At 43.2% G+C, this 144,179-nt stretch overlaps 2 protein-coding genes, 1 non-coding gene and 1 pseudogene across 4 annotated transcripts; 2 read left to right on the forward strand and 2 right to left on the reverse strand.

The window, feature by feature from the left end:
• The first annotated feature begins 13,826 nt into the window (after nt 1-13,826).
• LOC120025907 (E3 ubiquitin-protein ligase UHRF1-like) lies at nt 13,827-54,916 on the forward strand. 2 transcript variants are annotated; one of them, XM_038970623.1, is made up of 16 exons: nt 13,828-14,144; nt 21,951-22,421; nt 25,286-25,614; nt 32,743-32,961; nt 33,199-33,308; nt 33,689-33,875; nt 36,276-36,399; nt 40,640-40,747; nt 41,098-41,202; nt 43,025-43,131; nt 43,384-43,546; nt 49,964-50,101; nt 50,513-50,729; nt 50,998-51,149; nt 52,083-52,181; nt 53,327-54,916. In XM_038970623.1, the coding sequence occupies exons 1-16, from the start codon at nt 13,992-13,994 to the stop codon at nt 53,471-53,473; spliced, it is 2,829 nt and encodes a 942-aa protein (XP_038826551.1). In that variant the 5' UTR covers nt 13,828-13,991; the 3' UTR covers nt 53,474-54,916. The 2 variants fall into 2 exon arrangements, with proteins under 2 accessions (XP_038826553.1, XP_038826551.1); XM_038970625.1 differs by lacking the exons at nt 52,083-52,181; nt 53,327-54,916 and adding an exon at nt 51,388-51,564 and having other exon boundaries at nt 13,827-14,144.
• A 1,669-nt stretch (nt 54,917-56,585) lies between these two features.
• LOC120025713 lies at nt 56,586-67,223 on the reverse strand (annotated as a pseudogene).
• A 5,810-nt stretch (nt 67,224-73,033) lies between these two features.
• On the reverse strand, nt 73,034-108,758 carry LOC120026272 (inactive tyrosine-protein kinase PRAG1-like). The gene is made up of 7 exons (XM_038971099.1): nt 108,574-108,758; nt 104,199-104,581; nt 100,671-102,469; nt 88,007-88,173; nt 78,158-78,924; nt 75,892-76,173; nt 73,034-75,655 (listed from the first exon to the last, which is right to left on the reverse strand). The coding sequence occupies exons 2-7, from the start codon at nt 104,463-104,465 to the stop codon at nt 74,855-74,857; spliced, it is 4,083 nt and encodes a 1,360-aa protein (XP_038827027.1). The 5' UTR covers nt 104,466-104,581; nt 108,574-108,758; the 3' UTR covers nt 73,034-74,854.
• Nucleotides 108,759-127,832: 19,074 nt separating this feature from the next.
• On the forward strand, nt 127,833-127,885 carry LOC120026592. Its single transcript, XR_005473164.1, has one exon. It is a non-coding gene; the product is annotated as a U7 small nuclear RNA (small nuclear RNA).
• Nucleotides 127,886-144,179: the final 16,294 nt, after the last annotated feature.

Below are 144,179 nucleotides of genomic sequence, written 5' to 3' on the forward strand. Positions count from 1 at the left end.
CGCCGAAGTCGAGGATCGGTAGGATAGTCAGTTTTACAAGGGTATGTTTGGCGGCGTGAGTGAAGGAGGCTTTGTTGCGAAATAGGAAGCCGATTCTAGATTTAATTTTGGATTGGAGATGTTTAATATGAGTCTGGAAGGAGAGTTTACAGTCTAGCCAGACACCTAGGTATTTGTAGTATGTAAAATATTTGACAGTGGGTAGGCTCAGGGGCGCTGCCAGGGATTTTGGGCCCTACCAGATTATCACATTGGGCCCTACCACCACAGGCCACCACAACCCTGCACAATTGCTGTAACCACACACCTCCAGAACCCAATCAACTCATTCAAAGCTTTAAATAACTCTACCTGTGCAGGCTTGCAACTCTCTTGTAGTCCAATATTTACTGTCAGTGAGCTGTGAAAATATAACACTGTGCAGACATGCAGGCAACTTTCTGTATACAGTGGAATTCACTATTTGATGCAAGACTGATATCCTCTATAAGAAATGTGCTAAAGGCCATCTTTTACAGTCTAAATGTCATTTTAATGGTCAAATTCTTGAATGGAAAATTCTCTTAAATTAATGAATAACTTAAAATAAATATAACTTAAATATACATTAACCTCTTCAGTGAAAATAAAATAACATGATCATCTATAGAATGATGTAACAAACAAAATAACAGAATCAGCAGCAGATTTTTGAACTAAATATACATACCAACTACAAAATAAGCAGCTGATGGTGGCACTAGAAGAAAACAAAATGGAAATGGAAATGAAAAGGCCTGATGGTGGCGCTAGAGGAAAGGTCAAGAGGTCACCAAATCAATAGGTTCCTTCCACTTGGGGTCTTGATTGTGCACAACAAATTGTATGGCAATCCAGCCATTATTTTGAAATATATCTTGTTCTCAGTCTGTTCTCAGTCTTGTTCTCAGCCTGTGGGCGTCATGTGTGTAGTGATCCAATATCCATAGCCTTGCCATTTAACAGTTATCACTGGCCCTTGCTCAGTCTTACTCACCAAGAGCCCAGCGCCGAGCCTTCTTGCTAGCAAAGTCACTGATCAAGTCTTTGAAGTCCAGCTTTCTAGCTAACTGACTTTCAATGGACAGTGTGGCAAGACTGTAAAGCCTGTCCTGGGACATAGTGGACCTCAAATAGTTTATCAGTTTTAGCTTACTGAAAGCTCTCTCGCCACCAGCAACAGTCACAGGCAGTGTGCAAAATATACGTAAAGCAATGCACACTTCTCCAAAAATGCTTTGCAGCTGCATCTTATAAAGTGCATTCAGGAGACCCGAGAGGGGACAAGTTAGGGGGGAAAGTAGCAGCATATACAGTGTTCAGGTGTCTTACTTCATTTTGAAACTCAGATGTAAGATCTCTGGAATACTTCATGATCAGTGGTTGACACACAGAAGGGACTTTATCCTCACTAATCTGCTCAACTTTCAGAACAGCAGAAAATTATTCTACAATTTTTGTAGTGGTGTGGAACCTAGTGTCCAAGTCACTTATGTTGTCCATAGCAGTAAAAAAAACACTGTGTTCCCGAAACACCGTTGCTGCACTGTCCTGGCTGTGTTCCTTTCTAAATTGAGGTGCAACATCCATTTGCGTAGCAATCAGTGTTGCCTCAGACAGGAGAGACTCCCATTCATCTCTAAGAGCCTGCATCACTTCCTTTAAGGCTCTGATATTGGCTGCCTCTGTGTCAAGTGAGATTTTTCCTGACTGGAGAATCACATTCCTGTCCCCAATGCATTGCAGTACCTGCAATTATGTCAACTGACATGTCATTCAACACAATGCTGCTCACCTCCTTCTTCAGTTGGGAGTAGGGCTGGTTTAGCGGTATGGGGATGGGGAGACAGGGCTGCTGAGCCTGAAGCTGCATCTGTTGGGCATGGCACCAGGCAGGGATAGGGACAACTGATTTAGTATGAATAGCTTGCTAAAAGTTTGCCTGCATTGATTAAATGTCGGCAAAAAGAGGAGCAAAATGTAAACACTCAGAATTTCCTGTGAAGATATGAAGTAACTAATGTTAGGGGAGAAAAAGTAGCCTATTTCACTATGGGCTAAGCTAACAGGTTAATTTCCACCACTCACGGACTACACCCACCTTCCTTTGTGAAAAATTGGGTGACATACTGTCGCCCTTTCTTTTCTATCTCCTTTCGTTTTTGGAAGCCAGATTTTTCTTTAGCAAACTGAGACATGCTGCTCCACCGGCACTCCTCACTCGCAATTCACTGCTATCAAGCTGTCACGTTCTGACCATAGTTCTTTTGTTTTTTCTTTGTTTTAGTATGGTCAGGGCGTGAGTTGGGGTGGGCAGTCTATGTTTTCTGTTTCTATGTGGGGTTTCTTGTTTGGCCTGATATGGTTCTCAATCAGAGGCAGCTGTTAGTCGTTGTCTCTGATTGGGAACCATATTTAGGTAGCCTGTTTTGTAGTGTGTTTTGTGGGTGATTGTTCCTGTGTTCCTGTTTTTTCTGTGTTCACTAGTTCGGGACTGTAGCTTCGTTGGTTTTCGTCAGTTTATTGTTTTTGTTCATTCTTGAAAAGTATTCTAATAAATATGGATACGTACCACGCTGCGCATTAGTCTTCCGATCCTTCCTACTACTCCTCGTCAGAGGAGGAAGACGAAAGCCGTTACACAAGCACTGTTCGCGCCTGGTTTGGGGGCAGGACCAGAACATTTCATGTAAATAGAGGTGGGGGGGAGACAAAGAAACCGTTTGTACTAATAAAACTTTGTAAATAAAATATATTAATGATAGGTTAATAATTTAATATTGAAAAAAATGCACCTAATGTTCTAATCATTTTTTAGGGCCCCTGTCAGTCACAGGCCCTTGGAATCGGCCTAATTTCTCCCCCCATACGGTGCTCCAGGGTAGGCTACAGTAGGCTACTGCTGTGCAATAGGAGCCTTAATCTCAGAGCCTGTCAAGTACCCCTGACTGCAGTGTGCAAAACGTTTGATCCCACCCACATCTTTTTGTCCATCTGAGGGTTGACAGTCAGACACTGAAAGCAAAGCACACACGTTGAATTACAAACGCATTTCATTTTTGAAGATCGTAAGAAATATTATATGAAGTGGTACCAGCAGATGTGTTGTAACACTGTTTGCTTCATGCTATATTTGAGACAAGCTACTGATATTGTTGCAGTGAACATCAGACTTGTTGTGCATGTCATGTACTGTTAAAATTGTGTTGATAAATGCTATAACTTTGTAATTATATTATTTCATTGAGCATATATATATACAGTTACTACCTATCCTGATTTATAATGCTATTTACTTTCCTCATGAGAATGGAGACATACTATACCATATAGACATACTGACAAGCTGAATGTCAAATTTTATTTGTCACATACACATGGTTAGCAGATGTTAATGCAAGTGTAGCGAAATTGTTGTGCTTCTAGTTCCGACAATGCAGTAATAACCAACGAGTAATCTAACCGAACAATTCCACAACTACTACCTTATACACACAAGTGTAAAGGGATAAAGAATATGTACATAAAATATATGAATGAGTGATGGTACAGAACGGCATAGGCAAGATGCAGTAGATGGTATCGAGTACAGTATATACATATGAGATGAGTAATGTAGGGTATGTAAACATAAAAGTGGCATAGTTTAAAGTGGCTAGTGATACATGTATTACATAAAGATGGCAAGATGCAGTAGATGATATACATATACATTATATTAAGTGGCATTGTTTAAAGTGGCTAGTGATACATTTTTGATCAATTTCCATCAATTCCATTATTAAAGTGAACTGGAGTTGAGTCAGTATGTTGGCAGCAGCCACTCGATGTTAGTGGTGGCTGTTTAACAGTCTGATGGCCTTGAGATAGAAGCTGTTTTTCAGTCTCTCGGTCCCTGCTTTGATGCACCTGTACTGACCTCGCCTTCTGGATGATAGCAGGGTGAACAGGCAGTGGCTCGGGTGGTTGTTGTCCTTGATGATCTTTATGGCCTTCCTGTGACATCGGGTGGTGTAGGTGTCCTGGAGGGCAGGTAGTTTGCCCCCAGTGATGCGTTGTGCAGACCTCACTACCCTCTGGAGAGCCTTACGGTTGTGGGCGGAGCAGTTGCCGTACCAGGCGGTGATACAGCCCGACAGGATGCTCTCGATTGTGCATCTGTAGAAGTTTGTGAGTGCTTTTGGTGACAAGCCGAATTTCTTCAGCCTCCTGAGGTTGAAGAGGCGCTGCTGCGCCTTCTTCACAACGCTGTCTGTGTGGGTGGACCAATTCAGTTTGTCCGTGATGTGTATGCCGAGGAACTTAAAACTTACTACCCTCTCCACTACTGTCCCGTCGATGTGGATAGGGGGGTGCTCCCTCTGCTGTTTCCTGAAGTCCACAATCATCTCCTTTGTTTTGTTGACGTTGAGTGTAAGGTTATTTTCCTGACACCACACTCCGAGGGCCCTCACCTCCTCCCTGTAGGCCGTCTCGTCGTTGTTGGCAATCAAGCCTACCACTGTAGTGTCGTCCGCAAACTTGATGATTGAGTTGGAGGCGTGCATTGGCCACGCAGTCGTGGGTGAACAGGGAGTACAGGAGAGGGCTCAGAACGCACCCTTGTGGGGCCCCAGTGTTGAGGATCAGCGGGGTGGAGATGTTGTTACCTACTCTCACCACCTGGGGGCGGCAAAGTGTGCTTTGAGTTATACCAGCTCCATTAAAGAGATCAGAGACTCGGGTGACTTCTACGTCATCTTTACTAAACAACATAACACAATTAACAATTGAAACAATTAACACAGCAGACAAAAACAAGGTTTGACCACTCCTCAAAAATGGCTTCACTCCTGCTCATCAAGAGGCAAAGACAGTAATTGTCTTGTTGTCAACTGCCTCCACATAGAACATCTCATAATCTCTCTGTAACTGGAACGTGAATGGTTCCTTGAGGAGAATATTTTCCTCTTCATCCAGGCCATCATACAACCATAGTTCTTTAAGGGTTGTAATGCGGTCTTCCCCATCCATCCCAATTACACTAGGGAGGGAAACAGTGCCATTGATTGGTTGGAGTTCGCACCACTTTGCTGCCTCTAGGGTGTCCCTTAGAAGAACATCTGCTTCCTTGAAGAAAAAGGAAGAATAAATATTAAGAGTAGTGCCTCATTGGGTGATCAAGTCAAGTTACACCCCACTTTCACAATACGACCATGCAAACAAAAGCCACTATTACTAAAAGGGGTTTTCAGTGATATCTATAACTACTCAACAAGTCATCACAACTGTTATATCTTGCCATGCATCATGCCTTCAGCATTACACACAGTAGACTACATACCCAGTTCACAGCTCCCAGTTCGCTGTGCATTTTGTTTTCAGTATCGTTTAGAAAGAAAACTGATTGTGGTCATCATGTAATGTAAGGTAACATCTAGGTATGCGTGTACAAGAATGCAGCTTACTTTAGCTAATAGCCTTTACAGTACCTGATCCTGCAGAGCTGGATGCTGATGTGACATGCTGTGACTTCTTGGGGGGGGGGACACGACATCTTCTACATCATCCTGAAATATATTGGAGAGGGGGGGTTTAAGTCTTTAAACATTGGTTTAAGACTATACCACTCATCATATGAGAGGGGGGTTAAGTCTTTAAACATTAGTTTAAGACTATACCACTCATTATATGAGAGTGGGGGGTTTAAGTCTTTAAACATTGGTTTAAGACTATACCACTCATCATATGGGAGGGGGGGTTAAGAATTTAAACATTGGTTTAAGACTATACCACTCATCATATGAGAGGGGGGGTTAAGTCTTTAAACATTGGTTTAAGACTATACCACTCATCATATGAGAGGGGGGGGGGGGGGAGTTAAGTCTTTAAACATTGGTTTAAGACTATACCACTCATCATATGAGAGGGGGGGTTAAGTCTAAACATTGGTTTAAGACTATACCACTCATCATATGACACCTACCTGTAGTGTGTTTTGTTTTCACCGCCTTTTTCGATCTTTCAACCTCTCTTCTTCAGACCCTCGTGAGTGAATGACATACGTTACATACATTCAATATGAACATATATTCAGGTCAGTCTGGCTACAGTGAAACAAGTGATTTTAAGGATGCAAATTAAAAGTTTTTAAAATGTTCAAGACTTACGGCGTGGGAAAGTTCTGCAGGAGAACTAGACACCACCGTCGCCTAATTTGCTGCATGTTTTCCTTTGAAAAAGAAAATCACATAATCGGACGGGGATCCCAAAAAACATATCCACTAGTAATGAGAATTTCATAATTTATACATACCTCGGTGAAATCACACTGTGCTCCATTGCAATGTACAGAGCGTACTGTAAGTTAAGAAATAGTAGGTTGTTAAGTTTGATAGTTATGATAACAACAATAATGATAATAGTAAATGATAATAATAACCCCCCCCCAAGAAGTCACAGCATGTCACATCAGCATCCAGCTCTGCAGGAGTTTGATGAATGAATTGTGTATGTAGTCTAAAAATTGTAGCAAATATGTCCCAAAAAGTGTCAAGAATAATAAACAAGAAAGCATATGAGCAATAACAGTAGTCTGCTTTGTATGCCGCAAGCACATAAATAATAATAACTTTTCATATGTTTTAACAGAAAATAGGACTAATATAGGGTTTGGGTTAAACGCGTTTGACTCTGCCCACATTGAGCCCGGCCCGGAACTGCACACTGCAGTCAGGGGCTTTTCGAGCCTATAGGCCTACCAAGGCAGGACATAGAAACCCAATAATCTACTGATAAACTATACTGATCAAAAATATAAAAACAACATGCAATAATTTCAAAGATTTGACTGAGTTACAGTTCATATAAGCAAATCAGTCTATTGAAAACAATTGACTAGGCCCTAATCTATGGCTTTCACATGACTGGGAATACAGATATGCATCTGTTGGTCACAGATACCTTAAGAAAAGGTAGGTGCATGGACCAGAAAAACAGTCAGTATCTGGTGTGACCGCCATTTGCCTCATGCAGCGCAACACATACCATTTCCATAGAGTTGATCAGGCTGTTGATTGTGGCCTGTGGAATGTTGTCCCACTCCTGTCCCACTTCGCTGTGCGAAGTCGCTGAATATTGGCGTAAACTGGAACACGTTGTCTTACACGTCGATCCAGAGCATCCCAAACAGGCTTAATGGGTGAAATGTCTGGTGAGTATGCAGGCTATGGAAGAACTGGGACATTTTCAGCTTCCAGAAAGTGTGTAGTGATTATCATGCTGAAACATGAATGAATGTCACAATAATGGGCCTCTGGATCTTGTCACTATATCTCTGTGCATTCAAATTGCCATCCATAAATTGCATTTGTGTTCGTTGTCCGTAGCTTATGCTTGCCCATACCATAACCACCATGGGGGACTCTGTTCCCAACGTTGACATCAGCAAACTGCTCTCCAGCACAACGCCATACACGTGGTCTGAGTTTGTGAGGCCGGTTGGACGTACTGCCAAATTCTCTAAAACAATGTTTGAGGCGACTTATGGTAGAGAAATGAATATTACATTTTCTTGCAACAACTCTTGTGGACATTCCTGCAGTCAGCATGCCAATTGCACGCTCCCTCAAAACTTGAGACATCTGTGGCATTGTGTTGTATGACGAAACTGCACATTTTAGAGTGGACTTTTATCGTCCCTGTCACGTTCTGATCATAGTTCTTTTGTATTTTCTTTGTTTTAGTGTGGTCAGGGCGTGAGTTGGGTGGGTTATCTATGTTTTGTGTTTCTATGTTGGGTTTGTCGTTTGGCCTGGTATAGTTCTCAATCAGAGGCAGGTGTTTGTCATTGTCTCTGATTGGGAACCATATTTAGGTAGCCTGTTTTGTCTTTTGGTTTGTGGGTGTTTGTTTCCGTGTCAGTGTTTGTCGCCACACGGTACTGTTTCGTTTGGTCATCGTTTATTGTTTTTGTTCCTGTGTTCAGTTTTTGGATTTTATTAAAGACATGAACACTTACCACGCTGCGCTTTGGTCCGATCCTTCTACCACCACAGACGATCGTTACAGTCCCCAGCACAAGGTGCACCTGTGTAATGATCATGCTGTTTCAACAGCTTATTGATATGCCACACCTGTCAGGTGGATGGATTATCTTGGCAAAGGAGAAATGGTCACTAACAGGGATGTAAAATAATTTGTCCACAAAATTTGAGAGTAATAAGAATTTTGTGCGTATGGAACATTTCTGGGATCATGGGACCAATACTTTACATGTTGCGTTTTTTATTTTTGTTCTTTGTAAATATTTAACAACAATAGAACTATAGAAGTGTGGGCTATAGCATTTAGCCTAGTTTTACATTGTTTCGAATATACAATCAACCTTGCAGAATGTGCAGACAGGCACTGGCTATGGCAGCATGAATGTTTAGCAAAATATCAAAACATTCTGCCCACACCTCTACAGAAATGTGATCAAAATTGCCATTGCTCTTTCTTTTAGAAACTGCTGTGGCCTAATTCCAAAAGTTCCAAATTGTTCCAAATTATACAGCAAATAAAGGGCTTTATTTCTATAAAAGGTTCTATATACACAGTGAAGGGAAAGAACCTTGAGGGTTCTATCCTACCCCAGAGTGTAATGGGGATTTTAGAAAACAACAGCTAACAAAAGCTAACGCAGTCTGAAAACAGAGCCAATGTCCCTTTTTAATTTGTTTCCGATGTTTTCCATTGACAATATCCATATTAATGATGCTGCTGCATGGTTTCGCTGGTAAGAAAAATGGCTAGCTGACTTCCGAAACTGTTGGTTGCAACCTGATCTCAGATCCTTTCGTATTATTCTGCACGTAAATCAGAGACATTTTGTTTAGTTTGATATGTTTCATTTCATATGGTATGTATTAATTTATGGATGTCCATCACCCATTTTTTATGATATGTTATGAATTACAAATCGTATTATATGTTACGAATTTGCGAAACGTACAATATGTTACGAATTTGCAAAACTTCTCTACGAATTTTCGAAAAGGTAAATATGATACGAATTAGAAAACGTACAGAATAATATGAAATGCTCTGAAACCAGGTTGGTTAGCTCTCTATGGCAGAAGGAAGATTCAATTAATATTTTTCAACATTGTTATCAAGGACAATGTCTGAGTGGCAAACACTATGGTTCATACAAACCTGTGCTGTTGCAAACTATATGCTAGCTATAAACAAGAGGAAAAAATTATGATTTGCCATTCTGATTCAAAAACCAACTGCCATTCTGCATGATGATGCAAAAGGATGGTGGTTGAACCAACTTGCAAGTAGCCTGCCAATAAGCACTTTATTTTTCAATCTATTAAGGTAAGCAAAGTTGATTATTTAATTCAAATATATGAAACCAAAGTCATATGATAAACTACAGGCTAAATATATAAAGGTGAAACGTTATTAGAATTTGAGTATGTTTGTAAGCTAGCTAGTTAATTATATATAATAAGTATTGGTGATTCAATAGCCTAGTTAATCACCACATGACTTTTAACACACTATCTATGTTTTGCCCAGTCTGGCAGTAACCCAACTAAAAGACACAGAGGATCTCTTTAGGTTGCTGCTGACAACTACTGCAAGTTGTTCTTCTACATCATAATACATATGTCTGCATAGCATTTTGTCTTCATTTTGGCAGATTAACTCGTGTTTATTTCTGAAGATGAACTCGTGTTTTTGCTCCTTTTCTCTTCTTCTCTGGAACCAGTCAGGCAACAACTCATACTGTACTGACTGTACAGAGAACGGAGCAAATGACACATTTTTGTTGTTCGCTGTAACTAATGGACAACGTTGTATTGTATAAAAGGGTTATATTTCGAACTTTCAGGGGTTCCATATACAGTTGAAGTCGGAAGTTTACATACACTTAGGATGGAGTCATTAAAACTTGTTTTTCAACCACTCCACAAATTTCTTGTTAACAAACTATAGTTTTGGCAAGTCAAGTTAGGACATCTACTTTGTGCATGACACAAGTCATTTTTCCAACAATTGTTTACAGACAGATTATTTCACTTATAATTCACTGTATCACAATTCCAGTGGGTCAGAAATTGACATACACTAAGTTGACTGTGCCTTTAAACAGCTTGGAAAATTCCAGAAAATGATGTCATGGCTTTAGAAGCTTCTGATAGGCTAATTGACATAATTTGAGTCAATTGGAGGTGTACTTGTGGATGTATTTCAAGGCCTACCTTCAAACTCAGTGCCTCTTTGCTTGACATCATGGGAAAATCAAAAGACATTAGCCAAGACCTCAGAAACAAATTGTAGACCTCCACAAGTCTGGTTCATCCTTGGGAGTAATTTCCAAATGCCTGAAGTTACCACGTTCATATGTACAAGCAATAGTACGCAAGTATAAACACCATGGGGCCACGCAGCCATCATACCGCTCAGGAAGGAGACACATTCTGTCTCCTAGAGATGAACGTACTCTGGTGCGAAAAGTGCAAATCAATCCCAGAACAACAGCAAAGGACCTTGTGAAGATGCTGGAGGAAAAAAAGTACAACAAAAAAATACAAAAGTATTTATATCCACAGTAAAATGGGTCCTATATCGACATAACCTGAAAGGCCGCTCAGCAAGGAAGAAGCCACTGCTCCAAAACCTCCATAAAAAAAGCCAGACTACGGTTTGCATCTGCACATGGGGACAAAGATTGTACTTTTTTGGAGAAATGTCCTCTGGTCTGATGAAACAAAAATAGAACTGTTTGGCCATAATGACCATCATGTTTTGAGGAAAACTGGGGATGCTTGCAAGCCCGAAGAACACCATCCCAACCATGAAGCACAGGGGTGGCAGCATCATGTTGCAGGAGGGACTGGTGCACATCACAAAATAGATGGCATCATGAGGTAGGAAAATTATGTGGATATATTGAAGCAACATCTCAAGACATCAGTCAGGAAGTTAAAGCTTGGTCGCAAATGAGTCTTCCAAATGGACAATGACCCCAAGCATACTTCCAAAGTTGTGGCAAAATGGCTTAACGACAACAAAGTCAAGGTATTGGAGTGGCCATCACAAAGCCCTGACCTCAATCCTATAGAAAATTTGTGGGCAGAACTGAACAAGCGTGTGCGAGCAAGGAGGCCTACAAACCTGACTCAGTGACACCAGTTCTGTCAGGAGGAATGGGACAAAATTCACCCAACTTATTGTTGGAAGCTTGTGAAATGCTACCCAAAACGTTTGACCCAGGTTAAAAAATGTAAAGGCAATGCTACCAAATACTAATTGAGTGTATGTAAACTTCTGACCCACTGGGAATGTGATGAAAAAAATAATAATCTGAAATTAGTCATTCTCTCTACTATTATTCTGACATTTCACATTCTTAAAATAAAGTGGTGATCCTAACTGACCTAAGACAGGGAATTTGTACTAGGATTAAATGTCAGGAATTGTGAAAAACGGAGTTTAAATGTATTTGGCTAAGGTGTATGTAAACTTCCGACTTCAACTGTATGAAGCAAGCGATGGAACCCTTTTTGGTTCTATAAGGAACCTTTTTTCCTAAGATTGCAGGCTAGTCTCTTGTGGACAGACTACGGATGCGTTCATCTGCCCAGGTGTTGCTGATGCATGCCAAATCTTACAATGCCTGGATAGGTATTTTAAGTATCAGCTAACCACATATGCTCTAACAATCTGTCAGTTGATGACATGGTCGATGACGTGGCATGCAACCATTGGTTGATGCATGCGACGTCTGCGCAGGGGAATGCTAATGCCGCGTTCAAAACAGCTGGGAACTCGGAAATCTCTGACTTCCGACTTCAGTTTGTTCAAGACCACTGTGAGCACTGACTGGGGAAAATCGTTCCCAGTTGTCGTGAACGCACCAGAAGTCCTCCTGACTTCAATGAGTCACAGCTCTCCCTGCTCTGTGAATCACGTGGGTCACGTCAGCCAGGCTACTAATTGCATACACTTGATGCCAATGATTGACCCTCCCATAGGAACAACATTCTCTTTGGAGGAGACGGTAAGGCAGCAGGAGGGAGAAGTGCAATGAAGTGAAAGCGAAACATTGTCGCTAAGTACAAACCATCGTACCCTGAATACAAGCCAAGCAAAATTACTTGGAAATCTACTTGATCACTTCAGCATATTGAGAATGTTGGATCCCATTGGTCTGATGGATTTCTTGAGAATCATGAGATGGAGTCAGTCGACTTCAACGATTCCTCTGAAATGAAGCCTGACCCGGATGAAGGCCTATCTGTGTCGACAGGTGTGGTGGTAGAGATTTCCAAAGTTTGCCCTGAGAATCCTACCAGAGATTATTTGGGACCTGTAGGAGTGAGGTTTTTTGAGAAAGGGGGTCCATCCTTTTTGGCTGACCCATGTTGTTTCAAGCTGGGTGAAGGACAAACTGGGAACTGTTACGTCTGTCAAAGTTTCGAGAAGTGGAATTGTTTCATTCGTATCGTGCTCGACCTGTGTCGCGCTTTGCTCTCCGGAGTGATCAACGGATTGGAGTTGAGTGTAGCGGTGGATAAGAAGAGAAAGAATATTCCTGGTGTTTGTGACGCCTGCCGTTTGGTGAGATGCAGACTCGGTAGAAATGGTGAGACGGAGGGTACCCTGTCTGGCTTGTTGAGCTTCGATTATGGAGTTTCTACCAGATAAGGTCAGGCTAGGATGTATTAGCTATTCGGTGAGGGCATTTGTTCCAAACCCACTATGCTGCTTTAGGTGCCAAGGATTCAGACATGTGCCAGCAGAATGTAGAAGGGAGATCCCACGATGTGGAAAATGTGCATGAGGGCATAATTAGAGGGAGTGTGGAGTTGGGGTTGAGAAAGCAGCTTGGGATCTGAAATGCTCTGTACGAGAGAGAGAAGTTGAGATTGCCAGAGTTAGAGTGGTGAAAAAAGTTTCTTATGCTGAGGCAGCAAGGAGAATAGATGATAGCCCAAGGATGAGGGATTTGACTGGGAGCCCCGCAGTGAGTAGGCCTGAAGAGAGAGATTCAGAGAGGATGAGTTTTAGTAAGGTACTGCACTGATGGAGTGGAAATTACAGAAGAGAGAGAGGTGTGGTAGTTGCAGCAGCAAAGTATTTTGGTAAGAGATTTTAGTGCAGAAGATCTACAGGGAGTTTTGGGAGACGGGGTTCCAAAGCAGATGGATGGGGTGATGGGTTTTGTGGATAGTGTCTCGGTAAGTTGCAGGGTTACATGGTGGTGCAATTAAAACTTTTGCCCTTCCCCTTTAACCTTTTTTTAACCAAAATATGAAATCCGCACACCTACCTGCGGAAGGCAGCAACACGCAACACAGCGTCTAGTCTGACAGAAATTCACAGGAAGAAAACCCTCCATAAACGTATATAAACCGTTCATAGAAGTGTTGAACAGTTTGGGAGAGCAATTGGTATAAAGAAGCTATACATGCCATCAATGCTTGTCCATGTTCAGTATAGGCTGCATTTTTTCCCTTTTTTAATCCCATCTGTTTTGAAAGAAATATTTTTAGATTAAAAAAAAAAACATTCGTCTATTTATCAACCATTAGAGCAATGGCTAGCTCTTTACAATGCAAGTCGGTAAAGGCTTTAATTTGACATTGAAGTCATACATTTGATATAGATTTGTAGAATGTCCACTGCTTACATTGCACATTCTGAAAACAGTGAGATACTTTCATCCCTTGTATTCGTTTATTCATTGTACTGCCCACAAAAAAAAGGGCCCTGCGCCTTTAACGGCAAATTGTACATAATTTTATTTCGCGAGATTTGCTTGGCGCGGTGACCCATGTGAGAGACACATCCTGCAAAAATCATTCTACCCTGCAGAGAGAAAGGCTATGGAGCGCTGAACATTTTCACTTGTAATACCCCTTCCCCCAAAGGCCCCGTATTTGTTGTGATCAGATTTCTGTAACATTTTTTGGTGGCTATCGGGCGGTGGAACAATGTGGATTCAGATTCGGACCATAGACGGAAAGGAGACACGAACCATTGAGGATCTTTCCAGGCTGACCAAAATTGAGTATCTGAGGCTGAAAATCAAGGATATCTTCAATGTAAACCCCCAACAACAACGGTTATTCTATCGGGGCAAACAGGTAGATGCTATCTGTCACCTATGGCCATCCTAACAGTCGTTTGTTGTGTGTTTACGGTGCCGGATTAGGTGCTAGGCTGTTAACGTTGTACATAGCACTGGAGCTTCCTGTTTTGAAGGGAATTCGCCAACAGTTCTTGCGCAAGAGCTGAGAGGACGGACTGTGGTGCCATATTCATATGCTGTCATTGTCCCCATGCATTATGTCTACAATGTTGCCGTTTTCAGTAGGCCTGTTTTCCAAGATGCATGCAACAATGTATCAATGTAGTAGCCAACACTTGAGCTAGACAGCTGAGAAAATGCATATTCTTCGTGATCTTTTTCCAGATTTACAATGTTATCCACATGTCAGGAAGGCATCCCGTTATTAGAACCTAATTCAGACCCCCATGACCAGTTCGATATAATCTAGATGCATTGCAAACAGCATTCTACCACGTTTTCCAAAATATTTGGGGTCTTGATGACTGTCGTCATGGCCTTTTGATGTTCATGTGATTTGTATTATTCATTTGTTTAGTTCAGGATGCGTTGCTCCACGTGCCTTGCAGTCAAGTGAAGTGCAGTGTTTACACCCGCGCGCTGGTGGTTTGACACAAACTCAACGTCACTGCATCGTGAATAGTGGTTAGGTAGGCGCCACTGTGAAAGTGATCTATGCATGGTGACTTTGTTTCCCCATATTCTGCATGTAGGTTACATGTAAAATCATGGTTGATAGATACGAATTATGCGGGACAGTGTTGAATGAATCTAATACTACTGGGGATTCTAGAAGCTGAAGTAGTAGATTCAGAGACAATTGTCATTGAATGTGAAATTTCAACAACAAAAAAATCTCTCCAAGTGAGCTTTGACATTGATCAGCAACATTACATCTTTTACAATATGACATTGATCAGTCATGACAACATTGTCTTTTCTGCGACTTCGTATAATGCCTTGTCATCATTTCAGTGTTTTGTGAAGGTAATATGCTAGAATTCTCTGTACCTTTTTTAGGGCCCTGTTTCCAGTCTAGTAGTAAGGACTGGCGACCAGAGTGTTGTCAGAGTACGCATACACCCAGCTTGTATCCTTTCTATCCAGTGTTTGAGACAAGTATAATGACTCAAAATGGCATCAGAAAGACAATGGTGATTGGGTTGGAGATGGAAATGCTGCCGTGCCCCTGTGATGGTCATTCAATCCTTTGTGGGTGTGCGTGTGTGTGTGGGGGGGTGGGGGGGGGTTAATTGTCTGACCACTGTGCCCCTGTGTATGTCCCAAATAGCAACCTTTTCCAAAAAGCACTACTTTTGACCAGGGCCCATAGGCAATATGTAGGGAATAGGGTGCCATTTGGGACAGACCGTGTGTGGGGAATATTACATCTGGAATAATGACTCAGCATGCACCTCATAAAGAAAATACTGCTTTTTCTATTATCATAATTTAATATGCTTCACACCATCCTTTTTTAAATCCAGTTATTTGACTTACCATATAAATTGATTCCTCTGAAGGCACTTTAGCCATTCTTAAATCCTAGGCCCTGTAAATAAATAAAAAAAACAAAGGAGAATCATGACTGCCAAAATAAATGGCTTGCTCTTGTTTTGCTGGATTTTTGACACTACATTAAGGATTTAAGTGGTTTTGTGTTTACACATCCATGCTTTGGGAGGGATTCCAATTTCGGGGATGTTGTTCGTTGCTGTATAATGTGCAGTACAGCATGACGTGTCAGCCATTTTTAATTTTTGAATGAGGAATTCCCTTGTGCTCTCTTTTGAGAGGAAACATGGGACGTAGCCACGGCAAGCTTTTTTTTCCCATTTTTTTGTGGGGATCAAGCAACTAAGCGCATTCCGTTTGAATGTGAATTTAAACAACAAAAGACCTGCGTTCGATTTGCTTCAGTTGGCAGCCTACCTACGTTTTCATCACCTTGTGATGTATGGTATGCATGGCTGGCTGTTTCTAAGGAAACAATATGCTTTTCCCTTCTCTCTTTTCCATACTGAGTGTTGCGTTTTCCCATTTATCCTTTTATTTAGGCCTAGTTTATGAGATACACACTGGATTATGTTTTTAAGGTTTGTTATACAAGAAGACCTTCGGTTTTCAGTGCTGCTATTGTGTAGTACTGTAGTGAAGTAGTAGTGTAGGCCTAGTAGTAGAGTATGTACTGTAGTAATCTTTGTATTTCCTCTGCCTCATAGGAAAGCAGGCAGGGTGGGTGGGGGATTTACACGTGTGAAGTAATGTGAAGAATGAACCACGCGCAGTACCGACTACCGTCACACTATTAAGACTGTTGCCAGGAGCCAGAGGAGACTCATTCAATTTCAAAATGGCGTCGTCCTAGCCCTAGTTCAAAGCATGTTGTACTATGCCCTTGCGTTTGAACGACTGTCACTGTTAGAGAGCCACAGAGGTCTTGTAACAGTCTCTTAATTAAGTCTGTGAACGGATCTCTACCTGCCTATAGTCAGTCCCAAATGTTCCCTTTCCCGAGAGTACAGTCCCTGCCTTTCTCTTTTAGATCCTGAGCATACCGTCTTGTCACACACACAAAAACCGAACACTCTACTGAGCAGACCCCGTCTGCTAAACATCTACTCTGAGACTTGAGATTGGCTGGTTTTTGAATTGTGCTCCCTCTCTATTGGCGAGTGAGCGTCTCTCAGGGTTAATATTTCACAGAATTTGTTGCAAAGAAAGCCACTTGCACGATGGCATGTTTATAAATGCTCATAAATGTGAAAAAAGACAGATTTAAGAACTCTTTAATACACACACACACATTTTCAACATTACACTACAGGCTAATAAGCCTTGACACTTTTTTTCTTAGTTGGAAAACTTTGGCATTCGTTCAGTCGTCTTGTTATTGCTCTGTATATGAGAGGCAATATGGCGTTGTAAGAGAGCTGGTTGGTTGCGTTCCTGGGTCTTTGCTTATGGGGGACTAAGATGGTGTGTGTGCTGCAGTCAGCCATGTGTACAGATGCCCCGCTCTCCAGTTTAGGGTTGGCTGAAGGTTTGGAGCCTGTTGTATGACACGGCTGAGGGCACTTGAATCCAGTTACACTAATGGAAGTTGGTGTCCTTTCTGAGTTAAGAAAGGGACGGTGTGTTTCACGCAGTGGAAAAGTGACCGATTTTTATTTTGGCTCTGTGCTGAGCAGGCAGCGTGAAGTAGAGGCAGACAACAAAGGACCCGTTTTCAAACATTTATTTAAGGCATGGTTTTTCTATAACTGAAGTCAAGACTCCGCCCATTCTCCCTTCACATATTCTTGATTTGAGTTATTTTCAGTTGTATCGAAGAAGTTACTTTTTAAAAACCATGCAAGATTAAAACGTAACGAATTAAATAAACAAAAAAGGGCCCAGGAAGAAGGCGTCCATTTTCTTAAACTGTTCATCTTACATCCTTTTAGTAGCTACGTGCTCTCACCAAACGCTTGCCACATGCACTCTGCCACAGGGATCCACCGTGCTTCTGGACTGCATCACATCCGGTGGGATGTCCGCACCTCAAACAGAAAGAAACAGGGATTTTTATAGAAGTCAGGTGAACGTGCTTTACTCAATGAACCAGAGTCTGCAGAGTTAACAGTACATGACTGATTGCCAAGTTTAAGCAGCGGTACTTGAGGTAGATCAATGCCACACACTGAGAGCCCAATTCTGATATTTTTTCCCCACTAATTGGTCTTTTGACCAATCACATCAGTACTTTTCATATCAGATCTTTTTCAGAGTTGATCTGATTGGAAAAATGTCTAGTCCCAGTTTAGCAATTTTATGTTTGTATCTCTGCATGTGGATTTGGATTTAGCCTAGTTATCACCGTGTCAGCTCAGTCTAGTTGTTTTGTTTACCGTTCCTTCAGTGGGGACGTTTTTTACTTACAGTGAAGCCTGTGCTTGACTTAATTTGAATATCAGCTAGCTACAGGAACTGTGTGTCAGTTGATCTTGGTAATGCGAGGTAAATGGAAGTGCTTTCTTTTTCACTCTACCAGACCGGCTTGTCAAGAACGCAGGGTCCTGCTTTACGAACACGACGGCTAGAAAGAAACAAGGTTTCGGGGGTAGAGGAGAGCAAGCCGAGTCTATTCAAGCCCAACTTCTTTCTATCCATATAATTACTAGAGATGAAGAATGGAATCTGTTTTGAGGTATAATTTTTTTGTTGTGTGTTCTGTATAGATGAATAAATAAATTGAGTTTGGTATAGGCTTGACAGCGAGTTCCATGTCAGTGTTTTGGGCTGCTTGGGGGGTGTTCGCTCTTGATTAGAAACGTGACCTTTTTTTTTTTTCTATTGGCGGTCTAGTGGGAGGGAGGCGAGGGGTGGTTTGGGTGGTGGGGGGAGGGGTAGGGAGTGGAGCTCACTGTCTGGTTGAGCAGTGTGTGTGTTGGGCGTTTCCTGCCCTATCCCAGAGTTCCCTGCCAGGCTCTGACTGCAGACTAGTATCTGACCACCCACTGAGTGATTTGGTTTTGCACCTTTGTTGCGTTAGGGAAATGAATAGTCACACATACACCAGCCCTGACTCGCTTACAAAAATACACATGAACGCCACACTTGTACGTACACACACACACGCAGCTGTGCGTACACACGAATGCACCAAGTGCATTTCGGAAGCGCAGGTCATGTACCCATTCTTTTTTTTTGAAAGGCTTGGCACCTACGCAGAAACACCTTTCCAAATTCTGATAGAAATCTCAGGTGGTCCAATTCACTTAATTGGCAGGCAAAGAGAACCACCACAAAAGTACAATGGTTATAATGGAAATGTTCTGTCATTTTAATTGCGTATGCAGAGTACTTTTCTCTGTTGCGTTAAATCATTGATAGGCTAGATGCCAAAGCATATCCGTCAGCCAGGATAGTATCTAATAGACTTTTCCAGGTTCGGCCTGGTGATGTAGTGTTGCCCTCTCCACCCGGAGTAGATTAGGTTTCTATTCTGTGTCATAATGAACAGGATCCGTCCAGCAATTGCCTAATTCAAATACAAAAGTAGCTGTTTAATTATTACGTATTCAGAATATGTTGTTGCAATTTAGCAATGAGCTTTTCAAAGACAGTCTGGCTGACTTGTCAGTCGTCACCTCGGATAAACAAAGAAATGAGTTTGACTGAGGAGAGGTGGTGCTCGTGATCTACAACCAAATAATTACACACGCGTGAACACACACACACACACACACACACACACACACACACACACACACACACACACACACACACACACACACACACACACAGTGGTTGTGCCACTGCCACCACGTGGTCGATTTTTGACCATGCTTTCAAAATATTTTTTCCATTTAGTGTTTCTTTTCCTCCTTAGTCTAGCAGACGACTGAGGTTTTATTGCACATTCCTAATGTTGTTATTGAGGATGACATTTACATCCTACTCTGGAACTTTGATATGCCCGTAGAGTAAATTTATGTTCAACAATGTATTGAAAAATTTGCCAAAATGTAATACATATGCCAACTTTGATTTAATTGTTTCTCAATTCTGCTTTTTTGATATATATGTCAACAATCCTTCCAAAGGACCATGCTATGGATTACATTTTGTGAAAATCTCCAAAATCATGGTCTTTTTTTGGTCTGGGTTGTGAGAGGAATCGCTTGTATGAGAAATGCATTTCAGCATATTTTCCAAGAGAATCTTAGCTAGAATACGTTTTCTAGATATCAACAATTGATTCAGTCTGAAGAATACGTAACGCTGAAAGAGGATACTGACAATGAAAAGAGAGGAACCAATTATAGACCATACAAAACCTTAGTTTCCTAAAAGTTTAAGATAAGGCGCATGTTTTATGAACCCCCCCCCCCCCCAATAATTTTTTTTATAGATGTTACATTGCCTGTCCCAGCCACCCTCATACCTTTACAAGACTGTAGAATACGCAAGCAAAACTTAGTATTGCTTCATTAACATCTCATCTTCGTAACGAATACGGGGAACAGCTGTGAGTGGAAAAACAAGCTTTGTGAGCCCTTTCTAAAAGCCATGAAATATGATTGACTGAAAAGCCTTTTTTTGAGACTTGGCCACCTACTCTGCAAATGGTCAAAATTCCTGAAATTAAACGTTTTCAAATAAAGCTTGAACTCCAACACATAGACCTTTTAAGGATAACGGTTTCATTTGGAAATGAACGCTCAGGTCAACTTTTACACAGAATCGCCCAGCCATAACTTTTCAAACAGACAGGATGGAAGACGTCCGATCGCCCAAATATTTTACCATCCCTTGACAATAGCTAAACCCCACATTTGTAGAAGTGTTATAACATCCGATATCATGGTTACTAACTGGACCTGGGTTTTTGAGTGTAATTATTGTTATTGCCTAAGCCCTAAGGAGCCTATAAAATGTCTTGTTGAAGAGGGAGATTATGCAAATAGTAATTGACTCTCCAGTTAAAGGTCAAACATGGCTAATGTACGCTGTGTTATGGGATACCATGCATGACATAAAATAGGCTTTTCCCGACACAATAGATTCATTCTAGTCAGTGTGCCGCAGCCTGCCCGGTGTCCCTTTTCTCCATGATGGTGTCTAGTCCACCATAGAAATAGAATTACTAGAACGGACATTCCCGTTGAAGTCAATGTTCTGTGATGGGTAGTAATTATATTTCTGGGCTATGCTGTTCACTCCACACGGCAGGCAGACAGACGGACCATAGACACAGACAAACGCACACAGACAGGTGACCATAGTGTGTGTGGCGATCACGGGCGGCTGCTCTGTTCTAAATTTCACGAGATTATTAAATAAGGGAGGCTAGAGGACGGGAGATTGCGCTCTCTGTCATAAGCCAGTCTGGAGCGCCTCACTCTCGTTTCTCCTTTTCTGCCTCAATAAGTAACCGAGGAGAGGCGCGAGTGGCCATGCTTATTTCTCCAACACAATGGAGGATGGGAAAGGGTCTGGTCACTGGCTACCTCGCTCGCTTCTGTTCTGATGAGACGAAGCTACGTAGATCCATTGGTACACAACTAGCTGTTTGCTCACCATTTATACCGTAACATTTTCATGGAAGTAGGCTATAACAAGAGATACAGTAACTGAAACACATAGCGAGTGATGAGGCAGCCAGAGATGCAATGTTTCTTTATGTGAGGAGTCTCTCACTCTCAGAGTAGAGCCATTTTCTGACACAAACCAATGACTGCGGAAATGCGCCACACAACCATCTGAAAGACAGACCGAGATTGTGGGGAGGGAGTTTGTCGATATGGAGGGGTGGTGGGGAGGGGGGGGGGCTCCTTTATTGGTTGCCAATAGCGACTTAGGTAGTGTCCCCCTCCAGATTTATTATTTTATTTCTGTATTTATTTGAGGAAAAAAACGCAGTGGAAGACAGAGATTTGTGTCTTTTTGTTCAGGAATGGATGTTTGTTTTTTCCCCCGTAGCTTTTAGCTTTTATTCCGAATGGTGTTGAGCATCAACACATTGTCCCTCACCCTTCTGAAGAACCGTGGAATTCTGTCTTTTTGCCGAGCTCTTTGTTTGCTCGGCAATGCTATGCTGTTCATTTTAATATTGCGCAGATGTCTGCCAGTGCCTGAGAAGAGAACCCCCCCCCCCCAAAAAAAGAAAAAACTACACCAAAATGGCTGCCGAACAGATCCGTGTGTGTGATTTTTCAAATGCAAGATAGTCAAACAGCGTATGGCTATCACACAGCTGTTTTACCCACCTCAAGCAAAACGGAGAATAAAATGTCTGCCGAGCTAACAGATCCATTTGTGTGTCAATATTTTTCAGATGGAAGATGGCCACACGCTATATGACTACAACGTGGGGCTGAACGATATCGTCCAGCTGCTGATCCGTTCTCAGGCAGGGGACGCTCCCGACAGCCCCCTCGTCCCGCCCATTGCACCCCCTGTCAACCCTAAGGACTGTGACACCATGCCCATGTCCAGTAGTACAGCTCTGCCCCCCACCACCCCCAACACCACGGCTGGTGCAGCTACCACCCCCTCCCTATCCAAGCCTACCATAGTGGCCCCCAAACCCATCCCTGCCCTCACCACAGTCAACAACAACACAACCACCAGTAACAGCAGTACCACCAACACCAGTACCACCAGTACCAAAACCAGTAACACCAGTGATCCCAATAACAACAGGGCCAAGTCTTCTAGTCCACCAGCACCGCTGGAGAAGCTCGACAACCAGCCATCAACCTCTACACGTCCCTTCCTCATAGACGCCGGCATTGGGGTGTTCAAGGTGAGAGAAAGAACTTGCTGGTCTGTGGTACCATTTTCTCTCAGGTTGTGGTTTGTGTATGAGATAATATAATATGTAATATTACGTTCATTCAATAATGGTGCTTTTGAGCCGGATATGAACCAGCATAAGCGACCCCTAAGGATACAACTCTCCCCAACAGTATTTTACAACTCTCCCCAACAGCACTTTCCCCAACAGGGAAACGGTCTGTGAACATGCATGACAGACCTGATCCATTGTCTCTACTCTAGAGTGACGCTAACAGACATTCAGTGTAGGTTGTCCTTTTCTCAGGTGCGTATTCACAAAGCATCTCGGAGTAAGAGTGCTGATTTATAGGATCAGTTTAGCCTTTTAGATCATAATGAATACGATATGGGCAGGGGGGACTTGTTCCTACGTCAGCACTCCTACCCCGAGAAGAGTTTTGAATATGGGCCATTTTACTTACATTTCCCTGTTGAATTACGTCTGTACTGGAGCTCTGCACGTTCACCTCATGGTAACCATGTTGCTACACGTTTAATCTCCCCAATGAATGACATTTGAGTTGGAAAAATGTATTGCCATGCAACAAACGGTTGCTGAGATTTTTCTTGGTAATTTATTTCTTTTTTTATACTCCGTTACAGTAAGTGGCAAGGCTGACACGTTTTGATAGACGTCCTCTTAACAGTTAACACCGTAGCCAAGCTGCAGGGGAGCTGGGGCTAAGGATGCCAAGCAGACCCAAGCCAAGAGACACATGCGCAGAACTTAACCCTGAGAAAAGGCATGCTGGCCTGCTGCTGGTGAACCACAGTGGCTGTAAATGATATTTGCTGGAACATGGGCAGTAACAGTCTCTTGGCTCAATGAAAAGCCAGTGCTAGCCATCTACCATCAAGGTGATGACTGGCCCTGTGTGACTCAGTTGTGGGTTAATTGTATGCAGGGATCACGCATAGACATACCAAAATTGTATGCACTCTGATATATTCTTAGCTTTGGGACACATCATCGGAAGTATGTGTATTGGCTGGACTCCCTGAGTTGTCCATCGTTCTGGTGGGTGGCAACTGAAAATAACAATACCACAATATAGCTGGCTCCACCCCAAAAAAAAATGTTTCCTGTCAACAAAAGCATATGTATAATCTCTAGGAACTCTACTTACCAGACATAAAGTGAGATGTGTCCCTCATTATCAAATAAACGTCTGAATCCAACATTTGTCCGAAGCGCACCATTCCTGCCAGTAGACAACGCAATTCACGCTAGATTTCCTACCACGAAGTCTACCACTGTTTACACTGCAGGAATACTGTGCGGTTTGGACAAAAGTTGGATTCAGATGTTTATTTGATAGCGAGGGACACGTTTCACTTTACGTCTGGTAAGTAGAGTTCCTAGAGATTACACATATGCTTTTGTTGACAGGAAATGTGTTTTTTGGTGAAGCCGGGCTAGGGTTATTTTCAGTCGCCACCCACCAGAACGATGCATAACTCAGGAAGTCCAACCACTACACAGACTCCCGATGTTGTCCCAAAGCTAAAATATTTCGTACTGCATGTGAATATTAAGAGTAGACCAAAAGGCTGCCTTACTATGATGTTGTTACTTTCCCCCCCTCAGCCTTTGTCCACAAACACTCACTGACGAACATTCCAGAACTGATGAACATTCCAGAACAGTGATATAATCCTTAGTTGCTAACTCTATTAGCGAACTATGCTATGCTACTCATCATAACATAAACTGATGACGCATCGAGAGGCGATCTGAATCCAGACCCAAGCCTTGAATGCACGGAACACAGAATATTTCAGACGTCATTATAAAGGCCTTGAGAGAGGGGGTGGGGTGTTAGTCACGAAGAAACAGTGGGCTCTCCAAAACCCACAGTCTGGAGAAGCGTGTTTGGTTCCTCACTTCATATCTGGATGAGAATCAGTCTGAGGATGCTTCATTCAGACTACTATGTCATGTGGTTATGTCATTAGCTCCAGGGGAGACAGATAGTGAAAGCAGTGTCATCTCCACAGGCCCACAAGGACTGCTAAAAAAGAGTGGCACTCGGTATCAATGATACTCTGAACCTGCAACCATTAACTTAAATAAACGGTATAGAGCTCACTGCTTCTGCAAATCTCAATTCCTTTAGCCATGATACACATTGTAATATCAACATTGCTAGGCCCACGCCTCAGACAAGGAGGGGCAAGGCCAAACTCGGTCTGTCTCAGTTGTGTGCTTTGCTCTTCTTCCATCGTTAAAGGTCCAATGCAGCTGTGATTTGCAGAGAGGTTTGGAACTCTTTCTTATTGGTCTATTAACTAATTTCCTGCCTGATGATGTCACCAGGCAGGCCAAAACTCCATCCCACCAAAACAGGCAGAAATTTCAGGCGGTCTTTTCAAACAGCTCTTACACTAAAAGGGCATAATCATAGTTGTTCACAAGTGGAAATATATATTTGACTGCACTGGGCCTTTAAATAAACAGAGGCTAGTTGGAGAACTGATAGCTAAACCCCATTAGCTAAAACAATTTCACACTTAAAAGTCTTTCTCATTTTGTTGCTTCCAGTGGTCCACTGATGTTTTTTTTCAGCCACTTTGTATTCCATTGTAAACAAATGCTTGCCAACAATAGTAAACGTTTTTTATGGGTATTTTAGAAGTAATTGCAGAGGTCTATTTCTTTTAGAAATGTCCAATATGTCTTTGTCATTTTTATTTGATGCAACATACATTTAATTATCCAGACACCTGCTTTCATTAATACCGAAACCAGATGTACTCTTAAAATTATAAAGAATAACGTGTAATTTTATGAATATTTAAAAGCTAAACTATTTAATTTTTCTTATCTCCCAGATAAATGAGTTGGTGGACTGCAGAGACATAAGCATCGGTGCCTGGTTTGAAGCCTGCATCGACAACGTGACACGAACCCCAAAGGGTCAGAACAGCAAAGCTCCTACAGCGGGGAAGGTTGGCAGGCCTAGCAAAAGGACTAATGGCAAGCTGGAGACAGAGCCGGGCCAAGGCCAAAGCCACCCCTCCTCCTCCACGGACAATAGTAATGGAAATAATAATTCTATGTTAAACTCGGACAATGGGCCTGGGTCCTCCACCTCTCAAACAGACTCTACTGCCACAGACAAAGAAAAGGAGGATGTCACGTACCATATCAAATATGACGAGTAAGTTGGTGCACCTGAGGAAAAAGGCAGCATGACTTGTCGGTATTCCCACTTAGGAACCCTATTTTGGATTTATTTTCCCCCCTTTTTGGGGAGGGGTCATCTACAATTGATAGTTTCACCCACCCAGGTTTGCTTTCCTTAATTCCCTGCTATTTGGTTTCTTTAAGGCGTGTTACAGTAGGTCCTATTCTTTTGGAATGGGTCACCTACTTTTGGTTGGTAAGTAGGAGTACGATATGTTGTGATGAATCCGACCAGGTACAGTGAGCTCTAAAAGTATTGGGACAGTTTTTGTGGTTTTTGCTCTGTACTCCAGCACTTTGGATTTGAAATGATACAATTACTGAGGTTGAAGTGGAGACTGTCAGCTTTCATTTCAGGGTATTTTCATCCATATTGGGTGAACCGTTTTGAAATTACAGAATTTTTTTGGTACCTAGTCCCCCCCCCCCATTTTAGGGGACCAAAAGTATTGGGACAAATTCACTTATACTGTATGTGTATTAATAAATTAGTAAAAAGCGTAGTGTTTGGTCCCATATTCATAGCACACAATGACTACATCAAGCTTGTGACTCTACACATTTTATTGAATACATTTGCGGTTTATTTTGGTTGTTTCAGATTATTTTGTTTCCAATAGAAATGAATGGTAAATAATGTTTTGTGTCATTTTGAAGTAATTTAAAAAATATATTTATTTTGCCCCTTTTTCTACCTAATTTTGTGATATCCAATTGGTGTAACTTGCAGTTAGTCTTGTCTCATCACTGCAACTCCCGTACGGGCTCGGGAGAGGCGACGGTCCCGTGCGTCCTCCGAAACACGACCCAACCAAGCCGCACTGCTTCTTGACACAATGCCTGCTTAACCCGGAAGCCAGTCGCATTGGAAGAAACACAGTACACCTGGCGACCGTGTCAGCGTGCATGTGCCCGGCCCGCCACAGGAGTCGCTAGAGCGCGATGGGACAAGAACATCTCTGCCGGCCAAACCCTCCCCTAACCCGGAAAACGCTGGGCCAATTGTGCGCCACCCCATGGGTCTCCCGATCGCGGCTGGCTGCGACAGCCTGGACTCGAACCCAGAATCTCTAGTGGCACAGCTAGACCACCGTGCTACTCAGGAGGCCCTTGGAGTCACTTTTATTGTAAATTAGAATACAATATGTTTCGAAACACTTCTACTTTAATGTGGATGCTACCATGATTATGGATAATCCTGAGAAAGAGAGGCATAAATATCACACCCCCCTAAAATGCTAACCTCCCCTATTATTGTAATGGTGAAAGGTTAGCATGTCTTGGCGGTATGAATATTTGTGCGTCTTACTTTCTCACTCGTCATTATTCACGATTCATTCAGGACTATCAGTAATCATGGTAGCATCCACATTAATGCAGAAGTGTTTAGAAACATTCTATTCTTATTTACAATAAAAGTGACTCAAATTTCTATTGGGGACAAAGTAATCTGAAACGCAACCAAAACAAACAGAAAATGCATCCAACACATTTGTAGAGTCACAAGCTTGACGTAGTCATTGCGTGCTATGAATATGGGACCAAATACTAAACTTTGGACTACTTTAATAAACGTAAGTGAATTCGTACCAATACTTTTGGTCCGCAAAAATGGGGGGTGCTAGGTACAAAAAGTGCTGTAATTTCTAAAAGGTTCACCCGATATGGATGAAAATACCCTCAAATTAAAGCTGACAGTCTGCCCTTTAACCCAATAGTCAATGTATCATTTCAAATCCAAAGTGCTGGAGTACAGAGCCAAAACAACAACAAAAAAAGGGGTCACTGTCCAAAAGCGTTTGGAGCTCACTGTGTCAGAGCTGTGTAGACTGGGGTTGCTGGGGAGTTCAGGAGATGCCATTACATGCCATATATTTGGCCGTAGAAGTGCTTTGATATCCCCTTACAGTATGTAGTCCCCGCCCCAGTAAATACAGAGGAGGTGCGATTGCATGCAATATAAGTGGTGATAAATCTAACATAATACCCCTTTTATGTATTGCCGCACCAGAAGTGCCAGCCACTCCCTCAGTAACCTTTGACCTGGAAAACTAAAGCTCAGGCAGTAATGAAACGGCAGCATTAACTGTTTTCCTTACTAGCCTGGTGGGGCACCGGCCAGTGAGTCAAATTGAGTTCAAAGGCAGGCCAAAAGGCAACAGAGTTATTTCCTGTCTCAGAAATCCATTCCCCCAAAAAATGAAGTGTCTGTAGACCAGTGAGCTTTGCATGTTTTAGGACAGATGGATAACCCTCCGACACTGGCTAGTCACCTGGAGTAATGGCATAAGAACCAGATTTAATACAGTAGACAAGTCAGTTGGTAATCTGAGATGTTGAGTCTCATTTTTACACAACTTCCATGGCCTCTCTGGAAAACATTGTCAGCAGTTGATGTTTATAACCAAAACTTGGACGACATGTACAGGTTTGCAAAAGTAGTGTCACGAACCGGCTCGTAGCCCTTAACAAAGAGGGAGACCACGTGCAGATAACGGAATAACAAAAATAGGTTTATTAACTAAAGTAAACTATATATACAATTTAACAATGCTGTGTGTGTGGGTAGTCCGTAATCAGTAGTGTAAGAGAGTGGTTGCGTACAAAGATGGTGATAATGAGAGGTGCCAAAACAAACAAGCCACAAAATGCCACAACCAAAAATAGTATGTCTGTGTGGAGAGAAGGCTCCTCAATGAATGGGGGGAAGGTGTATTTATCCCCGGAACACACCCGAGCCCAGGTGTGTCCCATTTCGCTGACGACCCTCCCGGCTCCGCCCACCGTCATCCTGTTAAGGAAAACAAGTGTAAAGAGAGAATTCGGCAGACAATGAGAGGGTCGTCACAGTAGCTAACATCTGCAACGTATTAATATAACTGTTTTGTTCTTGTACTCTTTTACGTAATTAATCAGAAATCACCCTACATCCTGCTGGATGGTGAAAGTTCGTTTTGTTGGGGATGTAAACCTACAACTCTTTGGTTCAGAGGGAAAGGAAAAGGGGTTGGGTTGGGGCAACTAGTTTAAAACCACAGCCCCTGATTCTGCCTGCCTGTCTGCCTGCAGCTTATAAGGGAAAGGAGGATAGAAGCTGCTAGATGGAATTTGGAGTCATCTTTTTCAGGGAAATGAATTCAAAGGAGCCGTTTCCAAGGTAACCGCGGCGTTCTCGGGAGCGTTACTCTAAACCCCATTCCAATTGCTGCCTAAAATCGAGCTGTACATCTAGCATGTTGCGAGTGAGGTGTATAAAAGCTCTTTGCTTAGTGAACCACTTACACCACTTCTGTAGCTACCAATCTCTCGAGCCCATATGTATCAAACTCATTCCACAGAGGGCCGAGTCTCTGCAGGTTTTTTGCTCCTCTCTTGTTTGATTGATGAATTAAGGTGACTGATGGGTTCGGAACTCTCCTCACTTGGTTGTACAGGTCTTCATTGGACACAAATTGAAAGGAGAAACCAAAAACCAGCAGACTCTCGGCCCTGCGTGGAATGAGTTTGGACACCCCTGTTCTACACATTGGTCATATTTCAGTATGATGATGGGAAATAAACATTTATATTTCAAATGACCCCAAGCCAAGCAGCTTTTTTCTCTCTCTCTCTCGGTGTGTTGTGGTTAGGCAAGGCTTTCCAAGGCTCGCCTGCCTGCTGTATAATTTGAGGCCGAAAAACAGCTTGTCAGAACTGAAACCACCTGTTTTACTTAAGTCTTGGACTAATCTGTAAGAAATCTTAATTAATGAGGCTCAAAAGCGTTGCCTCCAAGATGGAGAATCGTCTGCATTCTTTTGGCCTGTTTCTCCATTATAACAAGCGTCTCAGATCTGGCTTATGGTGGGTCTCGCTTTCGGCCCAACCAATGCTTTCAGTGTAGCGTTTGGCACGACTGATGCATGTATATCCATCCAAGCAAAGAAAAAACTCTGGAAAGTATAAATAAGGTATAAACAATTATCAGATTAAATGGTTATATAAAAAAAGACCAGAAGGAATGTATTATTGCATCGCTGCAAAGGGCACGCTACATGCTATCTTGCAATTGTGACAGTCACTGTATTAGTGAAGCTCTGACTGCCACCATATTTCTGCTCTGCGATTTAGCCGTATTAATTAGACCTTGTACTTAAATGTAAGAGGTCTAATTCAGTATTCCATGATTGCTGAGATCAAAAGGCCTGCAATTCCATTTAGTTCTAAACGAATACTGTTTAAACACTAAGCAACCCTTATTGTTTGAGTAGCTCATAGCTCCAGGACTGCCTATTCACCTCCAATACTAGTCAGCTACTCCTCCACACACTGTCCTCTCCTGCACTTCACTCACTTATCCTCCCCTCTTGTTTTCAGATTAAATTTGATTAAACAGATCTTTAAAAAAAGAAACAAGGTTTCCATTGAAATATTAAATTACAAATGAACAGGGAGATTAACAGAATGGGATCATTTCGCCCATGTGATGTCGTCATGGCGTAATTACACTCGGCTAAGATCAGCCAGACTCCTCTGCGTTGGTGTCTGTCGGTGTGTGTGTGTGTCCTCTGACTCCCAGACACCCTATCAAACCATGCTGCTTATCTGACAACCATGGTAGTGCTTCATTTGAGCTAAGGAGAAATACTCGTTTTCACACACCTCCTCTACATGCAGTATAGGTGCTCTGTTTGGTCGTCTACATATGATGATGATGACGAACACTTTCATAGTTTCTTCAGTTAACACTCTAAATTCTCTAGAGTCTAGATTCTAAATTGTAGTTTCCAGATTTTAGAGTCCAGATTCTAAAACCCAGATTCTAAATTCCATTCTAGAACCACTTCTAGTTTCCTGCTCTTCACAGGCGCTGTGTACAGTATGAGGGTCTGTGGGGCCGGCCCGGGTGGACTCTAATCTCTTCCACTGGGTTGTTCCCGTCTCTCCTTTGCCACAGGAACACTGTGTGCTGAGCACTGACTTTTGTTCTGTTCTGTTCTCCCCTTGCGGAGCTTCTGTAATCCCCTCCACCCAAAAAAGGAAATTCATGCCTCTAGCCTGCTACCCTCACATCAACATCTCGGAGCTATCAATGTGCTCAAGCTTTCTTCGCTAGTGTTACTATTCGATCTACTGTACCAGACAAAAGATTGGACACACCTACTCATTCCAGGGTTTTTCTTTCTTTTTTACTATTTTCTACATTGTAGAATAATAGTGAAGACATCAAAACTATGAAATAACACATATGGAATCCTGTAGTAACCAAAAAAGTGTTAAACAAATCAAAATATAGATTGAGAGTCTTAAAAGTAGCCACAAATGAACTTTTAACAAGGCACACCTGTTAATTGAAATGCATTCCAGGTGACTACCTCATGAAGCTGGTTGAGAGCATGCCAAGAGTGAGCAAAGCTGTCAAGGCAAAGGGTGGCTACTTTGAAGAATCTCAAATATAAAATACATATTTGTTTAACACTTCTTTTTTGGGGGATTAATACATGATTCCATATGTGTTATTTCATAGTTTTGATGTCTTCACTATTATTCTACAATGTGTTCTGGTATGCACGTACACAGGCACCAAAACACACACACGTAGAGGATATTGCTGTGAACCGTAGGCTGGTCTTTCTCTCTCCCTCTGTGTAAAGCGTCAGCCCTGGTGCTATAGAGGTAGGGTGTGTGTGGAACCATGGATAAGAATTCAGAACATGAACTTGAGTGTGCACGGAGCACATTGCAGGGAGAGGAGAGGAGAATGTGAAGGACACTAGACAGTAGAAATAGGAGACGTACGACTGTAGCTAGCACCTTCACAGTACAGCCAGTGGCTACTAAGCCGCTTCACCATGCTAATGTCTGTGAACCCGATTTATCTTGTCATCCATCAGCAAAATATTATGTCAAAATAATCAGTCAGCCTCCTCTGGTCAGATAGGACTCTACCACTGTCCCATTTCTCGGACGGGTGTGTTGGGAATATCAACGGTAAAATCCCACAAACTACTCAGCAGTTTATGAAAGATAAAGATGTGTCTAGTGTGCTTGTCACTTAAATTGTGTGACCATGCTTCAATGTAGTGATGCTGGGGAGGAGCTCTGTGACTTGTGACACTGCAGAGAGTACGTGCTGGATTGTGATGAAAGCGTTGCCTAAAGCGGGCCTTGGTGTGTGAGCTAGTCTCCAGCGTTCACTGTCCCTTTTTTGAAATAGTCAATCACCTTTCTTGTTTGACCTCTCCGGGACTGACCACCTCTACCGGTTTTATGTCGGACATTCTTTTGAAGTATAAGTAACTCTCTTAACCTTAGAAACCTTCAGGGCTCACTGACTTTGGAGTGATGAGTTAGTCACACACATATATATATATATGCCACCTTTTTTAGAGTTGTCTTTTTTTCCAGACGGGATGTTTTTGCAACATATACACAGTGTTTCATTTCCTCCTCTGTCTGTTCTTATGGAGATACAGAGTTGTTAAACCCTTTCTTAAGCCTGTTGCATTAGTCCCAGTCCAAGCTGCATATTATACTGATTTTTGTCTCTGAAGTTTTGTGCTTACGTGTGTGAAATTCCAATTTCTCTTGTCTGGCTGTCTTTAAAAAAAAAAAATGTTATTAATTTAAAAAATATATAATTTTGGCCTGTCCTTGCAGTTTCTCGACTCAGCTTGCTACATCTGAGTAACAGGTATAACTAAGTGAAACTACTACGTAGTTCTGTATGCCTTTTGAGGATAACTAGTTTTGAGTTTTACACATCTGGGATATCATACTTTATTACGAATTCATTAGGTGAAGTTTTTTGATATTTGATGTAATGTTGATGTTTATAATGATGGTGACAGTGTTAATCTGCTAAATTGTAATTATTCGATTTATTGCCTACCTCCTCATGCCTTTTGCACACATTGTATATAGATTCTCTTTTTTTCTACCATGTTATTGACTTGTTTATTGTTTACTCCACGTGTAACTCTGTGTTGTTGTCTGTTCACACTGCTATGCTTTATCTTGGCCAGGTCGCAGTTGCAAATGAGAACTTGTTCTCAACTAGCCTACCTGGTTAAATAAAGGTGAAATAAAAAAAATGATGATGATGATGATGTTCTCTCCCTAGTTACCCTGAGAACGGCGTGGTGGAGATGTGCGGCGGTAACGTGAGGCCGCGGGCTCGGACTCTGCTCCGGTGGGACCAGCTCAGTGTAGGCCTTGTTGTCATGGTGAACTACAACATTGAGATCCCAGAGGAGAGGGGGTTCTGGTTCGACGCTGAGATTACTGCGCTCAATGAGATCTCCAGAACCAACAAGGAGGTCCGCGTCAAGATCCTACTGGGGTAAGAGACTAGAGCTGTGGTGTATAAACCCAAGGCAAAAGAAGAGGTTCATTTTACCAGTGTTTCATATAATCATATGTAAGTCTATGGGTAAGGGCTGTGGGATACTTATTGGTTGTATTGTGAACCACGTAGGCCTGTAATGCAATGTAGATATTTCTGCTGACTGTTGTTGAAAGAGGACTGTTCTTTCTTTCTCCAACCCCCCCCCCCACCACCCCCACCCCACCCCCGCAGCGGGCCAGGGGACGTCATCCCAGACTGTAAGCTGTTGTTTCTGGATGAGATCTATCAGATTGAGAAGACTGGAGCACCCTCACTGTCTGCTGCAGATGGCCAGTTCAAACGTACGCTTCAATACTACAGTCTTCAGACCAGCCAGTCAGGGCTAGGATAGGGTTAAGGGGGTAATATTGAGAATTCACTCTGAGTTGTTTTCGTCAAGTAGCCTCAATGATAAAATGTCCCGTCGAAAATGGCCATTACAAAATGGCACAATTTGCAATTTCACATGGTTTATTGCCAGCAGTATGTGTGTTTTGGTTTGCGTGTGTGTGTGTGTGCATGGGTATTTGTTTTGTGTTTTTGTTTGCCTGTGTGTGCGGTAATTGTTTGCATATGTATTTGTCTGTCTCCGTTTGTGGGTGTGTGCACACTGGTGCGTGTGTATGTTTTCACGTGTCTGTGTGTGTGTGTGTGTACTCTACGCACGCTGGGATTGATCCAGGGAAGAGCGGGCCCGAGTGTAAGCACTGCAAGGCGGACCCCGACTCTGAGTGCAGGTTCTGCTCGTGCTGTGTGTGCGGAGGGAAGCAGGACGCCCACATGCAGCTGCTGTGTGACGAATGTAACATGGCCTTCCACATTTACTGCCTCAACCCACCGCTCTCCACTATACCAGACGACGAGGACTGGTGAGCTTCACTATGCACTCCCACCATTTGGGGGCGCTACACTCACTCACACATACTGTAGGCAGCATCCCAAATGGCACCCTATTCCCTATACAGTGCACTACTATGGGCCCTGGTCAAAAGTACAGTAGTGCTCTATGTAGGGAATAGGGTTGCATTTGGGATGTAGACAGAGACCGACCCATAGACCTGTGCACTAATGGCTGGTGGTGCATGTACAATATGTGGTCCATTGATTCTAATGATGAACAAACACGCATTGTGAGTGTTAGTCATTTTTGCATGTCAGTGATGACTGAGAAATGGCTTTAGCCTTATGAATCTGTATATATATGTATGTGTGTGTGTGTATATGTATATGTGTGTGTGTGTATATAAATATATATGTGTATGTATATATGTGTGTGTGTGTATATAAATATATGTGTGTGTGTATATATATATATATATATGTGTGTGTATGTACAGTGGGGAGAACAAGTATTTGATACACTGCCGATTTTGCAGGTTTTCCTACTTATAAAGCATGTAGAGGTCTGTAATTTTTATCATAGGTACACTTCAACTGTGAGAGACAGAATCTAAAACAAAAATCCAGAAAATCACATTGTATGATTTTTAAGTAATTAGTTAGCATTTTATTGCATGACATAAGTATTTGATACATCAGAAAAGCAGAACTTAATATTTGGTACAGAAACCTTTGTTTGCAATTACAGAGATCATACGTTTCCTGTAGTTCTTGACCAGGTTTGCACACACTGCAGCAGGGATTTTGGCCCACTCCTCCATACAGACCTTCTCCAGATCCTTCAGGTTTCGGGGCTGTCGCTGGGCAATACGGACTTTCAGCTCCCTCCACATATTTTCTATTGGGTTCAGGTCTGGAGACTGGCTAGGCCACTCCAGGACCTTGAGATGCTTCTTACGGAGCCACTCCTTATTTGCCCTGGCTGTGTGTTTCGGGTCGTTGTCATGCTGGAAGACCCAGCCACGACCCATCTTCAATGCTTTTACTGAGGGAAGGAGGTTGTTGGCCAAGATCTTGCGATACATGGCCCCATCCATCCTCCCCTCAATACGGTGCAGTCGTCCTGTCCCCTTTGCAGAAAAGCATCCCCAAAGAATGATGTTTCCACCTCCATGCTTCACGGTTGGGATGGTGTTCTTGGGGTTGTACTCATCCTTCTACTTCCTCCAAACACGGCGAGTGGAGTTTAGACCAAAAAGCTCTATTTTTGTCTCATCAGACCACATGACCTTCTCCCATTCCTCCTCTGGATCATCCAGATGGTCATTGGCAAACTTCAGACGGGCCTGGACATGCGCTGGCTTGAGCAGGGGGACCTTGCGTGCACTGCAGGATTTTAATCCATGACGGCGTAGTGTGTTACTAATGGTTTTCTTTGAGACTGTGGTCCCAGCTCTCTTCAGGTCATTGACCAGGTCCTGCCGTGTAGTTCTGGGCTGATCCCTCACCTTCCTCGTGATCATTGATGCCCCACAAGGTGAGATCTTGCATGGAGCCCCAGACCGAGGGTGATTGACCGTCATCTTGAACTTCTTCCATTTTCTAATAATTGCGCCAACAGTTGTTGCCTTCTCACCAAGCTGCTTGCCTATTGTCCTGTAGCCCATCCCAGCCTTGTGCAGGTCTACAATTGTATCCCTGATGTCCTTACACAGCTCACTAGTCTTGGCCATTGTGGAGAGGTTGGAGTCTGTTTGATTGAGTGTGTGGACAGGTGTCTTTTATACAGGTAACGAGTTCAAACAGGTGCAGTTAATACAGGTAATGAGTGGAGAACAGGAGGGCTTCTTAAAGAAAAACTAACAGATCTGTGAGAGCCGGAATTCTTACTGGTTGGTATGTGATCAAATACTTATGTCATGCAATAAAATGCAAATTAATTACTTAAAAATCATACAATGAGATTTTCTGGATTTTTGTTTTAGATTCCGTCTCTCACAGTTGAAGTGTACCTATGATAAAAATTACAGACCTCTACATGCTTTGTAAGTAGGAAAACCTGCAAAATCGGCAGTGTATCAAATACTTGTTCTCCCCACTGTATATATATGTGTGTGTGTGTATATATGTGTGTGTGTATATATGTGTATATATATATGTGTATGTGTATATATATATATATGTGTGTATGTGTATATGTGTGTATGTATGTTTTCTTTAGTGCCAGATTTTTATGGTGGGTATCAAAGGTTTCTAAGTTACAAGAGACAATGACACCAAAAGTATAGCACCAACAGTAGTTTATCTTCTGTCCATCAAACACAACACGCCCCCTATATTGACTCCCTATATTGATCATGCTCTGAGAGGGTGGTGCAGCTACTCCATTAAGTGACTGAGTTTTGGCTCTTGCCTGTTTTACTTGGCAGGTACTGTCCCACCTGTAAGAATGACACTAGCGAGGTTGTGAAGGCTGGTGAGAAGCTGAAGGCCAGTAAGAAGAAAGCAAAGATGCCATCAGCCCATACAGAGAGTCAGAGGGACTGGGGCAAGGTGAGACAGACCGGGTCTATAATATTAACTACTCTAACCCCTTAGCCCCAACAGAGAGTCAGAGGGAATGGGGAAAGGTGACAGGGGCTGTGTCTGAAATCTGGCTTGCCTACTACCTACTTAAACTGCATACTGTGTACTAATCAAAATACTATTTAGGAGTGACTGTTTAGTAAAAATGAATGCAGTAAGCAACAAAAATCAGCATACCAGGCTCATTCTACTCAGAATGGGTCATCTAATGTGCAATTGTGTTGATTCCTGCCGTTTGTTCATTTTGGTACAGCGTGTCCCCTCAGCTGATTATCAGCTGTTGTCAAACACACTTTGGTCTTGAAAGACTATTCTATTCCTCAGTAGTGTGCAGCAAATACAAGTAGATGAAAAGCTGGAATAGGTATGACATCCTGGCATTTTTAAAGCATACTACATTTTTTATTACATTTTTTGCAAACCCAAAAGGCCTACTATTTAGAAAGTAAGTGCGGGTATTCGGGGCACGGCCAGTGTCTACAAGACGAAGAACAGTTTCTAATAACAAGGGTTACACCAGGGGGTTGGGGTCAATTCCAATTTGACTCATTGTTTATTTTACTTTAGAAAGAGGCGATATCTTGGCCTGGACTGGAGCAAATATGTTAATGCCACAACTCACGTTATGTGACACTCAGCAGGAGGACCCCCTTGGTTTCTGGCAGCTGAATGAGTGAGCGAGACACTGTCATTGTCTAGCGCCTTGTGCTGCTAACAGAAGCCCAGGCTAGTTGAGTAAACTGAGCTTTCGGCCTGTTGAGTCACAATATTAGCAATACGAAGTAGATCTCTCCTTCACAGCTTTGTAGCAGAGTGACTGGGCAGATTGGATTATGCTGAGGCATAATCCAGATTGGATTATGCGGGGCATCGGTCTATGGCCCGTGAGGGAGGAGCGTCCTTCTCAAATCGAACAGTAATCTTCGCCACTCGGTCATGTTGTCAACAATGCAGCATGGCATTTTCATTAAATCTAAATCGGGTCCTTTTCCAACCATGCAGAGTTAAAGGTAAGATAAAAAAAAAATGCAATCCAAAATGTAAATAGTGACACAAGAACTAAATACACAGCAAATAATGAGTAAAAAAATAACATGGTTATATACAGGCAGTACCAGTACCGAGCCGATCTGCTGGGGTACGAGGTAATTGAGGTAGCTATGTACTACATATACAGTGCTTTCAGAAACGATTCATACCCCTTGACTAATAATTTGATGTGTTACAGCCTGAATTTAACATTTATTAAATATTGTTTTCCTCACCCCATTTACACACAATACCCCATAATGACAAAGTGAAAACATGTTTTTATAATTTTCCCAAAATGTATTGAAAATAAAATACAGAAATATCTCGTTCATACTCATTGATGTTTTGTGTTGGAATTGCTCCAAACATAACACTTTGTTTTCAGGATATATAGTCCATTTCTTTGCAGTTTCACTTGACGAGTTATTGCAAACAGGATGCTCTACCGGCTTCCTTTTCACTCTGTCATTTAGGTTAGTATTGTGGAGTAACTACAATGTTGTGGATCCATCCTCAGTTTTCTCCTATCACAGCCATTAAACTCTGTAACTGTTTTTAAAGTCACCATTGGACTCATGGTGAAATCCCTGAGCGGTTTCCTTCCTCTCTGGCAACTGAGTTAGGAAGGACGTCTGTATCTTTGTCGTGACTGGGTGTATTGATACACCATCCAAAGTGTAATTAATAACTTCACCATGCTCAAAGGGATATTTAATGTCTGTTTTTTTTTTTTTACCCGTTTTTTATGCGATGCATTGGAAAACTTCCCTGGTCTTTGTCGTTGAATCTGTGTTTGAAATTCACTGTTCGACTGAGGGACCTTACAATTATCTGTATGTGTGGGGTACAGAGATGAGGTAGTCATTAAAAAAATGTTTTACTTTATTATTGCAAACAGAGTAAGTCCATGCAACTTATGTGACCTGTTAAGCAAATTGTTTACTCCTGAACTTTAAGGTTTGCTATAACAAAGAGGTTGAATACTTTTTGAATCATGACATTTCAGCTTTTCATTTTTAATTAATTTGTAAAAATGTCTAAAAACATAATTCCACATTATGGGGTATTGTGTGTAGGCCAGTGAGACAAAATGCTTTCTGAAGTCACTGTAGGTAGGCGTAAAGTGACTAGGCAACAGGATAGATAATAGACAGTAGCAGCAGTGTATGTGGTGAGTGTCAAATTGTGTGTGTGTGGCATCAGTATGCATGTTTGTGTCTTTTGTGTGGGCGTATGTAGTGTGTGTGTGTGTTGCGTTGTCAATGTAAGCATGTATGAGTGTGTGGGTAGAGTCCATTGTGTGTGTGCAAGAGAGTTTGTGTAAAAAAGGGTCAATGCAGGAAGTCCGGGTAGCTATTTTATTAGCTATTTAGCAGTCTTGTTTAAAAGTCTTATGGCTTGGGGGTAGAAGCTGTTCAGGGTCCTCCTGTTGGTTCCAGACTATAAATGTTGGGCCTTCCTCTGACACCGCCTAGTATAGAGGTCCTGGAGGGCAGGGAGCTCGGCCCGAGCAATGTACTGGACCGTACGCACTACCCTCTGTAGCGCCTTGCTGTCGGATGCCAATCAGTTGTCATACTAAGTGGTGATGCAGCCAATCAAGATGCTCGGTGGTGCAGCTGTAGAACTTTTCAGCCTCCTGAGGGGGAAGAGGCATCGTCGTGCCTTTTGAAGCTCTCGGCCTGCTCCACTACAGCCCAGTCGATGTAAATGAGGGCGTGCTCGGCCCTCTGTTTCCTGTAGTCCACGGTCAGCTCTTATGTTTTACTGACGTTGAGGGAGAGGTTGTTGTCCTGGCACCACACTGCCAGGTCTCAGACCTCCCTATAGGCTGTGTCATCGTCGTCAGTGATTAGGCCTACCACCGTCGTGTTGTTTGCAAACTTCATGATGGTGTTGGAGTCGTGGGTGAACAGGGAGTACAGGATGGGACTAAGCACGCACCCCTGAGGGGCCTCTGTATTGTTGCATACCCTCACAACCTGGGTTACTCCTTAATTACTTCACTTTTGTTTAGAGCTGACTTCGCCCTGGGCTTTGAACGGGGCACCTGGCTCACGTTTGGGAAGCAGCCCGTGTCCAAAACAAATTCAATCAACTTTTACCCCACGCAAAACACGCCTGCACGGGCCATATTAATTGAATCCCCTCACTGAGTTCTCCTAAAGGAGTGCATTGGCAGGTAGCAGTAGTGACCAAATGGGAAGAAAACGGACTGAGACAGGGAGGGACTACCTGGACTTGTCCAATAAGAACCACTCAATTTCGTTTTCCATTGCAAAATGTTTTGCGACATTGTACCCTACAAATTAGGGTTGCAAAATTACAGGAACTTTCAATAATTTCCCTGTTTTTCCTGAAATCCTGGTTGGAGGATTCCTGCTTCTTTCCTCCTGATTCTAGGAATCCTCTAACTTGGATTTTGGGAAAATCAGGGAATTTATTGAAAGTTCCCTGAAATGTGCAACCCTAGCCCTACTGAACAAAAAAAAAAACTCTACTTTTTCTCTGTTTCCTTCCATTTGGTGCCCACTGAATATGGCCCAGGCCCACAGTGAGGCCTTTCTGCTCTGACTAAGCCGTGTGTAATTCTTTGTTGGCTCTCTCCTCTCAAGCTGTGAGGCGACGCTAACAATGCCATTTAAAATGACTCAGCAGAGTGAAGTTCTTTTCCTGGAACCCCATTGTTTCCCAGTATACAACATGGATACTTCCCAAATGACACCCTATTGCCTATTTAGTGCACTCATTTTAACAAGGGTCCATAGGGCTCTGGTCAAAAATAGTGCACTATAGGAAATAGGGTGCCATTTAGAACGCATCCTATGTTAATTGAAAACAGCCTATTCTGTACATTAACATCTATATACATGAGTGCTAGAGGTTTTGTTTTTTTCATTATTTGTCTTATCATTTGGGAATGTTATGAGATAAGAAAGACTGAAGAATGAATCAAATTGTCCGACGCTTTAATAAAAAAAACATTTCCAGCCCTGAAAATGGATTATTGTTATGTATACAAAGCCATTCAGGTCTGATTATGCTATTATGGTAACTAAAGCTTCTACTAGTAAGCCCTTTGTTTATGTAATGTGTGTGGTCCAGCGTGGGAATACATGCTAGCTAAAACATACATGAATAGTTCCTTTCCTTGAATGCCATGCTCCTGTTACAGGGTATGGCCTGTGTGGGGCGCACTAAGGAATGTACCATCGTCCCCTCCAACCACTACGGGCCCGTACCTGGTGTTCCCGTGGGAACAACATGGAAGTTCCGCGTTCAGGTGAGCCAATAGCAACACGATTTCGTACCAGGTAGGGTGATACATGTTACAGGTAGGGTGATACATGTTAGGTGATTCCTCACAGAGAACAGAGAAAATGTTTTCGAACAATATGTTACATTTTCAAATCATGGCGACGTTGAATCCGAGAAGTTTGTTACTTTAAGCGAACTTTATTGGCTTATAGTTATCAACTCTGATACTCTGACACGGATTTGTTTACATAGCCTGTATCGCACGTTCCTTCCCTCTTTCTCTATCCCTCCCATATCTCACATCACCCATCCTGACTCTCCCCCACTCTTGTTCATTCTCCCTATCTATATTCTCCTCCCTTCCTATGTTCCAAGGTGAGTGAAGCGGGAGTGCACAGGCCCCACGTGGGAGGTATCCATGGCCGCAGTAACGATGGCTCCTATTCGCTGGTGCTGGCCGGAGGCTTCGAGGATGAAGTGGTGGGTTTCTTTTGATTTATTTTTTTAATTTTAATTTCTGCGGTTGCTGTGTTTGAACTAAGCAATCTAGGAGCGTGGGAGTGGGCTCTCTCCCTCTGTTTTCCCTCTCTATTCTCACTTCCTCTGATGTCCCATGCTGTTTGTTCTTGCTCTGTCTCGTCTTTAGCATGGGAGGAGGGTAGGATGGAGGGAGGATGGTAGTCTGTCTACCCATCCATCTGGCCCTCACACAGATGTTGTCTGTCTCTCTTTCTCCCACCCTCGCTCTCCTTCTCACCCTTTATCATGTTTGACTTTCTTAAAGGATGTATGCAGTGTACAGCCTTTAAAGAATACAGCATAGCTCTGGAGAGTGCATTTAAACCACTATGATGAATGTTTAACTAGGATTCGTCTGGAGGATGGATTAGGATGGACTTTGAACGTATTTTCAATGGATTTTACAAAAGTGTTCATACCCATACATAGCCAGTTATAATTGTAATGGCTTAGCAGATAAGAAAAGACGATCAGTATTTACCTGGCTAAAAGAGAAGGAATGTAATATCTATTGTTTACAGGAAACTCATTCAACAATTTTAGATTTAAGTTCTGTGGAAGAAGGACTGGGGGGTGAAATATACTTTTACCACGGGCAAAGTAACTCAAATGGGTGATGATATTAATTAACAATAATTCTGATCTGAATGTGCAAATTGTTCAAACAGATCCGCAAGGTAGATGGATTCTTTTAAATATGTTATTGGACCATAAACAGATTTGGCTCATTAATCGATAGGTAAATTGAAAGGTAAATTACTTTCCAAGGTTTTCCTCTATGATTTTGCCTGTGCTTAGCTCCATCCTGTATCTTTTTATCCTGAAAAACTCTCTAGTCCTTGCTGATGACAAGCATACCCATAACATGATGCAGCCACCACCATGCTTGAAAATAAGGAGGCAGTTAGTCAGTGATGTTGTGTTGGATTTGCCCAAAACATGAGGCTTTGCATTTAGGCCAGTGTATTCCTTTGGGAGTTTTTGTTTTTCAGAATTACTTTAGTACCATACAAGGCGCCTGTTTTGGAATATTCTGTATATTTGTGTTCTTCTTTTCGCTTGGTCATTTTTGTAATTATTGTGGAGTCCCTACAATGTTGTTGATCTGTCCTCAGTTTTCTCCCATCACAGCCATTGAACTCCGTAGCTGTTTTAAAATCACCAACGGTCTCATGGGAACATCCCTGAGCAGTTTCATTCCTGTCTTAATTTTTTTTGTTGATTGAACCTTTATTTAACTAGGCAAGTCAGTTAAGAACAAATTCTTATTTACAACGACGGTCTACCCCGGCCAAACCCTAACGACGCTGGGCCAATTGTGTGCCACCCTATGGGACTCCCGATCATGGCCGGTTGTGATACAGCCTGGAATCAAACCAGGGTCTGTAGTGACGCCTCTAGCACTGAGATGCAGTGCCTTGGACCGCTGTGCCACTCTGCAGCTCAGTTTAGAAGGATGACTGTATTTTTCTTCCACTTTGACATTAGAGTATTTTGAGTAGATTGTTGATTGTTGACCACTTTGTAACACAATACAATATGAAGAAATCCAAGGGTTATGAATACTTTTGCAAGGCACTGTATGTTGATTTAGCTGTGAGTCTCAGGCTGAGATTTCATACTTGTTACTTAGTCAGCTAAAGAAAATGCAAGATTAGTCCAGCATGTGCAGGGGCTGTGTTTTTAGGACTGTGTTTATATATGTGTGTGTGTGTGTGTGTGTGTGTGGTGTGTTTACATGGGTGTGTGTGTCTCCGTTTAACCCTCTGACCTCCACTGTCAGGACAGGGGAGATGAGTTCACCTACACGGGCAGCGGGGGTCGCGACCTTTCAGGGAACAAACGCATTGGGGAGCATTCCTTTGACCAGACCCTAACCCACTATAACAGGTACAGTAAACAAACAAACAAACAAAAGAAGTACTACCTGTCCTGTTCCTCTCCCTGGTTTCAACCAAGACGGCAGGCGTGTACTTTAGTGTACTTTTTTTTTTACTCAAGTCAATGTAAAACTGTTGAAAGCCAGTGTTCATCAACCTGTCCTGGAGACGCAAAGGGTGCTGAATCAAATGTGTTAGTGCTGAACTAGAATGAAAGCTAGCTCCCTTCATCACATGACCCTTTTGACCCTTGCTCTCTCAGGGCCCTGGCGCTGAACTGTGACGCCCCCATCAACGACAAGGATGGGGCGGAGTCCAGGAACTGGCGTGAGGGGAAGCCGGTGAGGGTGGTGCGGAGCTCCAAGGGACGACGCATCAGCAAGTACGCCCCGGAGGAGGGAAACCGCTACGATGGCATCTACAAGGTACATTAGCTAGGGAACTAACTTCTATCATATGAAATTGCAATACATACAGTTGAAGTCGGAAGTGTACATACACTTAGGTTGGAGTCATTAAAACTCGTTTTTCAACCACTCCACAAATTTCTAGTTAACAAACTTTAGTTTTGGCAAGTCGGTTAGGACACCTACTTTGTGCATGACACAAGTCATTTTTCCAACAATTGTTTACAGACAGATTATTTCACTTGTAATTCACTGTATACCGATTCCAGTGGGTCAGAAGTTTGCATACACTAAGTTGACTGTGCCTTTAAACAGCTTGGAAAATTCCAGAAAATGACATCATGGCTTTAGAAGCTTCTGATAGGGTAATTGATATCATTTGAGTCAATTGGAAGTGTACCTCTGGATGTATTTCAAGGCCTACCTTCAAAATCAGTGCCTGTTTGCTTGACATCATGGGAAAATCAAAAGACATCAGCCAAGACCTCAGAAAAAAGATTGTAGACCTCCACAAGTCTGGTTCATCCTTGGGAGCAATTTCCAAATGCCTGAAGGTACCATGTTCATCTGTACAAACAATAGTACGCAAGTATAAACACCATGGGACCACGCAGCCGTCATACCGCTCGGGAAGGAGACGCATACTGTCTCCTAGAGATGAACGTACTTTGGTGCGAAAAGTGCAAATCAATCCCAGAACAATAGCAAAGGACCTTGTGAAGATGCTGGAGGAAACCGGTACAAAAGTGTCTATATCCACAATAAAACGAGTCCTATATCGACCTAACTTGAAAGGCCGCTCAGCAAGGAAGAAGCCACTGCTCCAAAACCGTCATTAAAAAAAGCCAGACTACGGTTTGCAACTGCACATGGGGACAAAGATCGTACTTTTTGGAGAAATGTCCTCTGGTCTGATGAAACAAAAATAGAACTGTTTGGCCATAATGACCATTGATATGTTTAGAGGAAAAAGGGGGGGGGGCTTTTAAGCCGAAGAACACCATCCCAACCGTGAAGCACGGGGGTGGCAGCATCATCATGTTGTGGGGGTGCTTTGCTGCAGGAGGGACTGGTGCACTTCACAAAATAGATGGCATCATGAGGGAGGAAAATTATGTGGATATATTGAAGCAACATCTCAAGACACCAGTCAGGAAGTTAAAGCTTAGTCGCAAATGGGTCTTCCAAATGGACAATGACCCCAAGCATACTTCCAAAGTTGTGGAAAAATGTCTTAAGGACAACAAAGTCAAGGTATTGGAGTGGCCATCACAAAGCCCTGACCTCAATCCTATAGAAATTTGTGGGCAGAACTGAAAAAGTGTGTGCAAGCAAGGAGGCCTACAAACCTGACTCCGTTACACCAGCTCTATCAGGAGGAATGGGCCAAAATTCACCCAACTTATTGTGGGAAGCTTGTGGAAGGCTACGCGAAACGTTTGACCCAAGTTAAACAATTTAAAGGCAATGCTACCAAATACTAATTGAGTGTATGTAAACTTCTGACCCACTGGGAATGTGATGAAAGAAATATTTATTTTATTTTTATTTAACCTTTATTTAACCAGGAAGGGCTCATTGAGATTTAAATTATCTTTTTAAAAAGCGTCCTGGCCAAGATAGGCAGCACCAAGTCATTACAAAAATTACACACAAAAAAAGACAAACAACATGAAAAACTACAAGTAATCTAGTAAAAACCATAGAATTCACAAGAGTATAACAAAATCAAAAACAGCAAATTAAAAACATTGACAGGTCAGGGAAACGGTCTCAAGATCATTCATCGGTGATTTAAAAATACCAATCGGGACAAGTTCTTCCAGTTTAAAAGTATTTTGTAAGGCGTTCCAAGACGATGGCGCAGAGTACATAAAAGCCCTTTTACCAAATTCAGTTCGGACATTTGGAATAGTTAGCAGGATAAAGTCCAGCGAACGAAGAGAGTACCCACCACATTTCTGAACAATAAAAATGCCCAAATAAAAAGGTAGGAAACCCAAAATGGCTTTGTAAATAAAAGTATACCAGTGACTGAGCCTATGAGTGACTAGAGAAGGCCAGCCAACCCTGGTATACAAAGTGCAGTGGTGCGTAAGGGTTTTGCAGTTTAAAATAAATCTCAAAATGCCATGGTAAAGGGTGTCAATTGATCTCAAACACTGAGCGGAAGCATTCATATATAAAATATCCTCATAGTCTAGTAAAGGCATAAATGTAGCTGATACCAGCCTCCTTCTGGCTTCAAAAGATAAACAGGCCTTATTCCTAAAATAAAATACCAATTTCAGCTTAAATTTTTTTTGTAAGTTGTTGAATATGCAATTTAAAAGAGGCCGTCATCAATTAAAATCCCAAGATATTTATATGAGGTTACAACCTCAATCTCCTTGCCCTGACAGATAGTAATAGGTGAAAGGTTTAGAGGTCTATTTCTTGCTTTAGAAAACACCATTAGTTTAGTTTTGTCAGTATTGAGGATAAGCTTCAATTGACACAAGGTATGTTGAACAGTATTAAAAGCAGTTTGCAAGTTCTGGAAAGCTTTTGTAAGAGACGAGGAACAACAGTAAATAACAGTATCATCAGCATAAAAATGAAGTTGTGCATTTTGGACATTTTTGTCTAAATCATTTATATAAATGGTGAATAAGAGAGGACCAAGTACAGAGCCTTGGGGCACACCATTAAAGACAGACAATTTAACAGACATAAGCCCATCAAATTGAGTGCACTGAGTTCTATCAGACAGATAGTTAGCAAACCATGCAACTGCATGCTCTGAAAGACCTACACTCGACAATCTCTGCCTTAGTATAGCATGATCAACTGTATCAAAAGCCTTAGAGAGATCAATAAAAAGTGAGACACAGTGCTGTTTTTTGTCAAGGGCTTCAGTGATATCATTTAAAACCTTCATGGCTGCTGTAATTGTGCTATGCTTCTTCCTGAAGCCCGATTGGTACATTGATAAAATAGAGTTAGTAAATAAAAACTCTTTTAGCTGTTCACTCACAAGAGTTTCAAGTATTTTCACCAGGGGTGACAGCTTTGCGATTGGCCTATAATTATTTAAAAGAGTTGGATCTCCCCCTTTTAAAAGTGGTAGGACAAATGCTGATTTCCAGATCTTTGGAATTTCATTACATTCCAGGGTTAGATTGAACAGATATGTAAGTGGTTCAGCTATGAAATCAGCTGCCAGATTTAAAAAGCAGGGATCCAAAAGATCAGGACCTGCAGGCTTTCTCTGATCTAAGGATTTCAGGGCTTTATGTACCACCTGCACTGAGAATGGCAAAAATCTAAAAGTTTGACCAGCTCTCACTGGTTCATCCACACAGGGTTGTACAGAGGACACCGAATCAAACAGCCTACCAGATGATACAAAGTGCTCATTGAAACAATTCAGCATTTCAGTTTTGTCATATATAGCAACAGAGTCCTTCAAAACACATGACGGTAATTCATTAACATTACTGTTACCAGACATAGACTTAATAGCCTTCCAAAACTTTCTAGGGTCATTCAGGTTATCAGTGGTAACAGACATAAAATATTCAGACTTGACCTTCCTGAGAAGAAACGAACACTTGTTTCGTAACTGCCTAAAAAGAAGCCAATCAGCATCAGAACATGATTTCCTTGCTTAAGCCCAGGCTAGATTACGGTCGTGAATAATACAAGACAGCTCAGAAGAAAACCATGGATTATCCCGCCCTTTAACCCTGAAACGCGGAATGGGGCATGTTTGTTTACTATTTGGAAAAAAACATGAAAGAATTTCCAGGCTGTTTCCACATCAGGGATAAGCTCAATCTTGCTCCAGTCAAAATAAAACAAATCATGAAAGAAAGCTTGCTCATTAAAACACTTCAAATTTCTCTTACGTATAAAACGTGGGTTTGTCTTAGGAACCTTAGTATTTCTAACAGCAACAACAGCACAATGGTCACTTAAATCATTACAAAAAACACCAATCGCAGAATATTTATGTGGAACATTTGTCAATATCAAATCAATCAGGGTAGATTTATCTGGGCATTTAAGATTTGGGCGAGTGGGTGAGTTTAATCAACTGGGTAAGATTCATAGAATTACAAAACATTTTTAAATCATCAGACACCGGCTTTAACCAACAACAGTTGAGATCACCAATCAAGATCATTTCACTGTAAAGAAGTTTAGACACAAGGTGCGTCAAAGAAGAAAATGCATCACCGAGAGCAGAGGGGGGTCTATAACAGCCAATCACAGTTATAGAGAGACCCTTTGAAACCTCAATATTCAAAGCAAGAAATTCCAACTGTTTACAAATAGTTTCAGACTTTGCCACACTTACAGGGAATTTACTTTTTACATATATAGCCACACCCCCACCTTTCTTAACCCGATCAGTGCGATAAACATTGTAACCACTTATACAAATATCCTTATCAAAAACAGACTTGCTGAGCCAGGTTTCAGAAAACACAATTACATCAGCATCAATTGATTTAGCCCAAATCCTAACCCCATCAATTTTAGACAACAGGCTACGTACATTTAAATGAAAAATACCAAAACCAGATCTTGATTTAAAATCAGAGGGGGTTTGGAGACATTGCATATCAGGGCCAGGGTTAGGTTACACGTTACCTGATATCAACAAAAAAATAATAACTAGGCACCTCTGTTTAATAACCTTGCACGGCTTCTCTTTTTTAAGAGACCTACTGCAATCGAATTCTACAAGTGAGTTTCCAGACAATACAAAAGTAATTTAAAAACATTAGACTTTGGTAGTGACACAAGTTCGTACTGTTCACATCATGCCACAAATGCATCGGCACTTGGACGAGTGGACCGAGTGAAAAAGAGCGAGTTCCTGCAGACAAAATGTCTAATGGACGGGAGAGCACATTGTCCGATGTACTCACCCTGCGACAATGTTCGTTTTCTCCAGAGTTCAGTAAAGTCAGTGCACAAAGCAATACCACGTAAATTGTCATTTTCTCTGACAAATGTAAAAAAAATAAAGGCCAACGAAGGTAAGGGGAGAGCGGGACAGCGTGTATGTATGAGTCTGAATGTGAGTGTTTGCGCGTGTGAGTAGATTGGGTGTTGAGGGCGATAGAGAGAACGGGTTGAGCTGCCACTGACAGCCAGGCGAAGAGCAAAAAGGAGCAGCTTGGACCAGACACTCCGCGGACGAAGAAGGAACTCAGGCCAGCCAGAGATAGGGTTACTTTGGTAAACTTCAAGTAATGAAGTGCCGAGTTGAGGAGGACTCGTGATCTTTACACCAACAAAAACAAAATAATTTGCACTACACAACAAAGTTACTCAACCATAAATAAATAGGTTTAGTAGGTTAAAATGTACTAGTCACAGACAAATGACTTGACATGCTGCCATCTTGGATTATTCTGACATTTCACATTCTTAAAATAAAGTGGTTATTCTAACTGGCCTAAAACAGGGAATTATTACTAGGCTTAAATGTCAGGAATTGTGAAAGACTGAATTTAAATGTGTTAGGCTAAGGTGTATGTAAACTTCTGACTTCAACTGTACTTCCATGCAATAGTATTTTGTTTGTATTGCCATATTGGTTGATACTTAGAAGGCATGCCCATTACGTTGCTTTATACTAAGTTGTATGCTATAGTGTGGATATTAGAATAGAGCCCTGGTGGCTCCTTGCCTGTCACTCAACCTCCTCTCATGAACATTCACTGGAGCACGCCATTTTGGATCCTTTATGCGTTACCTCTCTCCTAGTCCCTTGTGACAAACTGTTAACAGCCGTTTGGTTGTAAAATCAGAAATGCATTACAAATGTAATACAAAACAGCATCAAAATAAATCAAATGAAGATATTATTGGGCCTGGTCCTCATTATGAGTCATGCTTTTTGATCACATCTTGATTTCCCCAGATGGGCCATTACGGTAAACACAACACGCATGGTTTCAGGGCTGTAGCAATCGCTAACAAGACAAGATTAGGAAATATTTCATCTGAATCTGCTCTTTTTGCCATCCTTTTTAGAATGAGGAATTTTCAAAGCAATATTATTTTTAGTGCTATCCCTGTCTTACTATAAACTCCTGTTAGGCAGCAGCGACATCCAGTGAAGATATAACTATGTGCCCATAGAAATAGAATTTCTAGAACGAACATTCCCATTCAAGTCTGTGTTCCGTGGAGCAGCAGTAATTATTTTTCTGTGTAAGTGTAACGGATGTGAAATGGCTAGTTAGTTAGCGGTGCTGCGCGCTAATAGCATTTCAATCGGTGACGTCACTCGATTTGAGACCCTGAAGTAGTGGTTCCCCGATGGGTAACGATGCTTCGTGGGTGACTGTTGTTGATGTGTGCAGAAGGTCCCTGGTTCGCGCCCGTGTCGGGGCGAGGGGACGGTCTAAAGTTATACTGTTACATATGTCTCAGGTGGTGAAGTACTGGCCGGAGATAGGGAAGTGTGGTTTCCTGGTGTGGCGGTACCTGTTGCGGAGGGATGACCTGGAGCCTGCTCCCTGGACACCTGAGGGCCTGGAGCGCATCCAGAAACTGGGCCTAGCTGTGCAGGTAAGTGAGGGTCTTCTGTCCACCTGCATTTGTTTTATAGGACATTATGATAGTATGAAAAGGATAGGACAGGCTTTTGGTTATGACTGCTGTTTCAGTGGCTGTCTCTCTTTTATGTCTTAATTTCTCAAATTAAAAGTGCAATATTCTGAAATCGCTCCACCATTTCCTTGTTGGAGAAATGTGAGTAGTTCGCCTAATTTCAGTTTTATTGACAAAACAAGCACGAATCATTGTACCATCTAAACCACTGTGAAATAGTATATTTTCAGTAACCACAAATATTGTATTGATCCTTTGTTTGTTAAAGACAGTTTATGTTTTTATCTGACGGTCTTGACTGTCTCTCTGAGTGCCCCTACTACAGTATCCTCTGTGTTTTCGTATGACTCTGTCTCTTTGCCTCCACAGTATCCTCCAGGCTACGTGGAGGCCATGGCCAACAAGACCAAGAAGGAGGCTAACGCTCGACCAGGGTGCACTAGGAGCAAGAAGCAACCTGGACGGGGACGGCCACGGCTACACCCCCTGGAGAAGAAGGTGAAGGAGGACGAGAAGAAGCCCATGGAGGGTACAGAACAGCCACAGAGCAACGGCAGTCAGAAGACACCCAAGGACAAGGAGACAGGTACCTGTTGAGACACAGCTAGGAATATAAGCCAGAGACAGAAGAGATGTATTTTTAGCTTTGTGTGTACTGTATATCTTGTGCACTGCTATGTGGAATTGCCACTAGGGAAGGGGGGGGGGGGATTACCAAAAGATATGAAGCCAGTTATGATAAGTCATTTCAGGGGTTGTTTTGAAGGTGTCAAATAAAATGTTACCCCATCTTTGAATAGAATCGATATGTGTACATGCATCCATAAGCAACGTGTGTTGGTGTGCTTTGTCAGAGGTGTGTAAGGAGTCGGCGGAGCCCCGAGCCAAGCGTCTGAAGATGGAGGAGGCGTTCCAGCTGACAGAGCAGCAGCAGAGCCTCATCAAGGAGGACCAACCGAACAAGAAGAACTGGGACGAGGCCATGGGACACCTCAAGGAGGGGCCGGTATGTATACACCAACACCCTACCTCAGTCACCTCACTAACTACCTCACTGACCACTAGACTAACTACAACTATACTGAACTAAAATATAAACGCACATGTAAAGTGTTGGTCCCATTTTTCATGAGCTGAAATAAAAATCCCAGGAATGTTCCATATGCACAAAAAGCGTATTTCTCTCAAATTTTCTGCACAAATTTGTTTACATCCCTGTTAGTGAATATTTCTCCTTTGCCAAGATAATCCATCCACCTGACAGATGTAACATCCAACCAGCCTCACAACCGCAGACCACGTGCCCGGGACTTCCACATCCAGCTTATTCACCTGCGGGCTCATCTGAGGAGGGGGAAGGGGGGTGCTGAGGAGTATTTCTGTCTGTAATAGAGCCCTTTTGTGGGGGAAAATGAATTCTGATTGGCTGGGCTTGGCTCCCCAGTGGGTGAACCTGGCTCCCCAGTGGGTGAACCTGGCTCCCCAGTGGGTGAACCTGGCTCCCCAGTGGGTGAACCTGGCTCCCCAGTGGGTGAGCCTGGCTCCCCAGTGGGTGAACCTGGCTCCCCAGTGGGTGAGCCTGGCTCCCCAGTGGGTGAGCCTGGCTCCCCAGTGGGTGAGCCTGGCTCCCCAGTGGGTGAACCTGGCTCCCCAGTCATGTGAAATCCATAGATTAGGGCTTAATGAATGTATTTTAATTGACAGATTTCCTTCTACACAATACTGCCTCACAATGTAGTCTCCTGACTTACTACTTCTAAACAATAGGTGAACCAACACAAGAGTCTCAGCTAGCTACACAACCTACCGACAAGGACTTATGCACTTCTATTAAATGAAATGAAGCAGATGATCCATGGGCTAACTAAGATGTGTGATGCCGCTGTTACTATTGTGACAGCTGAGCCTTTAATTCCTGTGTTCCTGTCTTTCTCTGTAGAACTTCCTGAGGAAGGTGGAACAGACCTTCATGTGTGTCTGCTGCCAAGAGCTGGCCTACCAACCGGTCACCACTGTCTGCGCTCACAACGTCTGCAAGGTGTGTAACGTGTGTGTGCACTTGCATCCGTTGTAATGATTTGTTTGCTGGACTATAATTGAGGACTAATTGCGGTGTGGTAATGTAAATGATAAACAAAAGTTGAAAAAGTATGGTGACATGACAAAAACGAAAACGAGATATTAGATACGTTGAAACGACAAAGGTCTAAGAAGGGATCTTTTGAGGAACACCACAAGACATCATAACCTTATTAAGTATGAAACACACCAAGCATGTCACTGCCGATAGGTACTTATTACAGTGGGAAGCAGTTCCTTTTCTTGCTAGAATGAAAGCGGTACCTGCTGCGTGACGAACAGACAATCGCAATGCTTGTCAGTGACCAACAACTTGACTGAGCCAGTCAGAGAGCACGAACCCCCATGTGGAGGAGCCCAAAAAATAATAAAAATGACATTTTCACCGTACATTTCACTGTACATGCACTGTAGGCTATGGGATGGTAGCTAGCTAAGTGCACAGACACAATAAACACAACACTAAATACTTCCTTAGCTAGCTAACTAGCTATGTTGTGCTAGCTAGCGAATATGCTAATGCTAGCTAAACATTTGGCTATGGATAGTGAATTCAATTGTTTATTCGTCATCTTGCTAGGTAGTTATCTAGCTGTGGCCATATGGCTAGTATCAACAAGGGTTTTCTACAACTTAGCAAGATGGCTTTGAATCTAAACCATAAGCAATACGGAGCGGCAGAGTAGCCTAGTGGTTAGAGCGTTGGACTCGTAACCGAAAGGTTTCTGCCCCTGAACAAGGCACTGTTCCTAGACCGTCATTGAAAATACGAATTTGTTCTTAACTGACTTGCCTAGTTAAATAAAGGTAAAAAAATCAAAAATGTATACGCACAGATATGCATTGCCAAACATAGCTACTGTCACCTGGTTTGGAGTCTTTTAATAACAAGGATGAGTGGCTGACGACTTCCAAGGTGTTTGCTGTGTGAAAACAAAAAAAGATTGACTGCCGACACTGTTCAGAGGTGCTAAATACTGTCGGCAGGCAAACATTTGACAATCCTACCAGTGCGTCTGAGCTTTTACATACCCATGCTGTTCTGTGATCTGTGGCATTCTCACTCTTTGTCTCTCACTCTCTCCCTCCCTCCCTCCACCCCAGACCTGTTTGTTGCGGTCTTTCCGAGCGGAAGTGTACACCTGCCCTGCATGTCGCCACGACCTGGGTAAAGATTACATCATGGTCCTCAACAAGACTCTACAGCTGCTGTTGGACCAGTTCTTTCCTGGCTACAGCAAGGGCCGATGAGGCCACACACACACACACACACACACACACACACACACACACACACACACACACACACACACACACACTACATGTACACGGCGACACACACATACACACACATAGATACACACATTTGCACTTACACAAGTAGTTACACAAATCACATACCGATGATGCACACATACAAAACCTACGTATAGACATACATTGGTACACACATACATGCCACCTGTTGAACTTGGACTGTCCCCATTAACTTCACCAGCCTGAAATCATCCATGCCTCAGAAGACCTCTCCTGAGCACCACCCACCCCTAACCCTGCCATGGATTCCCTTCCTGGGTACCACCACCCCTTAACCCCCCAAAGGGTTCCCTTCTTCCCAAGCCTTCCACGTCCCCAGTCCGCAGAACTTAGCAGTTCATCACCTGTCCATGTGAGGAACAGCCAGCGAGGATGCTAATGCTAACCATAGCCATGTAGAGAATATATGGCTCTAACGCTACGTAGCCTCCAGGGGGAAGGTGCCTGAAGTCAGCACCTATAGGGGTCATGGGTTTGGGGTCACAACCTAGGGAAGCGGGGTGATGGGAAATGTAGTGTACAATGTTAGTTTTTTTCTTTGTTACTGGTCCATTTGAATTTCAGCCTGTTCCTCCCTTCTTCTCTCTGATCTCCGTTCCTTTTTTGTTTGTTTTCGTGGTGATGTCCTTTTCATTCAAAGAATTCAGGATTTTTTAAAGACATGCAAATGCAAAATGTTTTAAATTATGCTATGGTCTCTAAAGCAGCAAACTGTGATGTGCATTCCTTCCTACTGCTCAAGGCGCAAATATACAGAACAGAAAATAATTTTCTCTCTTCTGTATCGACTCGCAAGCTAATAGTTTCCTTCTCCTCTGTGAGCTTTGCTTCGTCCCCACCGTCCCTAGGGTTGCAAGATTCCGGTAACTGCCCAACATTCCAGAAATCCCGGTTGAAAGATTCATGGAATCAGGAGGGAGAAAGCAGGAAATCCAGGAATCCTTCAACTGGGATTTTTGGAAAACCTGTGAGAATTTTGGGAATATTTGCAATCTTACCTGCCCCCAGTCGTGTACTCTACCTACCACTGCCGTGGACTACAGTAACTGTCTAGACGTCAGGTGGACGCTTCGCTTCAGCTTTAATGTTGTGTTCTGTTTTCTTTTGCACTTATATTGAAGAAAAAGAGATGTTGAAAATAAAAAAAGTAATGTCTATAATTTCCTATAATGCTACTACAACATATGGCATTTTTCTATAATTTTAGTTGCCTATTCTATTTTAGTCATTAGTTATTATTTTATGTGGCAACCTCTACCTGCTGCTGTCAGCCTGATTGAAGAGTTTCATTGCTTCACATTGTGATCTGAAATTTTATACATGGTATAATAATACTTGATATGCACCTATTAAATATTTTGATTCCAGAAAAAACTATTTTCTGCTCAGTTTTCTTCCAGCACAAACTGGGCTTCTGCGGGCCTCAGCGGAAACATTGGGTTCTGGCTGCCATTCATGCCAAGAGGATATATCTTCCTCTCTGCTCCCGTCACTCCACCTCATATTCAGATTCCACCTAGTTTCTGCTATATTGCTGTTACAAAACCAGTGCTATAACATCTGTGAAGGACTGGAGAAACTTGCCTGCGTTTACACAGGTGGCCTAATTCTGATCTTCTGCCACTAATTGGTCTTTTGACCAATCCAATCAGATCCTTTGCCAATAATTGGGCAAAATATCAGAATTGGGCTGCCTGTGTAAATGCAGCCTCTATATATAGATTAGTCTGAGATTGAGAATGTAATGCGTAGAGGCCCCATGTATAGGTAGGTACCTATTACCTACTCAACTGATCAGTGTAGTAGAGCCACAGCCAGGCGCTGTGCTATGGCCTGGCTACTATACTAGGCGAACAGTTTCTACGGTGAAGTGTAAATGGTCCCGAACACTGAGCTGAGTATGCAGGATGGAACGTTAGACTTCCTGTGCCACTGACTGCAACGTAATGGTTCCGCAGAGGATTCTGAGGTGATATGGCATACATACAAAGAACGTGAGATGTAGTGCCTCTGTAACGTTTCCATTTGAATGATCAGAGATAAACCCATTGAGAAGGTAGTCACTGTCTAAGTTTGTCTTTGTATAGGGACGAGGGAGAGAGGATTATTTCACCCTTGGATTCTGCAGGTGAAACCAACGCAGCCAGGTAAATCTTGACTGAGTAGACTAAACAGGATTTCTCACCTCGATTGTGCAGGTAAAACGCCATACATACAAAATGGTGCAGGTGATAACTAGGAACATTGTTGTTGACCTCATGGTGGGATGGAAGGAGCATTCCTTTGTGGTGAGCTGCCCCCTAGTGGAGTAACATATTACACTTTTCAAGCCTCCAATGCGTACCCTAATTTAACTGGCCTATTTCGCCTACTGCGCAAACATTACTAGGGCTGCATTCTGATTTCTCTACCCTTCTCCTGAAGTGTGCACTAGTATGCATTTAAAAGCATTGGATTAGTGCAAGCATAGCTGGATGGCATTTCAACCACATTCCTCACACCGGTTCATTACTTTAAAATCCATGAGGGGGGGAGTCTACGAGTGCATACTGTTGGAGAAGGGGAATATAGCCCTAGTGTGCAAACAAAGTATTTTTCTCAATCTCTTGATTCTGCACATCCTCAAAATGCATCGGAAGGTCCGAAGGGAGTGGACCTGGGCCCTCTTCCTCCAATGCAATTGACACAGCAAAGACTAATTGATTTAAGCCATGGAAACCATTTGAATAACTAGAGCTGCGTTTACACAAGAAGCCCAGTTCTGATCTTTTGCCCAATTAGTGGCATAAGATCAGATGGCTGCCTTTAATTCAATCAATTGCATTTCACTCCCAATATTTACACTATCAGAGGTGTTTGAACTGTCAAAATGTGTTATTGCAAAGAAACACTGAAAAGTAACTAGCATACACTTGTCAACTTCTGGAATAAGGATCATATCCAGTGTGTGTTATGTCTAAATGTAAAGTGCATTAACAAAGAACAAGACTTTACAGAATAGGGAGAAGGAAAAAATCCATAAGATTATGTATCGGAGACAAGGAGGCAATGCTATTTTTCTTACTTTTATTATCACAGGAGCACAATAGGTTCGTACCACTATGCAAGGTGAACATCAAACTTAAACTACACGAAGAATCAAAAAGTTAAAACGGAATGCTAGTCCAAAAATCCAAATCGAAACATCACAGCAATTTTTATCCAAACAATGGTACAATCATTTTCAGATATACATGAAAGAAAAGCAAAAAGGACTTTACTTTTTTTGGTTGCTTTGAACCAATTAAGCCACCATTTTACATGATATTTACTTCTCAAATTGAATCACCCAAACCAGTTACACAACAGCATTCACATGTGCTAAAGTTTAAAGGGCTATTATCCAGCAATGAAATACCAATATTGGAGCTTTTTTGTTTAAAAGCAATGATTACAACATTTGTCAGAGGACATGAGTGCTTTATCATCAAAATGTTTGTCACAAAGGTGGGGCGGACATGTTGTTTTTATAGCTTAGCCAATGAAATAAAAAGCTCATATCTAATATAGCCAATCAAATTAAAAGCTGGAGTACCCAAGCGTAAACCCGATGACTTTTTTTTTTTAACATTCAAAAAAAAATAAAAAATCCTCCTGCCTATCAACACAATAAGAATAAAACAGACAATCGATTGATGATAACAGTTATGAGAATTGCAATATGCTCAAAGTCCATAAAAACATGGTTCCCTCTTAAGTAATGAACAAAACACCAATGAAACCTAAATAATAAAGAACTTAAAAGGGATGAAAGAGAGGGGAAAGAGAAATGTCAGCCAAGCTGTGAAACTGGGGGGATACAATATCTAAACTAATCATCCACTTCCTTTGAACAAAAGCATGGAAGGCTGAAAGCACTTGGGTCACATAGGAGAGTGGGGTTTGGTGGAGCAGTGGGTAAGGTGGGGGGAAGCCCGGATCCCAAACTGAATTGCTTCGTTTCACGCAGTTGTTTCACTTCACAATTGTGGTCATCACAGCATGGCCATCAGACGTCAGTCTGGCTGAACCATCTCTTCATTGAAACAGTTTGTGAAACAATAGTGAAAACAGCACAATTCAAGTTGGGATCCATGCTAGGCAAGGGGGCTGTTCCAATAAGCAGGATCAATGTGTTACTTAGCCAGCTAAATGTCTTAACTAAACGTTTGGGAAATGACTTCCTCTTTCCTAGAATATAGAATTGAAGTGACATGACTGACTCAACCAAAAAACCCACACTCAGGTTTAGCTTTCTAAGTAAACCAGAAAAAGAATCGAAAGATGTGCCTATATCTGGCTGTTTATCAAAGTTAGCTGGCTAAATTGAGGATTCTGCTTCCTGGGAACACCCCACAGGGGTCAGAGCTAATCCTCGTCGGAGGAAGAGTCCATGTCGAAGTTGTAGGCCATGAAGAAAACGTCAGGTCGGAGTGGGACAAGGGCACGGCCCGGTTTCACTATCTCGAAGCCCAGAAAGCTGAATGTGCGCACAAGTTTAGCTGTGGGGACACACAAAGACACATATTAGAAGAAATACCATCAAGGACGACCTTCCATCATAAACAGTGAACTGTAAAAGTATTGGGACAGTGACACATTTTGTTATTTGGGATAGTCCTGATTTAAAATCGTGAATAAGGAGTGAAAAAGTTAGATGCACAAATATCATACCCCCAAGACATGCTGACCTCTCATCATTACAATAACAGGGGAGGTTTGCAATTTTCTCACTCGTCATTATTCACGATTCATTTAGGAATATCCGTAATCACGGTAGCATCCACATTAATGCAGAAGTATTTAGAAACATTCTATTCTTATTTACAATAAAAGTGACTCCAGAATGGCACAATACTTATTTATTTACCATTCATTTCTATTGGGCACAAAATAATCTGAAACACAACCAAAACAAACAGCAAATGCATCCAAGTTTGTAGGGTCACAAGCTTGATGTAATCACTGCGTGCTAGGAATATGGGACCGAATACTAAACTTTTGACTACCGTACTTTAATACACATACAAGTGAATTTGCCCCAAAACGTTTGGTCTCCTAAAGGGGGGGGAGATACCTAGTCAGTTGTACAACGGAATGCCTTTAACTGAAATGTGTCTTCCGCATTTAACCCAACCCCTCTGAATCAAGTGGATACCACGAAATTGGGGAGAAAAAGGGGTAAAATAAATCAAATAAAAAAAACATGTTACTGCCCAATACTTTGAGCTCACTGTGTGGATGCTTATCTATTGAGATCATAGGTTTGGTGGATACGCTTTTACGTACCGCGATCATCTCTATTCTTGTAAAAGCAGACAAACACGCTGACAACTTCAAGATGTTCCTCCGCATACTCCAAAAGAGCCGCAAAACTGTAGAGAGAGAGGTAGGCAGGGTTAATTAGACAACATGAGATTATACACACGCGTATGTTCACATACAGAGCACAGGCACACACCTCTCCTTGCTGCCTTCGGGGAGCGGGGCCATCGGTATCTCCACATACAGAGCGTTCCCGCTCAGCACAGCGTCCCAGTGGATCACCTTGGAAACAGTGGGGCGGCTCTGGAAGTGGAGTATCCCGGGGCGACCGTTCCCCGCCGGCTCCTCTGTCACAGTCAACTTCCGGTCCTGGAAAACCAAAATGGGAAGGAGGGAGGGTTAATCAATCATTTCACTTGAAGAAGGGATCATTAATGAACAAACTCCCTGGATGACTTCAGGATTGTGTTCACTAGAGCACACTAACAACCTTTTTTCAATTGAAAAGTAATATCTGTTTTTCTTTAAAGCAGTACTTCACTTTATATGCAAATCCTGCTAACAGCTTCTAAAAGGGCTCGGTAGTTTGCGGCCAACCAAATAATTATAAATGAGTAACAGCGTTTCCCATTCGCGCCGGTCCTCGGCTAATCAGCCGGTTACAGACTGATTTTCAGCTGGCTACTTTTCATTTAAAAGTTTCAATTGGCTAGCTTGTCGACCCCTCTCCCGCTAGAATAGAAGATGCGTATCGTTCAGCGACCTATTGATAGGATAGGCGCCTGTCAGTCACAAAGCGAGCGATGACTGGGAAACGAAGTCTGCCGTCTATCCCGCCTCCCAGTACAATGTGCAGGCGCTGTGGTTGGTTTCAGTCAAATGCATTTACATGCATTTGACTGAAGAGAGAGCATGATGCTCGGAGGGAGAGAGAGCATGATGCTCGGAGGGAGAGAGAGAGCATGATGCTCGTGAATTTGCAGGTCCCATGTAATGTGGTAACGACGAGCTGAAATCCACGACTTAGCCTAATTATTATTTTCTAGGAAATGCATTTTATTTTGTGTTTCACATAGCCAGCCACAGAGTCGTGGCGCATAGTATGCCATTTACTGTGCTATAACAACTGAACGGCAAGTGTTGACTAGTTTATAAAAAGGTGTCGAACTGCCTGAATAAAGTCGACCTCCTATACCCCTTTGCCATTCATAAATCATGCAACGTGATTATATATATCCATGGTATCGCATCGGGACTATTAAACCAAAGGATTTCCTAGGTTTCCTTTCCTAGGACGTTGAGGCTTGCCAGACAGCGACAAAAGTGACCAACTCTTAGACCTGCGTTCATTTGGCTCCCTAATTTGCATAGACTATTGTCAGGCCTATGCTTTTTGCCCATTTCCTGCAGATAAATGATCAAATAACTAATAATTCACTGCAGGAACAATAGAGCTTAATTCGGGTCCAAACGTGATATTTAGGGCCCTCACGCAATCCAGGCATTAAAACGGAATTCAACAATATATTGAACTTAATAGGGAATCAACTAAATGTATTGAAAATGTATTCAATTTGCCTAAGTTTATCATGATGGAAACAGAACATTTGTCAGTCAACTTTCCAAATGTCGACTAAACAAAATATGCTAGACAAGGTGGGATCTTCTTGTGTCTGAGAAATGTTGGTGGAAACACTTATGCGTAAATATTTTTTTATAATAACCACCATAGCGAAGTAAACTTCGAGTCACGTGATGACGTGTGATCCTCCCACTACGACTCGTTGGGAAAGCATGCAGTTATGAACTTCACAGGGTGGTGAAAGTGGAGGCGATGAGCTTGATGCTCCTTTCCAATACATATTAATGGTCTTATTCTGTTGATGCTTGTTTGACAAATAAAACTAATCTCGCTCTTTTGTCCATAATAATAATAATTTCATTACACTATACCCGCACTGTATCTGCAAGCTGTTGGCTATAGCGCTAATGCCAATACCAGAGAGGGAACATCGCTATATAACATCTTTTGTTTATATTATTTATATCCCAGGGCAAATTAGCCAGCAACATCAAGCTAGCTAGCTAAATGTTTCATGTGTTTCGACCTGTGCCCAAATTAATATTAGCTGGGTCAGAGTGCGCTTCGATATTTCAACCTGCGAGCCCTGATCGAGTCTGGTGCGGATGGACAAAAATCAACACGCACGTAATGGCGCTCGCATGTGCCCGGTGCAGTCAGCATGTTAGATAAATATTGATCCAGCTCGACTGCGTCACGGCACAGACGTGGCAAAGCAATTGCTGAATGTCTCGAGCGAGGCTGATCTAAATGACATACGCTTCATAGCTCTGCGATAAAAAATGTGACCAACGCACTTCCAAACCTAAAATAAGTAATTGCGTGGAAGTCAAACATTTGTTTTACGTCGGAGGCAGACACATTGCATATGCTCAGACCGTCAAAAATGGACCCCATTTACATAGTCCTTATCCCCTTGTCTATAGGAGGGATGCATGCCGTTTAAAAATGGGCCAAATGTTGATTTTGACATTCACAAATGTTCCAGATTTTGACTATCACTAATGTCATGATATGTTTGGTAAAGTAATAAAAGGTGAAATATTCTGTGTAGATGTTCCTAAAACAAATTATAACTACAGTACCAGTCAAAGGTTTGGACACATCTACTCATTTATTTGTGTTGTGACAAGGTAGGGGTGGTATACAGAAGATAGCATTATTTGGTAAAAGACCAAAGTCCATATTATGTCAAGAACAGCTCAAATAAGCAGAGAGAAACATCAGTCCATCATTAATTTAAGACATCGTAACATCTTAACCACCGTGAAATACAATATATATACAAAAGTATGTGCACACCCCTTCAAATTGGTGGAGTCGGCTATTTCAGCCACACCCGTTCCTGACAGGTGTATAAAAATCGAGCACACAGCTATGCAATCTCCATAAACAAACATTGGCAGTAAAATGGCCTTATCAAAGAGCTCAGCGACTTTTAAAAAGTGGCATAGTCATTGGATGCCACCTTTGCAACAAGTCAGTTTGTCAAATATCTGCCCTGCTAGAGCTGCCCCGGTCAACTGTAAGTGCTGTGATTGTGAAGTGGAAACGTGTAGGAGCAACAACGGCTCAGCCGCGAAGTGGTAGGCCACACAAGCTCACTGTCCTCGGTTGCAACACTCACTACAGAGTTCCAAACTGCCCCTGGAAGCAACGTCAGCACAAGAACTGTTCGTTGGGAGCTTCATGAAATGGGTTTCCATGGACGAGCAGCCGCACACAAGCCTAAGATCACCATGCGCAATGCCAAGCGTCGGCTGGAGTGGTGTAAACCTCGCCGCCATTTGACTCTGGAGAAGTGGAAACGTGTTCTCTGTAGTGATGAAACACGCTTCACCATCTGGCAGTCCGATAGACAAATCTAGTTTTGGCAGATGGCGACGCTCCCTGCCCCAATGCATAGTGCCAACTGTAAAGTTTGGTGGAGGAGGAATAATGGTCTGGGACTGTTTTTCATGGTTCAGTCTAGTCCCCTTAGTTCCAGTGAAGGGAAATCTTAATGCTACAGTGTACAATGACATTCTAGACTATTCTGTGGTTCCAACTTCGTGGCAAACGTTTGGGGACGGCCCTTTCCTGTTTCAGCATCAAAATGCCCCAGTGCACAATGTGAGGTCCATACAGAAATTGTTTGTCGAGATCGGTGTGGAAGAACTTGACTGGCCTGCACAGAGCCCTGAACTTAATTAACCCCATCAAACACCTTTGGGATGAATTGGAACGCCGACTGCGAGCCAGGCCTAATTGCCCAACATAAGTGCCCGACCTCACTAATGCTCTTGTGGCTGAATGGAAGCAAGTCCCTGCAGCAATGTTCAAACATCTAGTGTAAAGCCTTCCCAGAAGAATGGAGGCTGTTATAGCAGCAAAGGGGGACGAACTCCATATTTTGGAATGAGATGTTCGACGAGCATACTTTTGGTCATGTAGTGTATCTTTTCAATAACCAAAAATATTTTATTTTCAGCTGGTGTACAAAACTGAATGTAAAAGACAATCGAAACTTAACAGGAAGCATAGAAATAGCGCATAGAACATATCTAGCGCTTCTTAGACTTGCTTTCAATGAGAATGACATATCTATTAGTCACATTTCTATGTGCATTTGGTCATATGCAGCTTTAAATTGTAATATCTTAAATATATTTTTGCAGTATGCAATGAGTGCGTGTGATGTCCTGGTGTGTTAGAGGAGTATGCATAATATGAAAGATTATATTACGGTTGCATTTGCATGAGCGTTGTTAAATGTGTGTATGTACTCACAGAGTAGAGCGGCCGAGCTGAAGGAGTGTGATCCCGTTGACCATTCCCTCGCCCACCTGGGATCTTCAGGGGTGGGAGAGGGGCATCAGGAGCACCACAGAGGCCCCGGACCGCGGGTACTACAACAGTGTAGGGACAGGCTGGAAAGGGAGAGACACATATTAATCTTTAATTGTTGTTTTTAAGCTTTTGATTGCAATAAGACTCTGAACATGCGAGATAACGTTGCTTAAATCTTGTGTTCCCCGGTGTATTTTAATTATTTGGTGCAATACAGGCCGACGCATCAAGTGCAAGTAAAATTGGTAACCAAAATACTGATTGTGTGATTTAATTCACCCTCAAAGCGCATTATAGTTGGAACTGTTGTCCATGTAGGCAGTGGCGTGTATTCATGGATGCCAAGTGAAGCATACAATAATTGTCTCTTTCGTATCTCTGTTTCAGAAATGTTGCTTCTCAATGTATCTCACCGGAGAAAGCATCAGAGTGAGCGAAATAGAGCCCCTCTGTAAGCCATCTATCTGATGCTGTCTGGTCAAAAAGAGTATGACATTGTTGCCACCCGTAGCATTGAATGCAAGGGGAGCCAGTGAGCATTTGGCCTCCCTTGATAAAAAAAGAAAGTATAAAATAGCCAATCGGCGTTGAGCTAAACTGTGTGCGCTCAACTGTGAATGGTCCTGGCGCACCAAAATAAAAAGTGGCAAGGAAAGCCAGTTTGGATTTGGCTTCACTCCAATCACATCTACAGCAAATCATCATCGAGAGGAGATTATTATTATTATTTTTAATTGTTGCATCGTTGCCCTCTGGCGGCTAGCTAGCTAGTTAAAATTGGCCCTTTCCTAAATTAGCCATGGATGGAGATCGGGATTTGGTTTTACTTCATTCTCTGTACTGACCAATGATTATAACAGCAATTATGATGCAAACATAAACTCATACATTGTGCCCCTGGCCTGAGAGGATGTAAGTTCAAAATGTGCTAGATGTAGTAGGCTAATGTTAACCAGCTCACCTGGCGCATTTATGCCCTTGAAAATGAAGTTAAGCTAGCGAGCAACCATTTTAGCCAGGTAGCCTAGGACAACAAAAACTAAAAGCATGGGCTGTATAACTGAGCCATAGACGTATCGTCGACATGAAAAAGACAAGAGGATGGCATTGGTGTTTCCATACAAGTAGGGTGAGTCAACATGTTTTTCCTTCTTGCACAAATACACAGAAATCAGAACCTTAGACATCCACAACATATTTGGCTTACGTTGATTGGACCAAATTGTTTTTGGTATTTTTTAGTTGTCACTGTACTAAGCACAAGTGATTTGATGATGAAGTTGAAATGGCGCTGGAATAGTGGAGGCAGCTCCAGTTTTCTTTGCGACTTGCGGTAACTCTGTGGTTCTAAATCAATAGTTGTTTAGTGGTCCGAAAACGTAGGTCACGTAACTGTTTGTTACATGCAATATGCTTTGTGAACTTCACCAAAACAGAGGTCGCTCTCCGGTTTTGTGATGAAACAAAAGGTGTGGTTTAATTTACTCTGCCACTGGGTCTTCTTATTGTCTCGGCCTTATCACGGTCAAATTGTATTGGTCACATACACATATTTAGCAGTTATTGCAGGTGTAGCGAAATGCTTTATCACAACACATAGGTTGTAATATGGCTTTAATTGTTTTCTCTGGCTTGGCTTCCCCAGTGATTTGACCCACGCACCGCTACTGCATGTAGGCTATGTGAGTTCACCACCTCCTTCATAATTGTGATACTCATTGAAAGGCGAGGTCAGTACAGGTGCATCAAAGCTGGGACCAACAGACTGAATAGCCATCATTGCCGGCTTCCACCTGGTTATGCAACCTTGCACTTTAGAGACTGCTGCCCTATATACATAGACTTGGAATCACTTGTAACTTTAATCATGTTTACATACCGCTTTACTCATATGTATATACTGTATTCTATTCTGCTGTATTTTAGTCAATGCCACGCCGACATTACTCAATCTATTATTTATTTATTTCTTAATTCCATTCTTTTACTTCTGGATATGTGTATTGTTGTGAATTGTTAGATACTACTGCACTGTTGGAGCTAGGAACACAAGCATTTCGCTACACCCGCAATATCTGCTAAATATGTGTATGTGACCAATAAAATTTGATATAACTTTAGTGTGACATTATATTTTGCCCTATAACCTAAACAAATTGTATTATTCCAAGGAAAAACTACATCATGAATAAACATAATCCACCATGTATGTGATGGATAGCATTATATGGCACACAGCAGGTTGCCTAACGCGCTTCAGGGGACATCTGGAGGCTGCCTTGCATCCGGAGGGCACTTGTGATGGGTAATTCACGAACGAACGACTCTTTTTGAACGGGTCTTTTTGGTGAACGTCAGGAACCGAACCGCATCGGTGAAAGAGCCATTCATTTGGCTCCCTGACTGCAACTACTGCCTTTTGATAAAAAAAATAAAAAAAACGTTTTTCTGCAGATAAATTACAAAATAATTATCTAAAGAGGGTGAACCCTCACCGCCTAAACAATAAATAGTGCGGAGAGCGTGTCAATCTGGTCCACGCGAATTTTATAATTGCAATTTTTTTTGGGGGGGGGGGGGGGGGGGGTGCAAGGTAACATTTTATTTGAACGCGCATTTCACGATCTGATAGCTTACCTTTTGGGCTATACGTTGGATATCTGTACTTTTTTCAGGGTTCTAGCTCGGTCCATTTTCAAGCATTTTGAACAAAGAGCCGTTTGGGAGCCGGCTCACCGAAAATACTCGGATTGCCCCACGATGGGGAAAACGTGCACGACGAGGAAAAACGTGCCCAATCTAAACTGCGTATCTGCCCGATGACAAATTAACTTGACCAAAAACCTGCCAATGATCGCTACAAGTCAAACGTATAAATAGCATACTACATGGAATAATGAATTGATCCCACGTAGATATGTAATTGCACCATTATTTAATTTATTCATAGGGTTTGGCTGATTAATTCAACAATACTTTGACAATATGACTCCAATATTGTTTTGGGTGTATCATTTTGAGGGACGAATAGTATAATGGTATAACGTTACAATGTAACCGTAAAAGCGTGTGACGTCAACATGGAGGAATGACGTTGCGTCACTTGGGCCTTTTGATTAATAATCAATTGTGTTTAGAGAAAAGGTAACAATGGACGTGGATTCCGCGTGTTTCTTCTGTTTTAAGTTGCTCATCCATGAAACAAGCCATTCTAATGACAGTTTCATTTTGGGCCTTTTAACTCGTTGACCTGTGAGTTAACGGTAGCTAGCTACCTGACTATGCTATGCTTTCAGGTGGCAAGCTAGTTACACAGCTAACGTTAACTCATCTTATCTAGCTAAACTACAAAACGATGTCATTGGCAACCATTGAAACAAATGGAAATAAATGGTTAAGGTGTTCAGTTTGTAAAAAAGTGGTGATGGATATAACTAGGCTTCCTAGAGGACCTTGATAATGTGGCTAGATTTTAGCCTAGCTTCTGTTATATAAATGACGTATCTAGGCTAGCTAGCGTAGGATAAGCTAAGGGAGAGGACTAACCTTAAACAATAACGTTATAATTCTTCACCCCAAATTAATGTAGGATATGTTTCATAGATTACTTATCTAGCTAACCAGTTGTGGACAAATAGGAATATTTTACGTCATTAGAAATTAAATCCCAGTTTATATTAGTAGCTAACGTTACTTCCTCGTCACTGAAAAATGCACCATCCCCCACTTCACTTCGCTATTTTCTCAGTCTTCACTTACTTGCCAATCATGTCACAAATATTAACGTTACTACTTAAATCCGCCATTGTAGTACAGAACTGTGGTTTTCCTTCTTTCTCGCGAGCAAAGCAATGACTGTTTAAGATCCGCTGGAGGTTGGATTTTACCATCCGGCCTCGGGTAGAGACACGACGGGCTTCTGACTGCTCACTGCAATGGTCGGCTGAGGAATAGAGCTCGATCAGTTCTGAACTCAAGCTATGAGCTACGTAGGGAAAACAAGCGATACGTAGCTAGTTAGAGGTGAAGTTAGCTACATGGGGGCGTCTTCCGTGCAAGTGGAAAAATACCAAGGCGAGTAAACTAACAACAAAGACAGACAGACAGACAGCAGGGCTGATGTTTGTCATCAAGGTAAGAAAAGTTGAATGTGTAGTCTCCATGCAACATTATAATTAGTCTTTCAGTTACATTTCATTTGATTGAAAGGTACAGCATCATTCATGGCTTGAACAGTGGGTGAATAGGTGAATTATAACTAGGCCTTATTCATATTATTGTCAATTTAATGTAATACAGTAGCTACATATTTGTATAGTTTTGCATATTGTTACTCTAGCCCCCCCAGCAGTATAAAATACCACTTTGCCTCCCCTGCAGTAGAAAATACTACTTTGCCATAACAAACTAGACATTTTGGCTAAAAACATTTTCTTTGTGAACCCAACAGTGGACTGGAGAGACTGCAATAGGCTACAAACCTATGTTCTCGCCAAGCAGGTTAATCTCCTTGGAATGAGGATATAGCCTTGGACTGTTTATCTGGCTCTAAAAGGTGTCAATGTCAGTATGTCTGGTGGATAAGCTTTGAGGAGTAGCTATTTATCTTGGATGCTATTACCAGGGGCAAAGCAAGAATACGTCCCAAATGGCACCCTATTCCCTGGGTGTCATTTGGAACGTAGCCCAAGACAAGCCAGTGCTTAAATTGACCCCAGTGACCTTTTACCTTGGAGTAAAACATAACATTCATACACAACTCTGTTGAATGGCTGACAAAGCAACTGGCCTATACCGATTGCCTCATCCAATCTGGCCACTGCCATTATGATGTGTCTCATATTGGTATGTGAAGCCTATGGAGAGAAATGCAGCAACATTCACGCTTTAGCCTGATTAATTTCCTTTCATGTCTTTAGCCAGCCCCAAATCAAAATGGCAGACTATGCTTATCATAGTAACCATGGCATGAACTGGCACCCTATTTCCTATATAGTGCAGTACTTTTGACCAGAGCACGATGGACAGTGTACACTTTTGCACTACACAGGGAATAGGGTGCAATACCTAAAGTATTTCAGTTCATAATAGCCAACTTGTTGTGATGTTGAGCGGTCTGCTGCTTGCCCCACAGCTCCAAGTAAGGGTAGCTGCAGCCCAATATGGTGACCGGAGTATGGGCGAGTGGGTGTGTCAAAAGTAGTGGGTGTATGGAATGCGAATCAGCTAATTGGGCAGATTTGTTGCCACTCAAGACCGTTTGGCGTGGCTGACTAACTAATATTGATAACCATCTAGACGTCACCTTGATACATACAGTACCAGTCAAAACTTTGGACACACCTACTCATTCAAGGGTTTTTCTTTATTTTTTACTATTTTCTACATTGTAGAATAACAGTGAAGAACTATGAAATATCACATATTGAATCATGTAGTAACCAAAAAAGTGTTGAACAAATCAAAATATATTTTAGATTCTTCAAAGTATCCACCCTTTGCCTTGATGACAGCTTCACGTGGAAGGCTTTTCCATCAGTCTTGAAGGAGTTCTTATTCTAAAATTGATTAAAATAATTCCTCATCAATCTACACAAAATACCCCATAATGACAAAGCGAAAACAGGTTTTTAGAAATGTTTGCTAATTTATTAAAAATAAAAACAGAAATACCTTATTTACATAAGGCCCTTTGCTATGAGACTCAATTGAGTTCAGGTGCATCCTGTTTCCATTGATTATTCTTGAGATGTTTCTACAACTTGATTGGAGTCTACCTGTGGTAAATTCAATTGATTGGACATAATTTAGAATTGCACACACCTGTCTATATAAGGTCCCACAGTTGACAGTGCATGTCAGAGCAAAAACCAAGCAATCAGGTCGAATTAATTGTCAGTAGAGCTCCGAGACAGGATTGTATCGAGGCGCAAACCTGGTGAAGGGTACCAAAAAATGTCTGTATAATTGAAGGTCCCCAAGAACACAGTGGCCTCCATTCTTAAATGAAAGAAGTTTGGAACATACAAGACTCTTCCAAGAACCCGATGGTCACTCTGACAGAGCTCCAGAGTTCCTCTGTGGAGATGGGAGAACCTTCCAGAAGGACAACCATCTCTGCAGCGCTCCATCAATCAGGCCTTTTATGGTAGAGTGGCCAGACGGAAGCCACTCCTCAGTAAAAGGCACATGACAGCCCACTTGTTTTGCCAAAAGGCACCTAAAGGACTCTCAGACCATGAGAAACAAGATTCCCTGGTCTGATGAAACCAAGATTGAACTATTTTACGGGAATGCCAAGAGCGCTTTCGACTCCTTTCCACAGCTCTGCACTGACACCCTTTGCTGGCTGTAATTAAACTATGATCTACATGTAATGTGTCCTTTGGACCACTAGGTGTCATCCTTGCATTACAAACACTTGTAACAGGTTTGAAGTGTTCTAGCTACATTGTCATTCATGTCAGTTATATTCAAGGAAGATGTTTGTTTTGTGTTTGAGCAATTGTATGGCTGGGTATCTGAAAGGTTTGGGGTGACAGGACAATTTCAACTTTGGATGGTTTCTCCATGAGTTCATATACTTAAAAATGTCAATTGTGAAAACATGAGTTTGATATGGTGCTGAATTGAAATGTGCAAGGCTAATACAGAAAATAGTAGAAAGTATGAGAACACAGATCCTGTCTCCCCTACACCTTCTGCAGCTAGGTGAAGTCTAAATATGCATTCCAAATGACTATTTCCTATATAGTGCACTACTGTTGACCAGAGCCATATGAGCCCTGATCAGAAGTAATGCACGGAATAGGGTGACATTTCGTGTGTAGGCGGGCCGATGTGGTAAACAACTGTCTCTCAGTATGCCTTCGCTTATTGTCAAAACAGATTCAGTGGAGTGCAGATCTGGCTTGTACAGGCTTGTTGTTTACAGCTGTGTAACCACTCCAAAAATCCCTCTGTACAGCAGTGGAACATTATGATTTAAGGGTATGACGATTACCTGAACAGAGGAGGAATCGTGATAAATTAGCCTAAAAGGAGCATCTATTCGAAACGTTCTAATTATTGCCCAATCTTGTTGTGTTTGACATACGTTGTGTTTCATACTCAGTAGGAACGTATACATATTCGTACATTCAGTCCTCATGAGATCTCATAGATTTAGAAATCAAAGTGAAGTGAAGTGAATTGAATCGTGCCAGGGGGTTGGTTAATGTTCATCTATAGAGACCCAAAACCTCCCAACAGCTTTTCATCCCACGTCTGACCTGAGCTCTCCCACTCCCCCAGTGTAAAAGTGGAGGACTGAAGGTTGCTGTGGTGTGTGTGTCTCTGTAGCAGTGGCAGATATGTTGGTTCAATTGAAACATAATGAAGGCATTTAATTTGCACGAAGAGTGCCTTGGTCCTTCCTGAAAAAAGTTTGTTAGATCTCAAATTTTACCACAATTTTCACAATATGACGACTGAAACCTCCACATTGTGTAATGTTGAAATACAGAGAGATTACAACCAGGAATGTTAAATTGTCGTTTCCTTGCAGAGACTTTCTGCTTGCAGTGGCGGTCAGTGCCGTTTAAGATGAGGGAGGACAATGCATTTTTTCATGAGCATGGTCTTATTTCTGTTACAGCATATTGGTTGACTCTCATTCATATTCCATTCACCCAGTTCAATGTAACAGTGATAGGTTTAGGCTGCCTCATGATAATCAGATTTTCCCTATACCCATCATGAGGTTGCTACAACCTAGCCTATGAATGAAAGTTTACAAGGTAGTTGCACACAGGTCGAGAGACAAATGTGAGGTGACAGACAGAGATACAGTGACATTCAATACCGCCTTGCACACTCTCGCCTGCATATAGCGGATATAGGGTGTAATCATTAGTCCGACAGTTGCAAACACTAGTTTCTATTGGACAAATTCCAGTATGCTTATGTAACAGTTTAACTTTACGTCCGTCCCCTCGCCCATACCCGGGCGCGAACCAGGGACCCTCTGCACACATCAACAACAGTCACCCACAAAGCATCGTTACCCATCGCTCCACAAAAGCCGCGGCCCTTGCAGAGCAAGGGGAACCACTACTTCAAGGTCTCAGAGCAAGTGACGTCACCAATTGAAAGGCTATTAGCGCGAACCACCGCTAACTATCTAGCCATTTCACATCCGTTATATTCACCCCCCTTTCGACCTCCTCCTTTTCCGCAGCAACCAGTGATCCGGGTCAACAGCATCAATGTAACAGTTTAACTTAAGTCCGTCCCCTCGCGCGAACCAGGGACCCTCTGCACACATCAACAACTGACACCCACGAAGCATCGTTACCCATCGCTCCACAAAGGCCGCGGCCCTTGCAGAGCAAGGGGAACCACTACTTCAAGGTCTCAGAGCAAGTGACGTCACCGATTGAAAGGCTATTAGCGCGCACCACCGCTAACTAGCTAGCAATTTCACATCCGTTACACTTATCCCCGTTTTGTTCCGTTTGCTTACGTTCAATAAACCTTTTCAACAGAATTGGCAGAATGAATACACCCCTGATCACGCGTAAACACAGTTCACTTTCATAGCAGCCACATTGTATTCCTTCTCGCATCCATGCACTCTCATCCTCTCACTTCTTCCCTTCGCTTGTGTACTTCAATGCACAACACATCAGCTGTATGTGACCAGGCGAAAAAACCTTTCCAAACCAAACCATATCATAAACGCTACACACTGCCTACATCGTTGTCACCATATTAGCTAAAGTAATGTCATAGTCAGTATAGCTAATAGAACGAGCGCGTTCGTAAACCCGCTACAATCATGCAGTAACGTTAGTGTGCAGTCAGTAAGCAGTTACACCGGCGGGCCCCGGTGGCAATAAATGAGTAATACCAAACGCTTACCATGAATTAATTGGAAGAGTTCCAGCGTTGTTTTGGAAAGTCATAGCCAGCTAGCTAACATAGCATCCCTCTTTCTGAGCAGGGTGTTCCAGTAGGCTAAACTAGCTACCTGCATTTGCTTGCTAAGTAAGTGAAACTGAAGGAAAAAAAATGGAAATCTCTCTCTTGCTTCTCCTTCATTTTGGAAAAAATGAATTTGTTCAAAACTGTTCAACTATTGTCTTTCTCTCTCTGAGTCAACTACTCACCATTTTATACACTGCAGTGCTAGCTAGCTGTAGCTTATGCTTTCAGTACTAGATTCATTATCTGATCCTTTGATTAGGTGGACATGTCAGTTCATGCTGCAAAAAGTCCTCCGGAAGTTATAATTACTGTGTAAGTCTATGGAAGGGGGTGAGAACCATGAGCCTCCTAGGTTTTGTATTGAAGTCAATGTACCCAGAGGAGGACGGAAGCTAGCTGTCCTCCGGCTACACCATGGCGCTACCCTACAGAGTGCTCTTAAGGCTACTGTAGACCTTTTTTGCAGAATAGCGTGTTTTAATCAGTCATTTGGTGGCGTGTTTATATTTAGTATAGTTTTATTTAAAAAGGATAACTTTCTAAACATTTTACAATTTACATTTTTATGAAATTCACTGAGGAGGATGGTCCTCCCCTTCCTCCTCTGAGGAGCCTCCACTGACTGCTTGGTACCACATTTGTACCATTTTGTACATTTTCACATTTTCCTTACATCTCCCTGACTCAGACATTCAAGCCTTTCTTCCATTTCATTAGCAGCTAAGGTCTTACAACGTACCAGGCCATAATCAGCAGCACACTTATATCCATTCACAGGTTCCGCCCATTTGATTCAAACCAGAAAGACTGAGACGGAGTATGGTGTGAATGTGTGAAAACATTTCCAATTTATTAATAGATGCAGGTGAGGCTCACACATTCTGTTAATAACTTGTTAGTCATCAGAGAAGTGTAAATGTTCTAGTCACATACTGATAACCGCAGTGGAATAGAACAGTATTTGGACTGTTTCCTTTGCAGCCTCAGGCCATATTTCTCATTGGAGAAAAAGCGAAGAAGTTAAAGTGTGTATGGAAGCAGTCTGCTGCAATGCACTGGCAAAGGAGAGGAGACACAGCAAGCACAACAGCAGAAGCATTAAAACGTCAACCTCTAAAACAAACAAAGTAATAAAAAGGGAAAAATAATCACAGGTAGCTTCCTAAAATGGCACCCTATTCCCTAAACAGTGCACTACTTTGGACCAATACCCTATATTGGCCCTAGTCAAAAGTAGTGCACTATGTAGGTAATATAGTGTTATGTTGGACGCAACCAAAAAAACTAAAAGGCATTCCAGTGACTAATACAGGTTAAACAATTGGATTTCATAAATACTTTCACTATGGATCTTATCCATTGCAATTATTAAGACCTGCTTGAGTGGGGCACACCAGTTGATCTACAATCTCTGTATGTACAAAGTTATATCTGTCTCCAGACCAGTCTGTGAAATTCCAGTTTCACATATCGAAGAGGGAGTATAGGGGTTACGATTTACAATTTAAGTTCTCAGTCACCATAACACATGGAGAACTAAAGGCACTGTAACAATTTTAGAATATCGAAAACAACAATTGTAGATGATATTAAGGTAAGTATTGGGGTAAGTGGGGCCATAGCAGTGGTGGTTCTGGCCATCTTAACTAATGCAATACACACCGTATTAAGTGGCATTAGGCAGTACACATTTCTAATTGGTTCAGGTCAGACTAGTTCCATTCAGTCAAAACAGCTTTGCCTTTCAAATGGCTGCCTCTCTAACGACCAATACCCTTACTCCCCATATGGATTGACGAGGTGAGATGCAACATCATACCTTTTACAATGAATAGTAAGCATCATTCTGGAACCCGTTGACTCCGTGTCAACACGTTTACCACATGTGCCATTTTAATATCGGCAAATGTAAATACTTGTGTGTGACCCTCTATTTACATTTTGTAATCAGCAAACAAAAGTTAAATAGCTGCACAGGCACAATAAAACATTTATGTCAAGACTTGCTGGAGTGGACAGGGATGAAATACCAGCCGGGAGCTCTTACTATTCCAAAGGTCAAAGGGCATCGAGAAGTCCTATTAATTAAGGACAAGACCGTAACAGTTAGAATGTCTTGGCTCGACCGTTGTTCATTAGTACTTTGCATTATAGTAAAGTGTACATCTTTGTCTGATTAGAATGCTCCATTCTGTGCACGTCTCTTCTCACAGGGGCTGTGTTTGGGGTGGAGAGTGTAGAGTGCTCAGTCTGGCCAGAGAGACCATTCCATGTTCGGCGGTTCTGTCCATCCCTGGCCTGGCTGTGCTTTTGGACAATATCCAGTGGTCTGCCTTAGTCCCATACAGTAAACAAAACAGCAGTCTGTAAACTAGAACACATATACAGTAGAAGCTGAATGGACAGTCGGTGACGCCTTGCTTTCATGCATGTCGTTGTAAAAGGAGGCAGGCGGGCAGCAGGTTCACATTGTATTTTCGTATATCCTCCGTGACAGATACAGGGAAACCCAGGGCGTTGGTTCATTGTCTCTACACGTTGTCCACAAACTCGCCCCAATCCCAAAACGATCCAATCTTTTCAGATCTCAAGGAGTGCCGAGGGAGCTAGGGGTTGATTTGAGATTCAGAAAGTTTGTCCAGTCAGTGTTTCAGTCATTTGAGTGAGTAGAGCAGCTCAGCAGTATGACACAGGGACAGAGGGTGAGCGGCACTGAAGTACTGACAACACAGCCAGTCCTCCAACTCTGCGTTCCTCTCCGGCTCCAGAGACCTCTCAGCAAACTTCATCATCAGCAGGGCTCTCTTCACGTCCAGCCAGTTGAGGAGGCCCTCGTGGCAGGGCCCTTCTCCGGGGCCCAGCCTGTCTCGGACCCCCCACTGCTGCTGCTCCATCAGGTCCCTCCGGGGGCCCCACAGTAGGCTCTGCAGCACCCGCTTGGCCTCCTGGATGTGGATGCGTTTGATTGGGTCTGGCTGGAGGAGCAGCCGGGTTAGTCTCTGGAGCCCAGCGGAGTAGAGGGAGACTGGAGGAATGGGGGGCAGGTCCTCACAGTTGTAGTCCTGTTCTTTCAGTTTCGGGCTCACCTCGAATGGGTTGGGCTGGTGGAGCAGTTCGTAGATCAGGATTCCCGTTTGGAACTCGTCGAATTTCCGGTACTGGGCGGCCGACACGATCTCCGGGGCCAGGCGGGCGTGGTCGCGTTTAATGCGGGGATCATTGGCAGCGGAATCCTCAGTGTTTCGCTGCTTGGCCTTGGCGAAGCTGGCGATGACCAGGCGGGGGAGGTGCTTCTGGTCGTAGGGGGCATTAGGGTTGGCCTGCAGGGGGCGACGGTGAGGGATCAGGAGAAGGTTCTCCAGACAGAGGTCGCGGTGTGTGACCCCGTGCTCCTTTAGGTGCTCCAGACCGTTGCACAGCTGCAGCAGGAGGAAGCAGACCCGCCGTTCGTACACCTACATAAAAAACAATACATTTCATTTGTAGAGCGCTATTCATCAGAAATCACAAAGCTCTGTACATCAAAACAAGATAAAAAAAGGCTGAAAGCTTAAAGCAAAAATGAAGAAAGCTATGAGTGTCCCAAATGGCACCATATTCCCTATATAGTGCATTACTTTTGACCAGGGGCCTATGGTGCCATTTGAGAGGCAGCCTAGTACTGTACAAGATACGCAGACAGACAACTGACCTCTGGCTGAGCCTGGTGGAAGGACGCCCACTCCTTCACGAAGTCTGCCGTACTCTGCTGTGGCACCTCCTGGGTGATAACCACCACGCGTTCCTTGTCCCCCTGCGTGGGGTTGGGCCCGAGGGGCAGTGAAGCCTCGTCAGGGGGGAGCATGCTCTGGGGGACACAGGCGATGAAGTGACCACAGTCCTGCTGGAGGTTGAAGTGGGGTGGGAGGGTTTGCTGGACAGACAAGCCGTAGAGGTGACCCTGCTTGGCTTCAGAGGTCTGGCTCTTACAGATCTGGAGCGAGAGAGAGAAACATACTGGTTATAGTTGGTAGAGAATGGAGGAGGGGAGAGTCAACGCCATAATGTGGAGAGAATTAGGAAAATGTCTGCCTGGCACTTTCAGAGAACAGAGTGGAGGAGGAAGAGACTGCTTAGACCACAATATGCATAGTGAGGAAAATACTTGAATTACATTGATACACAAGAGTCAAAGCCCTGATGTGGACAGAATGTGGAAATACTTCAGTTATATTGAAACAGTTTTATGACTTGTATACTATCTCTGCATCCAGAATCAAATCTTGCCTGTGTGCTTGCACACTACTTGTCTGTCACAAGAGACTTTGCAAGAGATTCCCCCCCTTATTGTACTACTTGTTTGCAGCTTCAAGTAGAGACATTAACACGTTCTCCACTTGCACTTAGTGAGATTTAGTATTCTCACTCGCCAAGCTTTAAATCCCGCATTCATTCCGATCTTGCTTTCAAGCAGACAAACACTGGTACACTTATGGCAGCTCAGATGAATGAGTCTCATGTACAATACGTGCAAAGCCAAACACTGTGCGTCGCATCCCAAATGGCACCTTATTCCCTACATAGTGCACTACTTTTGACCAGAGTCATATAGACCCTAGGCAAAAGTAGTGCACTATATTGGGAATAGGGTGAGCTCTGATATGACATAGGGTACTTCCCAAATTGCACCCAATTCCATATATAGTGCAATACCTTTGACCAGGGCCCATAGGGAAATGTAGTGCACTATATAAGGAATGGGGTGTAATTTGGGACAGTCTGATGATTACTATGAAGGCTGGATTATTTCATACACTGTGTGTGTGTGAGAGAGAGAGGGGATCTTTGATGTGTGTGTGTGTGTGTGTGTGTGTGTGTGTGTGTGTGTGTGTGTGTGTGTGTGTGTGTGTGTGTGTGTGTGTGTGTGTGTGTGTGTGTGTGTGTGTGTGTGTGTGTGTGTGTGTGTACAGGCCTTGACAACAGGCCTGTGTATAACTGTAAATCCTGGCTGGCATGTAAAGATTAATGGACCCAGAGACATTAGGAAAGACTATGCAGAGCCTCGGGCAGCAAACCTCCCTTAACACACACGGCCCTGCTCTCGATTTACACGTTGCTAATGACTTTGGGACAAAGGTCAGTCAGAATGAATGCAGAGCAGCACACCCTCCTCCCTCCACGGCAGGCTACAGTACATTCCCTGGAGGAACACTAGAAGGGTGGGACCTTCTCTTCTCTCAGAGAACAAACAAAATCTGTCCCAAATGGCACCCTATCTCCTATATGGTCAAAAGTAGTGCACTATGTAGGGAATAACATGCCATTTGGCACATACACAAAGTGAAGGGGCTGTGGCTCCCTCTGGTTCTCTAAACAGTCAAAAAGCGTGTTGAGGGGTCGACTTACTTCATTGGACAGGTTTCATTGTTTAATGAGCTAGTCTTTAACAAGGTAGGAAGATGACCTTGGTTGATGAGTAGAACTTACACAGTCCAATCACAGGGGAGTCTGAACGTACACAATCCAATCAGAGAGGAGTTTGAATTTAAACTACAGATTACAAAGAACCTCTTCTCACGCTAATTATGTCTCTCACCGACACACACACATGCACAACCTCGCCACACGCTTGTTTATAAATCCACACGTCCCCCCCCCCCCTAAATGTATTCTCAGCCTTGTTGTTTTGTCTTTCAGACTTATTGTAAACATTAAACACCAGAGTCCTTGATATCAAAACATTTTGATTATCAAGCACTACATGAGCCTTGGCCCCCAAAAACAATCCCACTTTGAAACTCAAGAACACGGATAGACATATCTCCCTAGGGAAAGCGTTCTTCTGACATAAAAGGGGCCTAAATGTAGGTTAACTAAGAAAGTTTATATTCAGTTACCTTGACTGTGTGTGTAGTGTAAAACTTTGAAATTTAAGACCACAGAGAGCTATAGAGATGAAAGGTATCTAATGTTGTCACCTTGACAGCGTAGGAGTTAGATGGGTCGGAGGCGCAGGCAGCAGAGTAGTACACAGCATCGCCTGCATTACAGCTGGCTTTGTTACAGGTCAGTTTGAACAGGGACCAGTTGCTCTCATCGAAGCGCAGCGTGTTCTTCTGATTGCGGGTGAAGTGGTCCTCACATTTCAGAGCCAGGCGCCGCAACGACTCAGCGTACAGGCCTCCCAGCTTAGAGTAGATGCCCTCTCTACTGTCTATGTTACTGAGCAGGGTCTGCAGCTGCAGGCTAGAGCCGTGGGTGGGCCCGGAGGCTGAGAGGTGAGGGCCGCTGAGCTGGGGGGAGGAGGAGGAGGTGATGCTGCCTCGGCTGTGTCCTCCGAGTCCACCACGTACTTTCAGGGGTTCGTCCAGGGTCCGGGAGTGCAGGGGGCGACCTGGAGGGCCATGACAGCGCTCTAGTGATTCGGAGGAGTAGAGGGGACGGGGGTCGACAGGGGAGGACGGGAGGCTGGACAGGGATGGTATGCTTGGACGAGATGCGTTGCTCTCGGAACCACCGGTGAAGGGGAGGCGGGGGAAGGCCCAGAACAGGGGTTTCCCGGCTGCGCTGTCAGGGGCGGAGACGGTGCGGTTCACCATCTTCTTCTCGGGGAGAGGCGGTGGCTGCAGCTGGTTGGAAAGGTTGTTGCTAGGGAACGGGTCAGGGTGAGGAGACACTGGAGAGGAGTCCATGGGGCTTCTGGGAAATGGGGAGGCGCACGACAGACGAGGGGCATCGTGGGAACCTGTAGAGAGCGAGAGAGAAGTCATCAGTATTCATGTTGATATTGGATATCACACCGAGACAGGCTACAGGCACAAGATAAAATATTACATTTGAAGCACATTTCCATTTTTTATATACTGAATTTACTTAAACACTGGAGAACTACTAGTACCAGCAGCATCAACACTTCTCTGATTAAACAGTTGCCGAATCCATATAGATATAAAAAACATTTGATCAAAACTGCATCAAAACAATATCTCACATTAGAAAAAACTCTGAGCTGACTTCTCTGAAGTGTGTGGTGTATGTAAGAACCCAAGCTGAGCCATAAGGGAGACTGGGCATCTATCACACCACAGTGCATGTATGCCCCACTTTGGATCTAAAAGCACCCACTAACTTGTCATTTTTGCAGATTATAAGTGTTTGCACTAGTAATGTATCAATATTTGTCTATGAAATAACCAATGAACATATAGCACAACTTTTGGATTTCACCCCCGTCTCAAAATCAAATGGTTTTGATCGTTTGGAGGTTTTAGCAGAGTAAGCTTCTCTTCTCCTCTTGCTTTGGCAAAGCAGTGCTGCTCGCCAAAAGGGTTTGCTGTCCTTGTTTATGAAATGATAATTCGGGAAGTATTCGACCCCTTGACTTTTTCCACATTTTGTTATGTTACAGCCGTATTCTATTCCCCTCATCAATCTACACACAATACCCCATAATGACCAAGCTTAAACAGGTTTTTAGAAGAAGAAAAAATGAGTATTCAGACACTATTCAGACAGTACTTTGTTGAAGCACCTTTTTTCTCCCCAATTTCGTGGTATCCAATTGGTAGTTAGTCTTGTCCCATCACTGCAACTCCCATACAGACTCGTGCGAGGCAAAGGTCGGGAGCCATGCGTCCTCCAAAAAACAACCCAGCCGCACTGCTTTTTAACACAATACCCGGAAGCCAGCCCACCAATGTGTCTGAGGAAACACCGTACACCTGGCAACCGTGTCAGCGTGCAGTACGCCCGGCCCGCCACAGGAGTCGCTAGAGCCTGATTGAACAACAACATCTCTGTCGGCCAAACCCTCCCCTAATCTGGACAACGCTGGGCCAATTGTGCGCCGCCCCATGGGTCTCCCGGTTGCGGCCGGCTGTGACAGAGCCTGGACTCGAACCAGGATCTCTAGTGGTATAGCTAGCACTGCGGTACAGTGCCTTAGACCATTGCGGCACTCGGGGGGCCCTTGTTGAAGCACCTTTGGCAGCGATTACAGCCTCAAGTCTTCAAACTTGGCACACCTGTATTTGGGGAGTTTCTCCCATTGTTCTCTGCAGATCCTCTCAAGCTCTGTCAGGTTGGATGGGGAGCGTTGCTGCACAGCTATTTTCAGGTCTCTCCAGAGATGTTTGATCGGGTTCAAGTCCGGGCTCTGGCTGGGCCACTCATGGACATTCAGAGACTTATCCTGAAACCACTCCTGCGTTGTCTTGGCTTTGTGCTTAGGGTTATTATCCTGTTGAAAGGTGAACCTTTGCCCCAGTCTGAGGTCAGGTTTTCATCAAGGATCTCTCTGTACTTTGCTCCGTTCATCTTTCCCTTGATCCTGACTAGTCTCCCAGCCCCTGCCGCTGAAAAACATCCCCACAGCATGATGCTACCACCACCATGTTTCACAGCAGGGATGGTGCCAGGTTTCCTCCAGACGTGACACTTGGCATTCGGGCCAAAGTGTTCAATCTTGGTTTCATCAGACCAGAGAATCTTGTTTCTCATGGTCTGAGAATCCTTTAGGTGCCTTTTGGCAAACCAAGTGGGCTGTCATGTGCCTTTTACTGAGGAGTGGCTTCCATCTGGCCACTACCATAAAAGCATGATTGGTGGAGTGCTGCAGAGATGGTTGTCCTTCTACAAGGCTCTCCCATCTCCACAGAGGAACTCTGGAGCTCTGTCAGAGTGACCATCGGGTTCTTGGTCACCTCCCTGACCAAGGGCCTTCTCCCTCGATTGCTCAGTTTGTCCGGGTGGCCAGCTCTAGGGAGAGTCTTGGTGGTTCCAAACTTCTTCCATTTAAAAATGATGGAGGCAACTGCGTTCTTGGGGACCTTCAATGCTGCCGAAATGTTTTGGTACCCTTCCCCAGATCTGTGCCTCGACACAATCCTGTTTTGGAGCTCTACGGACAGTTCCTGGTTTTAGCTCTAACATGCACTGTCAACTGTGGGACCTTATATAGACAGGTGTGTGCCTTTCCAAATCATGTCCAATCAATTGAATTTACCACAGGTGGACTCCAATTAAGTTGTAGAAACATCAAGGATGATCAATGGAAGCAGGATGCACCTGAGCTCAATTTCGAGTCTCATAGCAAAGGGTCTGAACACTTATGTAAATAAGGTATCCGTTTGTTTTTTTCTGTCTAAAAAACAGTTTTTGCTTTGTCATTATGGAGTATAGATTGAGTTTTTATTTTTTATTAAATCCATTTTAGAATAGGACTGTAACGTAACAATGTGGAAAAAGTGAAGTGGTCTGAATACTTTCTGAATACACTGACTGTTTATAGCAAAACTATCCAAACTATTGCAGATGGTGAACCTGAACAATCAAAATAAAATTGAATGCAAGCTGTCACGTTCCTGACCTTATTTGCCTTTGTTTTACTTTGTTTAGTTGGTCAGGACGTGAGCTGGGTGGGTAGTCTATGTTATGTGTTTCTATGTTGGGTTGAATGTGTTGCCTGATATGGTTCTCAATTAGAGGCAGGTGTTTGACGTTTCCTCTGATTGAGAACCATATTAAGGTAGGCTGTTCTCACTGTTTGTTTGTGGGTGATTGTTCCTGTGTCTGTGTCTGTTGCACCACACGGGACTGTTTCGTTTGTTCGTTCGTTTGGCTAGTCTTTCCTGTTCGTGCGTTCTTCGTGTCTATATGTAAGTTCTCAAGTTCAGGTCTGTCTTCGTCGTTTTGTTGTTTTGTATTTTCAAAGTGTTTTTCGTGTTCGTCTTGTCTTTAATAAATATCCATTATGTCTGCATACAACGCTGCGTTTTGGTCCGACCCTTACTCCTCCTCCTCATCCGAGGAGGAGGCATTAGACAGCCGTTACACAAGCCTTGATCAGCAGGTAGGCTATAGCCAGATCAGAGTTGTGTCTCTAGTAGCTTACTTTTATTCTGGTAACTAATAAAGCCTAATATTGTGCAAGCCATTTTACAAGCATTTGAATGCTGAAGGTGCTCTGCAGCTATACAAGATCAGAAATAGACCTCTCTTCGGGCGGTGCGCGAAGCTGGGCACAGTGTGCAGTTTGACTAGGCTACTGATATTCCCTGGGGTTGTTCGGCACGCAAATGGACTTGCAGATCAACGACTATCAACGCATTTGAAAGAGCGGTACTTTCAGAAGGTAGAAAGAAAGTTATTTGAGAAGAAAAAACAAACAAACCGACGATTCGTAACCTTTTGAATTGATTTTCTGACTGATGCATGCTAGATCTGGATTGGTTTGGGGTCCCGCGGTCCCGATCTTAAACATTTGAACTAGGGTCCAATGCGTATTAGTGAATCGTTACATCCCAAGTAAACACCCATCTCTACCATAAACAGGGTTCGTATAGAACAGGTACAATTGGCCACCAAGGGTTCAGAGACTGAGCAATAGGGAGAGTGAGGAGAGCGACTAACTGACGCTAGTAGTTACTGTTGAACTAGGAGCCTACCGCCTCAGGCGCCTGTATTGATTCTTATAATTGGAGCTTTGTGTCCTTGTGCCTCCCTCACCCAGAATGCTATAAATATATAGTACATTACCAATACAGTACATTACCCCTCACCCACAAACCTACAGTACATTAACCCTAACCCATAAACCTATAGTACGTTTTTCCATAAACATACCGCGCATTACCCATATGTAACAGACTGCATTCTGTTCTGCCCCGAGTGGGGATTAAACTAGCGATCTTCTGCCCAGCAACACACGCAACTCAAAGCCAACCGTCTTAGCCAACAGAGCAAGCTACATTACCCCTCACCCATAGACCTATAGTAAATTGCATTATCCATTACAGTACATTATCCACAACAGCATCTGCCTGGGTGACTTTGGCGAGCTGCACCCATCTTATCACTGTGCCACTGTGGCCCCTCCCTTATCACGTCTAACATCTTAGACACATTTTCATCTATTCCAAGTTCCCTGAGAGGGTGTAGCGAGGGAGTTCAATATGATGGCCAACATGTCTGCTGTGCTCTACCATTAGGAAATGGTGAATTAAAGAGTACAATATAAAGAATGTGAAACTCCATCGTCTAACCCAGAGAGATGGGTAAGTGTGTGGTTGTTGACAGTAAGGCGGCATCTCAAATGGCACCCTATTCCCTACAAAGTGCACTACTTTTGAACAGACCTTTGGGCCCTGGTCAAAAGTAGTGAACACTGTAGGAAATAGAGTCACATTTGTAACACAGACTAAACGAGTGGGTTTCCAGAGCGGAAATCTAAACGAAAGATGGCATGTATGCACGGAGCAACAACAGCCCTTATTTTCCTCGTTATCAAAGTGCCATAATTATCTCTTCAAACACTTCCCAGGAAGTGCGGCAATTACATACTGTCTGGGAGTGTCCCAAATGGCACCGTATTCCTTATGTGGCCCATTACTTTTGACAGGAGACCTATGGTCATAAGTAGTGCACTACATAGTGAACAAGGTGCCATTTGAGTTGCATCCCATGGGCTTATATGGAGAGACGAAGACAGTGACGCCAAACAAGAGGGACGGTGCGTCAGACCTCAGCCAGCAGTGTGCAGGGTTAGACACACACACACACACACTCACTTGCACTCAAACGCACACTGATCCAATCTGTCTATCTGGAGACAGTATATTTCAAAACAAAGGCTGGTCACACAGACAGAGAGACAGGCACACACACAATTTGAAAGAGGAAGAGGACAGAGAAACGAACACTTGACTTCTGCTCCTATAACCTCATATCTGCAGTGGCCTTTTCCTCTTCTGATTGTTCTCTCAATTTCAACCTAGTTAGATGGCTTCCTTCTAGTCGAACCATGTGACTACCACAATAGGAAAACAAGTGAAGACGTTTTTCCTAATCAGGTAACATGGTATAAAGGGCAAGATTTCCCGCAGGAGCAACTCTGGGGCACAATTCTTTTACATTATTTCCCCTGATGATGTTGGATGTGTGTAGTTATGGCTGCACAATTCATCAAATTCAGATCAAAATTGAGATATTGACGTGCAATATCCGTATCGCAAGAGGCTGCGATTTTCTCCTTTCTTTGACACTCCGTTAATACAAAAAAAAACGAGGCTATGGCACATCCTCCAATAAGATGCGCTAGACTCTGTTCATTCACTCTCTACAGATGTAGGATCTTAAATGCAGGAAATGAAACATTTGTAGTGTCGTTGAGATTTCCACTTTGACATTTCAGACTTGATTTTCCCTTACGACAAATGTATCAACCCCTACAAAAATGTCCATTAATTATAATCTGCATTTCCTTTTGCTGCAGGATTAATTTCCTGCTGTAGCAAACTGGCTCAAATATAGATCCTACATCTGTACATGCACAGAGGATGCTGACCAATCGCAAGCGAACTCTCTCACTCTCTGCATGGCTTGTGCATGCTGGCCAATCACAAGCGTCCCCGCTTAAAGCGTGCAGTTAGACTCTGGTGAGGAAAGAAAGGGTTTTACCTGTGTGTGTTTATCAGAACAACAACGTCGATTTGGTGCCAAAGAAAGGCGCACCTTCTGTGATAATGGCAGTATTTTGGCTACAGGCAAACCGATGTCATCCAAATTGATGTGTTGTGTAAAAAGTGGCTCAGAGTTGTGGCGACAACAAGAGGCAACATGACAAATGTATTAAATCATTTGAAGAATAACCATCCCCTACTTTACGATGATTGCATGGTGGAAAAAAAACATCTGACAGTAGCAAAGCCCCTCAGCCACAACCAGCCACCTGAACAGGCATTGATTGCAGACACATAGAAATCACAGAGGCTATCACCTATCATATAGCTTAAGAAATGTTCCTATTTACACAGTCAGCAAAGATGGCTTCAAGAAGATGATAAACAAGCTGGACAGGAGATACAAGATTCCATCTCGCACGTATTTCTCCCAAGTCGCCATTCCAACACTGTATAACAAAATGAAGGGAGAAGTTGAAACATTGAGTGTCGCTTTGAATGACTGGACCAAACTTCAATGTTTTGGACACAGGCTGCACCTTGTAATCGGTAACCTATGTTTTACATGTTTGTGTTAAAGCACTTTGTCTTCTCCTTTCAATTATAATAACGATTGAGTCTACTTATACATAATTACACAATCATAAGCTTCCTATTCCGTCTGTAGCCTATGGGTACCTGAATAAATAATTAACTTACGTTAATTAAGAACTCATAATGGTAAAATAGAAATAAGGAACTCATTATGTTATTCATTAATTAATAAGTGCAGTGCTTTATAGCACATTATTTTGATAATAAAAATGTGTTTTAATACAGTTGAAGTCGGAAGTTTACATACACCTTAGCCAAATACATTTAAACTCAGTTTTCCACAATTCCTGACATTTAATCCTAGTAAAAATTCCCTGTCTTAAGTCAAATAAGATCACCACTTTATTTTAAGAATGTGAAATGTCAGAATAATAGTAGAGAGAATGATTTATTTCAGCTTTTATTTCTTTCATCACATTCCCAGTGGGTCAGAAGTTTACATACACTCAATTAGTATTTGGTAGCATTGCCTTTAAATAGTTCAACTTGGGTCAAACGTTTCGGGTAGCCTTCCACAAGCTTCCCACAATAAGTTGGGTGAATTTTGTCCCATTCCTCCTGACAGAGCTTGTGTAACTGAGTCAGGTTTGTAGGGCTCCTTGCTCGCACACGCCTTTTCAGTTCTGCCCACACATTTTCTATGGTATTGAGGTCAGGGCTTTGTGATGGCCACTCCAATAACTTGACTTTGTTGTCCTTACATGGAACCCAAACCGGCTGCGCACGTTCGCCATCGTGCGCTATCGTGCATACATTTAATTTGTCCCCCTACACCAAACGCGATCACGACATGCAGGTTAAAATATCAAAACAAACTCTGAACCAATGACATTAATTTGGGGACAGGTCGAAAAGCATTAAACATGTATGGCAATTTAGCTAGTTAGCTTGCACTTGCTAGCTAATTTGTCTTATTTAGCTAGCTTGCTGTTGCTAGCTAATTTCTCCTGTGATATAAACATTGAGTTGTTATTTTACCTGAAATGCACAAGGTCCTCTACTCCGCCAATTAATCCACACATAAAACTCTCCTCCTTCCAGGCCTTTTCAGCTTTGAACTTATATGGTGATTGGCATCTACACTTTCATAGTATTACCACGACAACCGGCAAAACAGTTCGTCTTTCAATCACCAACGTGGGTATAACCAATGAGGAGATGGCACGTGGGTACTTGCTTCTATAAACCAATGAGGAGATGGGAGAGGCAGGACTTGCAGCGCGATCTGCGTCAGAAATAGGAATGACTTCTATTTTAGCCCTTGGCAACGCAGACTCTCGTTGGCGCGCACAATAATTGAATAACATATATTCCTACATTTATTTTGCAACGCTCGCGCACGCAGTCAGGGTATTAGGCCATTTTGCCACAACTTTGGAAGTATGCTTGGGGTCATTGTCCATTTGGAAGACCCATTTGCGACCAAGCTTTAACTTCCTGACTATTGTCTTGAGATGTCTCTTCAATATATCCACATAATGTTTCTTCTTCATGATGCCATTTGTTTTGTGAAGTGCACCAGTCCCTCCTGCAGCAAAACACCCCCACAACATGATGCTGCCACCCCGGTGCTTCACGGTTGGGATGGTGTTCTTTGGCTTGCAAGCCTCCCCCTTTTTCCTCCAAACATAATGATGGTCATTATGGCCAAACAGTTCTATTTTTGTTTCATCAGACCAGAGGACATTTCTCCAAAAAGTACGATCTTTGTCCCCATGTGCAGTTGCAAACCGTAGTCTGGCTTTTTTATGGCGGTTTTGGAGCAGTGGCTTCTTCCTTGCTGAGCAGCCTTTCAGGTTATGTCTATATAGGACTCGTTTTATTGTGGATATAGATACTTTTGTACCCGTTACCTCCAGCATCTTCACAAGGTCCTTTGCTGTTGTTCTGGGATTGATTTGCGCTTTCGCACCAAAGTACGTTCATCTCTAGGAGACAGAACGCGTCTCCTCCCCGAGCGGTATGACTGCTGCGTGGTCCCATGGTGTTTATACTTGCGCACTATTGTTTGTACAGATGAACGTGGTACCTTCAGGCGTTTGGAAATTGCTCCCAAGGATGAACCAGACTTGTGGAGGTCTACAATTTTTTTTTCTGAGGTCTTGGCTGATTTCTTTAGATTTTCCCATGATGTCAAGCAAAAAGGCATTGAGTTTGAAGGTATGCCTTGAAATACATCCACAGGTACACCTCCAATTGACTCAAATTATGTCAATTAGCCTATCAGAAGCTTCTAAAGCCATGACATCATTTTCTCGAATTTCCCAATCTGTTTAAAGGCACAGTCAACTTAGTGTATGTAAACTTCTGACCCACTGGAATTGTGATACAGTGAATTATATGTGAAATAATCTGTCTGTAAACAATTGTTGGAAAAAGGACGTGTGTCATGCACAAAGTAGATGTCCTAACCGACTTGCCAAAACTATAGTTTGTTAACGAGAAATGTGTGGAGTGGTTGAAAAACGAGTTTTAATGACTCCAACCTAAGTGTATGTAAACCTAAGTGTAATAATCCAACTACTGTCATATGTAGCCTATAACAATGTTGGAAAATATTTGTTTCATTTGAATTTATATTTAGTTACCACAGTATGTATGTTTGAAAATCGCAACTCATAATCGCAATTGCAATATCTGGCCCCCCCCTAAAAACTATTCGATATTTTGTCCAAATCGCACAGCCTTGTGTGTAGCGCTCACTTATTTTTTTTTTGTTCTGCTCTCGTATCTCTTGTCCCTCGTTTTTGTGTCCCGGCGGGTGGCTGTACTCACCAGAATCAGAGAGGGCTCTGTTGGAACCTCCAGGCAGGCTGTCAATAGAGGCTGTAGGCAGGCTGCTGCTCCCCAGGCCGCAGAGACTGTAGGACAGGCTCTCTACAGAGCCCTGCTGGCTACACCGGTCCAGCTCCACACTGCTCTGACTCATCTTACCAGACACCCTGCAGAGAGAGGAACATAGAGACTGACTGACTGTGTGTGTATGCGTGTGGGGGGATTGTTTAGTGCCTTTTCTCCATAACCAGGAAGTGAAATGAATAATAACGAAACAGCTTCCCACCATTAAAAACAAACGAACACTCACTGTTATCATGTCTGATGCTTGCACTGCTTAAAAACATCTAACAAAATGTCTCTATTGCACCTCTCAACAATTACAGACAGTGTTCTCTATTCTTCCAACCAGTTAAAAAGAACACAGAATCTTAGTACCCCTGTCTAATTTCAGGAAACTGGTCCAGTGTGTGTTGTGTTGTGTGCTGCTTCCCTGTCAGTTTTGCTTCAGGGAAGGAGACGGTTGTTTACGATCTACTTTTGATCTTCTCTTTCATCTTATCCAGATATCTCAACCTGTCTGGATGTGAATAAGACAGTAAGGCCACTCCATTAGGTAACTTGCCTCAACTCTTCACAAGAACACATAAAACATCAGATAGATTACTCTCACTTTCCTGGCTGACTGAGTGTTTGTTATTGCTGAGTGTTTGTTACTGCTGTGTCTCTTTTAGATAAAGAATATTCTAGCACACAATACTTAGAACCAAAACAATGCCAAGTCATGAAAAAGAGACAATACAGACTGTAGTTTGCCGAATTGACCGTTCAATAATGCTGTTTTTGAAAACGTTTGCCACTTTCCACCTCCTAGCCCCATTTAATAATTTACCTGTTCTCCAAATCAACCGACAAAAAGCTCTACTCTAAAACGATAGATATTAAATCAATTTTTGGTTTCCCCTGCCATGATTGCGCCTATCTGGTTATATCTGAATGAAAAGGAGCTCCATCCTCCTGGGGTAATTTTTCTGATCATGGGACTAGACTAGATTAGACTGAGTGACAAGCCGGCCACTGCTATTCAGTTGCTTCATTATAGCTGGTTAATGGGATAACAGAGCATAGGATCGGCTCCTTCATCTCAGCTCAGATTGACTGTCTCTATTGCTCTATCCACCGGGTCTTTTAACTACAATCACCTCGTAAATCACCACAGCAAAATGTGTGTGTGTGTGTGTGAACCCTTCTCATTCTTGAGCAGAGCAGGACCCAGTATTATTTTTCACACAAGGTTTACAGTGGCTTGCGAAAGTATTCATCCCCCTTGGCATTTTTCCTATTTTGTTGCCTTACAACATGGAATTCAAATATATTTTTTGGGGGGGTTTGTATCATTTGATTTACACAACATGCCTACCACTTTGAAGATGCAAAATATTTTTTATTGTGAAACAAATAAGAAATAAGACAAAAAAAACTGAAAACTTGAGCGTGCATAACTATTCACCGCCCCAAAGTCAATACTTTGTATAGCCACCTTTTGCAGCAATTACAGCTGCAAGTCTCTTGGGGCATGTCTCTATAAGCTTGGCACATCTAGCCACTTGGGTTTTTGCCCATTCTTCAAGGCAAAACTGCTCCAGCTCCTTCAAGTTGGATGGGTTCTGCTGGTGTACAGCAATCTTTAAGTCATACCACAGATTCTCAATTGGATTGAGGTCAGGGCTTTGACTAGGCCATTCCAAGACATTTAGATGTTTCCCCTTAAACCACTCGAGTGTTGCTTTTGCAGTATGCTTATGGTCATTGTCCTGCTGGAAGGTGAACCTCCGTCCCAGTCTCAAATCTCTGAAAGACTGAAACAGGTTTCCCCTCAAGAAATTCCCTGTATTTAGCTCCATCCATCATTCCTTCAATTCTGACCAGTTTCCCAGTCCCTGCCGATGAAAAACATCGATGGTGTTCTCGGGGTGATGAAAGGTGTTGAGTTTGCGCCAAACATAGAGTTTTTCTTGATGGCCAAAAAGCTCAATTTTAGTCTCATCCCACCAGAGTACCTTCTTCCATAGGTTTGGGGAGTCTCCCACATGCCTTTTGGCGAACACCAAACGTGTTTGCTTATTTTTTTCTTTAAGCAATGGCTGTTTTCTGGCCATTCTTCCGTAAAGCCCAGCTCTGTGGAGTGTACGGCTTAAAGTGGTCCTATGGACAGATGCTCAAATCTCCGCTGTGGAGCTTTGCAGCTCCTTATCTTTGGTCTCTTTGTTGCCTCTCTGATTAATGCCCTGCTTGCCTGGTCCGTGAGTTTTGGTGGTGGGCCCTCTCTTGGCATGTTTGTTGTGATGCCATAGTCTTTCAATTTTTTAATAATGGATTTAATGGTGCTCTGTGGGATGTTCAAAGTTTCTGATATTTTTTTATAACCCAACCCTGATCTGTACTTCTCCACAACATTGTCCCTGACCTGTTTGGAGAGCTCCTTGGTCTTCATGGTGCCGCTTGCTTGGTGGTGCCCCTTGCTTAGTGGTGTTGCAGACTCTGGGGCCTTTCAGAACAGGTGTATGTATACTGAGATCATGTGACACTTAGATTGCACACAGGTGGACTTTATTTAACTAATTATGTGACTTCTGAAGGTAATTGGTTGCACCAGATCTTATTTAGGGGCTTCATAGAAAAGGGGGTGAATACATATGCACGCACCACTTTTCCGTTTAAAAAATAATAATAATTTAAACAAGTTATTTTTTAAATTTCGCTTCACCAATTTGGATTTTTTTAAATTTATGTCCATTACATGAAATCCAAATAAAAATCAATTTAAATTACAGGTTGTAATGCAAGGAAATAGGAAAAACACCAAGGAGGATGAATACTTTTGCAAGGCACTGTATGATGATGAAAGATGGTGTCACGTTCCTGACCTGTTTTCTGTTGTTTGGTATGTGTTTATTGGTCAGGGCGTGAGTTTTGGGTGGGCAGTCTATGTTTTCTGTTTCTATGTTGGTTTTGGGTTGCCTGGTATGGCTCTCAATTAGAGGCAGGTGTTTGACGTTTCCTCTGATTGAGAGTCATATTAAGGTAGGTTGTTCTCACTGTTTGTTTGTGGGTGATTGTCGTCCGTGTCTGTGTCTGCGCACCACACGGGACTGTAGCGTTCGTTTGTAATAGTCTGTTCCTGTTCGTGCGTTCTTCATGTTTTATGTAAGTTCTCTCGTTCAGGTCTGTCTACTTCGTTTTGTAAAATTATCAAGTGTTCTTCGTGTGTTTAGTTTAGTTTTGTTAATAAAGTTCATTATGTATTCACAACCCGCTGCACGTTGGTCCAATCCTTGCTACTCCTCTTCGGATGAAGAGAAGGAGGAGGCCCGTTACAGATGGTGGAAATGTTGAGGTGGAGGTAAAAAGTAAAGGACAGAGTGTGTGTGTGTGTGTGTGTGAGAGAGTGTGGTGGGGGGTGGTGAGTGAGAGGTTGAGGTACTCTCTCTCTCTAAGTTTAAAACTCTGAGATAATTTGTATCCTAAATATCAGATTTCCCTCATCAGATTTTCCCCCAGCTACCATAGGAATGTAATAGTCTTAATTAGTGTCCTGAGTAAATTTAAAGACAACCTCCTCAGTGACAGTCAAGGATACATTACAGGGAAGGACCTTGAGTGAGATTGAGCCTTTAAGAGAAGACATGCATGGACAGCCTCCCATCATTAGGGTCTCATGAAACAGTGCCAATGTCTTATAACTGGACAGGGTATTCGTTCTGAATCGTAGGGACACTTAGGATGGGATCCAAAGAAACGCAGATAAATGTCCTGTGCACTGCGATAAACTTTCAAAGGCAATTTGCCAGACATTTCCAGTTATCACGTTCCCGGTAAACACTGCTATTGTAGGCTCTAGCGTAAATCACCTCACCTTCAAAAGTCAATTGCGGTGTACAGGTCCATCTGTGTTTGTCTGGATCTCAGTACTTATAACTAATACGTAGAAGGTAAACAGTGCTAAGAAGCCTTGTGGATCTGTTGACACTCATGATATCATTACATGCATGTGGTATTTTTAAAGAAGCATCAGGGTTGAGGGGAGGGCGAGTTATAAGCGGTTAAGTTATAAGGGGACTACAGATGGCAGCGTTGTAAGATAAGCCTCACTTGCCTGTGGGTGATGTTGTGGTAGATTATGTTCTACAGTACTGAGTCTCTCTCTCTCTCTTCTGTTTCTCTCAGTCACACAGCCCTCCTTTGAGTTACAAAAGAGAAGAGCTACCTAGTAGCGAGGTAACTTTTAAAGTAGGCCGCAGTCTCCATCACTTCCCCTGCCTGATGGTCAGTGAACTGTGACTACGTTGTCAGATGATGGTTGGATAAAAAGGTTACCGAAACAATAACAATCTCTGAAACCTTGTTTATCATGGCATGGCTTCCATTAGCGCTTCAGGCATATGTCTTTCTGATAAATCGCCAGTGTCTAAGGGGTTGAGTAATAGTGTACATTTACGCCTACCTGGTGGCCAACCTGCCTATACTGTGCCCCTCCCCTCTCACTCTGTCCCTCGCTAGCTCGCAATGAAAGATGTGTGTTTGTGTTCTTGGAAGTATGGCGACTAATCAGTCTCCTCCGTAATCTTGACACTCAGAAATGGGAGTTGACACCGGGCACCGACGTCCATTATTTTGGAGTCGACTCTCCACCACTACATCATTGTCGTTAATAGTTGGAAAAATGGCAGAGAAAGGCAAGCGAGAGCAGCGACGTCCTGTATGGCAATACTTTGAGAAGTTAAATGAGAAATGCAAACTTTGCAAGTTGGAATTGAGGTACAGTAATGGTAGTACAGGTGCAATGCTTAATTAAGGATCATACCTTTTTTTCCCAATTTTTGCCTAAAATGACATACCCAAATCTAACTGCCTGTAGCTCAGGACCTGAAGCAAGGATATGCATATTCTTGATACCATTTGAAAGGAAACACTTTGAAATTTAAGGAAATGTGAAACTAATGTATGATAATATAACACATTAGATCTGGTAAAAGATAATACGAAGAAGAAAAAAACATGGTTTCCCCCCATTTTTTTCTTCATCACCTTTGAAATGCAAGAGAAAGACCAATATATGACTTAGGAATCTAGGCGCAATTTCAATTTTGGCCATTAGATGGCAGCAGTGTATGTACAAAGCTTTAGACTGATCCAATGAACCATTGCATTTCTGTTCAATATGTTGTATCAAGACTGCCCAAATGTTTAACCATCTGAAAGGTACCCAAACTTTTTTCCATTTATTTATTTTTTCCATTTATCATATCCCTAACTTGAAACTCTAAAACTAGATAGAAAGTATGTATAAATAATAATAGACGTATATATTTTAAATAACTGCCCTTTTCCTGGCCCGCAAATTGATTTTGAGGAACAAATCGGTGAAACAAAATCTCTGCGGCCCTTTGTTGAATTTTGAAATCCAGATGTGGCCCTCATGACAAAAAGTTTGCCCACCCCTGATCTAAACTATTATATACTACATCTATACTATTACTATAATAGTAACATATCTAAAAATGATTTCTGTTCCAGCCCGGTCATGATGAATATTTCCATTGAAAAATGGAACAAAACAATTCAGACAATTGCGTCTCTAAAATTGGAAGTGGAATAGGGAATCGAGGAGGACAGCTCTGGTTGAAATAGATTACTGAGAACACGATTTCTCTTTACAGAGCCAGAGGGTGACCTTGGCAAGTAGCCTATTTAGCGATCGATACAGAGTGTTAGAGGATGATATGAGGACCATTGATGAGAGTCATGTGCTGCTATGAATAGCAATAGAGAAGCCCACTCTTATGATAATTCATCATAACATTATTATAGAGTACATTATATGTACATATAGGGTCCCTGAATGCATTCATGCGGGTTTATCTCGGAAAATACAATCCAGATCTATAACTGGCTCATTGCTGTTGGACAATATAGAGAAAACTGAGTGAATATTATGATATGAAGTCAAGTTCATCATTTTGTATGCTACCCTATCACCATGGCTGGTCGTGAAAATAGCATTCCTGTCGCCTTCTTCCAGCAGCAGCACTGCAGCATCCGCAAGCTAGCCTGTTAATTAAACATGGTGTTAGGCTAGCGAGAGTATAAATACAACATTAACACAGCCTGATGATGATGCTTATAGTTGTAACAGAATCTAGTCATTCTATGTCTACAACTATAAGCAACTATAGTCTTATAGTTGTAGACATAGAATGACTAGATTCTGTTTCAATGGCTGAACCGTTCCATTTCCTTTTTAAGCATTGAGCGGACACTTCCTATCTAGAGCGACTCACTTGAAGTAAGTGTGGAAGAGTTCACACAACTCCAGGACCAGTCAGTGATTCACCAGTAACGTTGGTGTGTTGTAATGCTGATTTTCTTGCCTTGCAAATGCGGGTTAGTTATTATTTTGAGAAGAATAGTGACCATTGTTTCAGCAACAAGGTCATATGAAAAGCAGGCCAGTCATAAACCACGGCCTTGCTGCCAGGGATATTAATGTACAGCCACAGGGCCCTCCCTCCCTCCCTCCCTCCCTCTCTCTTTGGGAAGTATATTAATGTACAGCCACAGGGCTCTCCCTCCCTCCCTCCCTCCCTCCCTCCCTCCCTCCCTCCCTCCCTCCCTCCCTCCCTCCCTCCCTCCCTGGGAAGTATATTAATGTACAGGCACAGGCCTTTCCTCCCTCCCTTTCTCTCTCCCCCTTCTTCCCTCTCTCCTCTCTCTATGGGCAGCAGTCACTGTACCCATAACACGTGCAGAGCAGAACTACAAGCAGCAGCAGCAATGGGACGTGTGGTGTGGTGCAGCAACGCTTCGTTTCACAGTGCTCCGTCTGCCACCGCTGAGAGCTACGCCTTAGAGAGCTTTATGTTTTATGAGTCCTCAAGGTCTCCGTCAGTCATGCTCCCAGGATGGATATAACCCATTTAACGTTCAGATATATCCTACATCCGTCTGTCGCCAACAGTCTTTTATGGAAGATGCGTTTCACCCCATCACCTCCTATCCAGATGACTGGAGCTGAATGCCAAATGGCACCGTATTCCCTTCATAGTGCACTCATTTTGACGAGAGCCCTAGTCTCTGGTCATAAGTAGTGCATTATAAAGGGAATAGGGTGCCATTTAGGACGCAGCCTGTAACCTCCATCCACATCCCCAACCCTGGAGAAATAAACCTGGAAGGCATGACATGGGGAGGTTTATGTAATCAGATAGGAGACGCCAGTATCTATCTGGGCAGCAGGCAATGGATTCACTCAGAGGGCTGGTTTCAGCTCTCAGCTCTGACAAGCAGTGCCAACCTATGGGGGACGCCTGACAAGAGATCGCCTCTGACCTCTAACGATCTCGATCCCACTGCAATGTTATTGTTTCAGTCCATAAGTTGTATGGTTTTGGTCTGACGAAAAATAACCTTAATTTGCAGTACTTCCAAAAATCTGAATTTTACCAAGATTAGAACCATCTTATTCAACATAGGGCAACAAAGAAAGTTCACTAGATCATATCTACAAGACCATATTGTTTATGTTCAACAGAGTTTGGCTAAAGGTATGTTTCAGAAAAGTCTCATACAGTACCTCAGACTGAAGTATCAGCAAAGGTCCAGGCAGGATGGCCATCAGACACATTATGATTCCAGGTCCTTACTCTCGTTCAAAAACCACAAACTAGGAAGTAATGCAACACTCCCTCAACAAGAGTCATGTGTGTAAGTCTCTCTCCACAGAAAAAGCAATGGCACCTTTAAAAAAAAGGCCGTATCTCATAACCTCCACAAACCACACAAACGCACTTCTTCACTGCAGCGTTTCCCCTGTACTCTTTCAAACCCAGCAACTATGCTATCTAGTCTATTCTCTGCCATCCAGAAAGGATAAAGCTAATCGCGGAGGGGGGGGGGTCTTGGCTGGGGGTGGCACCTCATTGCCATGGACAGTTTGGGAGTTGCCCCGGGCAACAATCTGCTCTTCCACTACTTTAGGCAACCCCTCCGGGTGTCCTGCCCTGACCTGACACACCCACATCCCATAATACACACACAGGACTGATGGGGGTAAGATGGTAGGCCACACACAACGGTTTGGACCAACTGTCACTAGGGTCGTTCCACCTCAAAAAGCACAACGAAGACAATTTCAACACCCACCATCATGGCTTTTTTTTTTTACCCTGTAAGCAGTCTATTGACAAGGTATGACAGTAACCCATGCTTTCTTTTTTTTGTACCATTGACTTGCATTGGATTTGTGCCACAAATGCTAAATCGTTAGCATTTAAAACAGTGGCCTTGTAAACTAAACCAAAGCATGGATTGCTGTCATACCTTGTCCATAGACACTTACAGGGTAAGGAAACTAATATTACTTTGTAATTTGGGTGAAATATCCCTTTATCGTTGAGGGGGTGCGGATAATTTTTTGGTAAATCACCTAATAGCAGGAACAGCACCATCTAGTGGTCAGAACCTGGTAATATCAGGATGTAGGATGGGACATAAACCTAACAACTTCAGTGAACAATTTCTCTGAATGGGAAAAAAACATCACCAAATTCACTGAGAATACATGACCTAGGATGAAGATAAATGCTCAGAGCTGCAGCTCCATACTACCAAGACACAGAGAACTGATACTCTATACTCATTGTTGGGATTGGTGTGGCTGGTCTGTGGGTGACTTTAGACCATTTCTTTGGATTCCTCATGTCTTACTCATTGTTAGTTTGGTCCAAATTGGATGTAAGATACTATATTTACTGAATATTATATGAATCCTAGAAATTTAAATGGCCAATTTGGGTGTAATCAATTAGCTTAATTTCTCAAAGATCAAATTGCAACAAAAATAATGTTTCAGGAATGCTCATCTTTTATGTTTCCAAATACAGAAACGATTGCAGAGCAATCTGAGATGGTGGGTATCATGGCTTGCGGAAATCACATGGAATGACCCACTAAGGATGAAAGGACTGCATCAAAAGTATCACCTCACACAAGGACCTCCCAGTGAGGACGTTTGTTTGGTTCCTCACAGTGATCAAAGAACTGAGATGACGATTCCCGTCGTGAGAAGGACAGACTTCTCAACCATCTGGGTTCTTTAATGATTCATCACACAAAAAATGCCGCCTCATCGGGGTTTGGTTGGTTTGCCTGTTTTCCTCCTCCTCAGCCTGGTGAAACACCACTGCATCACTAGATGTGTCTCAAATGACACCCTATTTCCTATGGGCTCTGGTCAAAAGTGTAGGGAATAAAGGCCATTTGGGACACACAAACTGTCTGTCTTCCACTTTCCTGTGTTACACTCTTCTCAAAGGCTTTTCTAAGACACTTCGTCTCTGCGGGATTAAAGTCTGATGTTTCCGGAGTTATATTGGGTGAATTCTGAGCTGCGAAGTTGAATCTGTCGTCATCTGGCTGTTTCTTAGCAGAAGACTGAGAGGAGAGCTCTTGTGAAGCTGACAGAGCTTCATTATTTCGGGAAAGTTCACCGTAAAGTCTATGTGAGGGTTAATGTGACTCTGAGGCATGTTGTTTAAACACGGGAAGAACCGGCGTGGCAGTTCATGCCTTGTCCTAGTGTGCGCTATAGCAGTTAAGCTCTCGGGAAAACAAACTGAATACCCAAAAGCATGACGGTTGCTAGGGCAAGGCATGTTCCCACATGTCTCTAGAAAGTGTATTTTGAACAGTAGCAGCATGCTTGCAATGTCATAATATAATGGGAGAGATGCATCAGCTTCCTAGTATTACAACAAAAATACGGGTCTGGGAAATGCAATCAGCAACAGGGGTTCTAGAGTTCCCTACAGCCAAAACAAACGCTGCTGCCGAGACTCATTTGTTTCGTATTGAAAAGTTTCAAATGTCAAACTTTAAGTTGCCAAATTATTAAGAGGAGAAAGGTGTTTGGGATGACCTTGCTCCCCAATAACTTAGCCTAATACTGTATTGGTTTGACACATTTGAACACACTTTCATATGAATACACAATTAACACCACTACAGCCTCCCTGCAGTTTGAAACTTAGAAATTAGATGTAGAAATAGGCATCTACACAGAGAACCAGCAGAGAATCAGCACGGTCTTGTGGACACCTAAAGCTGCTCTGTTCTGAACTCTGCTTGAGCAATTTCCAATTGTATTCTAAACCTACAACATGCCCGACAAAAGCAAGGTTTATTTTAAAATGACCATTTCACGTCAACATGGCGGCAAGCTATGTCTCCTTCTGCTTTGGGTGTATGAGTCAGAAACCTCAACGTGTATTAATAAGCTGAGGTCTAAATAGTACATGGGGAAATGTCACTAGAGTTTAACAGCTAGGTTATTTTATATAGCCATGCGGCTATATTTGTTTCATAGGTAGGTCACAACTAGCTATTACCAATGTTAGAAACATTGATTCGTTTCCTGAACATTTGAATTCGAGCTTAGTTAAAATGCGTATTCACATCTTATAGATGCATGATAACACAGCAACATCTTAGTTAGTTGACAATGTTATCTTTGTGCGTGCCTGTCAGTGTCAATGAGACAAGGCACAAGGACCCTTTTCCCCCCCAGTCCCATCTATTGTGTGGTGGCCAAAACAAATGTAGAATATGACAGGGAACATTTTTACTGCCCATTTTGTTCTTGACTTTTAGAATGAAAAGTTAGGCTGCAGTTACACGACTCAACTTGCACGCAGTTCTAGTGTGCAGTTGCAGGTTGCAGGTGACATCATCTCAAACAACTTTGCTGTTACATGAAGCAACTCCCAACACGATTAAAATAGCATGCGACAGCCAAATGAAATTGAAGCTGCTTCTGTCATACTGTTTGAGGATTCTAAACTCACCCCCATGCCGTCTGCTGCATTGGGCCTTGTACATTGTGATTACATTGTGAATACAGAGTTAGCGTAACTCTGCATTCAAATGGGGCAGCAATGAAAATGAACGGGCCTTTAGCTTTTGTGCTAGCATCAACATCCGGGGAACGCTGGCGAAACAGACCAAACAGCGTTTGAGAAGTCAACGAGAAGTGAAAAATTCGTCCTTAGTTGTACATTTTCTTGAAATCTAGGCACAACTTAGATTGGAGCCAACGTCTTAAGTAATTGAACATGTTGTTACTCCAACCTCGTGAGAGTGACAAGCTGACGTGTTGTAATTTCCGTGAAAAACTCCTTTACGCCGAAGGAGTGCCTTTTTGATTTGACGGCCTGCACGTGTGCGGTTCGGCGCGAGACGACTGTTAGACCCGATTTGATGTGTTTCTACGCATGAGCTTAACTAACGTTGTCATGTCATCGCCTACAAGTGTGATCGGGGATTTCTATTGGAGAAGCAGTTTCTGCCTATCTTCATAATGTACTGTCTGTGTTGTTGACATGACAACTGGGCCGGTGTTCCGAACCTTCGAATGTGACAAAGGCATAAATTCTGATTGGCTGTTTCTTGCGACTAGTTGCATGAAGTTGAAAAGCTTCAACTTCAACAACCTTGCAGATGATATGCTTATTATTTGCAAGGGGGTGTTTCACAGAGCACTCGAGAAGCAACTGAAATTTTGTTTCCGAGTTGCGTTGTGTAAACCCACCCATAGACTACTACAAATGGAACAAGGAATGCATTGAGACTGGTTCCGGAACAGTCTGAATGATCCTAAGGGTTCTAGAATGAGAATGGAGGCTGACACCGGCTGAATAATCTCACAATGAAAGGCGAGATCACAGTCGCCTCGCTCGCCTTGCATCACTGCACAAGACGAGGGAGCAACATTTTAACCACCACACGCAGAGAGAGAACCAACCACATGGCTGCTACAACAGACCTCTCTAGTCAGCTGATTAGGTGCACCAGGGGGGGGGGGGGGGGGGTGAAACTATTCATCTGTTGTGTTGACATTCCCAAAATATAGTCTGACAAGTGAATAGTTAATTATCAAACAGCAAAAACCTTTTAGAGTACAAGGGACATTTAAAATGTCTACACTACATAAAGTAAGTGTTAATGCCCTTTGCGTTGCTTAATTTATGTACTGCATAATGATGAATGAGTTTCATTACTGTCGCGCTACAAAGACGTGCACTCGGTTCTATGGTCTGTCTGGCATGCTGTACTGCACTATGCCTGAACCAAGCAGTGCATTGGGTAAGTGGGGAGCCTTTTAAAAGCTATAAAGAAAATGACAAGAGTGGAAATTAAAACAAACGCCTATCTGAACTGATACATTAAGAATCGCGTTTGCCTAAAATGTTGTCTCGTCGATATGAAGCAAGCCATCTAATTCCAACTCAAATGACTGAACACTGAACTCGACGACAATACTGTGTATTCAACTAGTAAGCTACAAAGACGAGCCATGGCCTTTTGCTCTTTCAGACTCGCCGTCATTCATTCTACACTCTCAGGAACACCATCCATACCTCAATGCTCAGTGTGAGGGAAATAATCCCGGTACCGTACATGACAAAAGAGTGACTCAACGACAAAGATGAGTAAAGCTACTTCACTACAGTACAATGACTGCTCTTCATTCGACCCTCTCAGGAATGCCATCCATAGGCCATAGCTCATAGAGTGTGTAAAAACAAAAGGCCCAGGCCTAGTTTCTTACCTGTGGTGTTTCTTAGGCGGAGGGGGTGGAGGAGTGGGGCCCTGGCTTGAACTATTCCCCTCTGCTGAGAGCTGCACCGTGCTGGAGACGGACGATGGAGTCAACGGCTGCGTTTTGGCCAACATGCTCCTGCTATGTTTTCCCTCCTCTACGCTGCCGCCGCTGCAGCCTGCCTGCTTCAGTTTCTGACTGGCACCATTGTTGGCCACGGTGCCTGGCAGGGTCTGGGTGCTGCCCTGCAACCCCCCAGCGGGTCTCCAATCCCTGGCCTCCCTCCAGACAGCCGCCCCATTGATGAGCACCATCACCCTGTTCCGAGAGGAACTCTCCTGGGCATGGCCCTCCTCCCCCTCCTCCTCCTCCTCCTCGATCCGGCCCTCCCAGTTCCAGGCGGTGGTGTGGAGCTTGTGCCTCCGGGCCTCCGATGAGGCTGAGTTGTGGGGCTCCATCTGGTGCTTCACCTGCACCTGGATGTCGCTCTCCCTGGGGGATAGAGACAGAGCCTGGATTCCCTGGATGCTGAGCTCAGGGAGAGGGACTGGGGAGAGACTAGAGGTCCCGAGGAGTGGTTTGGGGGAACGGTTGTTCCTCTTGGGGGGGATAGGGGGGCTGTTCTGGGGCTTGGGCTGGAGGGAGGCAGGGGAGGCTGGGGATGATGTGGAGGATGTCTCTGTGACAGAGGAGCTAGAGGGCCACTTGAAGGCTGGACTCCCAGGGTTGCTGAGGGCCGTGGGGCTGAAATGTGGCCACTGGGTGCTGACGGCTGAGTCCGGGCTGCTCAGGTAGAAGGTCCGGTTGTTCTCCTCAGTATGGGCGGCCATGACAGTTATCTTTGCCCTATGGTTCTGACCCTCTCCTGTGAGCTCCAGCTCCGAGCATTGCTTTTGGGCCTGGGGGGGGTTGGGCTTCCCGTTCCCCCCAGCGCTCTGAGGCCTCCTCTTCCTCTTGGTGCTCTCAGCATAGATGGGCTCTGACGACATCGTCTGTCCCTCTGAGGGAGGGCTGGCTGAGAGGCTCTGAGGTGTGGGACTATCTGGCCCCAGCAGTCTGAAGCCATCAGGTCCTGTGAGGGAGTCTGTGCTGCTGCGGTAGGAGCAGGAGTCTGACAGAGACAGGCTGGAGACAGGCTCAGAGAGAAAGGAGTTGGTTCTGCCACCTCCACAGGGTTGGAAGTTGGGCACTAGTAGGCCCGGAGAGGCCCCTGAGCCCATGGTGGTTAAGGCTGGGACGAAATAAGTGCTGGACGAGTCTGCGGTACCAGACGTGAGCCCGTTACTTGGGGTGGCTGTGATCAGACCGTTACCAATGCCGTTACCGGCTGTTGTGGTTGCCGTGGCGATGATGTTGATAGCAATCCCCAAAGGTGCTTGTACATCCTGGACGACCTGGACTTTGGAAGACCCCCTAGTGTCGACACCATTCCCATTGTAAGTGCTCTTGGCGGTTTTGGTATTCTTGGTGATTTGTTGCCTGTAGGAGAATTCACCGTTGCTGTTCCCATTCTCCTTCAGACTGTGGGCACTATGAGGCCCCCGGCCGTGGCCATCCTCCTGGGTCACAAAGATACTGCTGATGATCATACTAGAGTCCTTCTGCAGGGCAGACGGGGACAGAGGGGACAGGGGGCTTAGAGGTCCAGGGGAGAAGCGGCTGCACGGGTAGTCCATCTTCCCAGGGGTTGTAGTACTGTGTAGTACTGCTTCTCTCAGGGCCTTGTTACAGCCGTTACTGTCTATGTAGATCGGGGACAGGTCCAACATCTTAAGGCTCAGTCTGTCCCCTGGACTCTTCTGATTTTCCTGGTGACACATGGAGGGGAAACACAATTCATGGTTATAGAAAACATACAGTCATTATTGAATCACTTGAATTAAGTGACTCTGAAACCTATAGGTTTCTATTGTGTATTTATTATACACTGCTCAAAAAAATAAAGGGAACACTTAAACAACACAATGTAACTCCAAGTCAATCACACTTCTGTGAAATCAAACTGTCCACTTAGGAAGCAACACTGATTGACAATAAATTTCACATGCTGTTGTGCAAATGGAATAGACAACAGGTGGAAATTATAGGCAATTAGCGAGACAGTTTCTCAGTTCCTATGCTTCCTGGCTGATGTTTTGGTCACTTTTGAATGCTGGCGGTGCTTTCACTCTAGTGGTAGCATGAGACGGAGTCTACAACCCACACAAGTGGCTCAGGTAGTGCAGCTCATCCAGGATGGCACATCAATGCGAGCTGTGGCAAGAAGGTTTGCTGTGTCTGTCAGCGTAGTGTCCAGAGCATGGAGGCGCTACCAGGAGACAGGCCAGTACATCAGGAGACGTGGAGGAGGCCGTAGGAGGGCAACAACCCAGCAGCAGGACCGCTACCTCCGCCTTTGTGCAAGAAGGAGCAGGAGGAGCACTGCCAGAGCCCTGCAAAATGACCTCCAGCAGGCCACAAATGTGCATGTGTCTGCTCAAACGGTCAGAAACAGACTCCATGAGGGTGGTATGAGGGCCCGACGTCCACAGGTGGGGGTTGTGCTTACAGCCCAACACCGTGCAGGACGTTTGGCATTTGCCAGAGAACACCAAGATTGGCAAATTCGCCACTGGCGCCCTGTGCTCTTCACAGATGAAAGCAGGTTCACACTGAGCACATGTGACAGTCATGACAGTCTGGAGACGCGGTGGAGAACGTTCTGCTGCCTGCAACATCCTTCAACATGACCGGTTTGGCGGTGGGTCAGTCATGGTGTGGGGTGGCATTTCTTTGTGGGGCCGCACAGCCCTCCATGGGCTCGCCAGAGGTAGCCTGACTGCCATTAGGTACCGAGATGAGATCCTCAGACCCCTTGTGAGACCATATGCTGGTGCGGTTGGCCCTGGGTTCCTCCTAATGCAAGACAATGCTAGACCTCATGTGGCTGGAGTGTGTCAGCAGTTCCTGCAAGAGGAAGGCATTGATGCTATGGAATGGCCCGCCCGTTCCCCAGACCTGAATCCAATTGAGCACATCTGGGACATCATGTCTCGCTCCATCCACCAACGCCACGTTGCACCACAGACTGTCCAGGAGTTGGCGGATGCTTTAGTCCAGGTCTGGGAGGAGATCCCTCAGGAGACCATCCGCCACCTCATCAGGAGCATGCCCAGGCGTTGTAGGGAGGTCATACAGGCACGTGGAGGCCACACACACTACTGAGCCTTATTTTGACTTGTTTTATGGACATTACATCAAAGTTGGATCAGCCTGTAGTGTGGTTTTCCACTTTAATTTTGAGTGTGACTCCAAATCCAGACCTCCATGGGTTGATAAATTTGATTTCCATTGATAATTTTTGTGTGATTTTGTTGTCAGCACATTCAACTATGTAAAGAAAAAAGTATTTAATAAGAATAGTTCATTCATTCATATCTAGGATGTGTTATTTTAGTGTTCCCTTTATTTTTTTGAGCAGTGTATATTGACATGGTTATTGCATAGGAAGGTGAAATGCATTGTCACAAATCTGTATTTGAGTTGGTGAGTTCTCACCTGCTCTATGTTCATGTTGACATCTGCCAGCATGTCGCTGGTGTCAGGGTGCATCATGGTAGGGCGGACAGCGATGGTGGGTTTCGAATAGAGCAAGGGCACGGTTACCCCCTGGCCATCCTCCTCCTCTCCACCCAGACTGGCCCTCAGGGCACCACAGGACACTATGAGGCCCCCGCTAGCACAGTGGGCGCTACGCGGGTGGAAGCAGTTCTTACACGATCCGGGTTTCCACACGTGTTCTGCAAACTCGCCGCAGGCTGACATGTTTGTCCGAAACAAACGGTTAGTGGTCGTCACTGATTGGTTGTGGAGGAAATGGAAAGATCCGACATGGTTGATTGGTACACCGAAGCCTGGTGTCAGAAGATTGTACAGAAGATCTGCAGAGGAAAGCAGAAATCAGATATTGATAGTGAACAGATTTTGTATTTACTGTGGCGATTCTCAGTACTCTTTGTCTGAACTTCAAGAGTTAATCAATAACCATTTTAACCCAAAGGAATGCTATTGAGAGCATACATACAGTGCTTGAGCAGAGGTTCAGGGAGCTGAACATAACAGCGGAGGTTATGAAGATAAGGCATTGTTTAAACGCATGTCCTACAGCATACTTATTTTAACACCGACTGAATTAAGAAATAAAACTTCCATTTCATATCAACGCAATGACTTCAACTTTTTAGGAACAGGCATTTGATAGTGGATCGTGGTGTTGCTCAATGATCATGAGTCAGGATGAAAATACTTCACACCCACTGGTGAAAACCAAAAGGTGCAATCCTCTCCTCTCCGTTCCTCTCCTCTGACTAACAGAGTTGGCGTTATGTCTGGTGCGGGAATCACCGAGCTGTCTGTCTGCAGGATGAACTAGGATTGAAAGACTACAGTAAACACCTCATGATCATGTTGCTCGACAGTTAATAGGATATATTCCATCACGCCTATGACACGTCTATGACACCGTGGGAAGCTTACAAGTGTTCCCATCGATTCTAACCCATTACTTAGCTAGACCAGTCTCTGACTGTATGTCGGAGACCAGTCTCTAACTGTATGTGTGGTACCAGGGCCGGAATAGCAAAATGTGTAGAATATCAGGAACATTTCTTAAAAACGGCTAAATGTTCTCTTAGCCTCATGGCAAAATATAAACAATAGGATGAGATGAGCTACAAAAACAGCATAATTTTCTCCCTGACCCATGGCAAAAAGCGTGTGGTACCAGAAAAGGTTTAAGCAATGACAGTGATCAACCTCTGTACCACTGGTTCCACACTAATGCTCCATTGATTCCAATCGATTCTAACCCATTCATTTAGGTTAACTCCATCAAGTGTGTGACTGTGTGAGGTGCCAGTAAAAGTTGAAACAATGACAGGCTTTAAGCTCTTAGTGGTAAACTCAACAGGCCCCACCACTATCACTCCACTCCAGTGTTGTTTGTAACTTACGACGCTCTCAGCTTTGTCCTCGTTCCCAGGCCTCCTAAATGAGAGGATCCTACTTTCTGTTCAGCCCACATGACCCCCAGGAACATGAAGGCTTTTAGAATGCAGTCTCACGTTCTAGAACGTCCGAAACATCACAGAGGTCGGGAATGCCTTGAATGTGGAGAGGCGCAAGTCGCACCAGGGTGACTCTCACACCAGCACCACTAACACCTCTCCCTGTGTAAGTCCTGTTAAAGACTGAAGGACGATGAGAAAATCCACACGACTAGGAGGTTCATTTGTCTTGTTTCTCCTGGGTGTCCTGCTGTCTCTTCACACAGAGCTAAATACCTAGAGACAAACCTTGGAAATGGTTCACAGTAGTACACACACGTATCCCCCACCCCCGAAATGAATTAGGAAAGCAATACAGATGACGTAGCGTAATAATACAAGAGATTACTCATCCAATATCAAACAACACCAGAAACTGGAGGATTTATGGTGGTGATATTATAGCTTGTGTTTCCCACGTAAATAATATCTAGGAACCAACTAATAGGCTAGACACAGGCTGTAGGAGGGGAGTTTGTTGAGATGCATGTTTACATATACAGTACAAACTGAATTCCTTTTGATGTTGTTTTTTTGACACAAGAACTGTCTGGAAAGCACCGGAAAGAGCACTGATTGTTGTTCCAACTCTTGTTCCAACAGCATGAGTTACAAACGTAGCCTGTATTCAAATGTGTGACCAATAGAGCGAATTGGCAATATAGACAAGACAGTGTGGTACACGGTCTACTTCTGAATCATCAACTAGCTCTCAGTCCCATGTCAGAATTAGACGTTCATCCAGGTTTCTCAAACGTCAACTTTCGAAGTTGTCACAAACGTTGTTGTCGCAAAAGTGTTTTTAAGGTTAAGTTTAGGCATTAGCTCTAAAATCTTAAGGTTAGGTATTAACTCTGAATGGATAAGGTTTGAGAGGCTTAAAACTAAAATCTCATAAACAACTTTCTATCGCTAGATTCGAACTTGCAGCCTTCGGAATCAGAGGAAAATGCGTACGCCCATCCACCATCCCCCGAGCAAAACCGAAACCTACTTGAAGGTAACAGTGCTCACTGTTGCCCCTAGGGGCCAGTTTTCACATCATCTCCTGACGTCTTCAGACATGGATGGACGTCCAATACCGACGTGTATTACGTGTGACCTGGCTGGAATCATACAGTCATAGCTGCTGTTCCATGTTCTCAACGGGGTATCTACCTGTCACCCAAAACAAAAACAAGAATGGACGTGGTAAAGAGTTTCATATGAGGGGGCTGTCCATTTCTTCAGCTCCATCAACTGTAGAAATGAACACAACCAAATAGTCAGCCAGATTCGGAGTGTATCTCTTTCTTCCTAGAAATTACACTATTCTACAGTATGTACTCCTGTAGGAGAACATCTATCAATGAGTATGGCTGGACAGTTAATACACAAATTCAAGTCTTTTTTATTTAATTTTTTATAAACACTTACCTGAAAGTGAAAATTCTCATATGGCTGTTAAGAATGTCAGAAGTCAAAAGGGAAAAAAATTAAAAAGCAATTGGCGGGTCTGGGTCAACTTTGTCCTTTCAGACTGAAAATAAAAAGCCATCTTTGTCCCTCTGTGTGTGTGTTGTGTGTGTGTGTTGTGTTGGGGCGGCAGCAGTCAGGACAGTTTGGCTTCCTGGCACTGTTCTGTTATTGCATGCTAGGCAGAGACAGCAGGGGGTGGGCTTCAGCAGAGAGGCAGCAGTAGTTAATCACACACACACACACACACACACACACACATACACACTGCATTATTTGCTCAGGGCTAGTGTGGTGCAGTGGGGAATGCAGTCTGTGTCAATGTTAGACTTGGTGGCAACACTCTTGACAGTCATAGTCAGATAAAGACAGAGGCAGAGCAGGGCTTTGTCAAGGACAGAACAGCTGAAAAAACTCTGATGAATTGGTTTACTTTTATACTTAGTCCACATCAAAAAAAGCTTATTTCATGTACTACTAGTGTCCAGTACAGTTGACCTGCATTTGGTAATCACGCTAGTGCCTTCACTTTCAAATTGAAAGCAGCTATGAGACAATTATAAAGACAAGTCTGATACTACAGTATGTAAACCTGTAATTCCATGCTGAAAATGCACTCACATGCATGCGCGCATACATCTAAGGGAAGAAGTTTTCCCGCATGGATCGATACTCTGCACATTCCACGACTGGTGTAATAAACGTAGCAAAAACGTTTTATTAACGAAATAGCGCCATACATTCTCAACTCGATCACGGACGAAATATGGAGTTATCGTGAGGATCTAGAGAACATTACGCGGTTTTACGAAGGCAAATAATAATGTGTATGAAGGCAAATAATGAGACTACCGCGCCTGTTTGAGCATCGATCCAGAATGTCCCATTCCTTGATTGAGGATTCGAACACTTCACTCTCATTCGATCTTTGGATTGTCGTATTCGAACTGCGACTTGAAGATTCCGGAGGGTATCATTCATTTTTCTGAAACAAGTAGTATGCTTCTAGCCTCCTAGAGCACGTGCCTAGCTCCTGAATATCTATAGATGTTGACATGTTCATGCTCCTTGTCCTTTGCTCAGCCATGGTCATAAATAACATTTCACTTTTAGAATCCGATTGCGCTCTGGACTATGAATGGTTTTCTATGCAGGGTCACCTGTGACATTCCTATTGAGGTTTCTTAGCCTGATTATAAACATGGAGCAAATAGCCTACTAAGCAGAGGGACAGCTATATGTTCAACCGAGAGACATTAAACAAACACTGGTTTGAATAAACATAGAGGTGTCATTTATTGGTCAGAGAGGTGCTATTCGGCACCTCTATCTGGCAAGAAAAACGCATGGCAGAGTCAAATGTTTTTGCTTACCTGCGGACTTGACTTGCCTGGCAACAGCAATTCGCGCCTTCCAAAACAATATAAAATAACTGGGTCCCCAAAACAAGGTGTTTAATTTATGTTATTTATCCCACGTCCGACAAAACCGACAGGTTCGTTGGGAAGCCTCGAGAAATGAAGCTTGGTGCGGAGTCCCAGCAGCTAGCTTTGATCCGTTGCTCTGGACTCGCAGCGAGGTGAACTGGTAGAGGAACGGGCGAATAGTGAGCTTGAAGCTCCCGCAGTGAGGGGCGGAACTCCCTAAACTATAGGCCTAATAACCTACACGCAGAGTCGCAGACTATAGTCTGGCCACATTCAAGTGGCTGTAAAGTGGTTTTCGGCTACTAGGCTCACTTTCTCTGCTCGCAACATATCGATCCGATGGCTTTCCCAGAGGCAAGGGCATTTCGCTAGAATAGGTGACGCGCGTAATGTAATATAGTCTAATTGTTCATTTTACTTGTCAGCTGTCAGCTGTTATACAGCTGTTTTGCCCTATTTGTGAAGGGGCGTGAGAAATAAAATGAAATAAGGTATTTTCCTGGTCACCATATCTATAGGCCTGGCCGCCTGGGGGTGATGTTTATCACATGCGTATAGCCTATGATAAACTGCATAATTATTATACTAGGAGGGTATGTGGGAGATTATCCAAAAGTAATTAAACACGCATTTTGGGCAGCTCCGGGGGTTGTTTAGAGTCCCCCCCGGTCCGGCTCTGACAGGCAGTGCCTTGCTTGGATGAGTGCCCCTCTCGCCCCCCGGAGCTCCTGCTTCTGTACGGAGAGAGAAAGCGAGAGAGACTGGGGGAGCCGTGTCGTGCCCCCCGCTGAGCCTCATTATGACCCGGGCCAAACTCGGCATGGTGGGTACCATTCAGTACCATCCCATTCGACAACTGAAAGGTGAAACATCACTGTCAGCGAAAAGTTTCGTCAAAACAACAGCCTGACGCGCGACAACGCACACTAGTCTCCACGCGCACGCTCGCGCTAACGCACACACATACACACAGTTGAGTTGACATGCCGCCCCTAAGGGCAGACATGACTGTGAATTGTCTTTCGCCCGAGCAACCCACGATTAGGCGAATGTGCTGATAAGCGATGAGTCATTTAATTAAGAACTTTCAATGGAAATTCAAAACACTTGTCGTCTCCCTAGGAGCATCAGCTGTCGATGGGCCTAATTGTATTGTATGCACAGCAGTGGAGGCTGCTGAGGAGAGGACGGCTCATAATAATGGCTGGAACAGAGCAAACGGAATGGCGTCAAACACATGGAAACCCTGTATTTGATACCACTCCACTAATTCTGCTCCAGCCATTACCACGAGCCACGAGCCCATCCTCCCCAATTTAGGTACCACCAAGCATCATCGACTATCGATGTATGAACTGTAGAGAAGAATGGGTAAAAAGGAGAGGACACGTACTGGCATACCAATATAGTACTGCTAGGTTTATCGACATAGTCAGGTTAAAGTTTGGGTAAATCAAATTCCATGTTATTTTTCTTTTTTGGGACACAACCTAACAGGTTGACTACATCGCTCGAGTCGCGTGCGTTGTCAAATACATTTTGAAATGTATATTTTTCAATTATTGCACACACACTGCTCGTGCCGCCAACGAGCGTCTGCGTTGCCAAGGGCTAAAATAGATATCATATTCTATTTCTGACGCAGATCGCGCTGCAAATCCTGCCTCTCCCATCTCCTCATTGGTTTATAGAAGCAGTTACCCAAGTGCAATCTCCTCATTGGTTATACCCACGTGGGTGACTGAAGACGAACGAGGTCAGTGGTGGTAATGCACCTAATTTATGAAAGTTGCCAATCCCAATATAAAGTCAAGAGAAGAAAAAGCCTGGAAGGATGAGAGATGACTAGAAACGATTCGGTTGACCGTTTTACGTGTGGATTAATTGGTGGAGTAGAGGACCTTGTGCATTTCAGGTAAAATAACAACTCAATGTTTATATCCCAGGACAAATTAGCTAGCAACAGCAAGCTAGCTAAATAGGACAAATTAGCTAGCAAGTGCAAGCTAGCTAGCTAAATTGCCAAAAATTATCAATACTTTTCGACCTGTCCCCAAATTAATATAATTGGTTCTGAGTTTGTTTTGATATTTTAACCTGCGTGTCATGATCGCATTTGGTGTGGGGGGACAAAATACAGTTATGCACGATGGCGCACGCGCACAGCCGGTTTGGGTTCCGTGTAAGAACTTGATTTACTGGCTCTGTAATCTAAAAACCCTAACATCCCTAGCTATCTCCCTCTACCCCCCCCCCCCCCATCAATCTACACACAATGTCTCATCATGACAAAGCAAAAGCAGGTTTTTAGAATTTTTTGCTAATTTATTAAAAATATTAAACAGAAATATCACATTTACAAACGTATTCAGACCCATTACGCAATACTTTGTTGAAGCACTTTTGGCAGCTATTACAGCCTCTAGTCTTCTTTGGTATGACGCTATAAGCTTGGCACACCTGTTTTTGGGGAGTTTCTCCCATTCTAATCTTCAGATCCTCTCAAGCTCTGTCAGGTTGGATGGGGAGCATTGCTGCACAGCTATTTTCAGGTCTCTCCAGAAATGTTTGATTGGGTTCAAGTCCGGGCTCTGGCTGGGCCACTCATGGACATTCTGTGACTTGTCCCGAAGCTTAGGGTCGTAGTCCTTTTGGGAGGTGAACCTTCGCCCCAGTCTGAGGTCCTGAGCGCTTTGGAGCAGGTTTTCATCAAGGATCTCTCTGTACTTTGTTCTGTTCATCTTTGCCTCAATCCTGAATAGTTCCCAGTCCCTGCCGCTGAAAAACATCCCCACAGCATGATGCTGCCACCACCGTGCTTCATCGTAGGGATGGTGCCAGGTTTCCTCCAGATGTGACGTTTGGCATTCAGGCTAAAGAGTTCAATCTTGGTTTCATCAGACCAGAGAATCTTGTTTCTCATTGTTTGAGAGTCTTTTGGTGCCTTTTGGCAAACGCCAAGCGGGCTGTCATGTGCCTTTTACTGAGGAGTGTCTTCCATCTGGCCATTCTACCATAAATGCCTGATTGGTGGAGTGCTGCAGAGATGGTTGTCCTTCTGGAAGGTTCTCCCATCTCCACAGAGGAACTCTAGAGCTCTGTCAGTGTGACCATCAGGTTCTTGGTCACCTCCCTGACCAAGGCCCTTCTCCCTCGATTGCTCAGTTTGGCCGGGCGGCCAGCTCTAGGAAGAGTCTTGGTGGTTCCAAACTTCTTCCATTTGAGAATGATGGAGGCCACTGTGTTCTCGGGGACCTTCAATGCTGTAGAAATGCTTTGGTACCCTTCCCCAGATCTGTGCCTCGACACAATCCTGTCTCGGAGCTCTACGTACAATTCCTTCGACCTCATTACTTGGTTTTTGCGATCTTTTTTTGGGGGGGGGATCTTATATAGACAGGTGTGTGCCTTCCCAAATCATGCCCAATCAATTGAATTTACCACAGGTGGACTCCAATCACGTTGTGGAAACATCTCAAGGACGATCAATGGAAACAGGATGCACCTGAGCTCAATTCTGAGTCTCATAGCAAAGGGTCTGAATACTTATGTAAATATGTTTTTTATTTTGAATACATTTGCAAAAATGTCTAAAACCCTGTTTTTGCTTTGTCATTACGGGATATTGTGTGTAGATTGATGAAGGGTAAAAAACATTTAATCAATTTTAGAATAAGGTTGTAAGGTAACAAAATGTGGAAAAAATCAAGGGGTCTGAATACTTTCCGAAGGCACTGTATATATTGGCAGTACATCATAAACTACAAAGTGAGCTGTCTGTCTGGGCAACACAGAAACAGAAGACAAGCTCATTCATTATAACCTCTGTACTATAGCCTTACTGCAACAGCATACACCGTCGTCATCATAGGCCCATACTGTGTAGCCAACTGCAAGGTAAGCCGGTGCACAGGCAAACTGCAAAAACATAAGCATTCAGGTATACAAACAGAATACATGTCATGTTTGGGCATCACTTTCAACTATAAAGGATTATACAAGGGGAAAAGATAATTGCAGCAAAAAGAGAACAATGTAAGCCTGCCTTCCAGGGGGTCCACGACTCGCAGGCTCTGTCCCAGGTTGCGTTACAAATTGCACCGTAATCCCTACATAGTGCACTACTTTTGACCCGGGCCCATAGGTCTCTGGTTATAGGTAGTGCACTAAATAGGAAATAGGGTGCCATTTGGGACACCAGCTTCGAGTATCCCTTCCTGCCACTGGCGTGTCATTACTATTCATGATGATGCATTAGCAGGTTTGTTGACAGAAGGCTGCCCGCTCTGTCTGGCCCTGCCTGCTGCAGTATTTGCAACGTGAGAAGTGAGCTGTGAGTGGACAGTGGGGAGCTTGCCAATCAGTCCCTCGATTACAGACCATCCCCACGAAGAGAGAGATGCTATGTCAGGATGCTGCTGGGAGCTGGACAGGTGTTGCCAAAGGTATACGAACTGTGTAATGGTCAAAAGTAGTGCACTACGTAGGGAATAGGGTGCTATTTTTGACGCAACCCGTGCCGCTCCTTTTCCAACACGCTGTGTAATCTCATGAAGAAGTCCATGCCTGCCAAGCATCTCTCCTGTGGCTAGCTGTTTGAATTATTAAAGACAACATCATCTTGAATTAAAGTCAGCCAAGGGATAAGTGGTTTTAATGCATGAGAAGAAAAAAGTGCAGGGTTCACACTTGACTGGAGGAGTTAGATAGGTCAGCTTGGGCCAATAGGAGTCATATTGTAGCCTCACCCCAGAGTCGTTGGGGTTTGTGTGAGAGAGGGGTGGCACCTCACCACAAAGTCGTTGCTTTTGGGGTGAAGAATGGGGATTGGGTAGAGACTACTGAGCAGGGAGGTGTATTATGATTATTCTGTCAAAATGATAACTAAACTGCTGACTAATCTGTACTTCCTCTTACTGTATATCTCTGGCAGACCAATCCCAGAGAATGCTTGAATAATCTGGATTTCCCTCTGTGTCAAAAAAGGCAGCAATCCCCAACCCTGCATGCCGTCTATCTAAGCTCTCATTAGTTTCTCAATCCTTCTTTTCCGATTAGTTTGCAATATTTAAGGTTGGCAAAGTTGACTATTCTGAAGGCATGAATTTTCCAGGTTTTTAGTTGTGAGCACACGAACCTGGATTTCTGTCCTTCTCACGAGTCAAAAGGAGACTTGAAAGTGTGGTGTTGGTAACACAAGACTAATGAGCACGCAAACCGGTTGGACATTATATCATTCCCCAGGGAAGCGTATTTAAAGCTACTGACGAAATATGTAGCCACTAGCATCTCTCTTCGTTTTCGAATGTTTAGCTGACTGTGGGCGATGCTGCACTTTGTACTCCTAGGACTGCTTACTGCTTAACGTACCACTGTGTAGTGTCGAGCGTCCCCGAAGGAATGTTATGTCACGCAGGAAATAGGCTTGGTGCCGCTTCCCCTCATCCCTGACTTCCCCAACTATTGTTCGTTCTATCCCATGTGTTTCTCATCTCTCCTGCACGCTTTTTCTTTTTCCCCCCACTGTCACCATGTTGCTTTGTCTTTTCATTTGTTCACCCCCCCTTCCTAGCTATTCGTCGCAGGTTGACATTTATTGTCATGAGTCTTGTCATCGAGGCAGAACTGAGCGATTTCCCCTTAGTCCAGCTGCAAAGTCAAAATTGGCTATATTCTGTGCGCTTTTTGGTCTTCGTTTAAGGTTAGGGATGTAGATTTTATAACTTTGTGGCTGTGCCAGCTAGTGACCACAATGCAGAGCTGCCTCCAGAACAAGATTCAAGATGAAAAATGCTAACCTGCTAACGCTAACCTACAAGCCACCCCCACCTCACTTCTGGCCTCACCCCTGACCCCTGGCCTGTCCCAAAATAAGTTCAAAGTTCAACTCACTTCCACTGTTTGTTTTGGATGATTGACAAAACAGGTTGCCTGGTTGGCTGGTCCCAGTATGACACACATACCATATAACTCTTGTAAAACCCTCCTTTACCACACCAAAAGGCTACCACCGCTACTGTGAAAGAACTTTCACCTACAGTGCCTTCAGAAAATATTTTGGTATTTTATTAGGATCCCCATTAGCTGTTGCGAAAGCAGCTACTCTTCCTGGGGTCCACACAAAACATGAACACACGTAGCCTACATATCAATACATACACACAAACTATCTAGGTCAAATAGGGGAGAGGTGTTGTGCCGTGAGGTGTTGCTTTATCTGCTTTTTTGTCTCTAAGAGCTTTGCCCACCTGGATTGTACAATATTTGCCCATTATTATTAAAAAAATTATTCAAGCTCTGTCAAGTTGGTTGTTGATCATTGTTAGACATCCATTTTTATAGTCTTGCCATAGATTTTCAATCCAATTTAAGTCCAAACTGGAACTAAGCAGCTCAGGAACATTCAATGTTGTCTTTGTAAGCAATTCCAGTGTATATTTGGCCTTGTGTTTTAGGCAATTGCCCTGCTGAAAGGGGAATTTGTCTCCCAGTTTCTGTTGGAAAGCAGACTGAACCAGGTTTTCTTCTAGGAATTTGCCTGGGCTTAGCTTTATTAAGTTTATTTTTATCCTAAAAAAAACTCCCTAGTCCTTGCCGATGACAAGCATACCCATAACATGATGCAGCCACCACCATGCATGAATATATGAAGAGTGGAACTCAGTAATGTTGGATTTGCCCCAGTATTACTTTAGTAACTTATTGCAAACAGGATGCATGTTTTGGAATATTTTTATTCTGTACAGGCTTCCTTCTTTTCACTCTGTCATTTATATTAGTATTGTGGAGTAGCTACAATGTTGTTGATCTATCCTCAGTTATTTATTATCACAGCCATTAAACTCTGTAACTTTTTAAAATCACCATTGGCCTCATGGTGAAATCCCGGTTTCCTTCCGTCAGAAACTGTCTCAAGGAAGCTCATCTGCGTACTCGTTATCCTCACCGGGGTCTTGACCTGACTACTGTTCTGATTCGTAACCGACTTCAGTGGGCAAATGCTCACCTTTGATGGTCACTGGCACGCTGGATAAGTGTACTCTTCACGGATGAATCCCAGTTTCAACTGTACTGGACAGATGGCAGACGTCGTGTGGGCGAGCAGTTTGCTGATGTCAACGTTGTGAACAGAGTGCCCCGTGGTGGCGGTTGGGTTATGGTATGGGCAGGTATAAGCTACAGACAACGAACACAATTGCATTTTATCGATGGCAATTTGAATGCGCAGATATACCATGATGAGATCCTGAGGCTCATTGTCATGCCGTTCATTCGCCGCCATCACCTCATGTTTCAGCATGATAATGCACAGCCCGATGTCGCAAGGATCTGTACACAATTCTTGGAAGCTGAAATGTCCTAATTCTTCCATGGCCTGCATACTCACCAGACATGTCACCCATTGAGCATGTTTGGGATGCTCTGGATCGACGTGTATGACAGCGTTCCAGTTCCCGCCAATATCCAGCAACTTCGCACAGCCATTGAAGAGGAGTGTGACAACATTCCACAGGCCACAATGAACAGCCTGATCAACTCTATGAGAAGGAGATAGTGGCAAGAAAAAGTATGTGAACCCTTTGGAATTACCTGGATTTCTGCATAAATTGGTCATCAAATTTGATCTGATCTTCATCTAAGTCACAACAATAGACAAACATTGTGTGCTTAAACTAGTAACACACACATTATTGTATTTTCTTGTCTATATTGAATACATCATTTAAACATTCACAGTGTAGATTGTAAAAAGTACGTGAACCCCTAGGCTAATGACTTCTCCAAAAGCTAATTGGAGTCAGGAGTCAGTTCCACAGCGCTACTGGCAAAATATTCTGTGGACAGATGAAACTACAGTTGAGTTGTTTGGAATGAACACACAACACTATGTGTGGAGAAAAAAGGCACAGCACACCAACATCAAAACCTCATCCCAACTGTAAAGTATGGTGGAGGGAGCATCGTGGTTTGGGGCTGCTTTGCTGCCTCAGGGCCATGACAGCTTGCTGTCATCGACAGAAAAATGAATTCCCAAGTTTATCAAGACATTTTACAGGAGAATGTTAGGCTATCTGTCCGCCAATTGAAGCTCAATGGAAGTTGGGCGATGCAACAGGACAACGACCCAAAACACAGAAGTAAACCAACAACAGAATGGCTTCAACAGAAGAAAATATGCCTTCTGGAGTGGCCGAGTCAGAGTCCTGACCTCAACTCGATTGAGATGCTGTGGCATGACCTCGAGAGCAGTTCACACCAGACATCCCAAGAATATTGCTGAACTGAAACACTTTTACAAAGAGGAATGGTCCAAAATTCCTCCTGACCGTTGTGAAGGTCTGATCCGCAACTACAGAAAACGTTTGGTTGAGGTTATTGCTGCCAAAGGAGGGTCAACCAGTTATTAAATCCAAGGGTTCACATACTTTTTCCACCCTGCACTGTGAATGTTTACACGGTGGGTTCAATAAAGACATGAAAACGTAATTGTTTGTGTATTATTAGTTTAAGCAGACTGTGTTTGTCTATTGTTGTGACTTAGAGGAAGATCAGATACAATTTTATGACCAATTTATGCAGAAATCCAGGTATTTCCAAAGGGTTCACATACTTTTTCTTGTCACTATATGTCGTGCTGTATAAGGCACCAGATACTCACACCAGATACTGACTGGTTTTCTGTGACCAACAGATGCATATATCTATTCCCAGTCATGTGAAACCCATAGATTAGCACCTAATGAATTTATTTAAATTGTCTGATTTCCTGTAACTAACTGTAATTCAGTAGTCTTTGAAATTGTTGCATGTTGCGTTTATATTTTTGTACAGTGTATTTAGCTACCAGTTTTTTGTTTATGAATAAGACTGTCATCATATTGGCCATTTGCACGGTTACTACTAGACTAGTTTTGCCTTCATGCAATGCAACACTTCAACCACTAGAAACTATGCGTACTGTACACATGGTCAAAATTTTGCAAGAGGATAAGTTCCGATTTTTATAAATGCCAACTTTTGAGTGAACTGGCGCTCATATGTTTTGGGATATATTTTGTGAACACACAACGTTTATAAATGAGGCCACTGGTCTTTGTGATTTGAATCTGTGCTTCACATTCACCGCTCGACTGAGGGAACTTACAATTATCTGTATGTGTGGGGTACAGAGATGTGGTAGTCATTTAAAAATCCTTTTAAAACACTATTATTGCGCACAGAGTGAGTCCATGCAACTTGTTATGTGACTTGTTAAGCACATTTTTACTCCTGAACTTATTTAGCCTTTCCATTACAAAAGGTTTGAATACTTATTGACTCAAGACATTTCATTTTTTCATTTTTTATTAATTTGTAAAAATGTCTAAAAACACAATTCCACTTTGATATTATGGGGTGTTGTGTGTAGTAGATAAGTGACACAGAATCTCAATTTAATCCATTTAAAATGCAGGCTGTAACACAGCAAAATGTGGACAAAGTCAAGGGGTGTGAATACTTTCCGAAGGCACTGTAGTAGTTGTATACAAAACATTTTTAGTTCAATTCAGCCATTATCCTTCTGGAATGTGTGTTTGATTGGGGCGCCAACTTTTACGAAACTGAGATGGTTGAATGAACAAGAATGATCCAACAATAGGTTTCAGTAAGTGCCCATCTGGGTCAGGGTAGTCTCTTGTGACAGACTGTTAACATAAATGTCACGGTGGGTTCTGAGATTAGGGTCATGGTATTGTATTGCATTCACCCAGGCTGCTTCCTGAAGTAAAATGTACTACTTTTGACTAGGGCCGATAGGGGCTCTGGTCAAAAGTAGTGCACTATATAGGGAAAGGGTGCCATTTGGGACGTACCCCCAGTGTGAGAAAAGCCTAATCAGCAAACAAACCTCAATTCTCAGGTACCTCGTAAACCGTGTACACTCAAAGGATTCAAAGGTACCCTCTCTGTGTAACTGTATGCCTCTGGGAGTCCAGGAGCTAAAACAGAAATTAAAGACCGGTGTGAGTGAGCGCATGTGTGTTTTTGTGTGTGTGTAGGTCTTTGTGTGTCCTTGACTTGTCTGGCAGGAAGTTAGAGAAAGAGAGGTGGGTGTCCGTTTCAACAGTGGCTTTTTCCAGCTGTGTTGCTGTGGCGCGGGTAGGTGTAGTTTGGAATGCAGAGATAACGTGGCCGGCATTGCCTGTGTGTGTGTGTGTGTGTGTGTGTGTGTGTGTGTGTGTGTGTGTGTGTGTGTGTGTGTGTGTGTGTGTGTGTGTGTGTGTGTGTGTGTGTGTGTGTGTGTAGTGCCGCACCTCGCCGCCCATGGTTAAACACTGTACACAAGCCCACCCTTAGCACTTTTTAGTGTAGCCTCTGTCACTCACTGTCGAGATTTCTCCACTGCCATTCATTGATGCGTTCCTCAACATGTTGCTACAAATCCTCAGCCTCTGTTGGTTATGAAACTAAATCACAGAACATGAAGACACACTGTACGAATCACACTCAGTTTGTCACTGATCTGTCAGTTCTGATGTTTCTACTCACAGAGCTTATAGAAACTAAAACAATAAGTCCTACTGTAAAAACTCGATTTTATACTTAAGTAGAGCATTTTCCATGTTGTTTTGTAGTGCACATTTAGCAATGAATTGTAGTTTATTCCTTTTCAGAAGAGTATTTTAATTTGAAGTCATTCTAGAAGAACATTTCATGCCCTATTGCAAACCTACTCAGCTTAAATCAATATGTGAAGTCACCAGACAACATTGTGAGCATCAGCTGGTAAATGTTTGGTGGCCGTGTGTCTGAGTGACTTGTCCTCTCTCTCTAACCAAACTAATGTCTCTTCCACACTCGGCCTCTTCCTTATGTTTGCAATGTATCTCTGCTCTTGCACTTAAGCCACACAGGGCCATCTGCCAGAGGCATTAGCTGCCCAGGCTTCAGGCTTCGAGGGATCGAACCTGGGTTCAAATAGTATTTGTTATCTTTCAAATTCTTTGATTGTTTTATTGAGACTGCCTGGGTTCACATATGGGCAGGGTTTTGATTCCTTTGCAGAAAGTAAGCTCAATGAAGTGCAGATCAAGTCATTGAAAGACAATAGATGCTATTTGAACCCAGGTCTGCAGTGGAGTCATGAGTTTGATGTTTCATGAGGCGTGTTAATGGCTTCTGCATGGTAGGTAGCCAGAGAGTCAGTCCTCTCACCCAGGAGGGGGCCTCTCACACACCCAGCTTCTTCCTCAGGGCCTGCTTCATTGTGGGGTTAAAACTTCTTCAATTCCCCCTGGCTACCACTGCCCCACCCTGTTCTACCAGCATGGGCTTAGTTAGAATCCATTTTGACATGTAGCTGGCCAACATTTAAATCAGTAATGGTCTCTTCCCTCAGGGGCCATCTCATCGTGCTGTAAAAAAACACTTCCTCAACTCCAATCTAGCTACCACTGCCCCACCCTGCGCTAGTCTGGCTTTACCTCCACCGTCTTAGCTGGAATACATTTTGACATAGTGTGTTTCTCCTTCTAAATCTGTAATGGTTTCTCCCCAGGGTCTATTTCACTGTGGGGTAAACACTTCCTTAACTCGCCACTAGCTACCACTGACCTTATCTTGCTTTACCTCCACGGGCTTAGCTATACATGTAGCCAACATTTTGAAGTGTGCCCCTTCTAAATCAGTAATGATCTCTCTCTGTGCTAAGTGGTTTTAGAGGGCTGTGGGCATCTGAAGAAAGGCTGTGAGAGAATATGACGTCTGACCTTCCCCTGACCTCTGTCCCTGTAGACTGGTCATAAGGAGTTCTTGGGAATCTGAAAATGTACAAGAGAGGGTTATGTCCCAGGAAAAGGCGTGGGGTGAGATTTGATTTTAGTCCTGGACTAAAAAGCTTGCTCAATGGAGAGTCTCCATTGAAATGGCTTTTTAGTCCAGGACTAGGTTTATCTGTCCAGGAAAGCAGAACTGCATGTTCCATTTTGGAGGAATTGTACATTGATTTGTGCTAGTTCATTCATACCTATGAGCTCTCATCCCTAGTGACAGAATAGACTAATCGGTTGATGAAATAAAGATAACCAATTTTGTTATTTTAAACATAATTTATTAATCCTGTGACTGACTGTGTTCTACTGCATGAGAAAGGCCGTTATTATTTCACTGATGATGTAGATAGCTATGGTATTTTATAGATTACAACCAATTATTCATAATCAAGAATCAATAAAAACGACGATAGGCTATCCTTACAAAGCCTATTAATTCAGTGTTACACGGAATTGAACTGATTGGGGCATTACATTTATAAAATGGAAATTCCTCTAAATTACATAAAGACATGAGACGGAAAATCAATGATTGCAGATGCAGCCAACCCCCTAAAGCAGGGGTGTCAAACCAATTTTGGTCTTCAACGAGGTCCCGAAGGCCGCACTGTCAAAATTAGCCCAAAATAGTCCTCTATACAGCGTTTAGGGAATTTCCGATGATCCCTGACTGTCTAGCTTTCATTTTCGTGATTATTAGTGAGCTGGACACAGTAAAGAAACGGTATAAATATAGGCCCATTATCATTCCTACACCGTTTTGGATTTGGTTTTAGTCCTTTTAAAGTATATTGAGGCTCTATGTTTGACACCCCTGCGAGAGAGCGAGAATATTCACACACAGGCCTTTAACCTATCATTAACCCTGTCTTCTCCACTCTGTCTCACTGTACCGCTGCCTCATCAGATACATGACGCACAGCCCCGTCACTGTAATTACACAAATTGACAGACAATCCCTGTGTCAATCTCACTGTTCCCTGTCGGGCAGACTGGGCTGGACTCCGCTGTACATCTTAGATAGAAAACCAAGAGTGGATATCTGTCAGTCGGTCTTAAATAGTTCATTACCACAGGGATGTTTGATTGGAAAGAAAAGACACGGGTGGTTGTCTGGCAGGTTGTGGAATAATGAGAGAGCTTGGGAAAATGAAATACAATACGAATACGCTAATTGTCTTGGGTCTCTATTACAGTAGTCTGTCGCCTGCTTTACTGTGAGGTACTAAAGAAAGAGACTGACTAGAGCAGACATTTCTATTCAAGTCTAATTGTCTTTATCCTGATTGGCCAAAGCTGTCATTACCATGCAGTAGGGCACTGTGTTGTTTGAACCAGAATGGCTCCTCAGTGTTTAATGACATCCTTTAGCCTCCTGCTACTATTGCCACTTAATCACAGACAGACAATCAGGAGAGAAGAGAAGAGGGAGAGAGGAAATGAAAGGGAGTGGAGAGGGGCGGTGAAGAGAGGAGACAAGAGGACAGTAGAGGGGGAGAGAGAAGGCAGTCTAGTCTGTGTATCCACTTATCTGCCACTCAAGTATGCAGATTCTAGTCACGAAGTGGATGCAATCATAATCACACGAGTTCTTCTGTTGAGAGCTTATTGGTTCACTGGCTGGTTTAGGCTATATTTAAAAAAATTCAGACTTACACATTTCATGATATTATTAAATAAAGAAACATGTTCTACATACATTTTCTTTGGCAGCTTGATTCATTATATTTGAGAAATATTTTGTCACTTCAGCTTCTTTAAAGGGGAACTACACCTGCTGATTTAGCCACCATTTTGTAGCTTGCTCCTCAAGAAATGCTGGTGGCTAACAGCATTTCTACAACCGACTGGAGTGAGGACGTCAGTTCATCTTTCAATCACCAACGTGGGTGTATGCTCCTAAACACCAATGAGGAGATGGGAGAGGCCAGACTTGCAGCGTGTTGAGCATCACAATGCCTGGCCACGCAGACGCTCGGTGAGGAGGGCGAGCACTGTGGTTGCAGTGATTGAATAACACGTACAGTTGAAGTCGGAAGTTTACATACACCTTAGCCAAATACATTTAAACTCAGTTTTTCACAATTCCTGACATTTAATCAGAGTAAAAATTACCTGTCTTAGGTAAGTTAGGATCGCCACTTTATTTTAAGAATGTGAAATGTCAGAATAATAGTAGAGAGAATTATTTATTTCAGCTTTTATTTCTTTCATCACATTCCCAGTGGGTCAGACGTTTACATACAATCAATTAGTATTTGGTAGCATTGCCTATAAATTGTTTAACTTGGGTCAAACGTTTCGGGTAGCCTTCCACTAGATTCCCACAATAAGTTGGGTGCATTTTGGCCCATTCCTCCTGACAGAGCTGGTGTAACTTAGTCAGGTTTGTAGGCCTCCTTGCTCGCACACGCTTTTTCAGTTCTGCCCATGTAACAGTATAACTTTAGACCGTCCCCTCGCCCCGACACAGGCGCGAACCAGGGACCCTCTGCACACATCAACAACAGTCACCCACGAAGCGTCGTTACCCATCGCTCCACAAAAGCCGCGGCCCTTGCAGAGCAAGGAGAAACCCTACTTCAGGTCTCAGAGCAAGTGACGTGACCGAATGAAACGCTATTAGCGCGTACCCGCTAACTAGCTAGCCATTTCACATCCGTTACACTCACCTCCCTTTCGACCTCCTACTTTTCCGCAGCGATCCGGGTCAACAGCATCAATGTAACAGTATAACTTTAAACCGTCCCCTCGCCCCGACACGGGCGCGAACCAGGGACCTTCTGCACACATCAACAACAGTCACCCAGGAAGCATCGTTACCCATCGCTCCACAAAGGCCGCGGCCCTTGCAGAGCAAGAAGAAACCCTACTTCAAGTCTCAGAGCAAGTGACGTAACTGATTGAAACGCTATTAGCGCGTACCCTCTAACTAGCTAGCCATTTCACATCCGTTACACCCACACATTTTCTAAAGGATTGAGGTTAGGGCTTTGTGATGGCTACTCCAATACCTTTGTTGTCCTTAAGCCATTTTGCCACAACTTTGGAAGTATGCTTTTGCCAGTCCCTCCTGCAGCAAAGCACCCCCACAACATGATGCTGCCACCCCCGTTCTTCACGGTTGGGATGGTGTTCTTCGACTTGCAAGCAAAGCCTCCCCCGTTTTCCTCCAAACATAATGATGGTCATTATGGCCAAACAGTTCTATTTTTGTTTCATCAGACCAGAGGACATTTCTCCAAAAAGTACGATCTTTGTCCCCATGTGCAGTTGCAAACCGTAGTCTGGCTTTTTTTATGGAGGTTTTGGAGCAGTGGCTTCTTCCTTGACGAGCGGCCTTTCAGGTTATGTCGATATAGGACTCATTTTACTGTGGATAGAGATACTTTTGTACCTGTTTCCTCCAACATCTTCACAAGGTCCTTTGCTGTTTTTCTGTGATTGATTTTCACTTTTCGTACCAAAGTACGTTCATCTCTAGGAGACAGAACACGTCTCCTTCCTAAGCAGTATGATGGCTGCGTGGTCCCATGGTGTTTATACTTGCATACTATTGTTTGTACAGATGAACATGGTACCTTCAGGCATTTGGAAATTGCTCCCAAGGATAAACCAGACTTGTGGAGGTCTCCAATTTTCTTTCTGAGGTCTTGGCTGATTTCTTTAGATTTTCCCTTGATGCAAAGAGGCATTGAGTTTGAAGGTAGGCCTTGAAATACATCCACAGGTACACCTCCAATTGACTCAAATGATGTCAAATAACCTATCAGAAGCTTCTAAAGTCATGACTTAATTTTCTGGAATTTTCCAAGCTGTTTAAAGGCACAGTCAACTTAGTGCATGTAAACTTTTGACCCACTGGAAGTGTGATACAGTGAATTATATGTGAAATAATCTGTCTGTAAACAATTGTTGGAAAAAGGACGTGTGTCATGCACAAAGTAGATGTCCTAACCGACTTGCCAAAACTATAGTTTGTGCACAAGAAATTTGTGGAGTGGTTGAAAAACGAGTTTTAATTACTCCAACCTAAGTATATGTAAACTTCCGACTTCAACTGTATATATATATATATATATATATATATATATTAATTTCAGGATTTTTCTTTATTTTTATTAGTAAAAAAATGTATGTAGCAACTACAGATTGCCCCTTTAAGTCTATCAAAAGTGTGCAAGTTTTGTGTGTCCATTTTATCAGCATGAATTAGATTGAGCAATAAAAGCCCCACTTTTATTCCATAGGCTGGGATCCGCACTATGCAGCTGTTGCAAGAGCACATTTTTCTCTGGCTGTCCACTGGTTTCAAAAACAATGATTGATAAGCAGCTTAAACTTCTTGAATTGAATCATTATTGGGTTCAAATCCACATTTAGATTTGTGAACAGCCATCCACAACAGCCACAATCCGTACGGCGCAAATAGCTAAATGAGAGAGCAGCAGTGTGATTCACATCAATGCGCTATATAGATATCAATAATAAGTTATATCCGTATCGCCGTAGACTAAACTACTGCTGTCATCCTTACCTCCAAGCGTTTATTCAAGTTAGATAATCTTTGGATGCCGACAGCAGTCGCACCATTGGAAGACATAGCTTGGACTGCAGCCTACAAAAGCCTATTCCTGCTCTTTTCCCGCGATCCATCAAACACATATGGTTTGATTACAGTTACCGTTTTTTTGTTATCCCCGTTACTCCCCAACCCTGCCGACCGCATACTTAGGTTCTTCGGCAGGGTATGGAAACCATAGAACGTTGGCTGTGGAGGCACGGTCAATCCGCATAGGGCCTGTGATCTTTTGAACGCGTTGGGGGCGATGAAACAAGAAGAGCCCCATTCAATGAAGGGAAGCGAAGTGGGTGGAGGGGCGATTTCCACGTGGAGCTTGGCAAAAGGGGGCAGGATTTGTTGACATAATTGAAGTCCAAACACAATCTTAATTTATTTGGTGTGACACACTGAGGTTCCAAACTCAGTTTTAGAGGATACTGACATTATGACCAAAATTATCCTATTTACACTTTGTAGTCAATTTTGACAGTAGAATATATGTTTTTGATGCCACATAGGCTGTTTTTCAAAGGGATTAGTTGCATTTTAGGGGCAGTCACTCTAATTTGTCAGTGAACAGTCAATGCACATGTGAGTTTGACATGGAACAGCAGGCTTGTCAGTCAGTAGCGTCTCATACTCTTTTATTTGTGTCGTTCTTTAACATATCGTTTTTATACCCCAAATTAAAATGTTATTTTCAGATTTCATGACACTGTTAAAGACCAGTATGTTCCAACCAACTTTGATTTACACACTGCGATGAATGCAGCAATACGAGGCCGAGCGAAACAAACACAAAGGTTAAATTTCATTAAATTCTAGAGGGTGGTGTTTATGGGGTGTCACCCACTCCCTGTCACCCTTAACACTAAACAGTGCCCGGTGGATGGATAATGGGAGAGTGGATGGCTTTAGCAGACAGAGTGCTAGAACAGGGAAACATGGCCATCTGTGGAACACTGTTGTAATAGCCTACAAAATGAGCACACATTTCTCTATATTTCTCCTCGCCTGGAAATCATACCTGAATTCACCTCCGTTTCAAATTTGTTTCAAACAACAGTAAACCATAACATAATTCAGTCTGGATTTCGAGGGAGTATTAAAACTCTTCTGGCATATTCTATGAGTAAACAGTATTTTGTAGTAGGCTACAGAACCATGTTGTTGGTTGTCATTGAGAACAAAATTAAACTTGGTTTGTTTTCAACATCTGCCTCTCAGACACATACGATGCTGGTTGGTTGTGATGTGTTACTTGTACTGTAACTCACCTCACTTCACCTAAGCGCTCCTCTCCCACCTCAGCTTTGACTCCGGTAACCAGGGGAATGATTTAAGTGTCTGAGCTTCAAAACAGGTCATGACTGAGCTCTTGCTTTTGAGTGTTTTGGAGAGGTTCAGTACATTTTGCAGGGTGATTGTGACTAGTAGCTCACCTTAGCTCTGTCTATGATTTAAGTGTCTGACTGCTTTAAAACAGGTTTGGGTTTCCTGTAGACAAGCTACCTGAGCTGTTGCTCCTGGCTATTTTCGAGACTTTCATCACTGCAGCGAGAAAAGAAAAGGAAATAAAGAAGAGACTTGATGAGTAAGGAGGATTAATGAAATATATCTCTTGTGATTCCCCCCAGGGAAGTTTGTCTCACAGATATTAGATAAAGTTAGACAAAGACCCTTCTCATGGTCTCAGTGAAGAACCAAAGGAGCCCATAACAACTAGGCATTTATAAGAGAGCTCTATGAGGGGAATGAGCGTGTGCATCATCTAGCGTAGGGTGTGTCCCAAATGGCACCCTATTCCATTTTTTTTAGTGCACCTCTGGGCTCTGGTCAAAAGTAGTGCACTAAATAGGGAATAGGGTGCCATTTGGGACGCGGTAGGAATGTTGTGCTCCAGACTTCACCTCCCCTTTTATGACCTCCTAGGGGTCAACGTGTTCCTAAATCATGTTCCTACACCAAAGAGTTCCGTACAGTTCATGACCAGAGTTATAGTTACTGGGGTCACGTGTGGTGCAGCATTCCCAGTCAGTCAGCATTCTCAGTACGGATCCTCTTAAACACTGAAGGATCTGAAGGGGTTTCGGGTTCCATGATGACTATGCGTTTGTCCATAGAAATCAAATGTGTATGTGTAAAGTGGATGGATAGACTAAAGAAGATGGCACTGAGTGGCGGTGGGTGTAGAGAACTCCTTTCAAAAAACAGTTGTCGAAAAACCTCGGCGCTTGGAACTTGTGGTGCATGGACCAAAATGAAACCATTAGATGTAGTGGAGATAGAATAAACTCCTGAAATGCTTAAAATGTGAGCATGGTCTGTTCTGCTAATGTGAATATGGTATCAGGATTGTGGAGTTTCTAAAGACGCCCACATGAACAATTACAGTTTACTATAGAATACTACAATACTTACTATAGAATTCTATAGTAAACTGTAGTATACTGTATAATACTATACTATACACTGTAGTATCCCTCGATAATGTGTAGTACTTACGATGGAATGTTGTAGTATACTATAGTACTAAATACTACGGTATTATCTGCAAAAAAACACTGTAGTAAATATTACAGTAATGTCCACAAAACAATACAGTCCGCAAAAATACTACACTTTTTTAACTGGTATATACTACAATATTACATTTGCATATACCCTGACCATTCCCCTACCCCATATCCCAATTTGTGCCACCCATAAGTGAGAAACCTACGTGCTAAGTATAGATCAAATATTGTGTTACCTACAGGTTATAGAAAAGAGCAGAAGGTCTGAACTATCCGTTCAGACCCCAGTCCTACCTACCTACAGGTTATGGGAAATGTGCTCTTTCAGTATTTCTCTAGTAGGTTTTCTGAAGGAGAAAGCCTCCACTTCTATGTCAAAGATAATACAACAAAACACTATATTAAATACCACAGTAATGTCCACAAAAACCCGACAGTAAATACTACAGTATACTACAGTAAAGTCAGAAAAAACACTACAGAGAATACTATAGTATTTATACCATAGTATACTATGGTCTTTTTTTATGTTGGAGATGGCGGGTGAAGAAAAAATCCTTTCAGAACATATGCGTGGACTAAGTTTATACAGTGTATATAATAGATATTGAAAAACTGCTGAAATATGTCAAATGTGAGTGTGGTTTATAATGTGCATATGATAGCAGGATTGTGGAGCTGATCTCCCCACCCCCCACCACATGAGCCAGCTGTGGCGATGACTGCTGTGGAGTAATGCTGTGGACTGCTGTGGAATTATGATGACGGATCAATGCCAGATCTCAGGTGTAATTATCCTTCCCTACCCTCTAACCCTGAGCTGAACGACTGCACATCACGGGAGAGGGAGAGGAAAAGGGAAGGAGAGAGGGCGAAGAGAGAAAGGAAAAGAAGAGCGAGGTGGTGTTTGGGAGAGAGAGAGACGACTGGGCGTGTGAGAGAAAGATGAAGAGAGGGGTTAGAAAGAAAGAGAAAGAGAGGTGTTGGAGACAAGACTGAGAGTCATTTTAAATCAGGAGACCTTGTCATGACAGTTTCCAAGTAAAAATAGTCATGTTTAAGCTTCAGAAATAACCCAGTCTCCCTGGGGGCAGAGGAGAAAAAAGCAGAAATTCACAGGGTCTATTTTTAAGAGGAACTGATATGACTGTAGATTGTGTCCCAAATGGCACCCTATTCCCTACATGGCACCCTATGGACACTGGTCAAAAGTAGTGCACTATATAGGTAATAGGGTGTCATTTGGGATGAAACCAGTGACTGAGGTAAAGGCTAGAGCTGCTTCAGGCCTATTATATTTAGGTCCTGTGATCTGCTGAGCTGTTTATATAGAAATGGTCTACCTGCCTCTTAGCCTGTCTAGCTACAGAGTGGTTTTCTATGTTTAGCTGTAACTTCTTGTGGGGCAAATGTTTTTATTTATTTAACTCCCATAACCATTACCTAGCTTTGCCAGAATGGAAAAGTGGCCTAGTTAAATTAAAGATTTGTCTGAAAATCCCTAGAAAGCAACACGACTGGAAATGTAAATCAATCTGAGAACGATATGGTGTGTCATAGAATATTGGCCAATCACACGATAGAACTAAACATACTGTATGGAAGGCGATGTGATATGAGGAAGGATACTCAAATGCAACCCGATATAAGAGACACCGCCCCAGCCCTCCCCCACCACACACACACACACACACACACACACACACACACACACACACACACACACACACACACACACACACACACACACACACACACACACACACACACACACACACACACACACACACACACACACACACACACACACACACACACTCTTGCCCCCAGTAGCAGCTCACTCACAGATGAAATAAACACATGAAGTGCATGCTGTTAAAATGTTCCAGTGTTGATCTCACTGTATTATACCGGACAAGAATTTGGCAGCAAGTCTCAACGTTTAGTAACAACACAGTTTTTTCCCTTTTAAGGAAAAGTTGCAGCAGGAATGTTTGCTAATCCTCTCAAGCTACGGTATATTGCAACACAAAGCAAAACCAAAACCCGTTTAAAGTACACTTGGATAAAGAATGTTGTCTGTGTGTGTATTTGTTGTTTGCCTCGGGCCCAAGACACATCAATCACAACAGAAAGCAATATCTCCCAACCTCCCAAATTCAAACAAATTAATGTCAAAAGGTTATTTCAGTATGTTGGTGTGGTGAGGGCTTAATCACTTTTAAATTAGTTTTTAATGTTGTGGAGAGAAGAGGGGGAATCTTCAGAGGAGATGAGAGAGAGAGAGAGATGGTAGAGAGAGAGAGAGAGAGATGGTATAGAGAGCCCATTAAGCTCTGCTCCCAACACCTGCTCTATCATCTCAGACTGAGAGAGGGAGGAGAAGAGTGGAGGAGGGGAGGAGAGGGAACAGAGGAGGATAACAGACCTGGCTGCAGCTGACCAAACATTTCCCTGACGTACCCTGGATCCTGCAGAGAGACGGTCAGCCGCGTTGGTTAGCCCAGTGACTACACAACAGGAAGCATGGGGCAGGCCCGAGCTAATGAGTAGCTTCAATGGCTCAGTGGGTTAGTAAGAGAATGGTGCAGGGTTGTGGGTTTGATTCCCATACGGGCCAACTGAATATACAGTATGTCACTGTCAATTTTACAGTTCTGTCACTTTGGATATGTGGTTTTGGTCTGCTAAATGACCATATAAAATAGGGCGTTTCAGGATCTCAGCGAGACAGGGTGTGTGTGTGTGGCAGGGAGGTGGGACTCCAATGCACCCCGTGTATTATTTAGGAGGGGCACGTCTGGGCTGGTCTGGACGCCTGGCTGATGATTCATTCTCTGCCTTGGCAGGGGTGCCCCTTTGCCCCTCCAACCAGGCATCTTCCAACTAATCAACACGCCTGGCAAGGGCACCAACACCCTTCGTCCCTCTTCGCCTCCTCAGACACACCCTGGGCTGCCCCCCTCACCCAGGCCTCATCCGAACCACCAAGAACCGACAAGGAGAGATGAACAGCAGCAGTTAAAGCATCAAACGCTGCTGCCACAGAACAACATCTTCTGTACCTGGTGTTGGTGCTGAGCTGACCCTGTGCTGATGATCAAATGGTTCATGAGCTTAGCCTCAGCGCAGTTGTCTAACTCTATGGTCACCTGACCACCTCTGGAGGATCTGAGGCGAAGATACGTGAGCAAATAGGGAGAGAAATAGAGGTGAGGTATAGGAGACACAGGTGATTTGCTTTTACAGTACATACACTGGTAACACTTTCAAATACATGTACAATATATTGCATTACACGAGGCAGTCATAACGGGTTATAAGACTTGGGATAATTATCTTTCACCAGGCTCATAGATTTGATATTTGCATGTCTCTTTTTGGACAGATCAGCAGATCATTTTTTTGGCCACGTTAACTTAGACTGAAAGGCGAATGAAGACTAAAGACCTGAAGATGTATTAAACAGGATTAGACAGGTGCATGATGTTTCACTAAAGCCTGACATGAAGAACTACTGATGAAAGATTTAGAGCATAAGGCTTTTGATCATTTGTGCGTGTTACGATGTCACACGTCTTCCCCTTGGGTTTTATACACTCTGCGGAGCGTGTTAGCAGGTAGCCTAGCGGTTAAGAGCTTTGCCGGTTCGAATCTCCGAGCCGGCAAGGTGGAAAAATCTGCCATTCTGCCCTTGAGCAAGGCAGTTAACCGACAACAACTGCTCCCTCAGTGCAGTGGATGAGGAAGGCAGCCCCCCCGCACCTCTCTGATTCAGAGGGGTTGGGTTAAACGCTGAAGACACGTTTCGGTCGAATGCATTCAGTTGTGCAACTGACTAGGTGTTCCCTTGTGTTCGCTAACTCAGTCGGTGCATCCCAAATGGCACCACATTCCCTTTATAGTGCACTGCATTAGATCAGGGTCCTGTGTACTATAATAGGAAATAGGGTGCCATTTGGGAATGCAGGCTCAGTCTCTCACAAATCAGCTTACCTACTGTACATTGGGATTATGAAATGCCTGTTTATTCTCTTACCAAACATATGCTGCTACTCAGGCAGACAGTGTGGCTCTCAAGAAGAGTGTGTGTGTGTGTGTGTGTCTGTGTGTGTGTGTGTGTGTGTGTGTGTGTGTGTGTGTGTGTGTGTGTGTGTGTGTGTGTGTGTGTGTGTGTGTGTGTGTGGTGGGTGGGGGTTGTTCACTTTTTTTCTTTTTGTATCTGCAACTTCAATAATTCAGGGTGCTGTGAAATCGCTCAAAAGGTAGAACAGGGAATAATGGACTGAGAAACAGTGTATTCGTCAATAGGAAGAGGAGGGAAAGATAGAGAGGGAGAGAGTGATTCAGAGAGAGAGAGCGAGAGATAAAATAGAGGGAGAGGGAGGGAGGTAGAGACACAGAGAGAGATACATCGAAAGAAAGCGAGGGGGAGCAAGACAGACACAGAGAGGGGGAGAGAGAGAGAGAGGATACCCTAAAGACACAGTGTCACATAGTTTCCCCTTCACAGAGCCAAGCCACTGAGCCCTTCAGCCCTAGTACACACAAACACCAATCAAGCTCCCGTGTCTCACTCCCAAACATACCCCAATGACTCGCACGTCATTGTTTTTAGTAGCTTCTCATGTCAAACACTTTTTCTTTCCACAAACCGTTTTTTGCTCCTCAATAAATGGAAAACAGGATCGGACCAGAAAACGCCGAGGAGAGACGACAATCCTATCCGTCCATAGAGGAAGACTGGGGCTGTCTGAAACGGTACCCTATTCCCTATTCAGGGCTATGGGCCTTGGTCAAAAGTAGTGCACCATAAAGTAAATATGGTGCCATTTAAGATGCAACCATAGCTAGCTTCCCCAATTCTCGTGTTTAAAAGTTTAAAATCTTACATAAAAAGCTACAAGAATAGCAGTTATATTAAGAGAAGAATGTTGAGGGATGGACCTTATTATTTGTCATTTTCCTTTCCCAAAAAATGCTGTGTACAGCACAACTGAGGATAATCTAAACTCATTATCTTTCTGAATGGACTGGAGCACATTTGATAATTCGCTTTGTGTGTGAATACGGTGAGAGAAAGGGCTGAGGGAGGACAATAGAAATGCAAACGTTGCAACTACGAGAGGAGACTGAGAGACAGTCGTTTGCCTTTTTTGGAGCCCAGAGTACTTATTTGAGCTTTCATGGAATTGTGAATTTATCTTTATCTTTTTAGAAATGTTTAATGCAACATTTGAAGGTGTCTTTGAGACTTGACCAATGATTCTGTTAGGATTGTTGTTCTTGGTGCCTCCATTCCAATTTGTAAATGGAGACCCATCATTTTTCATTTACCAAGGAAATACACTCCTAAAAAGACACATTCTAGTTTACCCAGGAGAATAAATATAATGTATTAGTACTTTTTAAATAAGACAATTAGAGAGGCTTAGAGGGTACATTTGTGATTTTCGTGTCTCTCTCCAATGTCCTGTAGACCTGACCTGGTCAGACAACCATACACTCTCTCTCTTCCTATCTCAGTGGAGAAGGTTAAGGAAACCCTATCCTGCATCTGAAATGGCACCCTATTTCATAAAACGGGTCGTTCCACCAATTCGGTGCCTTTTGAGAAGTGTAACTTGGTAAAAAACAAATTTCTGTCATAAAGAGCCCTTGTTCAAATTCATAAAAACCCATTTTACCATCTCAAGAGGTTAAATGACAAAAAATACTATACTAAGCGCCTATTAAGTGCAAAATAAAGTAACAGAGTTGACCGTCACATGATTTCATCTTAAATCAGCCAAAAATCCCCTCATGACACGGGGAATAGAAGCTTGTTGTGTGCAACAAGGCGTGGCAATTAAATAAAAAATTGCTAAAACATTTCTAGCCTGTCTATCTATTATTATTTATTTAACCTTTATTTAACTAGGCAAGTCAGTTAAGAACAAATGCTTTACAATGACGGCCTACCCCGGCCAAACCCTAACCCGGACGATGCTGGGCCAGTTATGCGCCGCCGTATGGGATTCCCAATCACGGCCGGTTGTAATACAGCCTGGAATCAATCCAGGGTCTGTAGTGACGCCTCTAGCACTGAGATGCAGTGCCTTAGACCGCTGCGCCACGCGGGAGCCCCGATGTCAAGTCCCGTGTTTTTGGGGACCTGCGTGGTTCTGGTACTGGTTCCGACCAACATTTTGGCTTATAAATCTATGAGGACAACATAGATCTAAATGGCTTGCATTAAGTGGTAGCCCTGAATCTCATGGACACAGGAGTATGTATAGTCTGCCTGTGTGAAGCAGGATGTGAAATCTGACAGCACTCAAAGCTGGGATGTCTATCCTACCATTTCATTGGCTTCTCTGACTGTCCATCAACTCTTGGCTGAACCCTACATCAAAGCCACTAAGAACGCACATGCCTGGAATTGTTAACGTGGCAGGAGAGGGTAATTTTGTCACTGTAGCACATTCAGGGATCGATTTACTACCAGTAATCTAAAAATACTTTCCGTTAGTCATAGACAGAGATGAAAGGTGAGTTCATAACGAGTTCAGGAAGCCAAGCCAGAGCTCTGTGAGACATTCACAATCACAGCGATGCTGATCAAGATAGACCTTTAGAAACTATGCAAATTTTCTCTAACACTAAATATACAAATATGTATTTTACAGTTATAAGAAAGGTGAAATCTTATAGGTAGTCGTTTATTTAGTCATTTCAAGCCTTATTCATGGTTTTGCTGAATAGGAAACACATCATATAGAGAAATGTCGTATTTTCATCATATTTGTACTGTGTATTGCGCTTGTGTCCTCAAAAGTAACTACACCTCAGCAATTTATAACTATTTTTTACTAGAAAGGTGAGATTTGAACCTCTCTTGGAGTATGCAGAATTACTAGTTATTGTTTATGGTCCTCTCATGATAGATAATTACTTTTGGGGATTACGTAGATTACATTTAGTTACATTTAAGAGGTTTTTAACATGGTTGACGTGTTATGCTCGACCCAAATAGTTTCCCACCACAAAACAACAGAAAATGGCCAAAAACAGTAGAACCAGCGCACCTGCTTTTACACTCTGATTTGACTATTAGATGTTCAATGTTTCTTTGGCAAAAATATTTTAAAAGGAATAGATTCACCATATAATTTTTTTTTTTAAATGTTCAGTTCTCGCAACAGGGTTCACCTTAAAATGAGGGACAGACATAAATGAATCACTTAAAGTCACAAACTTTTTAAATATACATATACACTATACATTCTTCAAATGTATGATCTTATCACAACACTGGCAGACCATGGTGGGACAACTCCCTGACCCAAATGGCTGACCTTTATCCCCTCATAAGATGGTTCAAGTCCACTCTAGTATTCTTATTCCTAATTCGTTGGAAGGTTACTACTTTTTTTTTTTTTAAATTATTTTTTTTTTTTGCCCCTTTTCTCCCCAATTTTCGTGGTATCCAATCGCTAGTAATTACTATCTTGTCTCATCGCTACAACTCCCGTACGGGCTCGGGAGAGACGAAGGTCGAAAGCCATGCGTCCTCCGAAGCACAACCCAACCAAGCCGCACTGCTTCTTTAACACAGCACGCCTCCAACCCGGAAGCCAGCCACACCAATGTGTCGGAGGAAACACCGTGCACCTGGCCCCCCTTGGCTAGCGCGCACTGCGCCCGGCCCGCCACAGGAGTCGCTGGAGCGCGATGAGACAAGGATATCCCTACCGGCCAAACCCTCCCTAACCCGGACGACGCTAGCCCAATTGTGCGTCGCCCCACGGACCTCCCGGTCGCGGCCGGCTGCGACAGAGCCTGGGCGCGAACCCAGAGACTCTGGTGGCGCAGTTAGCACTGCGATGCAGTGCCCTAGACCACTGCGCCACCCGGGAGGCCCTGTGAAGGTTACTACTTTTGGCCAGGCCTTGTGCTTGATTTCCCAGCCCTGGGTGGTCCAGTCAGAGGCATCAGGAGGAGATATCCCCACATCCCTGTTCAGTATTCAGTGTTCATCACTGTCTGTCAGATATTGACTGAGTCCCAAATCGCACCCTATTTCTTATGTAGGGCCCTTAGGGTTCTGGTCAAAAGTAGTGTGTATAGGTTGCCATTCGGCATACCGACATTGAAGCTGCCCAGAGGAAAGGAAGCGATCGACTTTCTGACCCCAATGTTAGGCAGGAGGACATGAGCGTTGCCAACAGAATAGATTTGTGCTTCTTGTTTGCGTCCTAAATGACACCCTATTCCTTACATAGTGCACTACTTTTGACCAGAGCCCTATAGGCCCTGGTAGTGCATTATAGACAATAGGGGGCATTTTAGGATGCGTCCCTTTAATGAGCACCTGTCTGGAGGGAAGACAAGAAATTCCTGTCTGTCTGGGTGGTTGAAAGAAGCGAGGGATTGCACCAGAGATCTCTGATTGCTTGTCACTTGGGGCCACAGGTGCTGCTCATTGGGGCTGACTGAGTCTGTCTTGTCCTGCCTGCTTTTCAATGAGCGTGCTCAGTGTTGCGTTTCAGAGTTTCAGCCCCATTCAAAAGCAAGAGTTGGTACAGTAGACTCTGTATATTAATGGCCTGCATTCCAAATTGTACCCTATTCCCTTCATAGTGCACTCCTTTTGACCAGAAGCCCGCATTCCAAATGGTACACTATTCCCTTCAAAGTGCACTACTTTTGACCAGAAGCCCTGGCCAAAAGTACTGCATTATAATAGGGTGCAGTTTGGGACACAGTCTTAGTTCCCCCCCTGAGGAAGATTCTCTTCAGAAAACCTTTCCTCTGCCCTGAACCCTCTCTCTGCCTTGAACCAACCGGACATTGGCTGACATAATAGTGAACAGTATGGGGTAGCCTGAAAATGGGCAGGTCCAAATGTGACTTGGGAATGGGGAAAAAAGGGAAAACAAGCATTTCATTGTTTACTGTCTGCACCATAGCTGGTTCCAAAAGCACAGATTTACTTAACGTATTCCTTTCAGCTACTAGTATGACAAAGAGCCTCAAAAGCACCCAAAACTAAGTAAAACAAAAGAGTGAAATAGTAACACGATTTTAAAAAGTAATAAATAAAAATACTTTAAATCCCTCATGGGTACATTTGAACATAGACAACATTTAGTTCTCTCTGGGATCTAGCTGTCCAGGGACAGGCCCGTGCATAATGGACTATCAACAGTACACACTATAAGCACTTTAAACTCACTTAGAGACAGACGGGGGAAATTAGGAGAGACATCAACAGAATATGCTGTTTTGTTCTGCAGAAGATAGGGTCCCAACTGCTATTCCAAGACATCTGTGAAGATTGAGTGTTACAGAAATAGAGTACGGAAATAGAAACACACTGTGATGGAAAATAAACTAATGAATAAATTATATTAGTAAAGTGCACTAGGGACTGTCTGTCCATAGAAATAGAATTACAAAAAGGGAAAAAGCATTGTAGACCATGGAAAGTTGAATGGGAATGTCTGTTTTAGAATTATATTTATATGGGTAATTCCTCTTGGTAAGGCACTCAAGTGTACTCAGTACATCTAAGTCTGTCTGCTGCTGTATAATCCGCTGGCCTCGTGCTGTCTGCAAGGTCACAGCTACAGGCACACACACGTTGTCACGGAAACGGAAGGTGAATCAGAGGGGAAGGACAGGAGCAGAGAGGAGCCCTGCTAACAATTCTAGGGAGAGAGAGAGAGAACGTTTTTGTAATTGTTACCCGCAATGTTCCCATAATGTTTGAGTGTCCAGTTTTTCTTTAGTTAGGTGAACGTTCTATCTATGTTAGCAAATCCCTTCTGAGAACCCTTTTAGCATGTTTTGGTGTTAAAGTTAGGAGAACATTCCCTTTAGGAGAATATTCCATCAACGCCCCGCCAAACATACACAGAACACGGTTGTCATGTTCTCAGAATATAAGATATTAATGTTGCAGACACATTTCATGGGACGTCGCAAGAACCAATCAAACAATCAAAAATTATTTGTCACAAGCGCCGAATACAACAATTGTAGACTTTACCGTGAAATTCTTACTAACGAGCTCTTTCCCAACAATGCAGTTAAAAAAATACGAAAATTAACAAACAGATCAAAAGAAAATAGTAACACAATAAAATAACACAAAATAACAGTAACGAGGCTATATACAGGTACCGAGTCAGTGTACTGTGGTACGAGGTAGTTAGGTTGATTGATTGAGGCAATACTCTATGTACATGTAAGTTTGGTTAGTTGATTGACTGAAATACTATGTACATGTAGATAGTGGGTGACAAGCCGAAAGTCCGGGTAGCCATTTCATTAACTGTTCTGCAGTCTTATGGCTATGGGGTAGAAGCTGTTCAGGAGCCTTTTGGTCCCGGACGCTCTGGTACCGCTAGCTGTGTGGTAGCAGAGAGAAAAGGCTGTGACTTGTGTGGCTGGAGTCTTCAACAATTTTTAGGGCCTTCCTCTGACACCGACTGGTATAGAGGTCCTTGATGGCAGGGAGCTTGGCCCCAGTGATGTACTGGTTAGTACGCACTACCCCCTGTAGCGCCATGCGGTTGGATGCTGAGGAATTGCTTCACAAAGCGGTGATGCAGCCAGTGAAGATGCTCTCAATGGAGCAGCTGTAGAACTTTTTGAGGATCCACTACAGCCCTGTCAATGTGAATGAGGGTGTGCTCGGCCCTCCGTTTCCTGTCTCATTGTTGTCGGTGATCGGGCCTACTGCCATTGTGTTGTCAGCAAACTTATTGATGGTGTTGGAGGTGTGTGCTGCCACGAAGTCGTGGGTGAGCAGGGAGCACAGGAGGGGGCTAAGCATGCACCCCTGAGGGGCCCCTGTGTTGAGGGTCAGCGTGTTGATGTGTTATTGCCTACCCTCACAACCTGGGGGCGGCCCGTCAGAGAGTCCAGTATCCAATTGCAGAGGGATGTATTTAATCCCAGGGCCCTTAGTTTAGGGATGAGCTTGGAGGGCACTATGGTGTTGAACGCTGAGCTGTAGTCAATGAAAAGCATTCTCGCGTAGGTGTTCAGTTTGTCGATGTGGGAAAGGGCAGTGTGGAGTGCAATAGAGATTTTGATATCTGTGGATTTGTTGGAGCGGTATACGTATTGGAGTGGGTCCAGGGTGTCTGGGATGATGGTGTCAATATGAGCCATGACCAGCCTTTCAAAGCATTTAATGGATACGGATGTGAGTGCTACGGATAGTCATTTAGACAGGTTACCTTGGCATTTTTGGGCACAAGTACTATGGTGGTCTGCTTGAAACATGTGGGTATTACATACTGGGTCAGAGAGAGGTGGAAAATGTCTGTGAAGACACTTGCTAGCTGGTCAGCGCATGCTCTGAGTACACGTCCTGGTAATCTGTCTGACCCTGTGGCCTTGTGAATGTTAACCTGTTTAAAGATCTTACTCACATCGGCTACGGAGAGCCTGATCACAAAGTCGTCCGGAACAGCTGGTGCTCTCATGCATAGTTCAGTGTTGCTTGCTTTGAAGCCAGCATAGAAGGCATTTAGCTTGTCTGGTAGGCTTGCGTCACTGGGCAGCTTGCAGCTGGGTTTCCCTTTGTAAACTGTGATAGTTTGCAAGCCCTGCCACATCCGACGAGCATCAAGAGCGGTGTAGTATGATTCAATCTTAGTCCTGTGTTGACACTTTGCCTGTTTGATAGTTCGTCAGAGGGATTTCTTATAAGCGTCCGGATTTGTGTCCTGCTCCTTGAAAGCAGCTGCTCTAGCCTTTAGCTCAGTGCGGATGTTGCCTTGCATTCTTATGTGTCCAGTTTTCTGAGGGTTAGGAGAATATTCCATCAACGTCCTACCAAACATACACAGAACATGGTTGCCATGTTCTCAGAATGTACGATATTAATGTTCTAGACAAGTTTTATGGGAACGTTGCAAGAACATTTCTGTGTATCAGTTGTCAGGATGTCGTGTGATGTTCCCAAAGAAACGTTCTCCCCCCAAAATGTTTTCACTTCACACCTTGTTACTGTTGTCAAGCCCATCAAGGCCCTGATTGCTAAACCACTGATTATTTGACCGATCTTTTTGTCTGTTGGAAAGGTTAGGGATACTCACACACAATGCTTTTAACATAGTGTTTTCAATGTACATATTTTGACGACATTGTTCATGTTAATTTATACAATAATTATTCAACTTGTCCTCACCTTGGATTTGAACTCACAACCTCTTGGTTCACAGCATTCCAATCTTTCTACAATGCTACCATATCTGTGTCAGTTATCAGTTAATCTGACTGTTCTCTCATTCTTGATTTGATTGACTTATTCCAACAATTTAAGGGCTTTCTGTATTGTTATCTAATGTTGGTGGTGCATATTAACCTATTTTAAGGCCTAATCGCCTGACATCAGTGCCCAACTTCACTAATGCTCTTGTGACTGAATGGAAGCAAGTCCCTGCAGCAATGTTCCAACATCTAGTGGAAAGCATTCCCAGGAGAGTGGAGGCTGTTATAGCAGCAAAGGGGGGACCAACTCCATATTAATGCCCAGGATTTTGGAATGCGACGTTCGACAAGCAGGTGTCCACATACTTTTGGTCATGTAGTGTATATTGCTAAGAATGTGACAGTAGATAAAGATGACTCCTCTAGCGGGTCTTGAATCCAGGCCACGAGCAGCATTAACAAATGCCCTAATCACTGTCCCAATAAGAGATATCTCTAGGGCATGTGTTTACTGGGCCGGTATCAAATCAAATCAAATTTTATTTGTCACATACACATGGTTAGCAGATGTTAATGTGAGTGTAGCGAAATGTTTGTGCTTCTAGTTCCGACAATGCAGTAATAACCAACGAGTAATCTCACCTATCAATTCCACAACTACCGTAATTGCTGGACTATTAAGCGCACCTGAATATAAGCCGTACCCACTGAATTTTTTACAAATATGTATTTTGTACATAAATAAACCGCACATGTCTATAAGCCGCAAGTGCCTACCGGTATATTGAAACAAATGAACTTTACACAGCCTTTAAACGAAACACGGCTTGTAACAAAAATAAATAGGCTTTTAAACGAAACACGGCTTGTAACAAAAATAAATAGGCTTTAACGAAACACGGCTTGTAACAAAAATAAAAAATAAATAGCAGTAAACAGTAGCCTACCAAGAAAGTGAAACTTCATTGCGGTGGCGATTGTTATGGCTTTCAGTCGGATCTGCACAGTTCCAACGTCTTATCATCGACTCATTAAGGCCAAGCTCCCGTGCAGCAGCTCTATTTCCTTTTCCAACAGCCAGACCGATCGCCTTCAACTTGAAAGCTGCATCATATGCATTTCCAACAGCCAGACCGATCGCCTTCAACTTGAAAGCTGCATCATATGCATTTCTCCGTGTCTTTGCCATGATGAGGGTGACAAAATGACTACCGTAATCAGAATGATGGCAAGTTTGAGCGCGCTCGATTTACGTCACATTATGTGACGGTGCTCAGTTTTTTGGCGGCATGAATCTTGTGAAAAAAAAACACAACATAAATTAGCCGCGTCATTGTATAAACCGCGAGGTTCATAGCGTGGGAAAAAAGTAGTGGCTTGTAGTCCGGAAATTACGGTACTACCTTATACACACAAGTGTAAAGGGATAAAGAATATGTACATAAAGATATATGAATGAGTGATGGTACAGAACGGCATAGGCAAGATGCAGTAGATGGTATCGAGTACAGTATATACATATGAGATGAGTAATGTAGGGTATGTAAACATAAAAGTGGCATAGTTTAAAGTGGCTAGTGATACATGTATTACATAAAGATGGCAAGATGCAGTAGATGATATAGAGTACAGTGTATACATATACATTATATTAAGTGGCATTGTTTAAAGTGCTAGTGATACATTTTTGATCAATTTCCATCAATTTCCATTATTAAAGTGGGCTGGAGCTGAGTCAGTATATTGGCAGCAGCCACTCAATGTTAGTGGTGGCTGTTTAACAGTCTGATGGCCTTGAGATAGAAGCTGTTATTCAGTCTCTCGGTCCCTGCTTTGATGCACCTGTACTGACCTCGCCTTCTGGATGATAGCGGGGTGAACAGGCAGTGGCTCGGGTGGTTGTTGTCCTTGATGATCTTTATGGCCTTCCTGTGACATCGGGTGGTGTAGGTGTCCTGGAGGGCAGGTAGTTTGCTCCCAGTGATGCGTTGTGCAGACCTCACTACCCTCTGGAGAGCCTTACGGTTGTGGGCGGAGCAGTTGCCGTACCAGGCGGTGATACAGCCCGACACGATGCTCTCGATTGTGCATCTGTAGAAGTTTGTGAGTGCTTTTGGTGACAAGCCAAATTTCTTCAGCCTCCTGAGGTTGAAGAGGCGCTTCTGCGCCTTCTTCACAGCGCTGTCTGTGTGAGTGGACCAATTCAGTTTGTCCGTGATGTGTACGCCGAGGAACTTAAAACTTACTACCCTCTCCACTACTTTCCCGTCGATGTGGATAGGGGGGTGCTCCCGCTGCTGTTTCCTGAAGTCCACAATCATCTCCTTTGTTTTGTTGACGTTGAGTGTGAGGTTATTTTCCTGACACCACACTCCGAGGGCCCTCACCTCCTCCCTGTAGGCCATCTCGTCGTTGTTGGTAATCAAGCCTACCACTGTAGTGTCGTCCGCAAACTTGATAATTGAGTTGGCGAGCAAAGAAGTTATTTAGTCTGTCTGGGAGCAAGACATCCTGGTCCGCGACGGGGTTGGTTTTCTTTTTGTAGTCCGTGATTGACTGTAGACCCTGCCACATACCTCTTGTGTCTGAGCCGTTGAATTGCAACTCTACTTTGTCTCTATACTGGCGCTTAGCTTGTTTGATTGCCTTGCGGAGGGAATAGCTACACTGTTTGTATTCGGTCATGTTTCCGGTCACATTGCCCTGGTTAAAAGCAGTGGTTCGCGCTTTCAGTTTTGCACGAATGCTGCCATCAATCCACGGTTTCTGGTTTGGGAATGTTTCAATAGTTGCTGTGGGTACGACATCGCCGATGCACTTCCTAATGAACTCGCTCACCGAATCAGCGTATTCGTCAATGTTGTTGTTGGACACAATACGGAACATATCCCAATCCACATGATCGAAGCACTCTTGAAGCGTGGAATCAGATTGGTCGGACAAGTGTTGAACAGACCTGAGCGCGGGAGCTTCTTGTTTTAGTTTCTGTCTGTAGGCTGGAAGCAACAAAATGGAGTCGTGGTCAGCTTTTCCAAAAGGAGGGTGGGGGAGGGCCTTATATGCGTCGCGGAAGTTAGAATAACAATGATCCAGGGTTTTACCAGCCCTGGTTGAGCAATCGATATGCTGATAGAATTTAGGGAGTCTTGTTTTCAGATTAGCCTTGTTAAAATCCCCAGCTACAATGAATGCAGCCTCAGGATATGTGGTTTACAGTTTACATAGAGTCAAATAAAGTTCGTTCAGGGTATAGTTAGGGGTGGCATGTAGAGCGTTGGGCCAGTAACCGAAAGGTTGCTAGATCGAATCCCCGTACAAATCTGTCATTCTGCCCTTGAACAAGGCAGTTAATCCACTGTTCCTAGGCTGTCATTGTAAATAAGAATTTGTTCTCACCTGACTTGCCTAGTTAATAAAATAATTTTTTCTTAACTTAATCAACGATGAGAGAATAGTCAGAGTAAACTAATACCGTACACGGACACGGTGACGTAGCAGAACGGTTGGAGTATTGTGAAGAGGTTGTGAGTTCAAATCCCAGGATTTGTTGAATAATATTTACTGTATAAATGAACATGCACAATGTAATCATGTACTGTATGTTCAAAACACGAAGTTAAAAGCTTGGTTTGTGTGTGTTACAGTATCCCTAACCTTGCCAACAGACAAAGCGCTATGAATGGATCAGTGGTTTGGCAACAGTAACAAAGCGTGATTTGTAATGGAACATTACATTTTTTTGGAGAACATTTATTTGGGACCATCAGGCGACATCCTGACAACTGATACACAGACATGTTCCCATGAAACATGTCTAGAACATGAATATCTTAAAAATTCTGAGAACATGGTAACCACGTTCTGTGAAAGTTCTATCTGACATTAAGGGGATGGTCTCTTTGAAACATTCCTTGCACATCACGGGAACATTCCTATGAAAATGTTAGTTAATGACCCAATGAAACTCTTAAGGGAACGTTCTGTAAAGTTGTGGGAACGTTTGTTGTTAGCTGGGAGGAACCTGGTTAGACCTGTCCAAGCCAAAGGACAATGGTTTCTGTTTATCATCCTTAGCAGTGCTGGGAATCCTCAACACAGTATAGCCACTGTAGAAGAGCTGCTCTAAAACGTTTAAAAGCTTATAAGAGGACCAGGATCAGAGTTGACAGAGTTTATAGAGGAACCCTTTGTTTGCAAGTAGGCGTATGATATATGGAAACGTTCAGTGTGTATCTATCTCTCAACTTACAACTCCCAGAGCCTTCCTTAATTGCCCTTGTAGATCTGCTTATGCCTGGGAGAGGGAGAGTTGGGGGCATGGGCACGTTCCCCTGACTGTTTACACGGCATAATACATCTCTGACTCAGATCTGGGTCGGCTGAGCAATTACCTCTTCCTTTCCCATAGAGAGAGGGAGAGCGAGAGAGAGGGAGAGAACACATTTTGTT

This window comes from Salvelinus namaycush, chromosome 31 (assembly GCF_016432855.1).
Source record: "Salvelinus namaycush isolate Seneca chromosome 31, SaNama_1.0, whole genome shotgun sequence".
Classification (NCBI taxonomy): Eukaryota; Metazoa; Chordata; class Actinopteri; order Salmoniformes; family Salmonidae; genus Salvelinus; species Salvelinus namaycush.

Coding starts and splice junctions, on each gene's coding strand:
- LOC120025907 (XM_038970623.1), top strand. CDS start 13,992: ATGTGGATTCAGATTCGGACCATAGACGGAAAGGAGACACGAACCATT. Junction 32,962..33,198: donor CGCGTCAAGATCCTACTGGG/GTAAGAGACTAG, acceptor CCACCCCCGCAG/CGGGCCAGGGGACGTCATCC. Junction 33,876..36,275: donor ATACCAGACGACGAGGACTG/GTGAGCTTCACT, acceptor TTTACTTGGCAG/GTACTGTCCCACCTGTAAGA.
- LOC120026272 (XM_038971099.1), bottom strand. CDS start 104,465: ATGTCAGCCTGCGGCGAGTTTGCAGAACACGTGTGGAAACCCGGATCG. Junction 76,174..78,157: donor CTAACTCCTACGCTGTCAAG/GTGACAACATTA, acceptor CTCTCGCTCCAG/ATCTGTAAGAGCCAGACCTC. Junction 75,656..75,891: donor TCCACCAGGCTCAGCCAGAG/GTCAGTTGTCTG, acceptor TTTTTTATGTAG/GTGTACGAACGGCGGGTCTG.